The sequence below is a fragment of the Nycticebus coucang genome, chromosome X, assembly GCF_027406575.1.
Source record: "Nycticebus coucang isolate mNycCou1 chromosome X, mNycCou1.pri, whole genome shotgun sequence".
Taxonomy (NCBI): domain Eukaryota; kingdom Metazoa; phylum Chordata; class Mammalia; order Primates; family Lorisidae; genus Nycticebus; species Nycticebus coucang.
Genome location: NC_069804.1, coordinates 134,902,473 through 135,020,022, shown reverse-complemented (window position 1 = coordinate 135,020,022; position 117,550 = coordinate 134,902,473). Strand labels below are relative to the sequence as shown.

Here is a 117,550-nt window from a genome sequence, read left to right as displayed (position 1 = left end):
TTAAAAAGGTTGTGGAGGAGAAAGACATTCAAATAATTGCACAAATAAGTGAGATAAATGTGATAAAGGAAAGGTATATGGTTTATATTACAGCTTTTTAATGAAGAGAGCACTAGGAAAGTTTTTCCTGAGGAAGTGACCTTGAAGTATAAAGGACTTGCAGTAGAAGGTTCGTTTCAGGAATTAAATAAGGACTGATAAGCTGGAGTGTAGAAAGTGGTATACAAGTTGAGACAGGCAAATAGACAAGGACTCTTGCAAAACTATACAGAGTCTTATAGGCCATGGTAAAGACTTCAGTTTGTATCTTTAAAGCAGTGGGAAGCCTTGGAATGGTTTGTGGCCTGCATCATGTTTTGAATGATCACTGTCTGCTAGAAGGAGAATGGATTACAGGGAGGTTGGCAGAGTGTACTAGTTGAATCCTAACACCTTTTCTCTTCATATATGGTAATAGATCTCCCAATTTAGCTGAGCACATTGCTGCCTAGGTATAGCTTTGTACAAAGTTCTGACCAATGTGAGTGAGTATAAGTGAATCTCTGAACTATTCCCTCCAAGGTTAAGAGCAAATGCTCTCTTTCCCTCCCACCCCCATTCTGCTGGCCGTAGTGTGAGCATGGTGGTGAGACATCTTGGATCATTCAGGGAAAAGCAACACCCTACAAAATGGCACAGCAACCAGCTGGTAGGAACTTAGGTCCTTGTCATCATGAAGCTACTATACCAACTTTGTACTGCTTACTTCTTCTTCTTTTTTTTTTGCAGTTTTGGTCGGGGCTGGGCTTGAACCTGCCACCACCGGTATACCGGTATATGGGGCTGATGCCTACTCCTTGAACCACAGGCGCTGCCCTGTACTGCTTACTTATTTTGGCGGTTGCATGAGAAAAAAAATAAACATCTATCTTGTTTAAGCCATCATTATTTTGAGTCTCTGAACAGAACTCTAACCTGTATCCTACTGATGCAAGAGGCAAAAGTGAAAGCAAGGGGACCAGGTAGATGACAAATGAGATTGAAAGAGATGGATATATTCAGTGTAAATTTTGAAAGTAACATTAAAATATGTATTTTGTTGTTACAGTTAAAATACAGATTTTAAAGGTAATCAGTTCCTTTATTAAGGCACTTCAGTATAGGTAATTGAAAAAGTCTAGCGAGGGGTGGTGCCTGTGGCTCAACAGAGTAGGGCGCTAGCCCCATATGCCAGAGGTGGCAGGTTCAAATACAGCCCTGGCCAAAAACTGCCAAAAAAAAAGAGAAAAGAAAAGAAAAAGTCTAGCGATATTAAATGTTTGAAATAGGAAGAGTGAGAGTCTTGTCTCAAAGTTTGAAACGGTGCTACATAATAGTGGTTCTCATACTTGGCTTCATATTGGTATCACCTGGGGTTTCAAAAATTACTCTACCTGAGACTAACCCCCAAGTCTCCAATTGGGGTGCAGCCTGAGCATCAGAATAGTTAAAAGTTCCCCAGGAGATTTTAATGTGCAAATAAGTTTGAGAACCATCAGTATGTAGTACTGTTTTAAGCATGTGTTAGTTTTACTAGAGCTCAAGCTTTACACAGTATTTTGAACTTTCTTCCCCTTTAGGTGTACTCACTGCATTTCTGTTATGAATTGTGCTGATGGGAAAGGAAAATTAGAAATTGATAATTTCTAAACAACTCTCATTTTCACAGAGCTAGTCCAGCATGTCAGATCTAGAAAAGACCTTATAGATAAATCCTAATCCAGCCTCTTTTATTGTGCAAGTAAAAAAAAGGGACCAGACAGGTTTTTATTTTCCCAAGGATATACTAGTGTTGCAGAGTCGGTCCTTGTAGAAACTGTTGTAAGATACTTCATAAATGTTCAGAGTACCACCTAAAGTGTGAGTAAACATTAAACCTTTATAGATTGGAATTTGAATCACAATGAGGTTGAAATAAAAAGGTAGCAACTAATCTATCAAAACCAGAACTAGATCCAGCTACCATCCATAATGTACAAGTTGTATGATCTAAAGTTCTTCAACTTGAAAGTGCATTGGGATTACCTGGACAGCTTCTTTAAATGCAAATTACTAGATTTTCCCTCAGATTATGATTCAGGATGATGGAGGGTAGGACATAGGAATCTTCATTTTAGTAAACTTCCAAGGGATTCTAATGTAGGTGTTCCACAGACAAAACTAAAAACACCGAGTAAGCACTTAGATCACTCACCCTCCTGCAAATTATCTTAAGAGTTAAAAAGAAAATTATTTTGATGGGTACTTCTTATTCCAGGACTAATTTTACTCAACTGCAAATGTTTGAAAACAATTTAAAATTACCTTTGCGAGTTATGACTGTCTGAAAGCCATAAAAGAAAAACATAAAATCACTTAGATAGAAGGTATATAATGCTGGTTACCATATAAAGTCCTACACTGACCTCCAGAGCAAGCAACTTCATAGTTCAGTAAAGTTTTGTAATACACCAACACTGGCATAAGCTTTTCTGAGAAAGTTGTCATTTTTAAGGCACATAATGATTTAACTTGTGCAAAAATATAATGTGAAGACTTGAAACTAGCATGTTAAGATTATTTAACAGGAAGCCAGTGTTAAACGCCCAGGAGTGTCTTCCTACCTTTCTCCTTTGTGCATAGAAACACACTTCCTTTTAAAGAAACGAAGAAGACTTGGTTTTATTACAAAAAGAGAGGATAAAGATGTATATATTTCTTTTTTCACTTAAAATATATATCATGGTCATAAGGCCTTTCATAATATGTGGTAAAGTCCCTTTGGCACATTTGCTGTGCGTATTTCCCTAGTGTATTGCTGCACATTAATACTGAGTGGGCAATGCTCTGCTGTAATTTCTTCAGCTGTCTGCTGGCTTTAAAGAATTATTAACTTTTTAAAAACATTCTTTAATCCAGCTATAATTTATTTTTTGGTGTAGGTTGAGGATGAAACTGATTATTTTTCTCTTTTAGTAACCAATTGTCCCATCACCCTTTATTTAATGGTGCTTTTGCATATTTTTTATTGATATATCATGGCTTTATATACTTTGGGCGTACATGTCATATGTTTATGCCTATATACGATGTATAATGATCAAATCAAGATAATTGGGATATCCATCCCTCAAACATTTATCTTTCTTTGTGTTGGGAACATTTTAATGTTTCTTTTCCAGCTATTTTGAAATATAGAATAAATTATTGTTAACTATAATTTCCCTATTATATCATCAAATATTAGAAGATAGTCCTAAGTAACTGTATTTTTGTGCCCAACAACAAACTTTTCATCTCCCCTCCCCCTTCCCTTCCTAGCCTCTGGTAACCACATGGGAAACATAGGAGGAGGGATGAACCAGGAGTGTTTCCTTTGGGTATCTTTGGCCTGAATTGTTTCTCTTGTTATCACAAACATATATTACTTTTATAATTTGAAAAAGAAGAATCTTCAGGGCGGCGCCTGTGGCTCAAGGAGTAGGGTGCCGGTCCCATATGCCAGAGGTGGTGGGTTCAAACCCAGCCCCGGCCATAAAAAAAAAGAAGAATCTTCATTTAATTATGTGAAAAACACCCGAAGGCAAATAATATATAACCAAAAATCAGGAAGAGAAAAAGTGCAGCTAGTATACAATAATAGGGAAAAGACAAGTTCAGCCTCACTAATAAAGAAATAGAAATGAAGGGTAGTGCCTGTGGCTCAGTGAGTAGGATGCTGGTCCCATAATACTAAGGGTGGTGAGTTCAAACCCAACCCTGGCCAAACTGCAACAATAAAAAAAAATCAAAACAAAAAAAAATTAATAAAAAAAAAAAAGAAATAGAAATGAAAAAGAATATTTTTGATACTGTGGTAAAAGTATCAAATTATGATTTATAAAAATATTTCAAAACAATTGTGGCCAAGGCAAGGGAAAAGAGGATAAAATCATCATAACCCATTTTCTAACCCATTTAAAAAGCAAATTGGCAAAATGCATTAAGATTTTTTTTTTTTTTTTTTGTAGAGACAGAGTCTCACTTTATGGCCCTTGGTAGAGTGCTGTGGCCTCACCCAGCTCACAGCAACCTCCAACTCCTGGGCTTAAGCGATTCTCTTGCCTCAGCCTCCCAAGTAGCTGGGACTACAGGCGCCAGCCACAACGCCCGGCTAAAGATTTTTTTTTTACATGTTAAAACCTCCAACCTTCAGCCTATTGAATCCACTGGAACTATATCCTAGGATATCTTAAATGGAGAAAAAACTATTGCCCAGAAAATGATAACAGCGGAAATATTGTTTAAAGTTTTGAACAAATGAACAAAAATGGAATGACTACGTGAGGTATATCCATTAATGGGATATTATATGTCTAATGAAGCATTGTCTACAAAGATTATAGAAAAATTCAAAATTCTTGAGACATAAAAAAGTATGTAGCTATAGCTATGTAAGAAAAATCTCTGCATGAAATAGTGAAGTTTTACAAAACAAAATTTATTTAGCAAAATTTGATTTCTAATGGATTTAGCTAACTCCTCACCAATCTGTTTTTAAGCTATTTCATGAGACATTTTCTTTAAAGACCAATTTAATAACTCGTAGAAAAGGTCAAATCAGATTTCTGTGACTTTATTAATTATTTGAATGTTGAAGGCTAATATTGAATTTATCAGAAATGACTGTCCATCAGCCATCAGCAAGCTAATGGTTTTGACAATGATATTTATAATAACAGAAATGACATCTCTGGGCGGTGTCTGTGGCTCAAAGGAGTAGGGCACTGGCCCCATATGCCAGAGGTGGCGAGTTCAAACCCAGCCCTGGTCAAGATTGCAAAAAAAAAAGAAATGACATTTCTGTTTTCAGTCTTATGATGTTCTTTGTCTAGCGAATACAGGTTTTAATATGATCTTTAAAAGCACTTCAAAATGGTCATGGTAATAGCAAAATGATCCAGTATTTGTGTTTACTCTTAAATAGACCATAAGTTAATGCACAAGACCTTTATACTTTTCAGTCCAATTATATGAATTACTAGGTAATTACTATGTATAAGATGCTGCTAATACCAGGTACTATGGGAGGATACACAGATGAGTAATTGGCAGCTGTGATATGAGCCTTTCTAGGCTCATTTATATGATGCATCTGTTGGGATTTATTCAACAGGTTCTGCTGCTGATTTCCTGAGCTCCTCCCCTGTCAGGTGGTGGTAACTGTTAGTTCCCACCTTTAGGGTTCACCCCAGTGTCAATATCTTAGCTACAGAAAAAAAGTAAGGTGAAGATGGGGGGAAACAATTATTCATCATCTCCATCAACAATGTCTCCTATTTTCTGTTGTGTCCCCTTGACTCTGGTAGTCTTCCTGATTCCAGACTACCTGCCTTGGACTTTGGACTGCCATTATTCCTCCCTTCCTTTGAACATGGTGGCTTTCTGTTCTCTGAGGCCTGATGCCTGTTTCTCCAGTTTGCTGACTCTTGGCCCAGTCAGACTCCTGATATCTCTGCCTTGTCGTTCGTTCTTCTATTCCTTCACCAGCCCTTGGCACACATTGCAATCTCCCCATTCCAGCAATTTGCCCAGACCAGTTGACCCGTAGCAATATGTGTCTGAGTGCTGATTAAAGACAGAGCTTAGGGCGGCGCCTGTGGCTCAAGGAGTAGGGTGCCGGCCCCATATGCCAAGGGTGGTGGGTTTGAGCCCAGCCCTGGCCAAAAACTGCAACAAAAAATAAATAAATAAAAAGAGCTTAAAAGGAAGCAATGAAAAAAATTAAGCTGTCTATATGCATTTGGAAGAACTAAAAATAAAACTCCAAATGTAGAAAATTAAGCCTTGACAAATCATAGGGAGGTTTAAAAAAAAACCTGAACAGCCTTTTTTAGACTATAGCACATGGAACATAAACATTACTGGAATGCAGTAACTCATAGGTATCAAACAACAAATATTTGCATGCCTACCATGGGCCAGGCATTGTACTTGAAAGGAAGGTATCTCTAGCCACTAAAATATGTTTATTTTCCAACAAATAAACAAGGTAACAGAGGATATTCCTTGGGGAGCCTGTTAACAAAACATACACACAGAGAGAAATTACAGGGGGAAAAGGCAGTAAAGTCATTAAAATCTATTAAAAATACGGATCTTAACTTACTGCCAGCCGAGCTGGTTGATAGCATATTTCAGCAGGGCTTGGAAAACCAGTTTTAGTGTTTTAGATATTCTGAGAGAGGTGACTTTCAGCTTTGTCACGTGGGATTCCCAGGAGTCCAGTTCCTCATTCCAATCCACTCCTTGTTTATGAAAATGCATTAGCTGGAACAGTAAGAAGAAAAAAATTTGACTGCAGGAAGTCATCCAATTCTGATAAGTGCACATGTAGAATAAAGTTGATGGTGTTATTTATTCCTAAGGTAGTCCTGGTTAAGGGTTCCGTGTGTGTACCGTTGGAGGAGGGGAAAAGGGAATGTAGATAACAAGTGAAATAGAGCTGATGTATTCAGAGCTTACGTTGCTAAAGGTGAGATCAGTTTCCTACCTGCAACTGAAATTTCAAACTTCTGTTTAGCAGGGACGTGAGTGGACAATGGTGACTGATAGTTGGAAATACCAGCAGACATCTTAAACTTTCACTCAAGTGAAAGAGCAATGAGCCACAAGAGTAGCTCCAGGGATTTTTGGCTCCTTGTAATTTTTATCTTTTTACTTAAAAGTGTAGCATCTTTTTCAATGAACGCCTATGTGACTGTGACTTTTTACAACGAAACCAGCAACTCCACTACAGTAGAGACATGTGAATGTGGTATTTATGGATTAGCTTCACCAGTGGCTAATGCCATGGGGCTGGTGAGCATCCCTAAGAACAATAACTACCAAGCTTGTGACTACAACACTGAGTTTACTAATACCGAGAGGCCCTGGATTGCACTGATAGAAAGAGGCAACTGTACATTTGCAGAAAAAATTCAAACAGCAGGCAGAAAAAATGCTGATGCCGTTGTGATTTACAACGCTCCAGAGACTGGCAACCAGACAATACAGATGGCAAATTTTGGTAAGTCCCAATAGATTCCCAAAGAGGGTTAATGCCTTTTTTTCTCTTAAAATTGTGTTTCCATCTAGAATTACTCTAGGATCTGGCAATGACTTTGTAAAACAATCTTACTTTATTGTTGTTTTTATGCCTGGCACTACTTGGAATTACTTTATTATTATTCAATATTTTGTATTAATTTGTCCCAAGGACAATAGCAATTCATGAAGTGGTTCCTTTTTATTTCAGGTTTTCTTGGCTATATTAGTTTTCTTAGTGTGCATTACATAATTGCTTTTTAATAAACTGTGCCTTTACCTCTAACCATCAAAAAAAATCTTAATTTCATTATCAATTTGTACTTTGCAATTTGATACATTTTTTTCCTGCCAAAGAAAGCGTTGCCACACTAATGAAAATGGGAATTAACCCTGTTCTGAGGAGTCTGCTTTCTTTATATCTAAACTTAGCAATCCTGAGGATTTTAGGTTTCCTTTGTATATATCTGAGTATGTAAAACTGCAAAACTGATTCATTATTATGATTAAACAGTAGCATAGTGTAAGTGTATACAATGTTATAGAAATGAGAATTTGACTCTACTATATGCGTGTAAGATTTGAATCTGTTTGAATGACTAATGCATAAAAAATAACTGAGAAATTTACCCATTGAAAAGAGTATGGTATAGGGTACATTAGATAACACTGTAATTCACATCAAAAATAAAGATTTCCCTTAGAAAAGTTTACTAGTGACTTAAGTAAATAGAATAATCTAATGTAGTAACTTTGTAAAGAAATTTACTCCTGGGAATTACTGTTTTTATTTTAATTTAATTTATTTTATTATTTTAAAACATACACTACTCTCCAAGTAAATGTTTTTTTAAGCCAACAAGAAAGCAGACTTCTGACCCCAGTTTTGTATGCTGTGGACAAGTATATGTATTTTGTCCCCCAGCCTTGGCCAAAGGAATAACAAAAAACGAATAATTTCCATCAAGGCAAGAACTGAAAGTAAATGAATACTATATTTTGATAATTGGTGTTATCACCACCAAATCTGGCCTCTAAAAAAAATTAATGCAAATTAAACACATTTTAGAATGATGAAAAGGAGAAAATCAAATTTGTGTTAAAAATATGTAGGTATACATTCCAAGTTGTATACCTACAACGTGGCAGGTTAGTACTAATGTTTTAAAAACAGACTATGTTTCTATGGGAATTGAAAAAATAGGTAAGATAGTCTTTCAGCAGTAGAAAATTATTCAGCAGTACAGAACTCTACTTGCTACCTTTTGTAACACCTGCTGGACATTGCCAGAGCTCAGTCATTCACATTTTTTTTTTTTTAAGTTAAGAGCATTTCATAAGCTTTCCCTGTATGTTCCTATAGTTTTATAAGTGACTTATATTTATGTAGAAAGAAAGTAATGCCACTCTCGGATGAAAATGGGGAATTAACCCTGTTGTAAGAAGTCTACTTTTTAATATTTAAACTTAGAGATCCTGAGGATTTTAGGTTTCCTTTTGCATGTGAAATCACATTTGACTTACTCACTCTTCAGCTATTTTTAGTATAAACATTATCAAACTAAACAGTAGTCCTGTTCTCAAAACTTGCTTTGCAACCTGCAGTAGGAACCAACATCTATTGCAGTGTACGTGTGTCGCCACTGAATTTGAAATATTTACCAAAGTTACATGATAACAGTATAGCAATGTTAATTATAACATTTTAGATTTTTAGATGTATACTGCATTTTCTTTTTTTTTTTTTAAGATAGTTAGTCAACTATCTTTTTTTTTTTTTTTTGGCCGGGGCTGGCTTTAAACCCGCCACCTCTGGCATATGGGGCCAGCACCCTACCCCTTTGAGCCACAGGTGCCGCCCCAGCATTTTCATTCAAAATTCTAAGAATCTGGGCAGCGCCTGTGGCTCAAAGGAGTAGGGCACCAGCCCCATATGCCAAAGGTGGCGGGTTCAAACCCAGCCCTGGCCAAAAATTGCAAAAAAAAATTCTAAGAATCTATATCCTAGGTATAACTTTACTATGCAAGGATAATGGCACAATATGGTCAAATAAACTAGCCTCTAGCGATAGTCAATACCTTGACATCTCAGTGGAAAGAACAAAGAGAAATGAAAATTTGCTTAATAATTCGCTTATTTCCCATTTATATAATATTTTCAATGACTATCAGTATCATTGCTCATAATTGGTGCTCTATCTCTTTCACTATTTTACCTGTTAAGATCTGTTTTTCAAACATCCCATGTGCTCTATACTAAATTGGAACTAGTTGCTCAACACCTCTAAGTTCATTTGGAAGCAAAACTCAATGACATTTAAGTGGAGGAAGAAGGGGAGAAGTGGATGGGTAACATTCACACCCAGTGGGTACATTGCCTGGGTATAATGCACACTTTTTGGGATAAGGACACACCTATAACTCTGACTTTACCCATACAAAAGCAAACTAACCAAATCGTATGTATCCCTATAACAATCTGTAATTTAAAAAAAAAAAAAATCTTTGTTTTTCCTTCCCCTTTATAAAGGGGATTGGGTTTTTTTGTAGAGACAGAGTCTCACTTTATGGCCCTCGGTAGAGTGCCGTGGCCTCACACAGCTCACAGCAACCTCCAACTCCTGGGCTTAAGCGATTCTCTTGCCTCAGCCTCCCGAGTAGCTGGGACTACAGGCGCCCGCCACAACGCCCGGCTATTTTTTAGTTGCAGTTTGGCCAGGGCCGGGTTTGAACCCGCCACCCTCGGTATATGGGGCCGGCGCCTTACCGACTGAGCCATAGGCGCCGCCCTATAAAGGCAATTGTTAATAGTACTCTGTTAGCTATGTGCTAAGTATTGTTCTAAGTGTAATTATCTTGCAACTCCTGAGATGCATAGTCTCAGTATCTCCACTTTGTATGTAAGGAAACTGAGGCACAGAAAGGTTGGTTAACTTCCCCATGGTCATACAACTAGTAAGTTTCAAGGTGAGGTTTGAAACCTAATATCCTGACATTAGAGTTCATACTCTTAATCAGTATACACTAGCTCTCTAGTGAAGGCACTCTAAAAAATGGCACAAAAACATCATTTCCCTCCAAAAGGGAAATGTAGGCAGGGAAACTAACATTTATACAACTAGTAGATGATATAATATGAAAAGCCCTATAAGGGCAGTGCCTGTGGCTCAAGGAGTAGGGTGCCAGCCTCATATACTGGAGGTGGTGGATTCAAACCCGGCCCTGGTCAAAAATTGCAAAAACTGCAAAAAAATAAAAGAAAAGCCCTATAATAGGAGTGAGGTTATTGCAGTGGAAGAAATTAAGAAACCGTGAGGGCAGAGAATTGGAAGGGTCATCAACAAGATGTTAAAGGTATAGAAGATGGTGGTACTGAAGTCAAAGACCAGTGCTGCGAATATTAAAGTGAGAGTTATAGGACATTCAGAAAGTGGGAGGGCCAGGTGCAGTGGCTCGTGCCTGTAATCCTAGCACTCTGGGAGGCCAAAGTGGGTGTGATACAGGATTCCAACACTCAGGGCTAGACAGGGCGCCCCCCATTCTCTAGGCCCAGGTGAACTCGGGTCAGACCCCATTTTCAGGCACAAGCAGACTGCCTTCTTCAGGACACACCCTCTGGGCTCTGATAAGATCATGAACAAAGCAGCCTGTGATGGTTTTTTCGGTGGTTCCACCTTGGCTACGAGCACACACCCTAATCCCTTCTCTGGGACAAAGACTTTAAAGGACCAACTGCCAGCCATGTATAATCCTCTAGATTTAAGACCCCTAGATAAAAGAGACCACCAGGAGACTCCCGAGAGAGTTCTTCGGTTCTTTCCCCCTTCCAGAAGCTCTGGTGCTTTTCTGTATTTCTTTCTAAATTCTAATAAAAGTCCTATCTTACCACTGATCTGTGCTCCGTGGGTTCATTCTTCGAATCCCCAAGACCAAGGACCTACTGAAGAGTGAAATTCCGGTATCAGGTAGATTGCCTGAGCTCAGGAGTTCAAAACCAGCCTGAGCCAGAGTGAGACCTCATCTTCAAAAATAGCCGGATGTTGTGGTGGGCACCTCTAGTCCCAGCTACTTGGGAGGCTGAGGCAAGAGAATCACTTGAGCCCAAGAGTTTGAGGTTGCTGTAAGCTGTGACACCACAGCACTCTACCAAGGGCGACAAAGTGAGACTCTGTCTCAAAAAAAAAAAAAAAAGTGGGGTATTTCTGTTAAGATTTCAGAGATTGACTGGGTGCAGTGGTCTCATGTCTGTAATCCCAGTACTTTGGGAGGATTGCTTGAAGCCAAGAGTTTGAGGCAAGCTTGGGCAACATCACAAGACCCCATCTCTACAAAAAATTTAAAACATTTACCCAGGCATGATGTCATGGCCTATAGTCCCAGTTACTCAGGAAGCTGAGGCAAGAGAATCACTTGAGCCCCAGAGTGTGAGATTACTGTGAGCTATGATGACATCACTGAACTTTACCCAGGGCAACAGAGAATTTTTTTTCAAAAAAAAAAAAAATCATACTTCATGCAATTGATAAGTAACAAAGATCGACAAAGAGAGACCCTGTATTTCAAAAAGTGTATATTAAGGGGTGGTGCCTGTGGCTCAAGGAGTAGAGCACCGACCCCATATACCGAAGGTGGCAGGTTCACACCCGGCCCCAGCCAAAAACCGTAACAACAACAAAAAAATGTGTATATTAAATCAAAAATCAAAGGATATCAGAGGTTGCACAGTTCAGGATGATGATGATGTCCAGAGTATGGCCATGGTGGGGGAATAACTAAAGTAGGAAATGGAGACAAAATCCCTGAACTTGAATCACACTGAGACCAGAGTGTTGATGACAGAAGGGCTTGGGGAGTTGAGGATGGCTATGACCCAAATGACAAAGTCTTCAATAAATGTGAGGGCATGACTGAGAGGACTTGGTTTATCAGTAAGCCTGGCAATGTCTATAAAATGTAAGAGAATTATTCACAAGGGAGCAGGCACTCTTGAAGGGGCTGGGAAGGGCAAAGCAGGACAGGTTAGAAATGAAAATAGGAAAATTTGAATGAGAAGGGTTTATTCCTAGAGCTGTGATTGTAGATCATAGGGATAAAGGAAAAACACCTTAATGTTTATATTTAATGTAAATAGATGCTAAATGATCTGAGTGTAAAACTAACCTACCTTATGGGGTGGCGCCTGTGGCTCAAAAGGGTAGGGCACCAGCCCCACATGCTGGAAGTGGCGGGTTCAAACTCAGCCCCGGCCAAAAACTGCAAAAAAAAAAAAAAAAAAAAAACCCTAACCTACCTTAAGGTTTCAAATGGAAATGTGTTAGAGTCTTACTCCAGGTAGGAGGTGGTCCTTGACTTGAATGTTACCTAGTTATGTTGAAGATCTTGCACAAGAATAGGAAATCATTATAAAGAATGAACACATGGCAAAATTCTTTGGGGCCATTTTAATAAATCAAAATGTCTGAGAAATGATCTGTTTGTTAGGACTAATGCTAATTACCTATCTCTGCATTGAGGAGATTAGGATTTGAGTTAAAAATCGGTACAGACTTCATCAAGACTTTGGGATGACAAAATTGCAATCATTAAATGCCTGGATACCCTGCATTCCAGAATTGAATTAAATCTAATCTACATTTACTTGTGTATATTTTTAGCTTTTAAATGGAAATGTAAATTAAGTTCTTTTCCTCCAAGCAGTCAATTCAGCAGAGAAGTGTAGAATCAGTCAAATAGGATGTTTGACCTTATTTTAGTTCTAAAAATGTCAGCATGGACCAAATAATCGTTTTTCAGAAATAATTTTTTAACTGATTTTCTTAACTTCACATAGGATGCAGCCAGCATCTAAATACTCAGTAACTGGGCAGTTGCCTGTGGCTCAAAGGAGTAGGGCGCCGGCCCCATATGCCGGAGGTAGCAAGTTCAAACCCAGCCCTGGCCAAAAACTGCAAAAAAAAAAAAAAAAAAATACTCAGTAACTTACATGTAGTAGTATTGAGAGAGGATACCCGAGAAGGGTGAGGTCTAGGAAACAGGTCTTCTCAAGGAGACTTCAAGGATACACCTGCAGGGTCCTCTCCATGGTAACTCAGCTCTTGAGAATTCTTTTTCTTTTTTTTTTCAATTTTTTTTTTTTTTTTTTTGGCCGGGGCTGGGTTTGAACCCACCACTTCTGGTATATGGGGCCGGCACCCTACTCCTTGAGAGCTCTTGGGAATTTGTAAACTTAACTTCCTGGAACTTAGAAATTTCCAAGTTCTGTGAAATCCTGTAGTTCTGTAGGGGCTGGAATAGCATCTCCCGCTTGATTCAAACTGGCCAATGAGAAGGGTGCCTGTGGGGTGGAACTTTTTGACTGTCGATAAAAAGGGAAAGACCAAGCCAGTCGGGGAGCGCGGCCATTTGGAATTCTTCTATGCTGTAAGCTCCCAGCTGGTGAATAAAGCCCTTCCTCTTATAAAAGTGGTGTTTGGGCGCTCTTTCTCTCCTTTGGGCCTCTTCTTCCTACAACATTTTTGGTTCCCTGACCTGGAAGCGAGATCACCCTTGGAGAGAACATGCACCTGGTAGTTGCCGTCAATCCTCTGGACACCCACGTGGGGGCCCCTGATCGGCCTGGGTGACTTGAACTACTGAGTGCTCCAGGGAGGCAATTTGATCTCTCTGTGTGGATGCCTCCACTGGGTGGAGAAAGGACCCCCTCAGCGGGTCTTCAAGGAGTCAAACACCAGGAGGAACTGGCATGCAAGAACAAGTACCTACACAGGGAGACTTCTAAGGCAAGGTATGATGGATCTGGGGATCCCACTACAGTTTTAGTGGAAGAAGGAGCGTGGCCATTTGGAATTCTATGCTGTTAGCTCCTGGCTGGTGAATAAAGCCCTTCCTCTTATAAACGTGGTGTTTGGGTGCTCTTTCTCTCCATTGGGCCTCATCTTCCTGCAACAATATTAGCTGCAGTTGGAGGCCACAATGCTTAATTCTGAGAACTTTAGTAGCATTTCAATCACAGACAGGCAAATGCTCGTAGAAAATTTGTCTTGCCCCGCAGCCTGGTGTTGTGCTATGGGGAAAGGAGACAGATTTGTAAACCCTAGAGCGAGGTTTTGCCTATCCAGGCCGCTGCTGTGTGGACTCCCCCCAGGTGAAGCAACCTTCACCATGTCTAACCAGGAGGCAAAACCTTCAACCGGAGACTTGAGGGATAAGAACGGAGGAGAATGCATTAAACTCAAAGTCACTGGATAAGATAGCAGTGAGATTCACTTCAAAGTGAAAATGACAGCACATCTCAAGAAACTCAAAGTCATACTGTCAAAGACAGGCAGTTCCAATGAATTCACTCAGGTTTCTCTTTGAAGGTCAGAGAATTGCTGATAATCATACTCCAAAAGAACCGGGAACTGAGGAGGAAGAAGATGTGATTGAAGTTTATCAGGAACAAACAAAGGGGGGGTCATTCAACAGTTTAGATATTCTTTTATCTTTTATCTTTTTTTCTTTTCCCTCAATCCTTTTTCATTTTTTAAAAATAGTTCTTTTGTAATGCGGTGTTCAAAACAATTGAAAACTGGCACCCCATCCCTTTAAAACATCTGGTAATTTGAATTCGAGTGCTCATTATTCAATTGTCTGTTTTAATTGATCATTTTGGTGATCAGGCCTCAGTCCCCTTCATATTGCCCACTCTTTTTAAAAATTAAATGTGTGCACCTTACAAGGGTGTATGTGAAACTTAGTAAATGTAGAATGTAAATGTCTTTTGTTTTCTTTTTGTAGAGACAGAGTTTCACTTTATGGCCCCTGGTAGAGTGCCATGGCATCACACAGCTCACAGCAACCTCCAACTCCTGGGCTTAAGCAATTCTCTTGCTTCAGCCTCCCGAGTAGCTGGGACTACAGGCGCCCGCCACAACGCCCGGCTATTTTTTGGTTGCAGTTTGGCCGGGGCCGGGTTTGAACCCGCCACCCTCAGTATATGGGGCCGGCGCCTTACCGACTGAGCCACAGGCACCACCCAGAATGTAAATGCCTTAACGCAAAAACTAAGAAAATGCCAGGAAGTCTATGTTAACCAGTGTGATGAAAATGTGTCAAACGGTCTATAAAACCAGTGTATGGTGCCCCATGATAGCATTAATGTACACAGCTATGATTTAATAAAAAAAAAATTAAGTGTGTGCATAGAGAGGCCTCCATTTTCAGGACTGTGCATTTTCTGGCTTGTGGGGATAAATAAGAATGACCAATGCAGGGGCTGCGCCTGTGGCTCAAAGGAGTAGGGCGCCAGCCCCATATGCCAGAGGTGGTGGGTTCAAACCCAGCCCCAGCCAAAAAACTGCAAAAAAAAAGAATGACCAATGCAAGAAGTGTTCATAATGACTTTCCAAGTGGCCCTGAAGTTCTAGCATGTGATTGTGCGTCCCTTCTGGACTGTGACTTTCAGTGGGAGATGGAAGTTTTTCAGAGAACTGAACCACAGAAAAACGACCTTTCCTTAACTTGAAGCTACTTTTCAGTTCTGAGGGTCTGGACAAAAAGAAAAGGAGTATCAAGTTGGAGCGAAGATGACAGATAAGGTGAGAGGAAAGATCAACTCCAATGCTTCACTGAAGATAAGGCATTTTAAGATTTTTTAAAAATCTTGTTGGAATCCATTCCTGGGTTGGTGGGCATTCAACAATAAAAAAAAAAAAGAAAAATCTTGTTGGAAGATCCCAGAAAAGTTCTAATTTTCATAAGCAAATAATAAAGTTATTCATGCATAAGTGTATACAACAGGAAAAAAAAATTAGTATTAACAAAACCCCGGGATATGCAAAAAGACCACATTTACCCAAGGGCTTTTTTTTTTTTCTTTTTTTTGAGACAGAGCCTCAAGCTGTTGCCCTGGGTAGAGTGCTGTAGCATCGTAGCTCACAGCAACCTCAAACTCCTGGGCTCAAGCGATTCTCCTGCCTCCGCCTCCCAAGTAGCTGGACTACAGGCACCCACCACAATGCCCGGCTATTTTTTGGTTGCAGCCATCATTGTTGTTTGGCGGGCCTGGGCTGGATTCGAACCTGCCATGCCAGCTCAGGTGTATTGGCTGGCGCCTTAGCCGCTTGAGCCACTGTCACGGAGCCTACCCAAGGGCTTTAGTGAGAACTTCTGATGGAGAGAGGAATAAATTGTGTTTTGGTGAAAGGGAGATGTGTGGTTTGGCCATTTCACAGAGAACACATACTTTCTCACCTGAAAACTGCAGCCTCTTGCCTCAACAAGGGCAGCTTAAGGAAGCCCTAAAGAGAAATACTAGGGCTGTAACCTACTGTGCATTACTACAGGATACTTCACCTACCTGGGAGACAGAAGGGTAAAGAGAAACTCTAGGGTATAAAGCCCTTGGGTGCTATTCATTCTTGTTTACATTCCTGTAGCTTGGGCTAAGAGTAGCTCTGTGGGGTTAGGAGAAAATCTAGGGAGAGCAAGTTCTGCATGACAATTGGGTTTTCTAACATAGGAATAAAAGAAGACCAAAAAAATGTTTCGTTTTGTTTTTTGATCTAAAAACCAAGGGTTTGGTTATTCACTCAAGAAATATTTACCGCCAACTATTTGTCAGACACTGTCCTCCCAAGTTTGACATTTCACAGTGCTAGTTCTGTCTAGGCCTTCAAGTATGCATGGATTCTAGTAGAATGTACTAGTGACTCAGAGCATGGGCTTTGTAGGATGACAGACCTGGACTGGAATCCCAGATCTGCTATTTGTTTTCTAGCGGTGTGACCTAGGACAAGTTACTAAACCACTCTGAATTCCAGTCTTCTCATCTCAGTCATCTCATCTGTAAAATGGGAATATTAGGAGTACTATTTATAGGGTGGTTTTAAGGATTAAATAAGCTAATGCATGTAAAGAAAGCACTCCTCACAGTGTCTATTCTATAGTAGATACTAAAAGATATGGTAGTAGTAAGATGATGCTGATGAAATCATCCCCCTTCTTAGTTTATTCTCCCTCTCTCTTCAAAAGTTATGTCCTACAAAAGATCATGTTGATCAGTTTACCCTGATCTCTCCCTTACTTGGCACCTGCACGAAACGTCTATATATAGTTTAGCTCACAGTAATTTACTTTTTTCATATTTTTATGTATTCATTTGTATCATTCCTGGATTCTTAATTATCATAGACTAACATGTTCATATACCACACTTAAAAGAATATACATCTTCCACGTCCAGGAATTCCCTTCAACGAAAATCCTCTGTAGTATTCATTCATTTACTGCTTCAACAGTTTTAGGGACAGGGAGCTCATCATCTTACAAGGAAGTTCAGATCGTTGCTGGACAGCTCCAAGTTTTTAGAAAGTTATTTTTCAAACTATGTCAAAATATGCCTCCCTCTGCTCTGCGCCCATAGCTCAGTGCCATTAGCTCAGAGCCATAGCTCAGCAGCTAGGGCACGGGCCACATACACCAGGGCTGGCAGGTTCAAACCTGGCCCAGGGCCTGCCAAGCCATGACAACTACAGGGCGGCGCCTGTGGCTCAAAGGAGTAGGGTGCCAGCCCCGTATGCCGGAGGTGGCGGGTTCAAGCCCAGCCCTGGCCAAAAACTGAAAAAAAAAGAAGACAACTACAACAAAAAACAGCCAGATGTGGCAGGCACCTTTAGTCCCAGTTACTTAGGAGGCGGAGGCAAGAGAATCTCTTAAGCCCAAGAGTTTGAGGTTATTGTAAGCTGTGACACCGCAGCACTCTGCTGAGGGCAACATGGTGAGACTCTGTCTCAAAAAAAAAAAAATGTGCCTCCCTCTAAAACTTTCACGCATTCTTCCTATCCTGACCTTCCTGAACAGTACGGAGGACATTAGATTGTTCGCTATTTGAAGTTGTCTTTTATTTACTTGATGTCATCGCCAATCAATTCTCAATCATTGGTATTGAATTGTTGCCTTTTTTCTCTTTCTTTCATTTTTTTTTTTTTTTTGAGACAGAGTCTCACTCTTGTCACCTGGGCTAGAGTGCCATGGCCTCAGCCTAGCTCACAGCAACCTCTAACTCCCAGACTCAAGCAATCCTCCTGCCTCAGACTCCCTTGTAGCTGGGACTACAGATGCCCACCACCACGCTTATTTTATTTATTTATTTATTTTGGCTGGGGCTGGGTTTGAACCTGCCACCTCCGGTGTATGGGGCCGGTGCCTTACTCCTTTGAGTCACAGGTGCCGCCCCACCACGCTTATTTTTAACAAAGACGGGGTCTCACTCTTACTCACTCTTGGTCTTGAACTCCTGACCTCAAGTGATCCTTCTACCTCGGTCTCCCACAGTGCTAGGATTATAGGTGTGAGCCACAGTGCTTGGCCTTTTTTTTTTTTTTTTTGTAGACATAGAGTCTCACTTTATGGCCCTGGGTAGAGTGCCGTGGCGTCACACAGCTCACAGCAACCTCCAACTCCTGGGCTGAAGCGATTCTCTTGCCTCAGCCTCCCGAGTAGCTGGGACTACAGGCGCCCGCCACAACGCCCGGCTATTTTTTTGTTGCAGTTCAGCTGGGGCCAGGTTTGAACCCGCCACCCTCGGTATATGGGGCCGGCGCCTTACCAACTGAGCCACAGGTGCTGCCTGGCCTTTTTTTTTTCCTTTTTGCTAATGACAGAATTGAAATTTCAATGTTTTTACCGCTACAATTTTTTTCCTATTGTTGGAGTTGGGGACACTCATTCTGCTTTTTGAAAATGACTATAATTTTTTTTCTTGGAGAAGGATTTGAGGGCCAGTCACCTATGTGATGTGTTTTTTGTTTGTTTGTTTGTTTTTGTTTTTTTGAGACAGAGCCTCAAGCTGTCACCCTGCATAGAGTGATGTGGCAGCACAGCTCACAGCAACCTCCAACTCCTGGGCTCAAGTGATTCTCTTGCCTCAGCCTCCCAAGTAGCTGAGACTAGAGGTACCTGGCTATTTTTTGGTTGCAGCCATCATTGTTGTTTGACGGGCCGGGGCTGGATTCAAACCCGCCAGCTCAGGTGTATGTGGCCGGCACCTTAGCCGCTTGAGCCACAGGTGCCCAGCCTGTGATGTGGTTTCTTTTTTTTTTTTTTTATTGTTGGGGATTCATTGAGGGTACAATAAGCCAGGTTACACTGATTGCAATTGTTAGGTAAAGTCCCTCTTGCAATCATGTCTTGCCCCCATAAAGTGTGACACACACCAAGGCTCCACCCCCCTCCCTCCGTCCCTCTTTCTACTCCCCCCATAACCTTAATTGTCATTAATTGTCCTCATATCAAAATTGAGTACATAGGATTCATGCTTCTCCATTCTTGTGATGCTTTACTAAGAATAATAACTCCCCTGACCAATAATATTCCCCTCCCTACTGATATGCCATCCAAAATTTCATCCTTCATTAATACAGCATTACTTTGGGTTTTATTTTTATCTTTTTTTTTTTTTTTTGTAGAGACAGAGTCTCACTGTACCGCCCTCAGGTAGAGTACCATGACATCACACGGCTCACAGCAACCTCTAACTCTTGGGCTTACGCGATTCTCTTGCCTCAGCCTCCCCAGCAGCTGGGACTACAGGCGTCCGCCATAACGCCCGGCTATTTTTTTGTTGCAGTTTGGCTGGGGCTGGGTTTGAACCCGCCACCCTCGGCATATGGGGCTGGTGCCCTACTCACTGAGCCACAGGCGCTGCCCCTATTTTTATCTTTTTTTTAAAAGACAGAGTCTCACTTTATCGCCCTCAGTAGAGTGCTGTAACGTCACAGCTCACAGTAACCTCCAGCTCTTGGGCTTGGGCGATTCTCTTGACTCAGTCTTCCGAGTAGCTGGGACTACAGGCGCCCACCACAACACCCGGCTATGTTTTTTGTTGCAGTTTGGCCAGCAGCCGGGTTCAATCCCTCCACCCTCGGTATATGGGGCCGGTGCCCTACCCACTGAGCCACAGGCATTGCCCTCCTTTGGGTTTTAGAAGCTTAGGGTCTTTGAGTCCCTGTTTAAAAGGCACATGGTCCCTGGTGGTCTGGTGGTTAGGAAATATTTTTGGACGGCACCTGTGGCTCAAGGAGTAGGGCACCCGCCCCATATGTGGGGGGGTGGGGGGGTGGCGGGTTCAAGCCCAGCCCGGGCCAAAAACTGGAAAAAAAAATTAATAAATTGAAAGTCACGTGGTCCTAGGAAACGGAACATCAGAACCTTAACAACAGATACCACAACAGGAATTAATTCACCCATAGCACTCTGAAGATAAAATAGTAGTAAAATAGGGACCTGGTTTCATTCATCTCAGTCTATGTAGCACATTGCACAGTGCCTAATTCATACTGGACTTTCTTGAATGAAGGAATGTATGAAAATGAATAAATGAGGCTGAAAAGGGGAGTATCTACTCCCCCCAAAAAAAACACCCCAAATATTACCTATTTCACAATTCTATCTATATCCATTTGGTGATATTGCTCAGCTTAGTGACGCTATGCGGGTACTTAACAGAGTGTTCTTTCCGTCTGCTCTCTCCCTGAAGCTATTTGGTGTCTCATCTTTAGCTGGCAGTTGGAGACGTGACTTCTTTGTTAGCCTGCTTCTATATAAAGCTCTGGCAATAGGAACTGCCTAGATTACCGCCAGTGATTCACACAGCTACAGAGTGCTTACACCCACACAGGGTCATAAAGGGAAGAAACCAGATTCCAGTTCAGATCTTGTTTCACTGTACAATATTGTAGAACTAATTAGCGTTTTTCTTCCACTTACCTGCATAAGCTATTGTAGATGTAATGATTTCCATCAGACTGTGTGAATTTTGGTAGAATATTAAAAACCTTATTAATTCTCACCAGCATTTAATCTAAGTTTAAAACTTGGGGTTAGCATGTAGAGGAGTGAGGAGGTGATTAAGTTAATTTCAGACAATTCAAACGCTTTTTAAGCAGTATTTGGAAGCAAGTGTTTCCTGCAAATAATCGTTGCCTATTCATTAAAGCAGACCCAGCAGTGCTTCTCCTCGGCAGCATTTTAGTAGCAACTCACTTGTATTATTGCATTACTTGAAAATAATAAAGCTGCATTTTGTATTTTGTTAAAACTTTAAGAGGAAGGCCTGTCTGACAGCAGATCCCTTAACAATGGAAGACTATTTTTAAAAATACACAAAATGCCTATTTCCAGACATACACAATAATGTAATCAAAGATAATGGAAATACAGAAACCTGCTTCAAAGAACAATGTCAATGATCTGAATTAATAGTTCAATTGCTTTCTTGCGAATGAATACTTCCTAGAGCACTCGTTTTCTTGTACAAAGTAACTGGTCCCAGTGCAGAACGTGCATATAATATGAATTTCCTTTATCATGGAATGAGTTCTAGCCTCTTACCAAAATAATGAAATATGACTATATTCTATAATTCCAATTATGGAACCCGCCAACTTGGAGCAAGGCTGATTTAGTAGAGTTCTACTCTATTTGTAAAATAATTTTATAGTGAAAGTAAAGTTCTGTTTTCTTTATTCTGTATGCGTGAACTGTACTTCTAACAATGAAAGAAGTTAAATCTAAAAGAATATCCCCATTGTTCATTTGTGCAAGTTGTTCAAATTATTGGATATCCTATAAATGCTTTTCTGAAGAAGTAATGTCCACAGTCCATTAATCTTCATTCTGTAAATACCTAAAATGTTATTTAAGTGGTAAATATGGATAAAACGTTATCTCCTTCAAGCTGTAATATCTTATAAATCTGCTACTTTAGGCTTCCATTAAATTTGGCCTTAACCAGAAATTATATTTTTTAAACATGAAGTTATAGTGGTTTGGTTAGGTTTTGCTTTACATTCATTTGAGACTTTTTTTTTTCCGCTATAACTTCCTATGGGAAAATTTCTATTTCCCTACAGTAAGATCTTGGAGATAGCATACTTTTTAAAAATATCTTCCCAAAACACATACCCTATTTGCACTTTTTAGAAAGAAAATATCACTCAGAATAAAAGGGTAATTCAAGACTTTTTGCCTCCAGACAAACAAAATGGTCAAAACAAAAACCCCAATGGCTAAAATTTACCTTCAGATAAATTTCAATTGTTGGATAAATTGTATTATGATTTCTGAGAAGGTAAACAATAAAGTACCACGACCTACTGAAATATAAAAAAAAAATGAATAATCCCAGTTCCCATAATATGACTGTTCTCCTGCCCTTGAGTTAGTTTTACACTTGTCTTTAACATTAACATTCATAACAAAAGGAAAGCAGTGAAGACATAAACAATGAAAGGTAAATTTCTAGTACTCCAGGCACTACTTTTGCACCTGTTATGATTTATTCTGTTAGAATAATGTAAGCAATTATGGATAATGTGCTGGGAAACTGAAAGAATTATAATTTAATGGAGGGTATTGAGGCCAGGTGTGGTGTATCATGCTTGTAATCCTAGCACTCTGGGAGGCTGAGACAAGGGAATCCCCTTGAGGGCAGGAGTTCGAGTCCAGCCTGAGCAAGAGTCAGACCCTGTTTCTACTAAAAATAGAAAAATTAGCTGGACATTGTGGAGGGTGCCTGTAGTCCCAGCTACTTGGGATGAGGTAGGAAGATCACTTGAGCCCAAGAGTTTGAGGTTGCTGTGATCTAGGCTGATGCCAGAGCACTGTACCCAGAGCAACAGAGTGAGACTTAAAAATAATAACAACAGGGGCGGCGCCTGTGGCTCAGTCGGTAAGGTGCCGGCCCCATATACCGAGGGTGGCGGGTTCAAACCCGGCCCCGGCCAAACTGCAACCAAAAAATAGCCGGGTGTTGTGGCGGGCGCCTGTAGTCCCAGCTACTCGGGAGGCTGAGGCAAGAGAATCGCTTAAGCCCAGGAGTTGGAGGTTGCTGTGAGCTGTGTGAGGCCACGGCACTCTACCGAGGGCCGTAAAGTGAGACTCTGTCTTTACAAAAAAATAAAATAAAATAAAATAAAATAATAATAACAACAATAATAATAACGATTAAGGGAATTAATTTAAATGAGTCCAGAAGAATTTTTAGTTTGATAAAATTAAAACCTTTTTGAGTCTCAGGGATCTGCCTTAGGTGGAAATTCATAAAGAAAATAGCCAACTAGGGCGGCATCTGTGGCTCAGTGGGTAAGGCGCCAGCCCCATATACCGAGGGTGGCGGGTTCAGGCCTGGCCCCGGCCAAACTGCAACCAAAAAATAGTTGGGCGTTGTGGCGGGCGCCTGTAGTCCCAGCCACTCAGGAGGCTGAGGCAAGAGAATCGTTTAAGCCCAGGCGTTGGAGGTTGCTGTAAGCTGTGTGAGGCCACGGCACTCTACCGAGGGCCATAAAGTGAGACTCTGTCTCTACAAAAAGAAAACAGCCAACTATATTCTGGCCAATTTTTTTTTTTTTGAAGGTCAGTTAACACTGGGCGGGGAATATAGACACAATAGCCTCTCTAGGTTCAATCAACTTTTGTGATTTGCCTCTTCTGAAATTATTAGCAGCTATTAGCCACTAAAATGTGGCTGACGTCAGCACAATTTACACAATTCAACTGTGTACAGTGCCATTTGACAGTGAAGGAAGTTGTTGGGAAGATATTTGCTGGATATGTGCTACTTTACCACACTGGATGTTGAAAAACATTTTGATCCACTAGAAATACAGGAATAATTTCTGTTAAAGAGAACATTGATGCTAATTCTTCATTCTTTTCCATTAGTGAAACACCTATTTAATTCATAGAAATATGTGCTTATTTATAGGAGTAAGCTTCAGATTCCAACCTCCATCCCTTGGGAGTGGTGGTTAGGAGTGGAAATGCACCTTTGCAAACCCTGCAAAAATCTGAAATTTGCATTTACCCCTTCATAGGTATCCTCTTGTGGACAGTAGAATTAGAATTATTTAGTTGAGTTACATATATATATATATATATATATATATTTATGGGGCAATCACCTGACAATAAGATCATCTTGTTTTATAAAACGCAGGGGAGTTCCTAAGTATATAACAAAGTTTTTATTTACTGGGAAATCTTCCTTTGAGACTACCTAAGTAAGCCAGACTTATCTGTGCCAAAAAGACTAGTGAATTTGTATTTAGGATTTATTTCTTGCACATGATAGTTGCAGTAGAATTCATTTCCTCAACCCACTGTACAACCGGATGACACAGCAATTTTTTGTTCCAGCCTTATAAAAGAAAGGCCCAGCAGAGGGCATATTGAGCATTTTTTATGGCTAATCCAAACACCTCGGTTGCTTGTCTCAGGCATATGTAAACAGTAACTTGATATATTGGCATCTGAAATCAAATGTCCAATGTTTTCTAACACCAAATAGCAACTCTTTCAACTAAGAGACCACCAAGACACTCAGCCCAGGTCAGCCAAATATATTTAAATAAAACAAAAAAACAACCTAAGTGATTATTTAAAAAACTAGGGCTGTGACTGTGGCTCAGGGAGTAGGGTGCCGGCCCCATATACCAAGGGTGGCGGGTTTGAACCCTGCCCCGGCCAAACTGCAACAAAAAAAATAGCCGGGTGTTGTGACGGATGCCTGTGGTCCCAGCTACTTGGGATGCTGAGGCAAGAGAATCGCCTAAACCCAAGAGCCGGAGGTTGCTGTGAGCTGTGACACTATGGCACTCTACCAAGGGTGACAAAGGGAGACTTTGTTTCTTAAAAAAAAAAAAAAAAAAAACTAAGCATTTTGAAGATGGGAATAAATTCCCAGAATAAGTAAGACCAGTGCATCCATAGATTCTGTTGAGTGGCTACATGCTTATGGGAGTAAGGTGATACACAGAAGATAAATATGCTGAATTATGCCATTAATTTAATAATCTGCATGTGGCTGTGTTTGAATCTCAGGCTAACTTTCTTTGATCACTCAGCATACTTCAGAGTCGCCTCTGATGGGTCTGAAGGGAAAGCCTACATAGAACATAAGATGAAAATGTGCTGAAAAATGTATTTCAAAGCCAACTCCAAGTATCTTGTGATTACCTGCTGTTTTGTATTTTCTACATCACTGCTTCCCATCTACTGGCATCTATAATTGAGATCTGACTCAATTCGTTTTTATTTATTATTTATTTAGGGTCACTTTGTCACCCTCAATACAGTGCTTTGGCATCATAGCTCACAGCAACCTCAAATCCTTGGGCTCAAGTGATTCTCTTGCTTCAGCCTCCCAAGTACCTGGGACTGCAGGTGCCCACCACAACCCTGGCTATTTTTAGAGATGACTACAGGCATGAGCCACCCTGTCAATTCTTTTTTTTTTTTTTTTAAGAGACAGAGTCTCACTTTGTTGCCCTTGGTAGAGTGCCGGTGCATCACAACTCACAGCAACCTCCAGCTCTTGGGCTTAGGTGATTCTCTTGCCTCAGTCTCCACAGTAGCTGGGACTACAGGCGCCCACCACAACGCCTGACTATTTTTTGCTTCAGTTTGGCTGGAGCCGGGCTTGAACCCGCCACCCTCGGTATATCAGGCCGGCACCCTACTCACTGAGCAACAGGCGCTGCCCTGTCAATTCATTTTTAAAGACTAATAAACAGCCACCCTGAGAAAACTCCACCTTGCTTTATTCAATTCAATGCAAAAAAAGAAAAAAGTTGATTTCAACATTTGAAAAATAAATCCAGTAAGTCAAGGTTATAGTTCATGTTTTAAGTATATAATTCTTCTAAGAAAAAGAACAACAGAGACTTGGTAAGGGTCTAGCACTTTAAGCATAAATGCCATCTATTCCTAAATGTTTGACAAACTACAATGAACCAGACAGGTACTCATTGGAAGACACAAGTTCGCTTACATTTTCTCCACTTTTTTCTGCCTACACATCTAAAATATTATTCAACTCGGCTATTTATTTTCCCATCACAACATTTAAAATCTTGCTGTTTCCTGTCCATTTTAATAATTCTTTGCCACAGGTGGCATCATACATGTTTATGCGACACTACAATAAATAAATGAGGGCAGCGCCTGTGGCTCAAAGGGTGCCAGCCCCATATGCTGGAGGTGGCGGGTTCAAACGCACCCACGGCCAAAAACTGCAAAAAAAATAAATAAATAAATAAAATAAAATAAATAAATAAAAAATAAATGATACTAATTGAACAAAGCAACTGAGTATTCCACTTTCAACTAATTGTTTTGGTGTTATGTAAATAAGCCTGACTCTTGACTATCTCCTAACATAATATTTATTCTGTATCTAGGTTCTCCTTCAAAACTACTTTATGCACTCCAAATAATTCTTCCTATTTGCAAGGGCCAGTCATATATTCTTTCATCTTGTATTATACAATATAATAATTGAAATTACAAGAATTTTCAATCTGTAGCCTACTTAATTCAAAGATGATTTAAGTTTAGTCCCTTGGTTGAACCCAATGCAAAATAAGACATTTATGGATAAAATAAAAACCAGTCTAAAGAAGGATTCTTGGGGATGACACGTATGGCTCAAAGGACTAGGGCACCAGCCCCATATACCGGAGGTGGTGGGTTCAAACTCAGCCAAAAAAAACTGCAAAAAAAAAAAAAGAAGAAGAAGGATTCTTGGGGTCTTTGGAGGTTTGTAGATGGGACATGCTGTTTTTATGCAACTGAAATTTTTTTTTTTTTTTTGTGGTTTTTGGCCAGGGCTAGGTTTGAACCCACTACCTCAGGCATATGGGACTGGCGCCCTACTCCTTGAGTCACAGACGCCGCCCCAGCTGAAATATTCTTGAAATCATAAGTACAGATCCTCCAATAAGAAACTGAGCAAAGAAATTTTAGATTTAAACCTGACCATCCAACATTTGGATTTAGCAAACATCTACAGAACATTTCATCCCAACAAAACTGAATATACATACTTCTCATCAGCCCGTGGAACATACTCCAAAATGGATCACATCTTAGGTCACAAGTCTGACCTCAGTAAATTTAAAGGAATAGAAATTATTCCTTGCATCTTCTCGGACCACCATGGAATAAAAGTTGAACTCAGTAACAACAGGAATCTGCATACTCATACAAAAACATGGAAGTTAAATAACCTTATGCTGAATGATAGCTGGGTCAAAAATGAGGTTAAGAAGGAAATTACCAATTTTTTGGAACAAAACGACAATGAAGACACGAATTATCAGAACCTCTGGGATACCGCAAAGGCAGTCCTAAAGGGAAATTTATAGCACTGCAAGCCTTCCTCAAGAGAACGGAAAGAGAGGACGTTAACAACTTAATGGGACATCTCAAGCAACTGGAAAAGGAAGAACATTCCAACCCCAAACCCAGTAGAAGAAGAGAAATAACCACAATTAGAGTAGAATTAAATGAAATCAAAAACAAAAGAATTATACAACAGATCAATAAATCAAAAAGTTGGTTTTTTGAAAAGGTCTATAAAATAGATAACCTTTGGCTAACCTAACCAGGAAAAAAAGAATAAAATCTCTAATCTCACCAATCAGAAACAACAAAGACGAAATAACAACAGACTCCTCAGAAATTAAAAAAATCCTTAATGAATATTACAAGAAACTTTATTCTCAGAAATATGAAAATCTGAAGGAAATTGGCCAATACTTGGAAGCAAGTCACCTTCCAAGACTTAGCCAGAATCAAGTGGAAATGTTGAACAGGCCAATACCAAGTTCTGAAATAGCATCAACCATACGAAATCTCCCTAAAAAAAAAAAGCCCGGACCAGATGGCTTCACATCAGAATTCTACCAAACCTTTAAAGAGGAACTAGTACCTATATTACTCAACCTGTTCCAAAATGTAGAAAAAGAAGGACGACTACCCAAGACGTTCTATGAAGCAAACATCACCCTGATCCGCAAACCAGGAAAAGAACCAACAAGAAAAGAAAATTATAGACCAATATCACTAATGAATATAGATACAAAAATATTCAACAAGATCCTAACAAACAGAATCCAGCAACACATCAAACAAATTATACATCATGACCAAGTCGGTTTTATCTCAGGGTCTCAAGGCTGGTTCAATATATGTAAATCTATAAATGTAATTCAGCACATAAACAAACTAAAAAATAAAGACCATATTCTCTCAATTGATGCAGAAAAAGCTTTTGATAATATCCAGCATCCCTTCATGATCAGAACACTTAAGAAAATTGGTATAGAAGGGACATTTCTTAAACTGATGGAGGCTATCTACAGCAAACCCACAGCCAATATCGTATTGAATGGAGTTAAATTGAAATAATTTCCACTCAGATCAGGAACCAAACAAGGCTGCCCACTGTCTCCACTTCTCTTTAACATTGTAGTGGAAGTTTTACCCATCGCAATTAGGGAAGAAAAGGCGATCAAGGGTATCCATATAGGGTCAGAAGAGATCAAACTTTCGCTCTTCGCAGATGATATGATTGTATATCTGGAAAACACCAGGGATTCTACTATAAAACTCTTAGAAGTGATCAAGGAATACAGCAGCATCTCAGTTTACAAAATCAACATTCATAAATCGGTAGCCTTTATATATACCAACAATAGTCAAGCTGAAAAAACAGTTAAGGACTCTATTCCATTCACAGTAGTGCCAAGAAGATGAAATATTTGGGAGTTTATCTAACAAAGGACGTGAAAGATCTCTATATAAAGAACTATGAAACTCTAAGAAAAGAAATAGCTGAAAATGTTAACAAATGGAAAAACATACCGTGCTCATGGCTGGGAAGAATCAACAATTTTTTTTTTTTAGAGACAGAGTTTTACTTTATCACCCTCGGTAGAGTGCTATGGCATCACAGCTCAGAGCAACCTCCAACTCCTGCGTTTAGGCAATTCTCTTGCCTCAGCCTCCCAAGTAGCTGGGACTACAGGCGCCTGCCACAATACCCGGCTAGAATCAACATTGTTAAAATGTCCATACTACCCAAAGCAATATACAATTTTAATGCAATCCCTATTAAAGCTCCACTGTCATACTTTAAAGATCTTGAAAAAATAATACTTCGTTTTATATGGAATCAGAAAAAAAACCTCTAATAGCCACGACATTACTCAGAAATAAAAACAAAGCAGGAGGAATCACGATACCAGACCTCAGACTATACTATAAATCGATAGTGATCAAAACAGCGTGGTACTGGCACAAAAACAGAGAAGTAGATGTCTGGAACAGAATAGAGAACCAAGAGATGAATCCATCTACTTACCGTTATTTGATCTTTGAAAAGCCAATTAAAAATATTCAGTGAGGAAAAGATTCCCTATTTAACAAATGGTGCTGGGTGAACTGGCTGGCAACCTGTAGAAGACTGAAACTGGACCCACACCTTTCACCATTAACTAAGATAGACTCTCACTGGATTAAAGAGTTAAACTTAAGACATGAAGGAGTAGGGTGCTGGCCCCCTATACCAGAGGTGGTGGGTTCAAACCCGGCCCAGGCCAAAAACTGTAAACTTAAGACATGAAACTATAAAAATACTAGAAGAGAGTGCAGGGAAAACCCTTGAAGAAATCGGTCTGGGCGAGTATTTTATGAGGAGGACCCCTCAGGCAATTGAAGCAGCTTCAAAAATACACTACTGGCCTGACCAAACTAAAAAGCTTCTGCACAGCCAAGAACACAGTAAGTAAAGCAAGCAAAAAGCCCTCAGAGCGGGAGAAGATATTTGCAGGTTATGTCTCCGACAAAGATTTAATAACCAGAATCCACAGAGAACTCAAATGTATAAGCAAGAAAAGAACAAGTGATCCCATCTCAGGCTGGGCAAGGGACTTGAGGAGAAACTTCTCTGAAGAAGACAGGTGCACGGCCTACAGACATATGAAAAAATGCTCATCATCTTTAATCATCAGAGAAATGCAAATCAAAACTATTTTGAGATATCATCTAACTCCAGTAAGATTAGCCCATATCACAAAATCCCAAGACCAGAGATGTTGGCTTGGATGTGGAGAAAAGGGAACAATTCTACACTGCTGGTGGGAATGCAAATTAATACATTCCTTTTGGAAAGATGTTTGGAGAACACTTAGAGATCTAAAAATAGATCTTCCATTCAATCCTATAATTCCTCTACTAGGCATATACCCAGAAGACCAAAAATCAGGTCATAACAAAGATATTTGTACCAGAATGTTTATTGCAGCCCAATTCACAATTGCTAAGTCATGGAAAAAGCCCAAGTGCCCATCAATCCACGAATGGATTAATAAATTGTGGTATATATACACCATGGAATATTATGCAGCCTTAAGGAAAGATGGAGACTTTACCTCTTTCGTATTTACAGGGATGGAGCTGGAACATATTCTTCTTACTAAAGTATCTCAAGAATGGAAGAAAAAATATCCAATGTACTCAGCCCTACTATGAAACTAATTTATGGCTTTCACATGAAAGCTATAACCCTGTTATACCCAAGAATAGGGGGTAAGGGGAAAGGGAGTGGAGGGAGGGGGGAGGTGGGCGGAGGAAGGGTGATTGGTGGGATTACACCTGCGGTGCATCTTACGAGGTTATATGTGAAACTTAGTAAATGTAGAATGTAAATGTCTTAACACAATAACTAAGAAAATGCCAGGAAGGCTATGTTAACCAGTGTGATGACAATGTGTCAAACGGCCTATAAAACCAGTGTATGGTGCCCCATGATCGCATTAATGTACACAGCTATGATTTAATAATAATAAATAATAATAATAATTTAAAAAAGAAATCATAAGTACATGAAGTTAAGTTTTTTTAAATATAGAAGCAAATCTTGTCCTAAGTGTTCTAGCGCAATTCTGTCCAATAGAACACTTTGCAAAGACACAAAATGCTATTTCTCTGTCAAATATAGTGAGTGCCCAAATAATATATACACAAATTAAGACAGGGAAAAACTGTATTAAATTTGTAATACTCAAATCATGTTTGACTTCTGCAATAACAAAAAATACGCAATATGGGAACCCGTAGCTCAAGTGGCTAAGACTCCAGTCACATACACCAGAGCTGGCGGGTTCAAATCCAGCCTGGGCCTACCAAACAACAATGACAACTACAACCAAAAAATAGCCCGGCGTTGTGGCAGGCGCCTGCAGTCCTAGCTACTTGGGAGGCAAAAGCATTTTAAGCTCAGGAGTTGGTGGTTGCTGTGAGCTGCAATGGCATAGCACTCTACCCAGGCCGAGAGCTTGAGACTCTGCCTCAAAAAAAAAAAAATACTCAATATGACTTGCATTCATCTTTTGTTATGAGTATATTGAGTATTAAAATCTATTTTTTTTTTTTTTAGAGATAGTCTCATTTTGTCGCCCTCGGTAGAGTGCTATGGCATCACAGGTCACAGCAACCTCCAGCTCTTGGGCTTAGGCGATTCTCTCTCTTTTTTGCAGTTTTTGGCCTGGGCCAGTTTTGAACCCACCACCTCTGGTATATGGGGCTGGCGCCCTACTCCTTTGAGCCACAGGCACCACCCAGCTTAGGCAACTCTCTTGCCTCAGCCTCCAGAGTAGCTGGGACTACAGGCGCCTGCCACATTGCCCGGCTATTTTTATCTTACAGTTTGGCTGGGGCCGGGTTCAAAACCACCACCCTCAGTATATGGGGCCGGCGCCCTACTCACTGAGCCACAAGCACCGCCCAAGTATTACAATCTTAATACAGTTTTTTTCCTGTTTTAAAATGTATATACATTTTTTGGAACCCTCTGTATGTAGCCACAAGCCACTTGTGGCTATTGAGCACTTGAATGTGGTTAATAAGACTGAGAAACTAATTTTTAATTTTAAAGAATTTAAATATTCATATGAGGCTGCTAGCTACCATATAGAACAGTGCAGCTATAGATGAATGGCATCACTGGATAAACTTCAGGAGGTCCATAAAATTCCTTGAAATTGTGCACAAAGTTGTGTGTTAATTTATTCTGTACATAGGTTTCACCAAATGTTTGGAAGTAACCTCTGACTTTAAAAATGTTAATAAGGGGGTGGCGCCTGTGGCTCAGTGAGTAGGGCAGCGGGCCCCATATACCGAGGGTGGCAGGTTAGAGCTCGGCCCTGGCCAAACTGCAAAAAAAAAAAAAAAAAAAAAAAAATAGCCAGGCCTTATGGCGGGCACCTGTAGTCCCAGCTACTCGGGAGGCTGAGGCAAGAGAATCGCCCAAGCCCAAGAGGTGGAGGTTGCTGTGAGCTGTGATGCCCTGGCACTCTACCAAGGGCAACAAAATGAGACTCTATCTCTTAAAAAAAAAAAAAAAGTTAATAACCCTTACAGAAGAACAATGACAGCAGAAACAAATAGTTGCCCCTCTGTGGGTTTTACGCTTCCTGACAACAAAGCCATAATTAAAAACGTGGATTTCGGGCCGCGCCTGTGGCTCAGTGGGTAAAGCGCCAGCCCCATATACCGAGGGTGGCGGGTTCAAACCCGGCCCCAGATGAACTGCAACCAAAAAATAGCTGAGCGTTGTGATGGGTGCCTGTAGTCCCAGCTACTCAGGAGGCTGAGGCAAGAGAATCACTTAAGCCCAGGAGTTGGAGGTTGCTGTGAGCTGTGTGATGTCATGGCACTCTAGAGGGCCACAAAGTGAGACTGTTTCTACAAAAAAAAAAAAAAAAAGAAGGGAAAAATTCCCCTGTGACAAAAAAAACACGTGGATTTCATTGTGTTTTTTATGTCGTAAGAAAAACATGCAAGGGCAGGGTTCGGTGGCTCACGCCTGTAATCCCAACACTTTGCGATGCCGAGGTGGGCGGATCACCTGAGCCCAGGAGTTAGAGACCAGCCTGAGTAAGAGGGAGACTCATCTCTAAAAGTAGCGGGACATTGTGGCTGGTGCCTGTAGTCCCAGCAACTCAGGAGGCTGAGGCAAAAGAATTGCTTGAGCCCAAGAGTTAGAGGTTACTGTGAGCTATGATGCCAGGGCACTCTACCAGGGGCAACAAAGTGAGACTCTGTCTAAAAAAAAAAAAAGAAAGAAAGAAAGAAAAGGAAAAGAAAAAAAAAGAACACATGCAAATTCCTCAGCAAAAAACAATAATTTCCTAAAGTTAAATTCAAATACATTATATATCTTTACAATCAACATATATTTCTCTTTTTAAAAACTATTCATTGTAATAAAATGGTGGATTCACATGTAGTCATAAGAAGTAGAGAGATCCTGTATGCCCTTCACCCAATTTCCCCTAGTGGTATCACCTTGCATAATTACAGTGCAATATCACAGCCAGGAAATTGACACTGATACGATCCACTCACATTACTTGGATTTCACTAGTTTTACATGCACTGATTTGCATGTTCTATGCAATTTTATCACATTGGTAGGTTCATGTGGCCACCACCATCATCAAGATTCAGAACAATTCCATCTACTCAGGGCTCCCTCATGTTGTCCTTTTACAGACACATGCACCTCCATCCCATACTCCCTTATTAACTTTGGCCAGCCATTAACCTGTTCTCCATTAGTATAATTTTGTCATTTCAGAAATGTTATATAAATGGAATCTTACAGTATGTAACTTTTTGGAATTGTTTGTTTTTTCATTTAGTGTAATTCTTGGAAGAATTAATCCAAACTGTTGCATATATTAAGAAGTCCTTATTGGGTTTGTTTGTTTTTTTGAAATAGAGTCTCACTTTGTCACCCCTAGTAGAGGTCTATGGCGTGATAATTTACAGCAACCTCAAACTCTTGGCCTCAAGTGATCCTCTTGCCTCAGCCTCACCGAGTAGCTGGGACTACAGGAGCCCGCCCCAGTACCCAGCTAGATTTTTAGATACAGGGTCTCACTCTTGCTCAGGCTGGTCTTATGAACTCCTGAACTCAAGCGATCCACCCACTTCCCAAAGTGCTAGCATTACAGGCGTGAGCCACCGGGCCCAGCCTGCAATGGGTTCATTTTATATAAGAATTTAAGTAATCAGTTATAATATGGTTTTACAAAAGAAAGAAAGGCTGAGGGCAGCGCCTGTGGCTCAAGGAGTAGGGCGCTGGTCCCATATGCCAGAGGTGGCGGGTTCAAACTCAGCCCTGGCCAAAAAACACACAAAAAAAAGAAAGAAAGGCTGAGATTTTTAACATAGGCTATCTGCTCAGAGACCTGTTACCCCTGTGAGGATGTTTTTGCAGAGGACTAGGAAAATAGGATCTAGAAACAATATTTGGTTTTCTGCTACCTGAACTGTTAAGAGAATCGAGAGAATACAAATGAATGGAGAGATGAGAGAACCTTTGGCAAGTGTTGGATTCAGTCCTGAATGCATTTTGTAGCAAGTACCTGTAGTGAAGCTATTTTACAGCCTTTGTGTGCTTTGGATATATTTAGATACAGTTTGTTTTGTTTGAAGAGTCTCAGTTGTACGTGCACATACTCAGCTAGACAGACAGCTGTGTACTTCAGCTCAGGCAGCCAGTAGAAATACCTGCAGGCAAAACTACCACTCTCTTCAAAGAAGAGCTTGAATCAAAAACCTGCAATAGCAGTCTACTGCCTAATGAATCTAGACCAACTCGCGGAAATGTTATTCAAGGTCAACAAAACCCTAACCTACCTCATCTGCCTGATTCCCCACCACTCCTCCTGTTTCCAAATCCACTCTGTGCTTTCCTGACTGAGCTTTTTTCCCTGCTATATCCTTTACTGAAATACCTTCTCTCACCATTTGCGCCTATCGAAATTCCACCTATCCTTCCAGGCCTGGCTCAGATGTTCCGTAAGTACTTTCTCCATGAAACATCCCCTAATTCCTTGAGTCAGAAGCAAACATTGCTGTCTGTATTCCAACACAGGACTTTGTACTCCCTCCCGGCACTTATCTCTCTGACCACTCTTTTGTTTAAATGTCATGCAATGCAGTAATATGGACAAAGCTCAAGTGCATTTTGCTAAGGGAAAAAAGTCAGATACAAAAGGCTACCTTTATGTGACAATCCAGAAAAGGCAAAAGCCAGAGGGAAAGAAAACAGATGAGGGCTTGTCAGGGGTTAAAAGTGGGAGGACAGCTTGACCATAAAGGCATAGAGGACAGTGCCTGTGGCTCAAAGAGTAGGGTGCTGGCCCCACATGCTGGAGGTGGCGGGTTCAAACCCAGCCCCAGCCAAAAACTGCAAAAAAAAAAAAACCGTAAAGGCATAGAATGAGGAAGTTTTGGGGGTGATGAAACTATTCTATATCTTAAGTGTGGTGATGGTTACATGACTATAAATATTTGTCAAAATTTATAGAACTGTATGCTAAAAAGGGTGAATTTTACTTTCGTAAATTCTACCTTAACAAAAAACAGTGGAAATGCCACCAGGTAGCAAACGCGACAGCCTGCCTTTGAGTTCTTGCCATCCATTTACTTGCTCTTCAAATGCCAGAGTAAGATCTGGGGCTACAGAGAAGAAACATATGGTCCCTCCACTTAAGGAGCTGCCAGTGATGAAGGAAATAGGTGTGTAAGTAAATAAATGCAGCATAGTATGAAAGATGCTTTATATATTATAGAAGTATGTATAATATACTTCTATAATATAGATGTTATATTATACGTAACTATACGTATAAATATACGTAAAGATACAAAAGGCAGCGGTCAGATTGACCTAGATTGTTTAGGGCCTACAAGTCCCAGTTAAGAAATCTATATTTTTGGGTGGGTGGTGCCTGTGGCTCAAAGGAGTAGGGCGCCAGCCCCATATACCGGAGGTGGCGGGTTCAAACCCAGGCCCGGGCAAACACTGCAAAAAACAAAAAAAGAAATCTATATTTTATTCAATATGCAATAAGAAGTGACATAATCATAGATGGGTTTTAGAAAGTATAATCTGGCTGTATTATGAAGGATGATTTGGAATGAGTGAGACTAAAGACAGGAAGATCAATTAGAAGGCTATTCACAATAGTCTAAGAAAAAAATAACTTCACTTCTGTTATCCACTTGTAGACACTTGAGATTAAATCCTTTTAACTAAAGCTTACATTGCTAATAATCTACATGCATGTAGGTAAAAACAAAGGGAAGGCCCACAAAATTTTTCTTGATGCAACTTACCCCCCGGTAGACTGAGATTTTTTTTTTTTTTTTTTTGGCTGGCATATGGGACCTGCGCCCTACTCCTTGAGCCACAGGCGCTGCCCTTGGACTGAGATTTTTTTTTTTTTTTTGTAGAGACAGAGTCTCACTTTATCACCCTCGGGAGAGTGCCCTGGCATCACACAGCTCACAGCAACCTCCAACTCCTGGGCTTAAGCAATTCTCTTGCCTCAGCCTCCCGTGTAGCTGGGAATACAGGCGCCCGCCACAACACCCAGCTATTTTTTGGTTTGCAGTTCAGCCGGGGCCAGGTTTGAACCCGCCACCCTCGGTATATGGGACCGGCGCCCTACCGACTGAGCCACAGGCGCCGCCCTGGACTGAGATTTTTAAGGGAGGGAACTTGTTGCATTTGTCTTACCTTCCCCAGCAATTTTGTAGGACTTTGTAGACAGTAGAAGTTCTTCAAAATGTTTATTATTTTAACAAATAAATTAGAAAATGCATGAATTTTATTTTAAATCACTCAAACCCCAAAATAGAAAATTATAATTTCTTTATATCCAGTGATGGTTATTCTTCACAATACTGTATTTCAGAAGTCCCAGTGGGTCAAGGTTGGCAAAAATGTTTTATTCCTAAATATGTATACTGATTGCAGTGATCAGGTGAAATTAGTGTAGCACATTTTCCTGGCAATATTGCTTTATTGAAAGTCAGCTTGTGGGCGGCGCCTGTGGCTCAGTGGGTAGGGCACAGGCCCCATATACCAAGGGTGGCGGGTTCAAACCCGGCCCTGGCCAAACTGCAACAGAAAAATAGCCGGGCGTTGTGGCGGGCGCCTGTAGTCCCAGCTACTTGGGAGGCTGAGGCAAGAGAATCGCCTAAACCCAGGAGTTGGAGGTTGCTGTGAGCTGTGTGACGCCACAGCACTCTACCGAGGGCAATAAAGTGAAACTCTGTCTCTACAAAAAAAAAAAAAGAAGAAGAAGAAAGTCAGCTTGGGTGGCGCCTGTGGCTCAGTCGGTAAGGCGCCAGCCCCATATACCGAGGGTGGTGGGTTCAAACCCAGCCCCGGCTGAACTGCAACAAAAAAATAGCTGGGCGTTGTGGCGGGCGCCTGTAGTCCCAGCTACTTGGGAGGCTGAGGCAAGAGAATCGCTTAAGCCTAGGAGTTGGAGGTTGCTGTGAGCTGTGTGAGGCCACGGCACTCTACTGAGGGCCATAAAGTGAGACTCTGTCTCTACAAAAAAAAAAAAAAAAGAAAGTCAGCTTGTTCTTTGCTTGTTCACTTGCAGTGAGTGACAAGGGTAAGATTCTGTTGAAAACAAAGCTAAACAATAACAGGCAGTATAACCCCACTCTTGGGTATACTACTCTTAAGCAATTGATAACTTTTGTCTTGGAATCTGCAAACTTCTGCCTACAATGCCATACATGGGGCATATTGACAGTGGTGATATGTGGGTGGCGCCTGTGGCTCAAGGAGTAGGGCGCCCGTCCCATATGCCGGAGGTGGCGGGTTCAAACCTAGCCCAGGCCAAAAAAAAAAAACCAAACAAACAAACAAACAAAAAAAAGAAAGTGGTGATATAAATTAGCCTGCTTCCTGGAATGTGTGTGCTGAAGAGTTTTCATTCTAACCAATAGAAGGCTCTAAAACCAGCAGGGCCCTGTGCACTAAACTTTGCATAAGGCCCAAACATGTATTCTCATCAGGTCTCTAAACACCCACAACTATCACCCAAGAAAAACTAAGACATTTAATCAACTGCTAGGATCATTGAAGGTAAACTTAATGAGCCTCTTCTTCAAACAAGCAAGAGCTTTGGGCTTTCAATTTCTGCCCTCTTTTTCTTCCCCCTAGAAAAGCAAACATTGCTGAACTATTTCATTGCCTCTGGTAAAAGATTTTCTGTGGCTTTCAAGTTGACAACATTCAGAACATTAAGCAGTCACTGACTCCTGTGTCTGAACCAGCTTACTATGAAGAACATAAAGTATTCTGATGCTATCTTCACTCAAAGTTATGCGGAGATAGCTTAGAAAACAATCTATCTACATCCTCCCCCCATAATCTGAAGCTTGTTAGCTGAGGAGAAGTGATTTTATGGATGCCAGGGTGTGCCATCTATCTGGACATCTTTTCCTTTTGATGTTCCCACTATTGTTTGTCCCCATTTGATGTGCTTTACTTTATACTGCATGATTTGTGGTGAAGTCAAAATCAAAGTAATTTTTGTAGCCATAAAACACCTTTTTGTTGGAGGCCTGCTTGTTTGTCCCTTGCCTGTTTCCTGCTACCAACATAAGCATCACACTTACCTAATCATGGTGTGACACAACTTAATTACTATGTGAATCATCAGTGGCAAGCCAGTCGTTTTCAGTTGTCTCAACTATGTGCAAGCACCTGGTCACTTATTGCCAGCTACTTGTTTGCTCACAGTTATTGATCAAATTTGAGTCCTGGGCAGCTGTGGTTAATCCTAATGCATATAGTTGGTGGCTATGAGTTTGTGACTTTGCCCCTTGGAATACAAAGGCTGCCTTTGCCCACACTCAGGCAGACTCTAGCTTCTAAAGGGCAAATCTTAGCCTCAATAGGTGGTTGTGATTACACACTACAATACGCATAGAAAATGTTTCTTCTTAAACTGTTTTTTCAGAAGACCCAGCCTGACTAGAAATGATCAAATTTGGTTCCTACATAAAAGGACTCCAATTATGTCTGTAGGTTAAAAAAAAAATGTACTGCTCATGTGCTTTTCTTAAGAACTTAACTCCTCCTTAGTTTATTAAATTGATCCTATCCATGCTTGCCAGGCCCACCTTCTACACTCTTCTGTTATTTGGCCTAGGCAGTGGTAAGACCATAGATATTTATTTCAGATACACTCTCTGATTCGTTATGCTTTCATCTAATAGAATAATAAGTGGTTCGAAATATAGCTATTCAGTTTTTTTTTATTATTATTAGAGTCCCTGTTTTATAGTTGAAAAAGAAAAAATAGAGACTTCCTCAAGGTCAGGTAACCAGTCAACAGCAAAGGTAAAAATAAGAAAAGAGACTGGGGGCTCGGCACCTGTGGCTCAAGCAGCTAAGGTGCCAGCCACATACACCTGAGCTGGCAGGTTTGAATCTAGCCTGGGCCCGCCAAACAACAATGACGGCTGCAACCAAAAAATTGGTGTTGTGGCAGGCGCCTGTAGTCCCAGCTACTTGGGAGGCAGAGGCAGGAGAATTGCTTGAGCCCAGGAGTTGGAGGTTGCTGTGAGCTGTGATGCCACAGCATTCTACCCAGGGTGACAGCTTGAGGCTCTGTCTCAATAAAAAAAAAAAAAAAGAAAGAAAAGAAAAGAGACTTGGAGTGGGGCAGTTCTGTAGATCTCGTCTACAAAGCGGCACACTTGGTCTGATGAATGAATTGGAAACAAACCTCACATTGTGATCATATTTGCAGAGCACAATTTATTAAAAATGTTTTCCTCATTTTCTCTGGGTACTTGTTTTTCTTTCTTTTAATAATGTATGCACAAATCCTCTTGTGGTCACGAAATTAATTCTTTTGGAATCTTCATCTTACTGGAAACCTGAAAAGAAAACATATGAGACTGTATGAGATCAGATGAGTTTCCAAAGTAGGTTTGCCTGATACTACAGTGGAAGGTAAAGACCTCTCCTCTCTCTCTACACCAGTGTTTCTCAACCCTTTCTATTTGACAGAACACTGAACCTATAGTTAAACTTCCACAGTGCACTTAAACTATGTTGATCCAAAATAAGAGTTAGAAGCAAAAAAGAATATACTTACTGTGCTTGAACTTCTTTTGAAATAATTTAATTAAAGAATGATCTTTAAAAATTTTCACGGCACACTTAAGATCCTCTCATGGGACACCAGTGTGCCATGACACACTGGTTGAAAATCATCTCTGTAGGGCGGCGCCTGTGGCTCAGTGAGTAGGGCGCCGGCCCCATATGCCAAGGGTGGTGGGTTCAAACCCAGCCCCGGCCAAACTGCAACAAAAAAATAGCCGGGCGTTGTGGTGGGCGCCTGTAGTCCCAGCTGCTCGGGAGGCTGAGGCAAGAGAATCGCGTAAGCCCAAGAGTTAGAGGTTGCTGTGAGCCGTGTGACGCCACGGCACTCTACCCGAGGGCGGTACAGTGAGACTCTGTCTCTACAAAAAAAAAAAAAAAAAAAGAAAATCATCTCTGTACACTAGTTCCTTCTAGCACTGCTCTGCCCAACATGCCCCCATGCCTTGGGCCCTTCCCTCTGGGTCTGAACTAGTTTACTGTGAAGAACAGAAAGTATTCTGATGCTATCTGCACCCAAAGTTACACTGAGATAACTTTGGTTTATCCCTCTTCAGCAATCTGTGACCCTCTCAATCACCTCTCTAAACTCAAAACAGCTAATCCAATCCTTCAGTAGTAGTAATGAAGTAGAAAAAGTTTAGCTCAAATTTTCCGCAAGGTCCTCCACCAGTACAATTTCTGTACCAGTTTTCATCAGTGGGCACAAAACAACCTTTCCAGACATGACGTGTGTTCAGGCACTCCTCTGCATACACTCCTCTGCAAACACATCTGATTGTGTAGGCATTCATTAATGATTGTGAAACACTTGACTTGATGTACTCTCATAATCTCTGTTACCCAGGACTTCTGGGGATGCTCAGCAGGCCATCAGGGCATTCTGGGCAGGGAGTTCTTAGTATGCTAAAATGTGTTACTGGATGTGGCTGAAGAAAACTCATTCTTTCTGCCTTGAAATGATATCTTCCCTATGTATGTATAGAAGTAGTTTCCTTGTTACCTCTACTTTTTTCTTTTTCTTTTTTTTTTTTATGCATTCAGACCCAAGAGCCACCTTCTAGGAAGTCAATTTTTTCTTTCTTTTTTTTTTTTTTATTAAATCATAGCTGTGTACATCAATATGATCATGGGGCACCATACACTTGGTTCATAAAATATACCTCTACTTTGGAAAGTAGTGTTGTCAAAAGTGGTGTAGTAGAAAGGTAATAGTTTTATAGTTAGGGACAGGGTCAAATTCCGATTCTGCTATTTGATTACCATGGGTAACCTAGGCAAGTTACTTAGCCCGAGCCTCTATTTCTTCTTCTGTAAGATGTTAGTATGTAATACTTACAGGTATAAAGTAGGCTCTCAATGGTAGCTCTTAATGTCATGGATAGGAGAAGATTTCTTAGTTTCAAATATAGCACACCTATTGTCGGTAAAGGCCTTCTTTGTAATTCCATCTTTTCTTTGAGTGCATCAAAGCTTTGTTTTAAAAAATTCTCTGTATTGGCTCAGCACCTGTGGCTCAAGTGGCTAAGGTGCCAGCCACATTCACCTAAGCTGGCGGGTTCGAATCCAGCACAGGCCTGCCAAACAACAATGATGGCTGCAACCAAAAAAAAATAGCCAGGCACTGTGGCGGGCACCTGTAGTCCCAGCTACTTGGGAGGCAGAGGCAGGAGAATCGCTTGAGCACAGGACTTGGAGGTTGCTGTGAGCCGTGATGCCACGGCACTCTACCCAGGGTGACAGCTTGAGGCTCTGTCTCAAAAAAATAAAAATTCTCTGTATTATAATGGTTGTATACCAACTTGAGGTTTATTTGCATTTGCAAGTGAGGTTACATTATTAGGAAGTATGTGGCAGCATCACATGTTGGCTTTTTGTTTTGTTTTGTTAGGCTCGTTCACTCCACATACCCATTTTCTTTTTGTGACCCATAGAACAGCTGCGTTGGGGGGTGGGGGATCTGTTACCATCCCTTCTCTACACATTGTCTACACCTATGTTGTCAAGCTGGATAGACACAGCATCGGTTAGATGCCATGATGCTATTTGTCTCAGGTTATGATTTGCCATTTATTTAATGGTAAGAAGCCAGATGTGATGTCTCATTTCTTGCAAACACGCTAAAGGCTGGCTACTATCGTCCATCTCCATGTTTCTGCAGAAACTCAGTGTGATCCGAAACGTAATCTGCCACAGTGGTGCCCTGCTGTTGCTCCTGTGGGATGCTGCTCTGTTTATCAGTTCATCATTAGATTGTGCACTGCTCAGGGCAACTTTCAATTTGGTACTGCTGATACAAATATTTGGCAGGGTTGGCCTTTGTGGTAGGATTTGAGGAATTCAAAAAGGCTCCTGGCCCAAATATATCTCCCTCAATGGTCAACAGTGCCTGAAATGCATACAAGTAACATTTCACTTGAAATTTCTTACTTGGGCATAAAGCAATGTTAAAATGTGAATGCCATTTCCCACAGGGAACATAGTAAGCCATGATCAGCAATTAATACTTAGAGTCAGAACTGCACTGGAATCCTGCTGCTGTCCCTAGCTTTTTGAAATTAAAAAGCTTTTTGAACTTAAAAAAATTCTAGTTGGTTGCTAGAATTTTCTCTGAGTCTGTTAACTCCTCTATAAAAATGGGGTTAATAAATGACACGGGAATTAAAGGACATACTGTATATAAAGCGTATAGTAACTGCTCAATGAACACTAGCTGTTATCAGCCTCAGGGAGAGTAGAACCTTGAGGGAATAGACAGGACTAGTAAATTTGGTTTGTCAGGAATCAGGTGAAGTCAAGTACAAGGTCACTGCTCACAGCACAGCCCTCTGTGGAGTAGTGATACGGCTAGGCAGTAGCATGGAAATTCTAGAGGCCTGGGGTTGGAAGAGGAGGATGGAAGGAAGAGGAAGGACTAAAGCAGAGTCAAAATACACATGAACTTTCCAACAAGAAAAGTATAGTCTGGGGCAGTGCCAGTAGCTCAGTCAGCAGGGCATCGGCCATATACACCAAGGGTGGCGGGTTCGAACCCAGCCGGAGCCAGCTAAAACAACAATGACAGCTGCAACAAAAAAATAGCTGGGCCTTGTAGTGGGCGCCTGTAGTCCCAGCTATTTGAGAGGTGGAGGCAGGAGAATCACTTGGGCCCAGGAGTTTGAGGTTGCTGTGGGCTGTGATGCCACGTCACTCTACCAAGGGCAACATAGTGGGACTCTGTCTCAAAAAAAAAAAAAAGGACTTTAAAACTTAGGGGAGGGGGCATGTGGGACCAATAGCATAGTATTGCCAAATACTGATGACAATCTGCAAGGTAAAAATTACCTAGGGGAAAAGAAATGGGTAGGCCAAACCATATCTAAGAAATGGTACAATTCCAGTTCCAGAAATCGTGTGATTTTGCTGATGAAGAAGGATCAAAAATCTTTGATTAATATTGCTTAAATGACAATCAACTATATCATATTTTGAAGAAACATGTTCAAAAGAAAGGTATTTCATAAGTTATCTACAAAAATAAAGTTCAGGGAGACATTTGTTGATGTATACAAATTATTTTCTCAAATATTTATTGCACATCTACAATATGCCTTGGTCTAAGAATTGGGGTACAAAACCAAATAAGACATCAACTCTACTCTTGAAAACTCATAAATTAGTGCTGATGAGAAACACAAGTAAAATGACAATTGCAGTACAGGGTGGTGTATGTATTTAATGTAACCTCTATGATAGAGGTGTGCACAGGACAGTAGTGGGTAACAGAGAACAAGCCCCTACCCCAGACTGAGAAGTAAGTGAGAGTCCCAGCAGAGGTTACACCTGTGCTGAGTCTGAGATGGTTAGCCCTTCTAGGCAGAGAACAACACAAGGAAAGTCACTGATGTATGAAACAGGAAATGTTGTGAAACTACCGTCATTACTACAGGCCCTATAAGTGCAAAATGGTTGGAACTTAGAGTATGAGAAGAGGATAATAAGAGGTAAAGTCGGGGAGGTACACAGGGACCAGTTACTGAGAGTCCTTTGGCTAAAACTAAGGAGTTTGGACTTCGTCCAAAAACAAGGAGTAATACAATCAGGATTTAAGTAAGGAGTAATATAATCAGATCTGAAATATAGAGATAAATATGATTTCTCTGTGTATAATAGATTAGAGGGGACAAGAGTAGCAGCAGGGGGCCTTGGTAGAGGAGATTGGTGGCAGTGCTCCAGATGAGAGATGAAGGTGGCCTGGAGCAGATGTGCAGTAAAGATGAAGGGAAGTGGGCCGAAAGAGAATGTATTTTGAAAGTAGAATCAACAAGATTTGATTTGGGAGATGAAAGAAAGAGAAGAAGGACTTAGGAATTGCTCTGAGGTTTTTGGCTCGGAAGACTGGCGGGCATCCAATCAAGGAATACAAAAGGAGGGGTTTAAAAGTGTAGAGTGGGTGGGAGGAGAGACAAGTTCACTCTCCATATGTTGATTTTTGAGGTTATGCTCTAACCAGGTAGTGCTGGGTGGTAGGCAGTTGGATTTTCTGATTACTGAACACCTACGAAGTGCAAGCATTGGAGAGGCAGTGGTACATAGAGACAAAAGAAATAGTCCTTGCCCTGGGCGGTGCCTGTGGCTCAAGGAGTAGGGCGCTGGTCCCATATGCTGGAGGTGGCAGGTTCAAACCCAGCCCCGGCCCCCAAAAAAAAACCACCAAAAAAAAATAGTCCTTGCCCTCAATGAGCTCATAACCGACAATAACAGTACAGTGTAGTAAATGTTATGGCTGACAAAAGCATAGGGTTTTAGGGCAACATGGATGTGTCTGAATCTCTGAGAATAGGTAGAATTACCCAAGCAAAGAGACTAAGTATATTTAGGCATAGGCAATAGTGCATCATATGAAAACATAAAAGAACAGTTAGGGAACTAGCATTCAGTAGATAGGTATGACTGGGATGTAAGCTGCAAAGGGAGAGCCAAGGGAAGTGAAACTAGTCAGGTAGGTTGTTCCAGACATGCAGAGTTAATTATAGTTGAAGAGTGTGGGTTCAGTATCCATGACAAACATGGATGTGTGCACACACATACATAAAGCAAATACGGCAAAATGATAACAATTGTTGAGTTTACATAGTGGTTATATGAGTGCTCATTATAATTTTTTTTACAACTTTTCTGTCTATGATGTTTTAAACTGTAATACTGAGTTTTCAATTGTGAATTTATATTGAAGTGAGTGGAGCAAATGATCAAATTTGGGCTCACATAGATCATCTGGATTGCATGAGGATAAGATGATGGCAGAGAGACTAGTGAGGAGGACAACATTTCTAAAACTAGTCTGGAAAACTAGCCCAATTGTGGAATGGAGGTATTAGACTCTCATAGCTTGATAACAGGAGCCATTAAAATCATCCTATGAATTCCTCTTGCTCTGGGTCCATCCTCACTAAGCAACCTACTTATTATCATTTAGCTCCTTATGTAAATATGCCTACAGGGAGATAATGCAGTGATCAGCAAACACTAGTATCTGGTCCACTTGGAAGTTATACTTCTCATTATAAATTAATCAATTGGCATTCTGGCTTGCATATTGGTCTCCTGTGAATTTGTTTTAATGTGAATCGATCCCAGGAGCCCAGGCTCTGATTATGCTACCAAATTTCAAAGCTTACAAAGCTAAGAACCAAGATGTAGATCATGACTGCATCAAAGTCCTTCCACTCTATGAAGACTTACCTGGGTAACTTGCTGGCTCTCCCCAAATGTATCCCTCTGTCTGTCTCACTGTGAGTCATTTTCAAACTACAACAAAGCCTTGCTACAATGAGTGAAGTCTGTTGATTAGGAATAGAAGCATCATCAAGGAAGTGGCTGGAAATGTAGAATCATAGATCCCACCTAGGCGGAATAAATCAAAACCTACATTTTAACAAGATCCCCAGATGATCTGAACATACAGGGAAGTCTGAAGAGCCCTAGGGTAATTGAGTATTCCTGACAAGTAGCCAGCACCAAGTATCATCTTAAAACTCCGGGGGTCGGAGCTCACTACCTCACAAAGCAAAGCCTCCTGAGTTAGACTATACCTTTCTTTTTCTTTTCTTTTCTTTTTTTTTTTGAGACAGTTTCACTATGTCACCCTCAGTAGAGTGTCATGGAGTCACAGCTCACAGCAACCTCAAATTCTTGGGCTCCAGTGATTCTCTTGCCTCAGCCTCCCTTGTAGCTGGGACTACAGGCCCCTGCCACAATGATGGCTTTTTACTGTTTGTTTATTTGTTTAGCAGGCTGGGGCTGGGTTTGAACCTACCAGCACTGGTGCATATGGCTTGTGCCCTAACTGCTGAACTATGGGCGCTGAGCCAGACTACACTTTTCCTTTTTTTTTTTGCAGTTTTTGGCCGTGGTCGGGTTTGAACCCGCCACTTCAGGTATATGGGGCCAGTACCCTACTCCTTTGAGCCACAGGTGCCGCCCCCTTCCTTTATTTTTTTTATTGAGACATAGTGTCAACCTGTTGCCCTGGGTAAAGTACAGTAGCGTCACAGCTCAGAGCAACTTCCAACTCTTGGGCTTAAGCGATTTTCTTCCCTCAGTCTCCCAAGCGGCTGCGACTACTAGCGCCCACCACAATGGCCTGGCTAATTTTTTTTTTTTTTGCGGTTGTCATTGTTTGGCAGGCCTAGCCAGGTTTGAACTCGCCAGCCCCGGTGTATGTGGCTGGCGCCCTAACCGCTGAGCTACGGGAGCTGAGCCTTAAAGTTCTTTTTAATACATAGGGTTCGTATTTCAGAAAATTGCCCGTTTATTTCTGTTCTATGTTCTGTTCGGTATATGATAATTTTCTTCCAGGTTTCTCTCAGGCTATACGAGTACCAACTGAAGAATTGTCTCACACTCAATCTTTGTGAATAACATTAAGTAAATGTTGGACCAGAGATTAAGGGGAGTAAATGATCAGATGTTTAACAAATGTTGGACTGGATAGAGTATATTTCTTTGAACGGACAAAGTGGCTAAAACTACATCCTGAACGTCATTTTCTCAGATTACTATCTCAAAGTAACAACTTTAGAATTATTCTGGAATTATTGTGTCCCTGAACCTGTTTAATAATAATAGTATTTAACACAAAAATTTTTATACTCTGCTAAGCATCGTTCTAAATGCCTTACAAGTATGAAGTCATTTAATCATCGGAACCACTCGTGTGGGAGGTACTATTATCATCCCCCTTCTACAGATGATGAGGAAATTGAGGCACAGAAAAATCTCCCAAGGTCAAAAGTTATTCATAACTGTCAGACACCAGTGTGTATTAATTCAGCTTAATTCAATGCATATTTATTGAGCACCTAGTAAATGTAATCGTTAACAATGCAGACAAAAATTATTTACTTAAGTAAGTTAACTCCTAATGCAATAGTGCCATGAGTGAATTGCCTGGGTGGGTCAGGCTCCTTTCAGTTTATGGGAAATGGAGAAAGATTACGTAGTTAAGGTCATGCATGGCGCAGGAATATCCGTTTGGGTAAACCTGGTTTGCCGAAGGTGCAGAAAAAAGGCTTGGTTTTGAGGTCTGTGAAAAACCAGTGATCCTGTTGTTGAGGACCAAGGTAATCTTACTTGGAACAGGCATCTGATGCCGTATATTTAGTCTGGGGTAAGGGTGAGGAGGAAATACACTAGTCTGACGCTCATTAGGAGCAGGAAAGGAGAAAGGTGCCATTTGACGCCAGCAAAGGGTAACAACGAGCTTTTTCTGCCCTCCCCCCTTCTAGAGAATCAGTAAACAGTCTGATTGTGCCCACATTCCACCCACTACCCAAATTCTCTGGACTACAACTCAGACCCTTTGGATCTGCGCTGTTTTGGAGTACTGGACTTTCACATTCTGGCTCCTAAGCCTGAAAGCCGTTAACGTCAGAGCAGGGAAAGGTGTATGCTTAGAATTCCAAACGTACTCCAACCTCGTCACCAACCTTGATGCGCTAAGATTCTAAAGTTCCTAACCGTCCATTTTATTTCAGAAGACGCCGCGCCGCACCTGGCCGCGCAGCCTGAGATCCTGCTCTAATGCGTCCCATCCTGTTACCCTTTTAAGAGGCGGATCCCGCAGTGTCCTTTCCTCCCTCCCCGCCACCTCTACCCCCAGTCGGCGGGGCGGAGCTTCACGCTGAAGCCCCAGAGCCCGCGGCGACGGCGGCAGTAGCGGGCAGGGCTGGAGCGGGGTAGCTGCGTCTGCTGCAGCCCGGTCGCTGACGCTACGTGCCTCTCGGCGGGCTGGTCTCTCTCGCCTCCCTCCCCATCTAGGGCTCACCTGGCCGAGGCCCCGGTGCTGCCAAGCGTCAGCGGGGCGCCTGCCAAGGGCCGGAAGGAACCGCTGAGCTCTCTCGCCATGGGGCCGCCGCCCGGGGCCAGGGTCTCCGGCCGAAGTGGCTGCAGCTCTTCCCGATTGCTGGCGTGGTGCTTCCTGCTGGCACTAAGTCCGCAAGCCCCCGGCTCCCTGGGGGCCGAAGCAGTGTGGACCGCGTACCTCAACGTGTCCTGGCGGGTTCCGCACACCGGAGTGAACCGCACCGTGTGGGAGCTGAGCGAAGAGGGCGTGTACGGCCAGGACTCGCCGCTGGAGCCTGTGGCCGGGGTCCTGGTGCCGCCTGACGGGCCCGGGGCGCTCAACGCCTGTAACCCGCACACAAATTTCACAGTTCCCACGGTGCAAGTGTCTTGGTTGGCCCTCATCCAGCGCGGTGGGGGCTGCACCTTCGCAGACAAGATCCATCTAGCTTATGAGAGAGGGGCGTCCGGAGCCGTCATTTTCAACTTTCCGGGGACCCGCAATGAGGTCATTCCCATGTCTCACCCTGGTGAGTGCAGCTACTAAATCGCACACCTCAAACCTCTGCCAAGGCCCGCTTCTCCTATTTTCCTCAGTGCCCTCCTCTCCCTATCCCCTTGCCCCGAAAGAAAATGAGTGTCATATTTTCCCCCACCGAGTGGAGCAGGGTCCTCCCTGGGATTCACTTGGCGTGGGGGTTGGGCGGAAAAAAATTCTTAAGAATTTGCGTTTCTGGTGGGAAAGGATAAGACAAATGGGGGGACAGGCAGAGGCTGGCGAATCCAGAACTGTTTGGGATCCTTGCGTCCCTTTTTCCTGTTGTCAAGCAAGGGTGCCCCACATTGGATTCAGTGGTAGTGGGCATGGGCTTTCGTCGAACTCTAGAAATCCCTTCCTCACTCTGCTGTTTAACAACCTGGAGCCAGCAGCAGATTTCCCCCTCCTCTCCCTGTTTTTCTCTCCATGTTTCCTGGGTATCAGGTATTAGATCGTGTTACTGTGCCCTGTTAACCTCATTGCAATTTTGGTGAAAACTTTGCTTGACTCTTGAGTTCTTCTCTGCCCAGTGGTCTCAAGTCCCAAGTGACTGTTGGTATCATTGTTTTTTGTTTGCCTCTGAAAAATCTGATTTAGGTTATTAAGTTGCAAAACAGGTGACTATTATTACTGTAAAAGAAGAGGTTTATGCATGAGGATTGCAAAGGCCTAGACTTTGGGGAAAAAAATAGTCCAGGTTATTCTTAAATGTGTGGATCCAGCATGGGGTTACTATTTTGCCCCTTCAGTTATCTTTACAGAAACCTCCTGTTTGTGACTAGGTGTCCATAACTTGTGTATATAGTGATCCTAGGTTCCCAAGGACAAAGAAAACAAATTGGAAAAAAAGAAATAGAAACGCAATAGCAGTATATGGTAGTTGTTAAGAGCAGGGCCTCAAGTTAGATCTTGATTCAAATTCCTGCTTCATTGCTTACTAGTCCTGTGACCTTGGGCAACTTACTTGAAGTCTCTGAGTCTGGGTTCTCTCATCAGTCAAATAGGAATGAATAATAAGAAAACTTATCCACAGGTTTGTCTTGAGGATAGAATTAAATGACACAAGAATTTGGCACAGTATAGTACATCATATGTTCTCAGTAAGGGTTAGCTGGTAGGATTAACATTCTAGGAGTCACTGGAGAGATGAATCTGTTTGACTACTACAGGTTTTCTGTTTTTCTTACAATAGTATAACTAGTCTTGCCTAGAGAGCATTTGTATTGAGAGTCTGGCTGGCATAATAGAAAGAGCACTGAACTGGAATTGAGATTTGAGTTCTCTTAGCCTCTTCTTTGCCTCTACTAGCTTTGTAACCTTGTACAAGTTATTCCTATGTCAAATGGTAGTATAGCAGTAGGGGGTGGAAGCCATGTCAGCATAGAGTACAGAGACAAATGTGAACTAGATGAACTAGCTAAGTCTAGCTCTCAAATGCTGTGATTCTTAGATTTTATACTGAGTAAAGGAACTGTATTTTTCTTGGTTGATGATGCATTGATTGGAATGAAATTACTGTTTTATGGGTGGCACCTGTGGCTCAAGGAGTAGGGTACCAGCCCCATATACCGGGGGTGGTGGGTTCAAGCCCGGCCCCGGCCAAAAATGCAAAAAAAATTTTTAAAAAATTACCTTTTTATCAGTTTTCTCAGGTTGAAAGGATGAAATTACTTTTTAAAAGCTAGTAAAAATGAAGAACAAAGACTTAAGCAAGTTTTAGTCTTTACATTTCAGTTGGCCATTGCAAGGGTTTGACCTTGTCTCCTTCAAATGAGATTCATTTGGACAAATGATTTATAATTAACAAAGATTCTTTAATTAGAAAGTTCCTATTTTGACCATGTTCATTTTGATTCTGTTAAGGATATTTATCTGAAAGTTTTAGAAGACAATAAAATTAACTCCCAGTATGTGCCACGCACTCTACAGACATCTCATGTATACTTTATTGAGAGGCAGTATGGTGTACTAGGAAAAGCATAGGCACTGTACTCAAAATTTAAAATCAGATTCTGGATGTACCACACAATAGCTTTGTGTCCTTGGTCAGGTTATTTAACTTTACTGAGTCTCAAATTCCCCATCTATAAGATGGAGATAATATTTACATTGCTGTGATTATTGAGGATAATATATGTAAACTACCTAGCAGATAATAAACAGTCAGTGAATGTTATAATAGTTACCTATGCTAACAGGATGCAAAAAATTATTATACAAATGTATGATTATGTACCTGTCGATGTGAACACATGGAATATGTTGGGAATCTAATTATGACTGTTGTGTTTCAGGGTGCCATCTAGGAAGAAAGCCATAACTATTGATCACTTAATTATACTACATTCAGAAAAGTATTTTGATATTTTAAAAACTTATTATTATTCAAGACAATGGCTATAGAAAGTTTGCCATTAAACTAAGTAGTCAACAAAACTAGCATACTACTTGAGGTATGGAATCACATTTCTCCCTTGGACTCCTGGAGAAACTACTTTTTAACATAGGGGGAAAACTACTTTGCATTTCATCCAGGTGTGTTATTGAAAATTTGTTTGCAAAGTGCTGTATTTGCTTTGATTATTCCTGAGAGTAAGCCTTAACACTTCATTTTAATTTCTGGTCAGGAAGGACTTACCTTGGATCATACTGCCAGAGAGGTAGGACAGAGGTTTGAGTGTTGATTAACCCATTATAAATTGCCATGAATTACACCAAGGCCACCAAATGTGTAATAGCCCTTTGCTGTCGTCTGTTTTCAAAATCTCTTTTCATAGGGGCCTGTGCTTGAGTTGTTTGTCCTTGAGTTTGTGCTGAGTATGTATCCACCCTTGCCTTTCACAATCCTGTGACCATGAAGATAACATTTGTTTCAAGGAATAGAAGTGGTTTAGAACAGTTGCTTTACAATTTCTGTTTAGTATAGAGGGAAATTCCACTATATCAGAGCAATTAATTAGGAAAATGAGGTTGTTTTTATGTATTCCAAAGTTTCACAGAAAGTAGTTGTAGGGTAGCATCAGTTCATGCAGTTTATTTCTTATTTTATTTTGGTGGCAAAGTACTCAGAAAATCCTGCTTCACACAGATTAAATAATTGCAAATGATAGGTGTTCATTAACAGTTTGCCTTGCAATCCCTGGAGATATTTTTATCAAATTGGTCCAGAAACCTGGAAGGAAATTAGGAGGAAATTTTGGTTTCAAAGTTTAATTACTACTCCGATTGCTTATATTAAATATATCAGATAAGAATCAGCCAAATCTAAAGCCATCTAAATGTAGGATTGCCACGATGAGACACGTTAAGCCATGTTCTCACTATTGTGCAACTAACTGTTCTGCTTTCACCAGATGGGCTTGAGCGTTGCCTACTGTGTCTAATTGAGCACAGCCCCCGGGTTGAAGAGGTGTGTGTTCTTGCTTGTACAATTTTCCTTGAGTCAACATGCACAGGCATGAATGTATTAAAAGACCCGTGCAGTGCTACAACCTTCATAATCTATGACACATTTATAAGAACTTGAAACAAATGCAAAGGGATGGCAGGAGCAGCAGGAGGCCTGTTTTTTTTAAAAAAATAAATGAACCAAACAGTTTATGTTAATGATTTGGAGGTGTCCAATGGGATAGTTAGATATACGAAACAGTTGCTTTTGTATATTGCAGAAAAACAGTACAACTCAGGAATTAAGAGGTTGGGTTCTGTCACTAAGTATTTTTAAAATCTTAGGCCAGTCATTTTACTTCTCTAAGTGTCAAGTTTATCTTATATAAGATGGACATAATAAGAAACCTGCTTTCTAGAATTCCTGAAATTAAATGAGATTATGCAGATAAAGTGTTTAGCACAGTGTCTGACATACAGGAAGCTACTATGTTTTAATCACAATTAAGATAATTATAAATGTATTTTAGAAAATGAAAATTGAATCATATGTTTATGGAATATAATTGGAAACAAATTAGCCTAGAGTGCTTCAAAGTCCATGTTACCTGAAATCCTAATTTGGCCCATTTAGGAACAGAATAGATAGATCAAATTCTTTGCAAGAAAAGCATATTTTGCCCCTCCTCTGTTTGCCATTCTTTATCATTCTTTATTCAAATAACTGCTTCTCCCTCCTGCTCTCAATCTTCCTTCCATTGACAAAAGACTTTGGAATAGTATTTTGTATACTGATTTATCACCATCCAGTCCCAGCCTCTTCTAATCCCTTTTACATTTACTTTTTATTCTGTTTTTTTTTTTTTTTCTTCCCTAGGCTGTTGACTTGGGGAAAAAAAAAAACAAAACATTTTTAGTAAAGAGATTCAAAAGAGGATGAGAAGAGATTGGCTGGTGATGATTTACCAATGTGAAATGCCATTCCCAAATCTACTTTCAGATATATCTTTCTAGATATCACTGTAGTATTTGAGTCGACCACTCCTTTGAAACTCTCCCAAGTGGTCTCATGCTTCTCTTGCCTCTCTTTTGTTTCATTTCTGCTATTTTATTAATTCGTTCATCTGACACTTCTCTTTTGCATCCCAGACCCCCCCAAACATGTCCCTTCTAATAAATAGCTACCATATCCTGTTGATTCTATCGCTTTAAACATTCTCACATATATCTCCTTCTCCCTGGCTTTCATTCTTCTGCTTTCAGTTCCTGTGTCTTCTCATGGGAAAAAAATACTTAGCCTCCAGATCAGTCTTCTTAATCCAGTTGTTTTTTTCTCCGTATGCCGTTATCGCTCTATTATCACTACCAGAACATGACTCTGATCACTTACATGGTATTTGTAAATTTTATAGTACATTTCTCAGCATGGCATCCAAGACTCTTAATAATCTGGCCTTAAGCTACCTTTAAAGCTTTATATCCCTCTTCTCTCATGCTGAAATCTAAACACCCTTTATCTTTCCCCATTAACATTACTTTGCTTATCCGTCTGCTGTTGCACATAGACTCTTCTCTTCCTAGTTCTGCTGCTCAAAAATTCACCATCCTTCAAAATACAACACAAATGCCTCCTCATCTTTGAAGCCTTTCTTAATTTCTTCTTTTCCTCTTCCCACCACAGCCCACACCCAAAACAAAGTACAGTAATCTCTTTTTGTTCCCATAGTACTTTATCTATTACAGTTCTTTCTGCATTTTTGCTGGTAGCTATTTGTTTACATATTTTACTGGATTGTAATCATTTTAATGTTTTGTTAATCTTCATATTTCCTATACGAACCTTCGTGCTATGTAGGCTTCAGAAATGCTTGTTGAGTTGCATTAAACACCTAAGAACTCTAATGTCAGAGAATCACAAGACTCACTGGAAAAGTATCTAATGGAAGGAGATTGGAATTCGGTTCATTGAGCATTTATCAAAGGTCTACTGTCTGCTAGGTGTCATGCTTCTTGCCTGAGTATACAAAATGATTAAGGTGAAGTCCCTGCCCTCTTAAGCAATGTGAGTCAGGAGGAAGAGCATACAGGAATAAGAGCATACAAATTATTCAAGATTATAGGCCCTCTAATTTCTAGGGTGATCACCATTATGGGCCAGTTTTGTGGATTTTTAATGGCAAAATGAGGTAGCAAAGAAATAATGACAAATGAATTTTTAGAATTTTCATATTGAGCTTTCCCTTTGCTATATTTTGATTTTTTTTATTATTAAATCATAGCTGTGTACATTAATGCAATCATGGGGCACCATACACTGGTTTTATAGACCATTTGACATATTTTCATCACACTGGTTAACATAGCCTTCCTGGCATTTTCTTAGTTATTGTGTTAAGACATTTATATTCTACATTTACTAGTTTCACATGTACCCTTGTAAGATGCACCGTAGATGCAATGCCACCAATCACCCTCCTTCCGCTCATCCTCCCCCCTCTCTCTCCCCCTTCCCCATATTCGTAGGTTATAACTGGGTTATAGCTTTCATATGAAAGCCATAAATTAGTTTCATAGTAGGGCTGAGTACATTGGATACTTTTTCTTCCATTTTTGAGATACTTTACTAAGAAGAATATGTTCCAGCTCCATCCATGTAAACATGAAAGAGGTAAAGTCTCCATCTTTCTTTAAGGCTGCATAATATTCCATGGTATATTTTGATTTTTTTTTTTTTGTGGTTTTTGACCGGGGCTGGGTTTGAACCCGCCACCTCCGGCATATGGGACCGGCGCCCTACTCCTTGAGCCACAGGCGCTGCCCTTGATGTTTTAAAAACTATTCACACCAACACTCAATTTGTGTCTCCAATAAAATGTTTCCTTCCATTGAACATGTTAATGAAAGTGAAATTTCATAACATAAATTAAAAATCCTTTTTTAGAAAAACAGGGAAATAGGGCCGGGCAAAGGGGCTCATGCCTGTAATCCTAGCACTTTGGGAGGCTGAGGTGGGAGGATTGCTTGAGGTCAGCAGTTTTAGAGAAGCCTCAATAAGAGGGAGACCCTGTCTTTACAAAAAATAGAAAGATTAGCCAGAGCATGGTGGTGCACACCTGTAATCCCAGCTACTCAGGAGGCTGAGGCAGGGGGATCAGGGATCGCTTGAGCCCAGGAGTTTGAGGTTTCAGTGAACTATAATGATGCCACTGAGCTGTAGCTGGGGCAACAGAGTGAGATCTTGTCTCAAAAAAGAAAAAAAGAAGTGGGGAAATAGAGCCAGCCTTCTGTATCCATGGATTCAGTGAATCAAGGATCTAAAATAATTTGGGGGAAAAACGTCTACTGAACATGTATAGACTTTTTTCTTGTCATTATTTTCCAAAATAGTATAAGTATTTACCTACCATTTACATTATATTAGGTATTAAAAGTAATCTGGAGATGATTTAAAGTGTAAGGGGAGGATGTGGGTAGGTCATATGCAAATACTGCAACATTTTATGTAAAGGCCTTGAACATTCATGGGTTTTGGTATCCTTAGGAGGTCTTGAAACCAGTCCTCCACAGATACTGTATAGCTTACCCAGCAATTGTTTTCTAAGCACATAAATAACCTTTTCTCCCTTATTCTCTGGCACATGTGTTATCACATACAAAATGCCACATTTTATCTGTTTCCAGTCTTAAGTGGAGGAAAGAGAGGAGACTACCAAAGAGATTTTTTAAGTTATTTTCTGATTATAAAATTAATTATGGGCTGGACATAGTGGCTCACACCTGTAATCGTAGCATTTTGGGAGGCTTGAGGTTAGAAGGATCATTCGAGGCCAGGAGTTTGAGACAAGCTTAGGCAACATAGCAAAGCCCCATCTCTAAAAAGGTAAATTAAAAATTAAAAATGATATATAGGCGGGGCGCAGTGGCTCATGCCTATAATCCTGGCACTTTGGGAAGCTGAGGCCAGTGGATTGCCTGAGCTCAGGAGTTAGAGACCAACCTGAGCAAGAGCAAGACTGGGTCTCTAAAACTAGCTGGGTATTGTGGCAGGCGCCTGTGATCCCTGCTACTTGGGAGGCTGAGGCAAGAGGATCACTTCAGCCCGAGAGTTTGAAGTTCCTGTGAGCTATTACGCCATAGCACTCTACCAGGGGTGACAAAGTAAGACTGTCTCAATAAAAAAAAAATATTAATAATTTAAAAAATTTAATTATGCTTCTTTTTTTTATTAAATCATAACTGTATACATTGATATGATCATGGGGCATCATACACTTGCTTCATAGACCATTTGACACATTTTTATCACAATGGTTAACATAGCTTTTCCGGCGTTATCTCAGTTACTGTGCCAAAACATTTACATTCTACATTATGCTTCTTGTAAAAAAACTTAGAAAATATAGCGAAGTGTAAAACTAAAAATAAAATACCACAACACCAAGATATGACCATTAATACTCCTCCTTCTCTCCTTTTCCATGCATAGCCATGACTCTGTATGTTCCTTTTATCATAATGGTTTATTTTTCATAAGTATTAATGTTGTATTAAGAAAGTGCAAAAAAATTAAAAGAAGACATGCAAATCTGTAGATATAACCATTTTAGCATTTTGAGGTGTTTTGTTGTCCTTTTATTCTTAGATCTGCATATATATTTAAAGAATTTTAATTATATACCCTGTATACTAGTATTGTATCCTGACTTTTGTTGTGTTTCCCTGTATAATTAAAAACATAAGAGGCAAAAAGTGGAAACCAAATAAACACATGTATATGTGTAGAGAAAATTAAAAAAAAAATAAGAGGGGTCTGTTATAGTTGAAGTTCATTGTCATTTGGGATTGGGGATTGAGCCTTTCTTCTGTTAGCTACCAGAAAGTAAGCACAAAAATGGTGATGGGAAGTGGTGTGGATTGGGGCATTTAAAATAAAGATATGCTCCAGAAGGCTTTATTGTAAAAATATACTTACTAGCTGTAAGTCTGATCTAACCTGGATTTGCTGCCTGTTGTAGCCTTGGGTCTTACAAAGGAATTATCACCTTTTGTGCTTTAGTTCCTTTTCTCCCACAGTACTCCCTTAACTTATGCCTTTTTCACAATTCAGGTTTGTACCTGGTTTCCGTGTTGCTTTTGGTTAAGTAGCACCTCATTGAGTAAAATAGCTTTTCTTTTATTAGGATGGCTACTGAGCTGTAAACTATTGTTGAGGCTTCCCTCAAAGTTTATTTGATAAGGCACCAGAAATATTTCCTGGGGATAAATACTTTTCTGTATATGTAAATCTTATTGAAGTATCATATACATACCAAAAAAAGTACATAAATCATTGGTTTATGGCTCAGTGAATTTGCACAAAGTGAACACACTGGTGCAACCAGCACTCAACACAAGAAATAGAATACAGTAGAACCTCCGTAAGTTGACCACCCAAAGGACTGTAACAAACTGGTCAACATTTGGTCAACATGAGGAACTAGGCCTACTGTGCTGATATGTATGTGTGGTGCATGTCTGGTCTATGAAGATTAGGTCAACTTAAGGAAGTGGTCAATGGAGGCAGGATCTACTGTAGTACCAAGCTCAGAAAACTACCTCACATGCACAGTCGTCAACTTTGTCTCATGAGGGAATGACCTCTTGCAGCATGTGATAGGAGCCTAGTCACCCACAGAAGTAGTCTCTTTCACTCACAGCACTGGAGCTGTGTTACAGAAGTGATCCTCAGGTACATACTGTAGGGAATTATCACCAAGCACACTTATTACCGTGCACCTTTGGATGCAGTTACTAAGCCAGTTCAGAGTCGCTATACCTAGTAGTTTGGAGCCCTGTGTTCAAAGTGGATGGGACACAAGACTCTGTTACTATTTCATTTCCCGTTCTTTTTCTCTTTCATCTGTATGTACCTCCTTCTAGGCATCATGGTAAGTAGTTTGCTTTTACCCATAGGCTTAGTACAATACTGATTTCTTTTAAAAGGAAATTTTGGTGATTTATGCTGAGCTCTGAGAATCTGGATGATGGAGGTTGTTAGGTTCAGAATCTAGTCGTGCCCAATATACCGGAGGTGGCAGGTTCAAACCCGGCTCTGGCCAAAAACTGCAAAAAAACAGAAACCAAAATCTAGTTGTGATTTACTTGGTTTTAATAATCAAATGACCAAGTTAGGTGTAAATCAGTGATTTCAAGTTAACCCTATTAATTTTCACCTTTTATATTTTTATTTATTTATTTATTTATTTTGTGACCAGAATCTTGAGCTGTCACCCTGGGTAGAATACGGTGGCGTCATAGCTCACAGTAATCTCTAACTCCTGGCCTCAAGTGATCCTCTTGTCTCAGTTTTTCTATTTTTAGTAGAGACTGGGTCTCGCTTCTTGCTCAGGCTGGTCTCGAACTCATGAGCTCAAGCAATCCACCTCCTGCCTCGGCCTCCAGAGTATTAGGATGACAGGTGTGGGCCACCTCACCCAGCCAATTGTGACTTTTTATTTATTTATTTATTTTTTTTTATTGTTGGGGATTCATTGAGGGTACAATAAGCCAGTTACACTGATTGCAATTGTTAGGTAAAGTCCCTCTTGCAATCATGTCTTGCCCCCATAAAGTGTGACACACACCAAGGCCCCACCCTCCTCCCTCCATCCCTCTTTCTGCTTCCCCCCCATAAACTTAATTGTCATTAATTGTCCTCATATCAAGATTGAGTACATAGGATTCATGCTTCTCCATTTTTGTGATGCTTTACTAAGAATAATGTCTTCCACTTCCATCCAGGTTAATACGAAGGATGTAAAGTCTCCGTTTTTTTTAATGGCTGAATAGTATTCCATGGTATACATATACCACAGCTTGTTAATCCATTCCTGGGTTGGTGGGCATTTAGGCTGTTTCCACATTTTGGCAATGGTAAATTGAGCTGCCATAAACAGTCTAGTACAAGTGTCCTTATGATAAAAGGATTTCTTTCCTTCTGGGTAGATGCCCAGTAATGGGATTGCAGGATCAAATGGGAGGTCTAGCTTGAGTGCTTTGAGGTTTCTCCATACTTCCTTCCAGAAAGGTTGTACTAGTTTGCAGTCCCACCAGCAGTGTAAAAGTGTTCCCTTCTCTCCACATCCACGCCAGCATCTGCAGTTTTGAGATTTTGTGATGTGGGCCATTCTCACTGGGGTTAGATGATATCTCAGGGTTGTTTTGATTTGCATTTCTCTAATATATAGAGATGATGAACATTTTTTCATATGTTTGTTAGCCATTCGTCTGTCATCTGTAGAGAAAGTTCTATTCATGTCTCTTGCCCATTGATATAAGGGATTGTTGGGATTTTTTTTTTAAAAGATGGTACTAGAACTCACTTGTTGATATAGGTTTATGTTTCTCTCTACATAATAACTTGTCATTTTGGATAAAATGTTGAAGTAGCCTAGGTAAGTACGCCTGCAACTAAAAAGTCTTAGCTTTTAAAAAGAAAATATACCGGGCGACACCTGTGGCTCAGTGAGTAGGGTGCTGACCCCATATACCGAGGGTGGCGGGTTCAAACCTGGCCCCAGCCAAACTGCAACAAAAAATAGCCAGGCGTTGTGGCGGGCGCCTGTAGTCCCAGCTACTGGGGAGGCTGAGGCAAGAGAATCACCTAAGCCCAGGAGCTGGAGGTTGCTGTGAGCTGTGATGCCACGACACTCTACCAAGGGCAATAAAGTGAGACTCTGTGTCTACAAAAAAAAAAAAAAAAAGGAAGAAAATACACTATAACATTAACATTGTTGGTGAAATCATAGGCAATTACCGTTTTTGTTCATTACTATTTTTCTGTATTTCCTGAAGTTCTTTTAGTGAATATATTTCACTTTTATAATCAGAAAAAAATATTTATTTTTAAAAACCCAAAATACTCGAATAGTGTTGATAAATCCTAAAGAAAGCATTAATAATGCAACGGTAGCTACAAGAACAAAGCATATATGATTATAGAAATGATTTACAAACTATTAAGAGAATTTAAGAATTGTTTTGGCTTTTCGAATCTATCTAACCCACGTGATAGTGTGATCCTTTATTGTTAACACTGATTGGTTTCTTCATATATAAAATGAACCTTGGACACTGAAAGAACCTTGAGGACTGACTTTTCCTGTCTCGGTATGGAATGTTTCTCTTCTCTTTACCCATTGCATCACTATTTGTATTCTCCACCCCTACCCCACATAAAAGCACACATACCTCACCTTTCCTTGTATTTTTGTTTCTTTCCCAGAAGAGGCCTGTTTACTTTCATTTGCCCCCTTCTGTATCCATTTAATTCAGTACTTTTTAAGTAAAATTCAATATATTGGTAATTTTCACCCATGAGACACTGGTCACCTAATGATAATAGCTTTTGTCATTCTAGAAAAGAGGAGGAAATTGTGTCAGAATAAGGGCAGAGAGGAATCATGGTGTTTTTATTTTACACTTTCTGAACAATATACAGAACATACAAGGTCATTAAAATTGAGTTGTCTTTAAAATTAGCATTTCCCTTGAAGTTATACTTTGTCATGTAAAACTTCAGTTGGTGTTTCACACAAGCATGTGGCAAATGTAAGGGTTGTTTCCTCTTAGAATGCATTTTGTATCCTAATTTTCTATCACCTTCCTTTGCCTTTCATAACTTGATTAATTATGGTACAATTAATCTTACGTACACACCCCTTAGAACCCCTTCTTTGTTTTCAAAAATTTGGTGTTTCGCGGGCTTCCCACTTGGGTTCCCCCACTCTCCTGGGGAGGTTCTGTTCTTTGTGCTTCCCCCTCTTTTGCTTATCATGCTTATATCAGTCTTTCTCCCTTCAATAAACTCTGTCCTATTGCTTAAGAAAATTAGTGTTTCCTTCTCTATGATTCGACTTCCTGTAAAATGAAATTAAATCTTTTAGCCAGCACTCTCAAAATCTAATGACCTCAAATGTATCTATAACTTCCATGATTTCTCCAAAGCTCCCATGAACCATGTAATCCTTATTAAATATGGATTTTCTTATATACCAGTGCTCAAGATAAATTTGAAATGCTTTAGCTTGTTTTGCTTTAGATATTGCAGCGATAACTGTTTTCTAAGAAGTCTTATTACAAATATGGGATAAATAATAATTTCTACTGGCTTGTAGTTCTTAGGCCTCAGAGCATTTCCATGTAGAATAATCTGTGGGCTCACTTGACAACCCGAACACTGTTCAGCAACATTGTCATGGGAAAATGTCTTGTCTCTAGTTCCAAAGGACTGGGTTAGAAATGAACTCTTGAAATGTAACCCGTTAGTGTTTCTGTTGTGGTTATTCATAATGGTAGCCCCATAAAGCACAGTTTATTATAATCTTCTTAACTGTGTTGGTTTAAAGAGTTTTCTCTACTTAATTCACTTTCTCTGTCATGTTGACCAAGGTTTTGGCTCACCTTTTCCGTGTATTTCACCTTAAGGCCTCTGCTTTTTGTCTCCCTAATTTATGATGATCTCAGAAGATGTTGGCTTATTTTTTTTTTTTGTGGTTTTTGGCCGGGGCTGGGTTTGAACCCGCCACCTACGGCATATGGGACCAGCGCCCTACTCCTTGAGCCACAGGCGCCACCCAGATGTTGGCTTATTTTAATAGCATTTGCAATATTCTAAAATTCTTAAGAATATACCTTAACTTTACCTTGTGGTTTAGTTAGCCATCAGTAGATTTTCAAGTATAGTTGTCCCTTGCTATCCGTTGAGGATTGGTTCCCGGACCTTCTGCAGATAGCAAAATCCACAAATGCACAATTTCCTTATATAAAATGTTGCAGTATTTGCATATGATGTATGCATATCCTCCCTATACTTTAATGCATCTCTATATTACTTATATAATATGTATAATATAAATATTATGTAAATAGTTGTTACACTATATTGTTAAAGAAATAATGACAAGAAGCAAGTCTGCACGTGTTCAGTACAGACTCTTTTTTTCCCCCCAAATATTTCTGATCCTCGATTGATGCAGAACCCATGGATATGGAAGGCTGACTGTACATCTTTTTTTATTTTAGAGAATTGCTGTGGTCACTTGGATGAAGGCTAGAAAAATGTGATTATATCGGGTGAGGTTTTTATTCATAGAACCATGAGCCATCTATACTGAATACAGTTGTAGGGATGTTTCAGAGAAATTCTTCATTTTCATCATCACCATTTCATTTTGGCAGGAGGGCAGGATGTATAAGAGAAACTGAAACTGGCCAGTATAAAATCAACAATCACCTCCCTTGACCCACGCCCCACCTTTTTTGCTGCTCCGGTCTGACTGATGCCTTTTGGTTGAACTTTCTAACAAGACAAAAGAATTGACTTACCTTGAGTAATGTAATTATCCTTTGGTAAGGAAAGCTACATTATTGCTCTATTTTTATTTCAACCTATTGTACCAAAGATGCATGTGTTCCTTTTGAAATTGGAAGCCAGCATATTGCAAAGAAAGAACAGGTGTCCTTGAGTCACCTGTTCCAGCATCTATCAGTTAAGAAATAGGTGATCCTGTTGGGAGGCTGAGGCAAGAAAATCACTTAAGCCCAAGAGTTTGAGGTTGCTGTGAGCTGTGACACTAGGGCCCTCTACCAAAGGTGACACAGTGAGACTCCGTCTCCCCCCAAAAAAAAATAAAAAAAGAAAGAAAGAAATAGGTGATCTTGGAAGGATGACTTTTTTTTAAATTAAATCTAGCTGTGAACATTAATGCATTTATGGGGTACAATGTGCTGGTTTTAGATATAATTTGAAATACTTACAACAAACTGGTTAACATAGCCTTCACTGTACTTTCTTAATTATTGTGTTAAGACATTTATACTCTACACTTAATAGATTTGACATGTACCCTTTGTAAAATGCACCATAGGTGTGATCCCAATGATTACCCTCCCTCCACTCAGCCTCCCTCCTCCCTCCCCTTCTCCTCCTCTTCCCCCTTCATCTTGGGCTGAAGTTAAGTTACAGCTTTCATATGGAAGTGTGGATGATTATATATTGGTTTCATAGTAGGGCTGAGTACATTGGATACTTTTTCTTCCATTCTTGAGATACTTTACTAAGAAGAATATGTTGTAGCTCCATCCATCCATGTAAACATAAAAGAGGTAAAGCCTCCATCTGTTTTAAGGCAGCATAATATTCCATGGTATACATGTACCACAATTTATTAATCCATTTATGGGTCGATGGGCACTTTAGCTTCTTCCAAATGCCTACTTTCTATGATGTCATAAATAAAATGTTTGGCATGTAGCGAGTACTTAGTAAATGTTAGTTCTCCTTAACGTTTGCTAACAATTTTATTACTACTAAACATAACACTTCTTTTTTGGTTATTATTGCTGTTCACTACCATGTTTTGAAATATGTAATTGTTTCATATATAGAAGAAGAAAAAACTGACATCCATATTGCTATTTTCTGGCAGTTCTGAGAAATCCAGGGAGAAATCAAATAATCAAGAAACTGAAACAATATCTTGTCTTCTCCCTACCCTTTATATTTCTATTTTAAGCAAATCTAAAACTATAAAATCAAGGTATTAAGCTCTAACAATGGAAATGGCTATGGCCCTTTTGCTGGCACAGTGGTAAAGAGAGAGGACTTAGGAATTAGATGGATTTAGATATGACTCTCAACACTACCAAGTAATAGCTTTGTGTCCTCGGCCAAATTAATCAAAGATTCAGTTTCTTCACCTGTAAAGTGGTGAATGATAGTGTCTCTACCTCATAGGCTTATGGTTAGCAGTAAACTAAATAATACATGTTAAGTGCTTAGTGCACATCTTGGTTCATTACAGGATAGCTTAATCACCTCCTCACTCTCATTTATAGCCCAGTCTTAGAGATTGGCAATGTGTATCACTGCATGGCTTCTCAGGATCTTTAATATGCTAAAGAAACCCTATTTAACTTTGTTCGATACATTATTTTCTGAATTTGTTTACCTATAGACCCCTTTTCCCTCTAAATACTTAATATCTGAGATATGATTTGGAAAACACTGATCACCATGAACTTGACTTCTCCCTCCCTTCTCTCTTTAGGCTGGCCTCATATTTTAAGTGTATCAAGGTTTTGTTGATGTCAGAGAGTGACTAAACCAATAAACTTACCTCATTGTGATAGAAACACAGAATGTTTTCAAATACAATGACGAACATTTAGTTTTTGTGTGTACTAATATGATACCTTTTATATCCAGTTACAAGGCTTCAAAGTGTAGTTCTTCAGACTAGGTTTATTTATTGACTTTCAGAAACAATATATTGTGAAAGGATAAAGACATAAGTGAAACAGGTTTGTGTTTGTTTTTTATAATTAGTGTGTGGGCCTTGGTGCAGAACCTAGATTTTTAATATTTCGTACAGGAGAAAATTTAATACACTTAGAAAGTAGAATGTTCTTACAAATATTTCGGTACTTATATGATACCAAAAGTCATGCAGAAGCATACCAAATTCTTTTCTCTAATTTGAATGTCTAATGGAATACTAACTAATTAGACTACCGGGACATTGCACCCTTGGGTTTTATGGCAAGGTCAAAACGAATACCTTCTCTTGCAACATAATACTCTTCCTAACTTCAATGACAAATATTTAACCTAATCCCCCTCTTACAAACTATACCTGAAGAGAATTTTCATGGAAGAAGAGGTTTCAATGTACATAAAAGTTTGTACATTCCCCTACTTAAAAAAAAAAAAAAAGTTTGTACATTCCTTTTTTTTTTTTTTTTTTTTTTTGTAGAGACAGAGTCTCACTTTACCGCCTTCAGTAGAGTGCCATGATGTCACAGGACTCACAGCAACCTCTAGCTCTTGGGCTTCCGCAATTCTCCTGCCTTAGCCTCCTGAGCAGCTGAGATTACAGGCGCCTGCCATAACGCCCGGCTATTTTTTGGTTGTAGTTCAGCCGGGGCTGGGTTTGAACCCGCCACCCTCGGTATATGGGGTCAGTGCACTACTCACTGAGCCACAGGCGCCACCCGTGTACATTCCTTTATTACCAGGGTTGTGTTGGATGTTGTGGTAGGAAGAGAAGAGTGAGCAGGCATTGGATAAGGATAAACAGTGATGTGGGCCTCTTTTTCCGAGGAGCTCACATATATAGCCTCTATTGCATTTATTTTGGCTAATAATATTTTAGTCCGATACTCAAATATGTGTTGAGCTATGATTGGGCCACATACTCCAGCCTGGACAACAGAGCAAGCAAGACCCTGTTTCTAAAAATAAAATAATGAAATACACATATCAAGTTAGGTAGGACTTTTGGATCTACACAAAAATGGCAATGGCTAGAGTTTGGCAATATTTAAGGTACAGAGTACATGTACCTTCTATATATTATATACTAGTTCTACCTGGTATGAAAAGTTGAGAGTAAAGTGTCAAGAGGTGGAGGTCATGTCTTGGTTTCATTTTAAGTCTAGGCTATGGCCTAACCGAATACCTGTATGTTTGCCCATGGATACAGCAACAATTTATTCAGTGGCATTCTCCTTGCTAAGGCCTCACATTATAGCACATAAGAACCAGTGAATATAGGACAAAAGAATCACCATAATATCTGATATTCATTTGTATTAAGTTTTCTTTCCCAGAATCCCCCAAATCTCCTGTTTACCCTTTTCTTACTGTTCAACAAATAATTATTATTTTTAACCCATTGTATATATCTTATTAGTTATAGTTGCTTCACTTTCTACCATCAAATATTCTTACCAGATTCTGAACAGCTTTGGATATTATGCAATTTATTATCCTAAAAGATGGAATACATTGGTGCTATAGAGTTTACTGACTAGCATTCTTTCAGAAAGCATTAATAAACAACAGTAGCAAATGTTGAATTTGGTTTCTAGAAGCCTTAACACCCCAAAACAAAAACTATGACAATAAAAAAAACATTAGCATAACATTTTAAAAGTAATAGTAAGTACCCTATTTATTAACATAATATATATATACTACATATTTTATTATTTTTTCCTTGGCATCAGCACAAATTTAAGATTGTACAGAGATTCACCCTGTTCAGCTGCTTCAAGATTTCTCTTTTATGCCACCAAAAGGTGGTCTCTTTTATGACCACCTCATGAGTGCCCAAACCATTAGTCTCCTAGTGAACCAGGATGAGAGTGTTTTTACTAACTTGAGCCTTAGACTAAAATAGCATCTATCCTAGCATCTGAATGTACATCTGAAACCGAGGTATAGCCATGGCCAAGGTTGAAGAGAGATTATTGCCACCATTAGTGCAGCTCTGGCAGTATGGTACTTTCAACAGAGCACTGTGGCAGTAAGCATCACAATTTTTTATCTGTATATATGATAGGTCCTTGCTGTAGGCATACATATCCTGTCTAGATATGCCATCTTTGTATAGAGCAAGAGGAGGCACACCTTAGGCTCTGTTCACCACAATTATCTTTAAAAGGTGAATTTGTCAGATTCATAACATGCAAAACGCTTCTCCCATTCCAAAAGCTGTTTGCTTTGTTTGTGGTACCCTTAGCTGTGCAAAAGCTTTTTAGCTTGATCAAATCCCAGTTATTTATTTTTGATGTTACTACAAAAATAGTAACATCTATCCAGGGATCCTCCTCATAAAGTAATAGTAACATCTATCCAGGATCCAGGGGGGGATCCTCCTCATAAAGTTTATTCCAAGACCAATATCTTTGAGTATTTTCTCTACATTCTCTTATAGAATTTTTATTATTTCATGTCTTAAATTTAAATCTTTTATCCAGTGAGAATCAATTTTTTGTTAATGATGAGAGGTGTGGGTCCAGTTTGGGGCTTCACGTAAAATTGTGATATATGTATACCATGGAATACTATTCAGCCATAATAAAAGATGGAGACTTTACATCTTTTATGTTTACCTGGATGGAGTTGAAACACATTCTTAGTAAAGTATCACAAGAATGGAAAAATAAATTTCCAATGTACTCAATAGTAATATGAACCAATATATAAATAATTACATGCCCACATGAACAATAAAACACAAATATAGTCTAGTATGGGGGCAGGGGGAGGAGGGAGAGGGTAGAGAGGGAGAATGATTGGTAGAAAGAGGGAAGATTGCGGCGCCTGTAGCTCAAGGAGTAGGGCGCCAGTCCCATATGCCGGAGGTGGCGGGTTCAAACCCAGCCCTGGCCAAAAAAAAAAAAAAAAAAGAAAGAGGGAAGATGTTTGGCGGGATCTCACCTAATGAGCACAATGTGAGAGCGTTCGGCAATGTAATCTAAAAATTTGTACCCTCATGTTAATTTGAAATTAAAAAACTGTAAAAAGGTTAATTTGTTTTCAGATTGAATCAAAATTCAAATTATCGCTGTATAAAGCATATTTAAAATCACATTAATCAAAAATGTATTTGGCATGTGTTACACGTATGCCAGGCACTCTTGCTAGATGCTGTTGATACAGCGATGAGAGACCCAATTTCTAACCTGAAGAAGTCCATAGTTTATGAAGGACTATTAAGCCAGATGACTTCCATGGAAGTCTGTACTAGATAGTGTAAAAGTGAGATATCTAACCCAGATGGGTCAGGATTTTAGAAAAGGAGATGGAACTTTTTTCTATATGTGAAGTGGAGCTCTTTGAAGGCATATATCAAAAGAATAATGTATTTTTCCCTTTCAGAAACTTTTTCTGGTATCCATGAGGAGGATGAATTGGAGGACTAGGGCTGGTGGCTTGGAGACTAGTTAGGTTATTAATAGTGACTTAGGTGAAAGATAATAGTGATAATAGAAATATATTATAACAGGAAAGGAATGGGACTATTTCTGATTTGGCTAATTTTCAAAGTTCCCTGGGTAAAGTACACTACATACTGATAAAAACAAGCTTGGTAAAGGATTGGCATTGATCGGGACACAACAACCGGACTACTATGTTGAAACTCTTTGACCTTAACATTAGTGAAACTATAATCAAACTCTAGCCCAGTATTTTTCAAAGTATGGTTGGCAGACCACATGTAGCAAAAATAACTTATAGAACTTGTTAAACCTGCAGATTCCCAAGCCCCACCCCAGACATATTGAATCAGAGAATGGGGCCTAGGGAGCTCAATGTTTTTAACAAGTTTCCCAGGCAGTTCTCATGCATATTAAGTTTGAGGATCTTCTAGCCCAACAGTTCTCAAAATAGGATCTGGGAACTGATGGTTTCAGAGATTTTTTCAGAAGTCTGTGAGGTCAAAATTATTTTTATAATAATACCTAGACATTATTTGCCTTATTCATTGTGTTGATATTTACATGGATGATATAAGAGCAAGGGTGGGTAAAACTGCTGGCCCCTTAGCACAAATTAAGACAGGAGCACCAAACTGTATTAATTATATTCTCTACTTACATGCACTTACAGGAAAAAGTAAATGACAGTTTCACTGTCATTAAAAGAATTAATTTTATTACACATCTACCCTGCACCACTCTATTCAGTGTATATATACATGTGTGTTTATATATATATGTATTTATGTGATGAAATAGGAGGTATAAAGCACTTCTGTAGCAGACTAAAGAATAATAGTTGTCTGAAGGAAAATCACTTGTATGATTGAGTTCTGAGCTCAACTAGCCACTTTCTTCAACTTCTTTTGACTTTAGAACTTTGTGACAAACAATAGTTATTCAGGCTTAGGTAGTATTTGGAAGACTTGTTCTCAAAAATTAACTAGGTAAGCCTGTCATTTCAAGGAAAACAAATGACTATTTGGCAATGATGAAATTTAAGTTTTCAAGCAAAACAGAATTTTGAAAAACTTACTCACCATGTGAGCTTGATAACTTCCCAATACTTAAGACTTTGGTAATGAGATCAGTGGTGGTATTAACAACTGATTTCATTATTATTTAATCTTGTAATAAGTCACCATATGGAATATGTGCATAACTCAGTGAGCCACTATTTTCCAGATGACCAATGCATGACCTTACAAAACCATGCATGAATAAAAGACCCATTCAGTGTTGGAGATAGGCCTATGGATTTTCATTTAACCAAGTATGAAGAGTTCATTGATAAGGTTTTAAATTACACTCACACATAATATTTAAGAAACTACCACTTCTTGAGTTTTTATTGGAAAATGCTCTTAGAACACCCCTTGGTTTTCCAATCACATTATCTGTGTGAGTATAGATTTCCCGCATAAGCTTCAAACAAAGCAACATATCACAACAGATTTAATGCAGAGGCAGCTATGAAGATCCAGCTGTCTTCTATGAAGTCTGAGATTAAAGAGGTTTCACAAATGACAATCAGTGCCACTCTTCCTTATTACATTTTTTGGGAAAAAATAGTTATGTTTAATATAGTTAATACTAATTATATTCACATATATTTATGATTATTTAAAATGAATGTATATTTTAGAAATTCCTCAGTATTGATTTCTAATATGGTAAATATCAATAGAAATAATCAATACAAACACAAGTTCTGTGGGGTCCTCAATAAGTTTTGTAAGTGTAAAAGGGTCCTGAGGTCAAAAATTACACAATTTCTGATCTAGCCCATGGTTTTTTAATGGTATGCTAAACATAATTACTAGTGGAAATCAGAATAGTCCAGGCAGAAGTAGGTATTTATTTTTGTTGTTATGGTTTCTGTTTATATTCAGACAACGTCTTGCTCTGTTGCGCAGGCTGGAGTGCAGTGGCGTGATCATAGCTCACTGTAGCCTTGACCTCCTGAGCTCAAATAATCCTCCTGCCTCATCCTCCTGAGTAGCTGGGGCTACAGACATTTGCCACCATGCCTGGCTAATTTTTCTATTTTTTTGTAGTGACTGAGTCTCACTATCTTGCCTAGGCTGATTTTGAACTCCTAGCCTCAAGCAATCTCCTGTTAATGCCTCTTGGTTACTGAGATTAACAGGTGTGAGCCATCTTGCCCAGCCAGGACTAGATGTTTTTAATATATAACAATTCTTTTTTTCTTTTTTTTTTTTTTTTTGTGGAGACAGAGTCTCACTTTACTGCCCTCGGTAGAGTGCCGTGGCGTCACACGGCTCACAGCAACCTCCAGCTCTTGGGCTTACGCGATTCTCTTGCCTCAGCCTCCTGAGCAGCTGGGACTACAGACACCCGCCACAACACCCGGCTATTTTTTTGTTGCAGTTTGGCTGGGGCTGGGTTTGAACCCGCCACCCTCAGTATATGGGGCCGGCGCCCCACTCACTGAGCCACAGGCGCCGCCCCAATATATAACAATTCTAAGAATTGTTTCTGTGAGTGATATGTCATCTAATGGTGTTGCTTTTAATTCTCTAGAGTCCTTCTGTTTTCATGAGGACTCCATCTGCCAGAGAATTTTTTTGCTCTATCAAGTCCGTGACCCATTCTCTAATATAGTATTACCTTCAAAAACTACAGCAAAAGCATGTGGGGGTGCAGGGAAAAATGGCAACTTGCTATACTTTGCATGGCTTATATGCCTTTGTTTCATTTGTTGGCTTAAAAACCTTAATAATAAAGGTGATTTGGCCATCTTTCCTGCCACCCAACCCCTTCCCCTAAGAAATTATTTGTGATGATACAGAATGTTAAGCACCATTTCTTTCATCAAGAGCTAATCTATACTAACACCCATTGTGTAACAGACTAGATTTTAACTAGTGGCTAATTAGTAGGTATCTTGTACCTTTGCATTGCTATAAAGAAATACCTGAGGCTGGGTAATTAATAGAGAAAAGAAGTTCATGTGGCTCACAGTTTGCCACTGTACAAGACACATGGTGCCAGCCATCTGTTTGGCTTCTGCTGAGGGCCTCATGCTGCTTCCACTTAATGGCAAAAGGTAAAGGGGTGCCTCCATGCAGGTCACATGGTGAGAGAGGAGAGGAGGAGGTGTGTTGCTGGGCTCTTTCTACAATTCTCTCAGGAACTAAGAGTGAGGACTCACTCCTGTGAGAATGGCACCAAGCCCTTCATAGGGGATCTGCTCCCATGCCCCCTAAGCATAGCATTCCACCCGTGGCCCCCCAAATCTTGTCTCCTTCTCACATGCAAAATATAGTCACCCCTTTCCAATAGTCTCCAAAAGTATTAACTTGTTCTAGCATTATCTCAAAGTTCGAGGTCTCATTTGAGACTCAAGGCAAGTTCCTTTTAAAGTGAAAAACAAGTTGTTTACTTCTATGATACTGTGCTACTTTAGGCAGGGAGAAATTGTCCAGAAGGAAGGGATAACAGGTCCTGTGAGTGCCTGAAACCCAGCAGAGAAGATATTAAGTCTTAAAGCTCCAAAATAATCTCCTTTGATGCTGTGTGGTACATCTTGGGCATATAAGTGTAAGGAGTAGGTTTCTAAGGGCTTGGGCAGCCTGGTCCCCAGGGCTTGCCTGGTGCAGTCCACATGGCTGCTCTCACAGGTGGGAGTCCAATGCCCCTAGCTTCTCCAGGCTGAGATTACACACTGCTGGTGGCTCTATAATTCTGGGGTCTGGAGGGCAGTGGCCCTGCTCCCACAGCTCTGCTAGGTGGTACCCTAGTAGAGGCCTTCTGCGGTGGCTCTGCCTTTGCAGCAGGCTTCTGCCTGAGGGCACCCAGCTTACAGATATGTCTTCTGAAATCTGGATCGAAGCTGCCAAGCCTCCACTACCTTTGCATTCTCTAATAAGTTCCAAATTTGCCCTTTCGTTTTTGGCTTCTTGTGAGCCCTCCAAACTCTTTAAACCTCTGCCCATTGCCCAGTTCCAAAGCCATTTCCACATTTTCAGGTATCTTCATAGCAACAGCTTACACCTGCCTACCAATTTTCTGTCTTAGTCCATTTGTATTGCTATAAAGGAATACCTAAGGCTAGACGATTTATCTGGCTCATGGCTCTGCAGGCTATACAAGAAGCATGGCAGCAGCATCTGCTCAGCTTCTGCCTGTGTGCAGATCACATGGTGAGAGAAGAAGTGAGAGAGAGAATGTGCCAGGCTCTTTTCAACAACCAGTTCTCACAGGAACTAAGAGTAAGAACTCACCCAAAAGTGGCACCAAGCCATTCAGGAGAGACCCACCCCCATGACCTAACACTTCCCACTAAGCCTCACTTCCAGCATTGGGGATCAGATTTTTTTTTTTTGCAGTTTCTGGCCAGGGCTGGGTTTGAATCAGCCACCTCCAGCATATGGGGCTGGCGCCCTACTCCTTTGAGCCACAGGCGCCACCCTGGGGATCAGATTTTAACATGAAACTTGGTGGAAGCAAATAAACCAGCAGTTCTCAACCTGTGGGTCGTGACCCACAGGAACTGTATTAAAGGGTTGTGGCATTAGGAAGGTTGAGAACCACTGAAATAAACCACATCCAAGCTATACTGGGAAGATAAGGACATATTAAAAAGATGTGCAACACTGATTTGGTCTGGTGCCTGGTGAGCCATAGATATATGTATATATTTCTACAGACTTTAAGAAAGTATTTGTGTATTTGCTTCTTTGCTGAGTTACAATGATAGAATTAAACTGCTATGAGGCAGCCAACTTAAGAAACTCAAATTTGGTTCCTCTTTAGTTTCATGATCCAGCGTGAAGAATAAATGAACCAGAGTGGGAATGGTGGGGAATTGAGAAGGTAAGTCACACAAGAGACAAAAATTACAAGAAAAACAAGGAGATGAGATCGGCAGGTCTGGTGCAGCTTCTGACTGCAGCCCTAGCACTGAGCCATATGAATAGCTTTATTTATATAGTACCTAAACAAGGTTGCTTATATTAACAATGTTGTACATCAGCAAGGACAGTGAGTGGAAATATTTTCATTTTACAAGGTTGAGGGGAAGTAACTGGATAAGTAAAAGGAGTTTTATCATAAGCAATATTCTTAATAATGTGAATCTTAGTACATGGGGTAAAGATTAACTTTAGGGAGAGAAGGCTATGTACTTTTAGGCAAAAGATAGCAAAGTATACAGAAGCTACGTGACTTCTGGCACAGGGAGCAAGGAGAAAGAACTATTATTGTTTTAGGAAGGGGGGAGAAGCAATTAGGGGCTGTACCTTGAACTACCTCCCGAGCTGTGGGGGTCTTGCCACCTCACAATTTGCACTTCGCACTTTGGGAATAATCAAAAGGGAACAAAAAAATTGCCACGAAACAGGATTTTGACAAAAGAGAGGCTAGTTTGGCTTAAAAGTTCAGATAATTTTTTTGTTTGTTTTAAAAATTCAATTTAGGATTCTTTGTCTGACGAGCTTTGATATCTTTCTTTGAAATAGTTGGCCTTCTCCAGTTGTCCCAAAAGTTTTTGGTCTATGGAAGGGAAAACCAAGCCTTTGTAAGCTACTATGGACAAAGCGAATGTTCAGAAGGCCACTTAAACTGGTTCCACATTTTCTCATGGAGAAAATGTTTGTTATGTTGGAAGTTTTACCCGTAGAACTTCTTCATTCCAGATATCAGTAAATTCAGAAGTATTGACCCTGTTGAATTATCAGGATGTTTGGGCAGTATTGAATATGAGCTTAATTTTAGAAGAGCTACTTTGGCCTTTGGTTGACCTTATTAACTTACAGGTCACTCACTGCAAACATACTCTCTTGTGTAATATTAAAAGTAGCATATTGGTTGAAAGAAATACTAGAACAGCTTTCCTCACCTTGCATTTCATGTTTGAATTCTTAGGTGCTGTGAGTATGTTATTATTGTCTTTAGAATATTTCATATATTGTAAATGGGATTTTAGAATTTATATTTTGACACCTTAATATTAAGTGTTAGGAAAAAGGATCCAGAAGCACAGAATTTACTACATACTTGGCACTTAATAAATATTTGTTCAATGAATTTGTGCTCAAATTAATATGATTAGAACAAAGCCATAATATGATCAGCTTTTTGAAAGAAATGAAAGGGGTTGGCCAATAGCAGGGTCCTATGTCAATTTTCTATACATTGTGAATAATAAATGTTATTCCCTAGTAATGACTTTATATTAACATTTTAACTGAATAGTATTCATGAACGGTAGTAAGAGTTGCTACAACCCTTTTCATTACCTTCATTCCCAAGACAGGTACATGCCAAAATGTTTTTCATTGTTAGACATTTGAAATTGGAATCTATATTTCTTCTTCTACTTAGTTGCTACCTATTTCTAGTCTGTCCATTCTCCTAAAATATTTTATATAGCTGAGTGAAAAATGTGATAAAACTTGAGCCATTAATGATTTTTAGGTAAGAAGTATAAGGATTCCTTATAGAATTTCAATCTATGACTACTACACATATTCGTGTTATCAAGATAAGTGTCGTTTAAGTTACACTGGACCCAGGAATTTGTGTTTAAGCAGTTAAGATTAGTTATCCCAACCACTAAATTGTCAAATATAAAGAGGTATAACTACACTGGAATATGATAAAAATGACTGTTTTTCTTCTTTTCAACTCTGAACATGTATTTATCAGATATAAGATTTATGAATAAATCCTCAATTTACCTCTATAAATCAAGCATTTATCTAATAAGTTTTTTGTCTCAAAGATTTTGCCTAACAATCCATGAAAGGAAACAATGTACAGATTTAGAGAGATTGAAATCCTGAAAAGACAGCTGTTCTGTGATCAGAGTTTAGGCTATTAGTGGTTTGTTATCCAATGAATGAACAGTTTTCTTCATCAGAAATTTTTAGCAAATTGAAGATTTTTTTTCTTTGCAATAGGTTGTTTTACAAATTATCAGACATTGAAGAAAAAAACTTATATAGGAAGATATTCTAGTATCCTTTTGGAATGTGATTTAGAAACTTTTTTTTTTTAGTATTTGCCTTGAGAATATGTGTCTATGCATAATTCATTTCACTGGCTTAGGTCATATTCTTCCTAGTGTTGAATGGTTAATATATGGAAGATATTTACATGTGCCTAGAGGGCAGGGATGATATTTTATTCCTTTCTATAGCTTCAAGGGCTAGTTTAGTGCCTGACATAAATGTACATACTTAATGAGGTTAGGAGTACTGTCTATCTTCTGTGTCACTGGTCCACAAGAAGGTTTATTGAACCATGACCTTGATCTTGTTAGCACTACGTTTTAATCAGCTGAGCTATGCAGCCTGTTTTTGGCTTCTTAAGCCTGGTACTTTCCAAAGGAGAGAGTTGTTACAGTGAAATTGTGGATAAAAAATGGAAAGTTCTAGAACTTTTACAGGAGTCTCTATAGTAGTACATCAACATTTGTTATAAAATTCAACTGGAAAAATGTTTTGAGGAAATACCTATACTTTAACAGGCTGTGGTAAAGCTGTTTCCCTTTTATATGTTGTTGTTCTATTGTAAGAAAATAAACTGGTAAGCAAAATTCAGCAACATAAAACATATAGGTTCAATGATAAAGGTTTATCTGTTAATTGGACTTAATTTTCTTTGGGTCTGAACTCCTGTTTTCAAAAAACAATTTTTATAAGCACTGAAGAAGTCCTTTGATATCACAGCACAACATTCAAGATATGGAATCAACCTAAGTGTCCATCAGTGGATAAATGCATAAAAGAAAATGTATATATGTATACAGTAGAATATTATTCAGCCACAAAAATAATGAAATCCAATCATTTGCAGCAACATGGATGGAACTAGAGGTCATTATGTTAAGTGCAGTAAGCCAGGCACAGAAAGACAAATATTGCATGTTCTCACTCATGCAATATGTGGGAGTCAAATACATGGCTTCCATGGAAGTAGAGAGTAGATTGGTGGTTGCCAGAGGCTGGAAAGAAATGAGGAATTGGGGATGAGGAGAAGTTGGTTAAACAGGTACAAAAATAGATAGATAGAAATTGTAAGTTCTAGTATTCAATAGTACAGTAGGGAAATTATACCTAATAATAATTTATTCTATATTTTAAAATAGCTAGAAGAAAAGAATTGTAATGTTCCCAACATAAAGAAAAGGTATATGTTTAAGGTACTATCCCACTTACCCTGATTTGATCATTACCCATTGTATACAAGTATCAAAATATTACATGCACCCCCAAAATATGTACAACTATGATATATCAGATTTTTAAATGAAGTGTTTTGAGTTTCTCTAAGAAGAGAATTGCAGTACCTCACCCTTTCAAATTAGCAAAAGATTATATTTTAATCATCTCTTTGAAAAAATGCTATTCTTCCCATTTTCTTAATGCTGTTTAAGATGAGAAAAGCTTCTGGCGCTGTGTGTGTGTGTGTGTGTGTGTGTGTGTGTGTGTGTGTGTGTGTGTGTTTATTGTTCCCCTCAGTTTCTATTCTCCAACACATTGGTTACCTGGGAGGCTAAAGATTTAGAATAAATTTTGAATATGATCACATCTATATTATAATAAATGGTTAACTTTACATATATAATGTTTTGCAGTCTTTTACAAAGATAACTTACAAAGTTACTAATTTTCATTTAAGAGGTTTGGGATCAGCTGAAGCATTATAACAGCCCCTTCCTAACATGTTAAGGTTAGAAAAAAGCTTAAGGGAGAAAAAGCCTCAACAAGGCCTGCTTAGTAATGGAAACATGCAACAATAAGAAGAGTTTTTTGTTTGTTCCACAAAAAGAAATATCAGTATTCCATGGAGTTTTTGTGTTTTTTAAAAAAAGTAGCAAGTAGAAAAATTTAATTTGGGATTGTATGTGAATTTTGACTGTTTTATAAAAGTAGGTATAAGTGAAAAAATAAGCAAAGTGAATTTGCTGCATGTTAAGTTTTGAATTGTATACTATTGTATACTTGGGTTTTTAAGACTTCATTCAAATAGGAAGAGATAAACTCTGATGAAACTTTAAGGGAAGGGGAAACATTGGATAGAGGGTGACTAGTTAGGAGGTTACTGAAATCTTTTAGGCAAGGAAATTATGAGGGCCTAATGGAAGACCGTAAGGAAGTAAATAGCATGTGGATGGCTGACTAGGTGAGCAGTGAAGATTCACACTTGATTCTGAGGCTACTAAACCAGGTGACCAAAAGTGTTATGATGCCATCAACTCTGATTGCAAACGCCAGGGGTGGGGGGGGGCGGGGGGGCAGTTTTTAGATATGCAAGGGTACTCAGGGCCATATATCATAATGCTTAGAAATAGGTCTTTTATGTGATTAGAAACCTAATTCGGTAGATTTTTCATAGTTGGACTACATATAGCATGTATGAATATGAATTGTGGGGACTGAAACAGCACATTGTTCCTAAAATGGAAACAATGTACATTTCTTGATGATCCTTATTATTTAATCCATCTGATAACAATGGCTAGTATGTTCCTGAGCATCCACCCCTGCCACCACCCACCTCATATCTTCTAAAAGAATAAAAACTTACTTCTATTAGTCAAAAAAAAACCCACACACTACAAGGCCAGATCTGTGATTTTTAAAAGAATCTTTTAAATTCTAATATATTTCAAAGCCTAATTTTTAGAATTCTATGCTTTCAAAGATTATATAGGTTACAATATTGGAAATGAATGCTAGGTTATTTAACTAATCAAAACTTTATAACCACACATTTTCCTGAGTGTTGACTTATAGAGAAAAGACAAATAATGTCTGTGTTTTCAGTACCATAGCTACAAATTTAAGCCCTCAAATAAATAAGGAAAAAAGCCACTTTTTTTTTTTTCTTGCAGTTTATTAATTCTCCAGACCCATGAGGAGTATTTGGATCATAGGCTGATATTAGAAGAAGATACAACAGAAGATATCTATACTTTAGATTCCTTCACTCCCCATTGCTTTTTTTTTTGCAGTTTTTGGCGGGGGCTGGGTTTGGACCCGCCACCTCCGGCATATGGGACCAGCGCCCTACTCCTTTGAGCCACAGGCGCCGCCCACTCCCCATCACTTTTGAGATTTTTTTTTTCCTGCAGGTAAACAATAACAGTGAGTCATTAATCTCTGTCAAACTGAGTGATCATACATAAGTTATAAAAAGTTACAAAAAAGGCCAGGCACAGTGGCTCATGCCTATAATCCTAGCACTCGGGGAAGCCAAGGAGGGTGGATTGTTTGAGCTCAGGCATTTGAGACCAGCCAGAGCAAGAGCGAGGCCCCATCTCTACTAAGAATAGAAAAAGTAGGGTGGTGCCTGTGGCTCAGTGAGTGGGGTGCCGGCCCCATATACCGAGGGTGGTGGGTTCGAGCCTGGCCCCAGCCAAACTGCAACAACAACAAAAATAAATAAATAAAAGAATAGAAAAAGTAGGTGAATATTGTGGCAGGTGCCTGTAGTCCCAGCTACTAGAGAGGCTGAGGCAAGAGGATCACTTGAACCCAGGAGTTTTAGGTTGCTGTGAGCTATGATGATGCCACAGCATTCTACCCAGAGCGACAGACTATGTCTTAAAAACAACAAAAAAAAAAAAAAAAGAAAGAAAGGAAAGTTATAAAATATTTTAACTAAATGGCTGTCATGTGTAAAAATAGTGTCTTTTGGAACTTTAAATATCTGTAATAAAACTCTTTGAATGTGTTTTTTAATTAACTTCAAATAAGGAGACAGTCTTAGCATAGTGTGAAATACTTCTTTTTGTCCTCATCTTTTTTTTTTTTTTTTTTTTTGCAGTTTTTGGCCGGGACCGGGTTTGAACCCACCACCTCCGGTATATGTATGGGCCGGTGCACTACTCCTTGAGCCACAGGCGCCGCCCTGGCCTCATCTTTTAAAAGACTTTGGCCCCTGGGCATTGTAAATTTTAAGGGATTATTTGGGTAGTAATTCTACTATGTGCATATCCATTTAAGGTTTAGTCTTAATATGATCATCAGACATGTGAATACTGTTTTAATGTTGTACTTTTGTATTTAAATTATAGTCTAAAGGTACTTTTAGAGTTCTGGAAGGGTGTATTTATTACACATTGGAGTTTGACCATTAACCTAGATTATCACCTTAACCTAATATCGGTGGGAGGTTTCTCTGGTTGGCAATAGTTTAATATTGAAAGAGCTCTATTCTTCTGCTTAAGATTATTGGTCTCAGGTCATATAAACTAGACCGAATGTACATCTTGATAAGCACTGGAATGGCATGAGCAGTCTGACATTCTCACAACATTGGGGAAGGTAATGTTTGTCCTTATTATTTTCCCCAAAAAAACATACATATTTCGTGGTAGAGAGGGAGGTATATGGATATTAAGCCTTTAGCAATAAATTTAGTCTAATTTCATGCTTGTCTTGAATTGGCGCTGAATAGAAACATGAATTTCTATCAATTCTACGTGTTATCTTCGTTTCTAACCTGATCGGTGCATGTAAAAGCTTAGAATATCATGGACAAATTTTATATTCCTTGTGAAGATATAGATAAATGGTACATCATGGTCATATAATATGGGTTGTACATTTGGGCTTGTAAACATTATTCATCTCAAATTACTATCCTGATATGTAAATCCTTATACAAATTAGCAGTGAGTTCACGTGATAGTTTATCACATTATATTGGGAAATGTCCAGTTAAATATTTGTTTTTCCCAAATCTCAGATTCCCTTGAATGTAAGGCCTATTTTCTACCATCCATGGACTATTTATTTGTCTTTAAGGCAGCTGTCATATAAGATGCAAATTGGACTTCACAGGTAATAGTGTTGAATTATAGGTAACTAACCTGAGGAGGAGGTAGGTATTTGTTATATATAATAGCTTCCCTATTAAACTATGAGTTCAATAAGATCAGTAACCAAATCTCAGGCATATTTGTATCCCCTACAGTATATATAAGTGCTCTAAAATGTGAACTGAATGCATGAATATCCTTCCTAGGATTGATCCTTCCTTTGTCTCATTAAGACTCAAAATCATTCCAAGAGACTTACTTAACTCATAGATTCTTTCTTTTTTTTTTTTTTTGAGACAGTCTCAAGCTGTTACCCTGTGTAGGGTGCTGGGCTATCACAGCTCACAGCAACCTGAAACTCTTGGGCTCAAGTCATTCTCTTGCCTTAGCCTCCCAAGAAGCTGGCACCACAGGCACCCGCCACAATGCCCGGCCATTTTTTGGTTGCAGTTGTCATTGTTGCTTAGCAGACCCGGGCCAGGTTCAAACCCACCATCCTAGGTGTATGTGGCTGGCTCCCTTGCTGACTGAGGTACGGGCGTCACCATAGATTCTTTCAGCAATTGGATTTTTTTTTGGAAACGAGTCTCACTGTGTCACACTTGGTAGAGTGTCCTGGTGTCACAGCTCACAGCAACCTCCAGCTTTTGGGCTTAGGCGATTCTCTTGCCTCAGCCTCCCAAGTAGCTGGGACAGGTGCCCGCCACAACGCCCGGCTATTTTTTTTTTTTTTTGGTTGCAGCTGTCATTGTTGTTTGGCAGGCCCAAGCTGGGTTCAAACCCGCCAGCTCCCATGTATGTGGCTAGCGCCCTAGCTGCTGAGCTACAGGCGCCGATCCAGCAGTTGGATTTTTATACTAAGAATGCTTTACCAAACTAAAATGGAATTTATTTTCTTTTACAGGTGCAGGAGACATTGTCGCAATCATGATCGGCAACTTGAAAGGCACAAAAATTCTCCAATCTATTCAAAGAGGCATACAAGTAACCATGGTCATCGAAGTAGGGAAAAAACATGGGCCTTGGGTGAATCACTACTCGATTTTTTTCGTTTCTGTGTCCTTTTTTATTATCACGGCAGCAACTGTGGGCTATTTTATCTTTTATTCTGCTCGAAGATTACGGAATGCAAGAGCTCAAAGCAGGAAGCAGGTTTGTAGCAGTCCTTCCAATTTTAAATTATTTTTACTGCTTTAATGGTACATTCAAGGTTTTAATACGCTTGACTTGCTAGACAATGATCCATGCATATGTTTTGTGAAATCTGGTAATTTTTAAAACTATGTCAGCTTTTATCTCCTCAGATCTTTTGTTTTCTATATTTGTCAAGGAACTTAATCCTGCCTGATTAAATCTTCTAACAGCTCGTTAGGAAACACAGCCAGCATTTAATTATATATGGGTGTAAATACATATGTTCTATTAAATAAATATTTTTTCTAAATTTCAAAAGCATTTCTATTTTATATAGAAAATGTAGAAATTAGGAAATACAGAGTAATAGACCTTTGCCTAAAATCAAATATAATAGTGTAACTGTAGCTATTGACAAAGGTAACCACTGTTATTATACATGTACATGTATATTTGGATGTGGGGGTGGGGCTGTGAAAAGAGGCTAGGGTGAATATCAGGAGAAGGCATGTTTACAGATCTGAGCATGCATGACATAGTGCTAAGCTCCAAACAGTCATATATTCATAATTTCTACCATATTATAACAATATATAAAAAGGTACAAAGTATAAACATAATAGAGCAAAAATTCCAAAGCAATATTGAACAGGGAAGCACCTGTGGTTGGAGATGTGGAAATACTCTTGATTACTTAATTCATTGATCCCTTCATCTTTTTCATCTTTTTTTTTTTTTTTGTAGAGACAGAGTCTCACTGTGCCACCCTCGGGTAGAGTGCCATGGCGTCACACGGCTCACAGCAACCTCTAACTCTTGGGCTTACGCGATTCTCTTGCCTCAGCCTCCCGAGCAGCTGGGACTACAGGCGCCCGCCACAGCCCGGCTATCTTTTGGTTGCAGTTTGGCCGGGGCTGGGTTTGAACCCGCCACCCTCGGCATATGGGGCCGGCGCCCTATTCACTGAACCACAGGCGCTGCCCTTCATCTTTTTTTTTGGTAGAGACAGAGTCTCACTGTACCGCCCTTGGGTAGAGTGCCGTGGCGTCACACGGCTCACAGCAACCTCTAACTCTTGGGCTTACGCGATTCTCCCGCCTCAGCCTCCCGAGCAGCTGGGACTACAGGCGCCCGCCACAACTCCCGGCTATTTTTTCGTTGTTGTTGCAGTTTGGCCGGGGCTGGGTTTGAACCCGCCACCTTCGGCATAGGGGGCCAGCACCCTACTCACTGAGCCACCGGCACTGCCGCCGATCCCTTCATTTTAAACTGTCCCTCAGACACCTGATATCCTCATTTCTCTCCTTGCCCAGCTTAAATTCCATAGTCACGCCCATGTGTAAATTTTCAGTTCCCTTGGCCCTTCTCTCTCTCTGTTATTCTGCTGGCAAAACCCAGCACTGGTTAAATACTACTTCTTACCTATTCTATGATTATACCTTGCACAGCTGAAGTAGCAGAAAAACATTTATAGTTATACTGAATGATTTTATTTATTGTTTAGTTCTCTACATATTTATTCTTTCCAGCTCTCTTCATTTCTTAGTGTGTGTCCAGATTTCCATTTCTTAACATTTTTCTTCTGCTCAAAGAATTCACTGTATGTAGTGTTATTCTGCTGGCAATAATTTTCTCAGATCTTACTTGCCTTAAAAAGTGTTTATTTTGTCTTCATTTAAAAAATATTTTTACTGGATATAGAATTCCAGGTTGACAGTCTTTTCTTTTGGTACTTTGAAGATAGCAACACATTGTTTTTTACCTTAGTTTCTGACAAGAAGTCTAATATTATTCTTACCTTTCTTCCTATGTTTATAATGTATCTATTTTTTTCCTTGATATGCTTGTAAGATTTTCTCTTTATTACTGGTTTGGCAATATAATTATGTTGTGCCTTCATGTGCTTTTCTTTATGGTTATTCATCCTGAAGTTGGTTGGACTTCTTTAATCTCTGAGTTTTAGTTATGATTGATTTTGAAAAAGTTTTGAGCGTTCTGTCTTCAATTTTTTTCTGTCTACTCCCACTCTCTTTCTGATACTCCAATTTCCTGTGTGTTAGGCTTACTTTATATTATTCTGAAGGTCATTGGTGCTATTCAATTTTTAATTATCCTGGGGTTAGGTGGTATCTAACCAGTTTTGATTTGCATTTCTCTGACAATTAGGGACGATGTGCATTTTTTTCATGTGTTTGTTAGCCATTCATCTGTCTTCATCAGAGAAGGTTCTGTTCATATCTCTTGCTCAGTGATAGATTGGATTGTCCGTTTTTGTTAATTTGAGTTCTCTATAGATCGTAGTTATCATTCCTTTGTCAGATTCATAGTATGCAAATATCTTTTCCCATTCTGAAGGTCGTCTATTAGCTTTGATTGTTGTGTCGTTAGCTGTGCAGAAGCTTTTCAGTTTAGTTAAGTCCTATTTGTTTATTTTTGGTTTTGTTGCAATTACCACAGAAGTCATCTTCATAAAATCTTTCCCCAGGCTGACATCTTCAAGAGTTTTTCCTACATTTTCTTCTAGGATTTTTATCATTTCATGCCTTAGATTTAAATCTTTTATCCATCTTGAATCAATATTTGTAAGTGGCGAAAGGTGCAGGTCCAGTTTCAGTCTTTTACGTGTGGTTATCCAGCTCTCCTAGCACCATTTATTGAATAGGGATTTTTTTCCCACTTATGCTTTTTTTTTTGGTTTATCAATGATCAGGTGGCTGTAAGATGTTAGTTTTGTCTCATGGTTTTCTATTTGGTTCCAAATGTCATGTCTCTATTTTTGCGCCAATACCATGCTGTTTTGATCACTATGGACTTATCATATAGCCTAATGTCTGGTAGGGTGATGTCTCTGGCTTTGTTTTTATTATTAAGAATTGCCTTGGCTATAAAGCGTTTTTTCTGGTTCTACATGAAATGAAGAACTATTTTTTCCAAATCTTCAAAGTATGATATTGGTATTTTAATGGGACTGCATTGAATCTGTAGATTGCTTTTGGAAGCATAGACATTTTAACAATGTTTATTCTTCTCAGCCAGGAGCATGGTATGTTCTTCTAGTATTTCTTTTCTTAGGGTTTCATAATTCTCTTTGTAGAGGTCCTTCACCTGTTTTGTTAGGTATATGCCTAAGTATTTCATTTTCTTTGAAGCTACAGTGAAGGGAATTGTGTCTTTGATTATCTTCTCAACTTAGCTGTTGTTGGCATATACAAAGGTGGACATTGATTTTATATCCTGAAAGGTTACTGTATTTCCTGATCACTTACAGGAGTCTTGTAGTTGAGTCTTTGCAGTTCTCTAAGTATAAGATCATATCATCGGCAATGAGCGAGAGTTTGACCTCTGCTTCCATTTAGATGTCCTTTATATCCTTCTCTTGCCTGAGTGCATTGGCTAGAACTTCCAGAATAATAGTGATGATAAAGGACATCCTTTTCTGGTTCTAGTTCAGTTTTGAATGATTACATTTAGATTTATGACCACAAACTTAGAGTGGGCCCTTAATACTGCCTAGAAATCACACTTTTCTTAGCCACATATGCTCCTCCTTTTTTTTTTTTTTTTTTTGAGGCAGAGTCTCACTACATCACCCTTAGTAGAGTGCCGTTTAATGTTGCCTAGGAATCACACTTTTCTTTTTTTCTTTTGTTGCAGTTCAGCCAGGGCTGGGTTTGAACCCGCCACCCTTGGTATATGGGGCCGGCACCCTACTCACTGAGCCACAGGCGCCACCCAGGAATCACACTTTTCTTAGCCATACATGCTCCTACTTTTTTTTTTTTTTGAGACAGAGTCTCATTATGTCACCCTCGGTAGAGTGCTGTGGCGTTACAGCTCACAGCAACCTCAACCTCTTGGGCTTAAGCAATTTTCTTGCCTCAGCCTACCAAGTATCTGGGACTACAGGTGCCTTCCACAACACCTAGATATTTTTGTTGTTGTTGTTGCAGTTATCATTGTTGTTTAGCTGGCCTGGGCTGGGATAAAACCTGCCAGCCTCAGTATATGTGGCCTACTCCCTACCCACTGAGCTATGGGTGTCGCCCCTACTTTTTTTTTTTTTTTGAGACAGAATCTCACTCTGTTGCCCTGAATAGAGTGCCGTGGTATGATAGCTCACAGAAACCTCAAACTCTTGGGCTCAAGTGATCCTTTGGCCTCAGCTTCCCAAGTAGTTGAGACTACAGGCACCTACCACAACACCAGGCTATTTTTAGAGACAAGATCTCACTCTTGCTCAGGCTGGTCTTGAACTCCTGAGCTCAGGTGCTCCAACTGCCTTGGCATCCCAGAGTATTAGGATACACTCCTACTTTTGATTAATCATACATGTTCGTTTGTGCATAAATCTCCAACATCTCCAGCTTTATTCTCAACTTGTATCTCATTCCACTGAGAAAACTGAAACAATCAAGTATTTTCACATTTAGCCATCTGTCTGCCTCAGAGGATATCCTATTTCTCTGCCTTGTGTTCTGCTATTATTATTATTATTTTTGTAGAGACAGAGTCTCATTGTACCACCCTCAGGTAGAGTGCCGTGGCGTCACACGGCTCACAGCAACCTCTAACTCTTGGTCTTCCGCGATTCTCTTGCCTCAGCCTCCCGAGCAGCTGGGACTATAGGCGCCCGCCAGAACGCCCGGCTATTTTTTTTTTTCCGGCTATTTTTTTATTGCAGTTTGGCCGGGGCTGGGTTTGAACCCGCCACCCTCGGCATATGGGGCCGGCACCCTACTCACTGAGCCACAGGCGCCGCCCTGTGTTCTGCTATTATTAATGAACTGCTCCTTTGCAAAAGCCAGCTCTTTGACTCCTGTACAGGATTCTTTTTGTCTTTTGTGTACTCAAGATCATCACTTATTGTTTTCTCTCACTTTCCTACTTCAACAATTTCTCCATCTCTTCTGGATCTTTCCCATCAACACACAAACATACTATTATCACTTCCATTTTCAAAAGATTTTCTCTTGACCCCAGCCAGAATCCTTGGAGTTATTCTTTGTCCTCTTTTTTTCTCTCTTCCCATATAAAGTCCATCAGGAAATACTCTTGTTTCTCCCCTCACTATATGTACAGAATACAATTCTTTCTCATCTTACTTCCACCCTGGTTCAAGCCACTATGATTTCTTACCTCCTCCCCACTTTAGGTATCCTCAACATAAGAACAAAATGATGTGCCACTTCCCCGAGGTGCACAGTAGGGATTTAACGCTTTCAAATGATTTTATAGTAAAAGCAGTAGAATAAATTTTTATGTGTACTGAGAAGTTTCTCCAAAGAGCGTGAAATTCTGGCCTGTTCATGCACCATTTCTCTAATAAGCAAAAAAGAATGCAATTTATTTAGGAGCTGGGGGGAGCAGTGAGGATTTCTATTTCTGAAGAAAGTTAATTGAATTTAGGAATAGATGAGAAATTGAAATTTTATTATGAACCCTTCATAAAGGTTAGGTACTGGCATATGATACTAAGTGATGGTTATCTCAGTTTTTAAAGTAAATTGACTTCTGTCCTTCTCAGAGAAGCAGCTTATCACATTTGTGACAGGTTCAGCCTGTTACTAGCTGTAGTCAAAAGGATGTTTAAAATTCCTGTGTCAGGCCACTCAAGAGTTTCACAGTGTGTTAATATTTGACATTTGTATATTGAGTTGTTTTTATCTATGAGGTTGGAAAGAAATTGGTATCCAGTATGACTAAGTAATCAAAGGTTATAGTTACAATGACAAGAGTGTTTGGTTTGCGTCTGTTCATGGCGTGGTATGTGTTTCTGTATTCTCAACACTATAATAAACCTATTAACATGCTGTTAAACCCTATCAGCAAGTAATAAGGTTTATAAAGAACTTTGCCTGGTATTTATACAAGGCAAAGCTCTTGTCTTGTGTTCATTTAATTTTCATTGTTTATAATATCTTTTATGGGGTGGCGCCTGTGGCTCAGTTGGTGGGGCGCCGGCCCCATGTGCCAAGGGTGGTGGGTTTGAGCCCGGCCCCGGCCAAACTGCAACAAAAGAATAGCCAGGCATTGTGGTGGGTTCCTGTGGTTCCTGGGTTCCTTGGGAGGCTGGGGTGAGAGAATCACCTAAGCCCAGGAGTTGGAGGTTGCTGTGAGATGTGACGCTATGGCACTCTACTGAGGGCAGTAAAGTGGGACTGTCTCTACAAAAAAAAAAAAAAAAGAAAAACATCTTTTATGAAAATTAACCACTTTAGAAATGGTCAAGAATAACATTAAAACTGGCTCGGCGCCTGTGGCTCAAGCGGCTAAGGCGCCAGCCACATACACCTTAGCGGGCAGGTTCGAATGCAGCCTGGGCCCGCCAAACTACAATAATGGCTGCAACCAAAAAATAGCCAGGCGTTGTGGTGGGCACCTATAGTCCCAGCTACTTGGGAGGCAGAGGGAGGAGAATCGCTTGAGCCCAGAAGCTGGAGGTTGCTGTGAGCTGTGATGTCATAGCACTCTACCCAGGGCTATAGCTTGAGGCTCTGTCTCAGAAAAAAAAAAAAAAGGGCCGTGCCTGTGGCTCAAAGGAGTAGGACACTGGCCCCAGATGCCGGAGGTGGCGGATTCAAACCCAGCCCCTGCCAGAAACTGCAAACCAAAAAGAATAACATTAAAACTTCTCATCTAGGGGTGGCGCCTGTGGCTCAGTGAGTAGGGCGCCGGCCCCATATGCCAAGGGTGGCGGGTTCAAACCCAGCCCCGGCCAAACTGCAACAACAAAAAAAAAAATAGCCAGGCGTTGTGGCGGGCACCTGTAGTCCCAGCTGCTCGGGAGGCTGAGGCAAGAGAATCGCGGAAGCCCAAGAGTTAGAGGTTGCTGTGAGCCGTGTGACACCATGGCACTCTACCCGAGGGCGGTACGGTGAGACTCTGTCTCTACAAAAAAAAAAAACAACTTCTCATCTATTAGATAACACTTTTGAAAGGGCCATTTATTTTATTACTTAATAGACTATATCTTTTTATTCTTTGGGGGTTAAAAGGTTAAACAGATGGCTTATAATCCATTTTGCTTGTAATACAGTAGAACCTCCTAAGGTACTGTAAGTTAACCACCTAAGGTACTGTAACAAACTGGTCAACATAAAGAGGTGGTCAACATAAGGAACTAGGCCTGCTGTACTGATACCGTACATGTGGTACCTGTCCTGTCAGTGAAAATTAGGTCAACTTAAGGAGGTGGTCAATATAGGGAGGTAGTTGATTGTGGAGGTTCTACTGGATACTAGAATGTAATGACTTCTACTTAATTTTAAAAGGTAGAGCTTAGGGCTATTTATTATTATACCATTTATCTGCATGATCTCCATTTTACTGGTAGAAATGGTGATGAAGCTGAGTTATGGAAACTTACCTTTATTGGACTATTAGGAAAAAGTTCCAAGCCTATGTATACTGTTAAAAAAACAGTATCAGGGAAAAATTAATCAGGCATTTCTTTTGAAGATTATGATACATCGTATATAATGTCAGACAAACTGATAACTGTGTAAACATAAATTTTGATGCCTTAGTGTAATATGTAAGAACATACATCATCTCTGTTTTGAGAGAAAGCTTTTACACAGGATAAAAAGTATCGATAGGTTGTGAATAAAAATAACATATAAATAAAAATGTGAATAAAAATAACTTAATAGATATCTCTTTTTATCCTTTGGGATTAAAGGATTACAAATAGGATTTGTGTCCCCACTGGGAACAACCCTAATTTATTGTTAGGCAAATTATGGCAAACTTTATGGCATACTCAGACTAAACTGCATTTTGGGGTGACACTATACATGTGACTCTTGCATAGGGCACCAAACATTTTGGGTGCAGTACATGCATGCTAACTGTATTCTGGCAGTTAATACTCAATGTCAACAGTGCACGTGCTGGATTAAACACTGGCCAGTGAAACAAATGAGGGCTCCAAGTGAAGTAGGAGCTAGCCTAGTTATATTGGGAAAAGCTGAATTTACTTTTAATGAAGAATTACTTTCATAGTGAAAGGATTAACTAATGGAAATGGAGAAAAGGATGGGAATCCACTTGGAAAGGTGATAAAGCCTTGGTGCAATGGTCACACAGACCCAACACATAATACTAGAAAATACGAGGAACCAACATTGGGAAAGAGAATATACTCTGACATAACAGAACCTATTAAGTATTTTACTTAAAATGGAGGCCCAAGTAGCCATGGAGTAATGACCTTCCATTTTTAGCTGTGGCAGCTCAAAGGGAGAATCTTTGAAATACATGCGGATCCCCAAATTTATGGAATCTTTCGGGGGGGGACAGGGAATTACAACTTACATTGGACCAAAACAAGACTAGCTAGTAAGAGTAGTACTAATCCTGAATGATAACCTATGTAATCCCCATAGAAGGGAACAACAGTTAATGGGAACCTATAACTGTGTAATAATGGGTTGTGACAAATGATTAGCTTTTTTTCCCAGCTAACATGAAACCTAGAAATGACAGAATCATTGTCACTGTGATGAAATTTCTTCATAATGTCTGGGCAAAGGCCATTTCTTCCAGGAAGGTTTAATTCTTCTGTGATACATTTCCTGATTTATTTTGTAACCAACTCAAACAGTATCTTAACTGTACTGTGATATAGTATAGTATTCATATTGTTGGTAAGATTACCATATATAAATAAAGTATATGGTAACCAAATATATTTGGGAAATTGACCTAAAAACTCCTCAGGATGTGATTAACAGTGGAAAGCGATTGGTCTGAAAAGGAATTAGAATGATTTGGTTCATTATGATAGTAAATAGTTTTGTGCAAGTTGATCAAAGTTCAAGTGGCTGGCTTGGCACCTGTAGCTCAAGTGGCTAAGGTGTCAGCCACATACACCAGAGCTGGCGAGTTCGAATCCAGCCTGGGCCTACCAAACAACAATGACAACTACAACCAAAAAATAGCCGGGCATTGTTGCGGGTGCCTATAGTCCCAGCTACTTGGGAGGCTGAGGCAAGAGAATCACTTAAGTCCAGGAGTTGGAGGTTGCTGTGAGCTGTGATGCCACGGCACTCTACCAGGGTGTCAGCTTGAGGCTCTGTCTCAAAAAAAAGTTCAAGTGGCCATAGATCAAGGAGGTAGATGGATAATTAAATTGGTATAACAGTATAAAGATATTTGTGATGGTCTTACAGACTGTATAAATTGTTCCTTTGAGCCTATTTCTGCCTCTTGTTAGCTTCTTAAAGTATTAGGTATACATATGATGTTCTTATGACACCTTTTATTTAAATACTGTACTAACCGAACGGTATATACATTTGATCCTTGAACAACACAGGTTTGAACTGCACAGGTCCACTTACATGTGGATTATCTTCTGTCTTTCCACCTCCTTTGTCTCTTCCTCAGCCTGTTTAACATGAAGACTATGAGAATGAGGGCATTTATGAATATCCACTTCCACTTAATTAATATTAAATATATTTTCTCTTCTTTATGTTGTTTGTTTTTGTAGAGACAGAGTCTCACTTTATTGCCCTTGGTAGAGTGCTGTGTCATCACATAGCTCACAGCAACCTTCAACTCTTGGGCTTAGGCGATTCTCTTGCCTCAGCTTCCTGAGTAGCTGGGACCACAGGCGCCCGCCACAACGCCCAACTATTTTTTCGTTGCAGTTTGGCCAGGGCTGGGCTTGAACCCACCACCCTCAGCATATGGGGCCGGTGCCCTACCCACTGAATCACAGGCACCGTCCTTCTTTATGGCTTTTGTAAATAATATTTTCCTTTCTCTACCTTACATTATTGCACTCTTACAATAATGTAAGGTAGAGAATATATGTAACATGCAAAATATGTATTAATTGACTGTTTATGTTGTTGGTAAGTCTTCCAGTCAATAATAGGCTATCAGTAGTTAAGTTTTGGGGGAGTCAGAAGTTATATGTAGGTTTTTGACTATGTGGGACTTGGTGCCCTTAATTAACCCCTGCATTGTTCAAGGGTCAACTATATATTATATATTACACTTTATATAACCCCATGCTAACTGTACAGTTAGTAGCTATACAGTTAGTAACTAACTGTACTAAGTGCTATACTATTAATAACTGAAGTATTAATATATAAGTACTGTATTAGTAGCTAGTTACTATACTAATGGTTTTATTGTAAAAAAGGCTTTGACTAAAAGCAAGGGGATGGATTGTGAAGAAAGAAGTAACACAACAGATCTGGTTATTTGCTCCGTGCGTATCCCCAGGGGAAGCATGATTGCCAAGGCCAATGCTGGGAATGTGGCCCTCAAAGTGTTCTTTACGTTATGATTGATAATTTTGTTATGTACATCTGGAGCAATGAACCATGTTGTACCAGCTTGACAGAGTTGCTTTGAACAACAGTCAAGATTCCTATCCTGTTATCACTGTTGGGGTCTTGAGTTTTAGGGATTATGGCCAACTGCTAGCAGGACTGCTACCTAGTGACCAGTCCCCCTACCTAAGTCTTAGACCCTGATACTCACATCGGCTCCCTGGGCAAAGATCTGTACACATGTCCCTGTAGCATTTTTTACCAGAGAGGGAGTACTCCTGTGTGCTCTCAGATGAGGAAGGACTAGGTTATATTCATATCTTAAAATCTGTCCTTGAGCTAAAAGTATTGCTAAAAATTATCTGATATATTTCTGGCTGCATTAGGTTTTCTCTACTCCATTAGTGCATGAAACTAGCTAGAAGATTCATCAGGTACATGCATACTGTACCACTATCAACACTTACACATTTGTCGTTGGTGTGTTAGTTGAAGAGGTGGATGGTATAACACACTTGTTTTAAAAAATTCCCCAAATCACAGCAAAGCAATTTAGGAAGAATTTTAAAATCGAAAATAGCTGACTCTGAGAATTTTTTGTCTTATTTCTTTCATTTAGCTTCTTTACAAGGAACACGAAGGCTTTTAAAGGCTTCTTTTCTGTTATACAATGGAGACAGTGTATTATCATAGAGAGATCATAGGCTTTCAAGCCAGATAGAACCTGGGCTTGAATTGAACCGTAGCTCTGCAGCTAACCAGCTGCCTGGACTTTAGTCAAGCTTCTGAACCTTACTTTTCTTGTCTATAAAAAAAACTTGGGTATTAAAATACTTCTTTCACAAGTTTGTTAATGATTAAACAAGAAGATACATCAGGTTGAACCTGATACATGGTAGGGGCCCAATAAAATATTATCTAAGCCTATCTTGTCCCAAATTTAGTGGAGTGGAGGCTTTTATAACAATAAGTAAAACAAAGAAGTACCTTGGATAAGACAATCATAAAATATATTTTCTAAATTCAGAAAATATTTTTTGAGCACCTACTAGCCACTCTGGAACATTTGAAAATGACTAAGGCCCAGTCCTCCAACTATTTACAATCTAGTAGAAGAGAAAGACACATGATTGATACAATTACAGAATAGGATAAGAGGTGGGAAAAATGTGCTATTAGAATTTATAGGGTAAGAGTGAATTCTGATATGGGTGGCAAGGCACTGGAAAAATATCCAATGTAATTTATATAACAATGTAGATATTGAAATTTCTTTTTCTTTTATTGTTAAATCATAGCTATGTACATTAGTGCAATCGCCTGTACCCATTCTAAGATGCACCATAGATGTGGCCCCACCCATTACCCTCCCTCTACCAAAACCTCCCCCGATATTGAAATTTTTAAGGAATAAAATATAAATTATAGTTTGCATTGGAGCATATTATCTTTAAATGTTGAGGTATATTTTGGCACTCAAAATTGATTAAATAATATTGTCTAAATATATGTATTTAATATAAACTACTTGGTACTAATGCTGCTCTTATATGTCAGTTTTTTAGAGGAAGGAATGCATCTGGAATTCTTGCTATCAGTGGCACAGTGAACTATTTTGAGTATTAATGGCAGTTTTGCAAGTGACCTTCTTCAAGCTCTAAAAATATAGTTTGTGCTTTTTATCAAAATCACTTGTCTTGCATTCAAATTTAAAGAAAATGGCTGTTCTTTTCTTTATATAAGCTCAGTAGGAGCTATTGAAAATATCCAAATTTCCTTTTAAACAAATTTTTATTCCAGAGATGCTTTGCAAAACATTCGTTTATGCTATGCTGCAAATTTTTTAGAGATCCTTTATAATCAAGCCCCTTGCTTAGTATCTTCTGGCATCTTGCATTTTGTCCTATATTTTTTGTATTCTTCCCTAACACCTTTTTAATACATTAATCCTAATGTATTAAACAGTAATTTCTACTGTTCTCCTAGGCATAGACTCAGACATCATATATGAGGTTTTTCTTTGATCTCAAATGAAATATTTTGCAATGAAGAACTAGACTATATAATCAAGTAAATACCCTAGAGAGGTATCACTTCTTTATGAGTGCATTTCCTTAATCATGTTATAGAGCTTGTTGCCTAAACCTAAATCAGAAGTGCTTTAAAGACAAAGAGCAAAATGATAGCCAAAGACTTTTCATCAACTATATTACTTGCCTCCACCCTCCCTGTTTTCTCTTCTTGGCTTGATTTTTTTTCTCATTTGCATTTTTCTCCTCTAGATGTTTAAATAGCTCATGGTCTATATATGAAGAAAGTTATATCGTTTGGATGTCTGGGCCACAGCTGGGCCAGGACAATGTAGACATATTGATTGTTCAATGGAAGGATTGCCACAGCTTGACAGACCATAGAATCCAGGAACTAGAAAAATGTCACAAGATAGCTGAGTTATGGGTGCTTATATTGTAATGGACTCTTGGAATATAAAGAACAGAGTTCTAGTACCAGGTTTAATTCTTAGAGGCTACATGCCCTTTTGGATAAGTTATTTTACTTTGGAAGCCTCTACTTGCTCATCTTTAAAATGAGGATGTTACCTCCTTCAGGGGTTGTGAGGATTAAATGGCATAATGGATGTCTAAAATGATTTTAAACTATATGGCAAGTGTGTGAATATAAAGAGGTAGTAGTACTAGCTTCCTCTTCCAAGCCACAGTCAAAACAGATGGCTGCCTTGGTAAAACTATGGTCTTCCATGGGGCTGACACTAACCAGTCCTGATATTTTGAGCAAGGTATTCTTTGGGCATCATTTTTTTTATCTGTCACGTAAGATATCAGGCGAGGTGATCTAAAGATCTTAAGTGTACACTGTCACTTTGTCGCTTCCTTAAAATGCAGATAACAAAATAGAAAGGAAAATATTTGTGCTCAAAATAAAGGTCCATCATAGAATTTCCTGTCTAGCTTACAGTTACCTTCCAAAATAAGAGGGAAAGGGCTTCAATTAACACCTCTTGCCTTCCTAGGACCTAAGATTTTGTATTAACTGTTTCTTTCTTTCTTTCTCTTTTTTTTTTTTTTTTTACAGTTTTTGTCTGGAGCTGGGCTTGAGCCTGCCACCCCTGGTATATGGGGCCAGCACCCAACTCTTTGAGCCACAGGCACTGCCCAAACTGTTTCTTTTAAGCTTCTTTGCCGGTCAGGGAACAATCTGAGGGGCGTCTGCTATTCCTATGACAGCAGAAAAAAGTTTTGGTAGTTATCTTCTTGGCGCTAAGCCAAATACCTTTCACAAAATGACATATAGGAGAGACAGGTTTGGGCATTGAGGAGATTCCTCACATACTTATACTTATGGATTATTCCCTTCCAAAATATATTTGCTATAAATATATATATATAGACATGTTACAAGTACCTTTTGTACTTATTGATGAATGGCAGTTTACATTTTCATTTAATAAACATTTTATTGAATATCTACTATGTGCCAGACATTATGCTAAATACTTTACTTACATTATCTCTAGTTTTAATGTGACCTAAATGTCATCTGGGGACTATGCTGGGATGGAAGTACATATAGAGGGATTACTTTGCCCCTTCTTCAATTTAGATATATATTATATTCACTTGAAGTATTCATATATGTAGTAAATTTTAGTGAAGAGGAAGGAAGAATTTATTTGCAGCATCATAAATAACTTAAAATTAAAGCCAAATATCTCATAATCACCTAAGATTCGTCCCCCTGGCCAGTTTATCCCACATAGAGCAATAGTCTCTCATTGATTCATTTTCTCGTAATCTTCCCCTTACCTCTTGGATTCCTCCTGCATCCTAACTTCTCTTCTGACTCAGTTATCCATAATATTTTAGTCCTTATTTCATAAGTGAACCTGGGGCTTTCTCATGCATATCTAGACTCATTTAGATATATGCTCAGTGGGAAAAAAATAAAGGTGACCACTCTCAGAATTTATCCTTCTTATAAGGCAACAGTGGTTATAAACTGTTTTTCTCCCTAATAACAAACACTGTATGTAGGTTGGTACTGTCCTTCATTTTACAGATGAATAAACAAGCTCAAAGAAGTAAATGACTTATCCAGGGTTATTCATTTAGTAAATGACAAAGTCATATTTTGAACCTAGATCCATTTTAATCAAATCCTGGGCACTTTCCACCAAACAAGACATGATTCAAAAAAGAAATTGGGAAAGATACATGTCGAGGTCCAGGTCCTCTGAGCTTGAAAACAGGAAGATTGCGTTGCAAATTCATAGCATCTGAATACACTTGAAGTAGGGACACATAGCTTTGCCATTATGTTTTCCAAAGTTTCTGTTTATGAAGGAAGAAAAGCATAATAAGAGAAAAGTTTCAGTAATTTGAAAAATCCAATCTGATATCAATAAATGAGACATTTATTATGGCTAATTAAATCTTATCTCTTAAAATTCACTTATACATTGACTTTTACCTGGTATTTGTTGACCCTTTCTACCTTTTCCATCATACTTTTTTTAAAAATAGTTTTTCTAGTAAAAAATTCTTGGGAACATTAGATTATTGTGAAACACTATAATAATTAAATCCATGATATATAGAAAAAGATCAAAATGTGCTTATTATTCTCAATTTAAGGAGTTCATAAATCATTAAAATTTATATTGTAAAAGTAACATTATTATTATGGAGAAATGTTCATAATATACTGAAATCAAAGCAAGAAGTTACAAAACCCTATCATGATGGGATCACGATTTTATTTTTAAAAACTAGATGCACAGGGAGAAAATTAAAAGAAAATATTATCTAATCAAAATAATATTGATAGTTATTCTAAATTTATAAAATTATAGTTGATACTTATTGCTTCTCAAGATTTGTAATACTCTTTTCAAAAGTCTATATTATTAATGTAGTTTAAAAATATTTCTAAAGTGCTGGAAAAATATCCAGTTATATGAAAAAGTCACTTTTGTAGAACTGTAATGAAGGCTTTATAATTGCTTAAAATAGCCTGAAAGCAAAACTATTTTGTCTTATGGCATTAAACTTATTTGAGTATGAGAATAATATTTCCAATAAAATCAAAATCATTTTTAGAAATAATTTTAGATATAATTCTCCATTTATGGAATGGTAGGGCAAAATTCTTTATTTCCTTTTTCATTAAATAGTGATAATTTCAAATTATGACAATTAGTTCCTTAAGAGTCTTTATATCTTGTATTGGATGATTCCAGTACGTCTTCAAGAATTTTATAACTATAATAGTTTGTTCCATTTGGAGAATAATTTCATATGTTTGGTTACATTCCTGTTAATATGTCTTTGTTCAGTAAATCTCTAGTGTAAAAAGAAAGTTTTTCTAATACCTTCTATTTTTTATTACAGAGGCAGTTAAAAGCAGATGCTAAAAAAGCTATTGGAAAACTTCAGCTACGCACCCTAAAACAAGGAGACAAGGTGCATTTATGACATTTAAATGCCTTTTGTTTAAAGCAATGCTAATAAGCCATGTGCAAACTAAATGTTCTTTCCAAGTATGTTTTTCATTGACATTTATAAGGCTGATTGACTTTTTAATCTTGCTGCAAAAGGTAGGCCCAATGATAGCTAAGTCCTAATCCCTGGAACCTGCAAATGTTACCTTATATGGCAGAAAGGACTTTACTGATAATGATTAAGTTAAAGATCTTGAGATGGAAGATTATCCAGTTGGTCCCTAAATATAATCACAATGTCCTTATAAGAGGGAGGAGGATAGATATTTGACTAGAGTACTATAAGAGATGTGATAAAGGAAGCAAGAGGTTGGAGTGATTCAAGGAAGAGGTCACAAGCCGAGGAATACACATGGCCTCTAGAAGCTGGAAACAGTAAGGAAAGGGATTCTCCCCTGAAGCTTCTGGAAGGAGCACAGTACTGCCAATACCTTGATTTTATACTTTTGATGTCTGGACATTAAGAGAATAAAGTTGTGCTGTTTTAAGCTATAGACTTGTATATTATTAATGTTCTACAGCAACAAGGAGCTAATACAATGCTTTAGTGCAGCTTTATTTGAACATCCATTTTCAGATTTAGGACAGTTGAAAACTACCATTGATAGGTAAAGCATGTATAACAAAAAACAACTATAGAACTTACCCAAATAAAAAAATATACCATTTACAATAGCACCAAAGCCATTTAATACTTACGTATAAATCTTAAACAATATGTACAAGACCTATATGCTTAAAACCGCAAAACACTAATGAAAGAAAGAAATCAAAGAAGACCTAAGTAAACGGAAAGATATACCATGTTCATGGATTAGAAGGCTCACGTTCAGATGTCAGTCCCCCAAACTAATTTATAGATTCAATGCAGCTTCAATTCATGACCTAGTGGGATCATTTATAGAAACTTACAGGCTGATTCTAAGTTTTTATGGAAAAGCAAAAGAATTAGAATAAACAAAACAATTTCAATAAAGAGAACTAACTTTGGATGATTCACACTGCCTGATCTGCAGAGTTATTTTAAAGTTGCAGTTAGTCAAGATAGTGTGGTATTGGGAAAGGATAGACTTATAGAGCAGTGGAACCGAAGAGAGAGTCCAGAAATAGACCCACACATGTGTGGTCAATTGAGTTTAATAAAAGTGCAAAAGCAATTAAATGAGGTAAGTAGAGCCTTTTCAACAGGGCAGACAATTGTTAGCTATTCATAGGCAATGAATGGATATCCATAAGCAAAAAGAATCTCTCTCAATCCATTCTCCACACACTATGTAAAAATTAATTAATCATAGAACTAAATGTAAAACCTAGAACTATGAAATTTTTAGAAAAAAAACCTTTGGAGAAAAATATTTTCATAACTTGGGTTATACAGATATTCCTTAGATATGACACCACAAACAAGTCCATAAAAGAAAAACATGAGAAATTTGACTTTATCAGAACTAAGAATTTCTGCTCTTTGAAAAACACTGTTAAGGGGCGGCGCCTGTGGCTCAGTGAGCAGGGTGCCGGCCCCATATGCCGAGGGTGGCGGGTTCAAACCCAGCCCCGGACAAACTGCAACAAAAAAATAGCCGGGCGTTGTGGCAGGCGCCTGTAGTCCCAGCTGCTTGGGAGGCTGAGGCAAGAGAATTGCGTAAGCCCAAGAGTTAGAGGTTGCTATGAGCCGTGTGACATCATGGCACTCTACCTGAGGGCGGTACAGTGAGACTCTGTCTCTACAAAAAAAAAAAAAAAAAAACTTCTCAGAAGGCTCAGCACCTATAGCTCAGTGGCTAGGGCACCAGCCAAATATACTGGAGCTGATGGGTTCGAATCTAGTCTGGGCCTGCCAAACAACAATGATAACTACAACCAAAAAAAAATAGCCGGGTGTTGTGGCGAGCACCTGTAGTCCCAGCTACTTGGGAGGCTGAGGCTAGAGAATCGTTTAAGCCCAAGAGTTGGAGGTTGCTGTGAGCTGTGATGCCATGACACTCTACCCAGGGTGAAAGCTTGAGGCTCTGTCTCAAAAAAAAAAAAAAAAAATTGTTAAGAGAGATAAAGATAAGGTACAAACCGAGAGAAAGTATGCAAATCAGATATCTGCTAAAGGTCTGTGCCCAGAATATATAAAGAACCCTCAAAATTCAACAGTAAGAAAACAACCAACCTAATAAAAAAATGGGCAAGCAAAACAGATACTTCACCAAAGAATATATATGTATATATTCTATATATAGTAAACACACACACATAATATAAAATAAATATAAAATCATTATTTTGTTGTTTTATTTTTTTTGTTATTGAGACAGTCGCATTTTGTCACCCTTGGTAGAGTGCTGTACCATCATAGCTCACAGCAACTTCAAACTCTTGGGCTGAAGCGATTCTCTTGCTTCAGCCTCCCAAGTAGCTGGGACTACAGCACTCACCACAACACTCAACTGTTCTTTAGAGACAGGGTCTTGCTCTAGCTCAGGCTGGTTTTGAACTCATGAGCTCAAGCAATCTACCTGCCTCAGCCTCCCAGAGTGCCAGGACTACAGGCATGAGCCACTTCGCCAAAAAAAAAAAAAATGTACGAATGACAAATAAGCACATAAAAAGATGCATGACATAATTAGTCATTAGGGAAATACAAATTTTAAAACCACAATGAGATACCATTATACCTTCATCAGGATGGCTAAAATACCAAGAGCTGGCCAACTGTGGAGCTACTGAAACTCTCACACATTTGCTGGGAAGAAAGCAAAATGGTACAGCCACTTAGAAAAAGTTTGGCAGTTCCTTATAAGGTTAACTTTTATTCATAATTGTCAAAAACTAGAAAGAACCCACACGTCCTCCAACTGGTGAATGGATAAATTATGGTACATTCATATCTTGGTATATCATTTAGCAATTAAAGGGGGAACCCTACTAATATATGCAGCAACATAGATGAATCTCGAATACATCGTTATGTATTAAGTAAAAGAAACCAGATTCAAAAGCTACATCATGGATGACTCCATTTATATGACATTCTGGAAAGGCTAAAACTATAGGAACTAAAACCAGACCTGTAGTTGCCAGGGGCCAGGGGTAAAAAGAAGAGTTAACTAAAAAAAGGTATGGGAATTTGTTCTATATCTTGATTGTGTTGGGGGAATAAATGACTGTATATGTTTGTCAAAAATTATAGAATTGGGCTCGGTGCCTGTAGCTCAAGCAGCTAAGGCACCAGCCACATACACCAGAGCTGGCGGGTTCGAATCCAGCCCGGGCCTGCCAAACAACGACAACTACAACCAAAAAATAGCCGGGTGTTCTGGCAGGCGCCTGTAGTCCCAGCTTCTTGGGAGGCTGAGGCAAGAAAATCGTTTAATCCCAGGAGTTGGAGGTTGCTGTGAGCTGTGATGCCACAACACTCTACCCAGGGAGACAGCTTGAGGCTCTGTCTCAAAAAAAAAAAAAATGGTAGAATTGGGCCCAGCATAATCCTAGTGCTCTGGGAGGCTGAGGTGAGATGATGGCTTGAAGTCACAAGTTTGAGACCAGCTTAAGCAAAGAGAGACCCTGTTTCTACTAAAAATAAAAAAAATTATCCAGGTGTGGTGGTAGGCCCCTGTAGTCCAGCTACTTGGGAGGCTGAGGCAGGAAGATTACTTGAGTGCAGGAGTTTGAGGTTGCTGTGAGTGAAGCTGAGGGGATGGCATTTCTAACCCGGGTAACAGACCAAAACTCTGTCTCAAAAAAAATGACAAAGAGTTGTGGAACCGTATAGTAAAAGAGTGAATTTTACTAGATGTATGAATTATACCTTTTTAAAAAAAAACTGAGAAAACATAGAAAACTATAGAATAAAACTATAGAAAACATAGAACTTGTATAAATGATATTTTATGAATTCTAAAGTCAGGAAAAATAGTTTAAATCAGTATTACATGTTTCTCTTTATTCCATTCTTTTGTTTGACTTTATTCTTTTTCCCTGTTTAAGTCTAAATAATCTTAAATTGTCTATTGAAACTTTACAGTTACATAGTCATTTAATGATATAATATTCCTCCTCCTGTAGGAATTTATGCTGGTTAAATACATATGTATTCTGATCTTGCTCTGTCCTTTAATGTATTTTTTCTTATCTGTCTATCAAAGTAACAATAACTATTGACTCTTAGGAAATTGGCCCTGATGGAGATAGTTGTGCTGTGTGTATCGAGCAGTACAAGCCGAATGATCTGGTACGCATCTTAACCTGCAAGTAAGTTTAATTTCATTTTGTATCATCAATAAGAATAGCTGACCTCAAAAAAGATAGTGGTGGACGAAAACTATTTTGAATGTTTCCAAATTGACATAAGAAGTTTATTTTTAGCTTATTTTCACTTAAATACAGAATAATGCTTTATTATTTTACTTTAATGTATTGATACCACTGAAATTGGTATCCGTCTAATTGTAACATGGTACAACTTGTTCTAAACTAATTTCATAGAAACTGAGAACCTAGCCAGCACAATTTATATATACAATGGGGGGGTATACCTACATATATAAAGTAGTACTGGATAATTTAATCTTAAACTCATTCTAACAGTCCCATTGAGAAAAAGTAAAATTAACTTTATGAGCACCTATTTGGAAGTCTTCACTCTTTAGTTTTTAAAACTCCTGAAGGTTGCTTTTAGCACTCTTAACTAGTAACTGTAGTAATGGTATTCTTGGAATGTATCACATTGCCTAGCAAGGTGTTCAACCTTTTTTCTGCTGCATATTGGAAGAGTAAAAATTGTCTTGGGCCACACATAAATAACACAAACACTAACAAAAGCTTATGAGCATGAAAAAAGGTTGGTGATACTTTTCACAATATCTGCTACCACAGAGAAACAACACAGTCCTCATGTAACCTGCATGTAGCCCTGGGCCACAGGTTGGACATCCCTGGATCAGTACCTTGTTATACACAATACTATGTTGTACTATACTGTTGAGCATGACTGTACCATTCAATAGTTAGAGAATGACAGAATAATAGTTTAAGATTTGAAACACTGGGCGGTGCCTGTGGCTCAAAGGAGTAGGGCGCTGGCCCCATATGCTAGAGGTGGCGGGTTCAAACCCAGCCCCGGCCAAAACTGCAAAAAAAAAAAAAAAGATTTGAAATACTGACAGAATCTTAGGTCAGGTAGCATCTTAGCCATTTTTAAGTGAGTACTGAAAATAGTTCTTTTTGAAGTCAGTATAATAAGTGCTGTATTATCTGCCCTTTTATATCTACTGTACTAAGAACACAAAAAAGTGGATCATGTTGCACAAGAATTCTGATAACAAATCCCATTTCAAAAGCATTTGAAAGTGACTCAGAAAAGTACTGTGTGATGAAATTTCCAAGTTTTGCTTCTGTGGCTTCTTCATCGTATTAATAGTGTATGTAGAAAGGCATCTATTCAGAGACTAAAGTTACCAGAGTATTCTGTTGATATGCAGTATACTGGGCAAAATAGTGTTGCTATTTCACAACTGATAATTTAATGATGTGTTTTTTCCTTTGTTAGCCATATTTTCCATAAGACATGTGTTGACCCTTGGCTGTTAGAACACAGGACTTGCCCCATGTGCAAATGTGACATCCTCAAAGCTTTGGGAATTGAGGTAAACACTGCTATACTGTTTATATGCAGGATATATGCCTGGGCTTTCAGGAAAATAACATCCTTATTTTTTAGCTAGGAATGTACCATACTTACAGTTTGTACTTAAAACTGTATTTCCATATTTATGTCATATTTACATCATAGAGACAGTGAGGAGTTATCTTGGACCACCTCTGTTTTCCTTCTTCCCTCCCTCCATCTCCTCAACTGTACTTTTTATTTGGTCAGAATTTAAAGTGATGACCATGTAAAGTACCAACTTAGCATCCCTCTTTGTGCTTTTTTTTATCCCTTACTATTGCATAGTGACCAAACTTACAGTTAAATGAGCATGTATAATTTGAGAAATCATAATGCATTTTAAATTATAATTTTATAATCAGTAAACTAAAAGTGGCCTATTTTAAGATACAGCAAAAAAGTCAATCTCAACAAAAGTCTTCTTGACTTGAGATATGTAGATGACAGTTATTCTTACTACCCCTAGGGGACAGCATGACATTTTTTTAGTGCCTGCCTTGTACCAGGCATCATGTATGAAGTTCTGGGATCACCCAAATGAACATGTCAGATGTGAGAGCACTCTGCCCATAGCATCTCCCACCCATTGGTGGACTCAGTTACTCTCTAACTGTTTGGACTAGGCCAGCAACAGAATTTTATGATCATCAGAAGGGATTATAGGTTTAAAAGGTTAAAAAACATTGCTCCAGTGAGTCACCTATGAAGATCTTCATAGTACTATGTGAAGGAAAAGCATGGAATCTGAGATCCTTTCATTTAAATGCTTTCCAAAGGTGGATGTTGAAGATGGGTCAATGTCTTTACAAGTCCCTGTTGCGAATGAAACATCTAATAGTGCCTCCTCTCATGAAGAAGATAATCGCAGTGAGACCGCGTCATCTGGCTATGCCTCTGTGCAGGGAGCAGATGAACCGCCTCTGGAAGAACACGTGCAGTCAGCAAGTAAGCATCATACTGAGGGTTTGTGAGTGTCCTACCAATAATCTATTGTGGTCACATGCCCACCAGAGTACTCCCTTTTTTTTTTGGAGACAGAGTCTCAAGCTGTTGCCCTGGTTAGAATGCTGTGGCATCACAGCTCACAGTAATCTCCAACTCTTGGGCTTAAGGGATTCTCTTGCCTCATTCCTCCAAGTACCTGGACTACAGGCGCCCACCACAATGCCTGGCTATTTTTTTGGTTGTAGTTGTCATTATTGGTTGGCAGGCCTGGGCTGGATTCAAACCCACCAGCCCTTGTGTATGTGGCTGGCGCCCTAGCTTGCTGAGCTATAGGCACCAAGCCAAAGAGTACTCTTGTTTTTTATTATTTGTTCCATTCAGCCATTATTGCAATCCAGGTTTCTTCTACTTAAAATGATGCAGTGCAGGATGCACCCTGGTTAATATGCACATATTCAAATGTACCTGAAATAGATGAAATGCATCAGAAGTGGAGATTATTCTCAAAAGAAAGATCTATTAGAAAGCTTTTCTCGGCAGCGCCTGTGGCTCAAGGAGTAGGGTGCCGGTCCCATATGCCAGAGGTAGCGGGTTCAAACCCAGCCCTGGCCAAAAACCAAGAAAAAAAGAATTAAAAAAAAAATCATTTAAAAAAAAAACAAGAAAGCTTTTCTCTGATGCACTTAAATGTTGGCTTATTACCCACATATGGAGGCTAAAGAGAAACTTTAACTTCAGAAGTTATTGTTTATTGTAGCTAAATCATAAATTAAGATAAAGGAGTACTGAGATGATAAAATAGAATTCAATTTACAAAAACTTGATTCACACATAACTTCTCAGGAACCCATCTTTTACAATTAGGAAACTGTTTAGGAATGGTATGTGCTGCCACCTGTTGACTATTTGCCATGAATGAAATGAACAAATCACTGGAAACTAAAATTGAAAATACTGTTTTCAAAATTTGGTGAGTTTTGCCATGATTCCTACAACGGATTAAGGCTTGCCAAGCTTGTGAAAAAATGTAGGGGGGAAACCAAGTCCCCCTGTAGAGTGTTAAAATATACAGGAGGGAATTAGGCTGAAAGGGATCTAAAGCCTTGCACTTCTACATTAGAAAAACAAGAGAATTAGGCTGAAAGGGATCTAAAGCCTTGCACTTCTACATTAGAAAAACAAAATCCAACTCCAATTTATTCTTATAAAGTACACATTGTATTAGGGTCGGATGTAGGACCCACCCAAATAGAACCATTCTGTCCAAGAAGGAGTGAGTCCACCCAGGAAGGAATGAGTCTACCAATCCCCACCCGGCCAACTCTTATATTTCCACCCTGCCTTAGCCCACCTGCTGACTTCTTTTTCCAATTAACCCCCTCACACCCCACTGATCAAAGGCCGCGTTGCCCACACAGAATCTGGACTCTGCTTTCTTTCATTCATGTCTCAGAATAACCTTTCATTTTTTTCAGTCCCAAACCTCTCAGAGTGTAAGAATGGTTGGTCTTATAGCGAAACAATACAAAATCAGAGGGGAGGAGGTAGGGAGATTCACTTCTCTTTTATAAATCTCAACCTTTTCATGCTTTTTTTGTTTTGTTGGTTTTAAAATTTTTTTTCAATTCTCATTTTAAAATAATCTAATTCTAGGCCAGGTGTGGTGGCTCACGCCTATAATCCTAGCAATATGGGCAGCCTCGGCGGGTGGATTGCTTAAGCCTAGGAATTCAAGACCAGCCTGAACAAGAACAAGACCCTGTCTCTATTAAAAATAGAAAAATCTAGCTGGGCATTGTGGCAGGTACCTCTTTTCCCAGCTACTTGAGAGGCTGAGGCAAGAGGATCAAGAGTTTGAGGTTGCTGTGAGCCATGATAACACCATGGCACTCTACCCAGGACAAGAGTGAGACTGTCTCAAAAATGTAGGGCTGGGCATGGTGGCTCATGCCTATAATCCTAGCACTCTGAGAGGCCGAGGCAGGTGGATTGCCCTGAGTTCACAGGTTCGACACCAGCCTGAGGAAGAGCTAGACTGCATCTCTAAAAATAGCCAGGTGTTGTGGTTGGCGCTGATAGTCCCAGCTACTTGGAAGGCTGAGGTAAGAGGATCGCTTGAGCCCAAGAGTTTCAGGTTGCTATGAGCTATGGCTCCATGGCACTCTACCAAGGGTGACAAAGTGAGACTGTCTCAAAAAAAAAAAAATAAATAAGAAGTAAAATAAAATAATTAATTCTAGCATAAAAGTAGAAGAAAAACGAATTGTCAAGATAGCTTGCGAAAGTTTCAGTTTCTATGACGTAAACATTTGTCCTCTAAAGGCTTATCGGTTACCATAGATACCATTTCTGAAGATGTCACGAGGAATACTGCTATGCAAAAGCAAACCTTGTATTTCTTGTAATCTAATCTTCAGACATTTCCTTGAGTATAGTCATAAGAATCTTAATCATCTCTGTGGATTTTTCTACCTGTAATAGATAATCATTGTCTATTTGCCCCAGATAATCTTGTCTTGCATAATGGTGTGTCAGTAGAATTCAGTGAAGGTAAAAGTATAGGATAATTTAATTTATTGCTAGTTTTCTCGTGTATAAAAAACAACATTCCAACGTGCCCTTTTTGTGTTCTGCTCTTCTTATGGGCTGGATGGTGGGCAGAACGGGGAAGCACAGTAGATTTTGTAGGGAATTTGAAAAGCAAAGGAAATGATGTCCATATTCCTCCTCCTATATTCTTTATCTGGATGAATGATAGTAACACCCACCCAGGTGCCCCAACCCAGACACTTACGGAGATCCTAGACTCTTCCTTCTTCCCCTACCTATTGATTCAACATCTGTTTTCTCAACTCTATCCCCTAATTTCCAAACTTAATACCACAGTCATAGTTTGAGCAATTATCTTTTTTTTTTTTTGGTTAATCCAGGCCTGGGCCAAGTTTGAACCCACCACCCCTGCTGCACAGGTGATCTAACCACTGAGCTAAGGGCGCCCAGCCATGATTATCATCTTTCTGCCCACTCTTTCCATTCTTCCTCTCCCAAGAAATTAGAAGAGCTTGGGCAGTGCCTGTGGCTTAGTGGGTAGGGCGCCGGCCCTATATACTGAGGGTGGCGGATTCAAACCCAGCCCCGGACGAACTACAACAACAAAAAAAAATAGCCAGACATTGTGGTGGGCACCTGTAGTCCCAGCTGCTCAGGAGGCTAAGGCTACAGAATTGCCTAAGCTCAGGAATTGGATGTTGCTGTGAGCTGTGTGACGCCACAGCACTCTACTGAGGGCGATAAAGTAAGACTCTGTCTCTACAAAAAAAAAAAAAAAGGGGGGCGGGGGCTTGGCGCCTGTGGCTCAAGCTGCTAAGGCACCAGCCACATGCACCTGAGCTGGCGGGTTAGAATCCAGCCCGGGCCCGCCAAACAACAAGATGGCTGCAACCAAAAAATAGCCAGGCATTGTGGTGGGTGTCTGTAGTCCCAGCTACTTCGGAGGCGGAGGCAGGAGATTCGCTTGAGCCCAGGAGTTGGAGGTTGCTGTGAGCTGTGATGCCACAGCACTCTACCCAAGGCAACAGCTTGAGGCTCTGTCCCAAAGAAAAAAGAAATTAGAAGACCTCAGTATAACTCCTTTCTTCCTTTAAGGCTCATCCCTGTAATCCTAGAACATTGGGCAGCTGAGGCAGGAGGATCACTTGAGGCCAGGTGTTCAAGACTGGCCTAAGCAAGAGTAAGATCCCCATCTCTACAAAAAATAGAAAAAATTAATTGGGTGTGGTGGTATGCCCCTGTAGTCCCAGCTACTTGGGAGGCTGAGGCAGAAGGATCACCTGAGCCCAAGAGTTTGAAGTTGCTGTGAGCTATAATGACTCTACTGCACACTAGCTGGGGCCACAGAGTAAGACCCTATCTAAAAAAAGAAAAAGACTCACTCCTCTTTGAGAAGTCTGTCTTGACTTATATGTGTGGCCTAATGTCTGCTTTCATAGAACTTCTATCATTGCACTTACTGCAATAAAATTGTATTAAGACTTTTTTTTTTTTTTTTGAGACAGTCTCACTGTGTCACCCTCGGTAGAGTGCTGTAGCATCACAGCTCACAGCAACCTCAAACTCTTGGGCTCAAGTAATTCTCCGGCCTCAGCCTCCTGAGTAGCTGGAACCACAGGTGCCTGCCACAAGGCCCAGGTGTTTCTTTTTTGTTGCAGTTGTCTTTGTTTTAGCTGGCAGTGTATGTAGCCAGCGCCCTGCCAATTGAGCCTCTGGTGTCACCTAAGACTTTATTTTTTTTTGTAGAGATAGAGTCTCACTATATCACCCTCGGTAGGGTGCCATGACGTCTCAGCTCACAGCAACCTCCAATTCCAGGGCTTAGGTGATTCTGTAGCCTCAGTCTCCCGAGTAGCTGGGACTACAGGCACCTGCCACAACGTCCGGCTATTTTTTTTGTTGCAGTTTGGCCAGGGCTGGGTTTGAACCCGCCACCCTGGTATATGGGGCTAGCGCCCTACCCGCTGAGCCACAGGCGCCACCCCTAAGACTTTATTTTTGAGACAGAGTCTCACTTGGTCACCCTCAGTGGAATGCCATACATCATAGCTCACAGCAACCTCAAAACTTGGGCTTAAGTGATTCTTTTGCCTCAGCCTCCTGAGTAGCTGGAACTATAGGAGCCTGCCACAACCTCTGGCTATTTTTGGAGACCGGGTTTCACTATTGCTCAGGCTGGTCTCAAACTCATGAGCTCAAATGATCCACCCAAATAAGCTTCCCAGAGTGCTAGGATTATAGGCATGAGCCACTGTGCCCGGCCTAGTATTAAATTTATTTATTTATTTTTTTGTTTGTTTGTTTTTGGGGCAGTGCCTGTGGCTTAATGGAGTAGGGTGCCGACCCCATATGCTGGAGGTGGTGGGTTCAAATCCAGCCCTGGTCAAAAACTGCAAAAAAAAAAAAAACAAAACAAACCCCACAACACACTAAAGCTTCAATTCATGAAGAAAAGATCTTGGATGATTATTCACTTAAAAAAAAAAAAAAAAAGATAAAAAAATTTTTTTTTTGTTTCTTTGGGTAGGGATAGCATCTTAGATTCACTTTTGTCTACCAAGCACCTAGCACAGCCTATCACATAATGGATACCAAATTCACGTTGAATGAATGACCACTTAGAACAGATTTAATTATATCTGTGATTATATGTTACTAGTTTGGAGATCTTGCATGTTAGCCATTGATTTTTATGATGATTGTAGATTTGCAAAACATTTCGAGTTCATGTCTATGTGTCACATAATTGGGCTTAGTTCTATTAGAACACTGGTTTTCAAATTTAAATACTCATCGTGTCACCTGAAGGGCTAGTTAAAATAAAGAGGTCACCCCCAGAGCTTCTGATTCAGTGGGGCTGATGTGGGGCTGGAGAATTTTATTTCTAACAAGGTCCCATGTGATGCTGCTTATGCTGCTGCTGCTCCAGAGATCACACATTGGGAATCATTGAATAAGGACTATAGTTGTCACTTGGAAAGATTTTAAACATTACTGATGCCTGGGCTTGACCTCAGAGCAGTTAAAATCAGAATCCATGAGGCATAGGACCCAGGTGCAGGTGTTATTTTTTATTTTAATTTTGAAATAATTTCCAACTGACAAAATGTTTCAAATATAATACAAAGTATGCCTGTAAACCCTTTACCCAGCTTTTCCAAATGTTAACATCTTATATAAACATATATAATTATCAAAACCAGGAAGTTAACCAATAAAAATGTTATTAGCTAAACTATAGAGCTTACTCAAGGTCTTATTCAAATGACCCACTAATGTCCTTTTTCCGTCCAGGATCTCATACTACATTTTAATTGTCATTAAAGTAGTCTTCTTACAGACTACCATTTTCCTCATGTCTTATTACGACGCATATGTCTGTGTCCTATTACTAATGATTCAAACTTTGCTCACTTGGTTAAGTGGTGTCTGCCAAGTTTCTCCCTTTGTAAATATTAAATATGTTATGGAGAGACACTTGGTGACTATGCAGATATCCTGTTTCTCATCATACTTCTACCTACTAGTTTTAGCAATCATTGATGTTTCTTGCTTTCAATAATTATTAAGGAAGTATTTGCCAAATGGTGATTTTCTATCATTCTTCCCACATTTACTCATTAAACACAAATGTAAGGGAAGAACTATTCCTTCTCCTCCATTTATTTATTCAATTATTTATAATAGAATGGGATCATAGACCTTTTTCATTCTATAATATATTCTCATGATTTATCCATTGTTCATATCATCCTAGATTTGTTCATTGGGAACTCATGCAAGTTGGTTTCTGTGCTCTTTGAACTTCCTTGCTTTCTCAGTACAAGATGTTTTAGGTCTGAGATTGGCCAACTTTTTCTGTAAAGGGCCAGACAGTAAATACTTTAGGCTTTGAAGGCTATAAGCCTCTGTTTCCTACTTTTCTTTTTGGTTGGTTTGTTTTTTAATAAAGGTTATTCTTTTAAAACCATGAAAATCACTTTTAGATATGGTTTGTAGGCTATAGTTTGGTGACTGCTAGGCTAAAATCTAGGTTAATCTTGTACTCTCCCTTGTCTTGTCTCTGCAATCGCCCATTTCTTCAGATGGACTTTTATTAGAAAATGTTTTTTCAAAAGCAAGATCTGGTCCCTAGGCATGCTTTTTATTACTAGGGTGTCATTGCTATTGGCCTTTCCAATGAATAAGATTAGGAAAATATGTATTTACTCATACAAATATACATACACATCTATATCTATTTCCCTATTATCTATCTGAAAAATGGTGAGCTCATACTAATACATCCAATTCTAATCCAGCACAAGGTTTGTTCTAGCCTCCCCCTTTCCTTATTTATAATTTCTTTGCCTGAATACAGAAGGAGAAAGCCTCTTCTTACCCACAATATATTTACTTATTTGTTCAATCATAGAATACACATAAAATAGTTACTGCATTGCTAACTTGTACCCCCGGGTAAAGCAATGTCACTAACTAGTGTATAGTTCCTTTTGCTTTTTAGTCTTATAGGTTAGAATCAAAATCCTGTTTTCCAAAGTTATTTCAGCTTAGTACTTTTCTTCCCCACTCTCTTCAGAATGATTATATATTTCATTTGTGATACAATTAGATTCATTTATTACTGTTTATATTCTATTTGGCGTACCCACCCAACTTCCTGTTGATTTTCAAAAATCTATGTATATGTGTTTGTATATGAAGAGCATTGGTTGTTTTTTAAAGTGCCTAGGTGAGTGAAATGTGGAGACAACAATGTAACTTTTGCTCTTATGGAGGCTATAATCCAGGTAGAAATAAGTACACATACATTAATCAAAAAAGAGTAATTATAAACCAACATGATAATGCCACAGGGGCTTTATGTAAGACATAGCATAAATCATTTAGTCTCTAAAGGCTTAGGGAAGTAGGATAATAATCAGTATGATGAAATTCAATAAGAAAGTCCTTTTAGAAATAAATGTTGAATTTTATCTTAAAAGACGACAGGGGTGAAATTATCCTAAAAATTGCCATTTCTTTTCAAAGATGAGAATCTGCAGCTGGTAAACCATGAAGCAAATTCCGTGGCAGTGGATGTCATTCCTCATGTTGACAACCCAACCTTTGAAGAAGATGAAACTCCTGATCAAGAGACTGCTATTCGAGAAATTAAATCATAAAGTCTGTATCAATAGAAAACTTGAACTGGTAGTTAATAACAGAACTGCCAATCAGGGCTTAGTTTACTTTTAATGAACTGAATAAATTCAATAAAATCAGAATGATACTGAAAGTGCTGAGATGATTAATATTATGCTATAGTTAAACGGCTTACAATATTTAACCTACTAACTTTTTTCCACAAACTTACTATATAATCTTTTTCATAGGCAAGATTCCTCTCAATAGTGATAGCAACATTTTTAAACATTCAAAACACTCTTCAAGGAGTCACATTTTTCATTTATAACAGTTTTCTTATAAAAACATACTGCTTTTAAAACGTGGAGTAGCTATAATCTATTTTATGATAGTATCTTAATTAAAAATAATAATACTTTAGCTTGGGCTATATGTGTCAGGGGTTTTCTCCAGGTGCTTATATTGATCTGGAATTGTAATGTATAAAGCAATGCAAACTTAGGCTAGTACTTCATGAAATGTCTATTTAAGCTACATTAAGTTCATAGAACAAGATTAAAGCAAAATATTCATTTTAACTTTTTCTTGTTTTTACAATTAGGCTAAATGTACTTCATTTGAGTGTTGAGTATAGTTTATCAGAGAATATGGACTGAATTGATTAGTATATTAGTGACACCAATTTGACACATGATTATAGACAAAAATACTGTGTAACTATTTCTCAAATTTGTGAAATTTTCAAAAACACAATACATAAATTACCAAGCCATTTGAAAACGGTAATGACGGTGTAAGTCACACAATTAGTAACTGATCTTGGTGCATGAATTAGTCTATAGAAAATGTCCTGTAAAATTAGTCTGTAGGAAATGTTTTCCAAGAAATGTTGACTTTAAAAGTTGAGTTTACATTTGACCTATATGGGCTAAAATTATATTAGATAAACTGAAATTCTGTCAGTTTAGCTATAAATTTTGTGAATGCATTTTCTGGAGTTTGAAAAAGAAGGGGGGGGGAATTCCAGGTGCCTTAATCTAAAGTTTGAAGCTTCATCCACCAAAGTTCAATAGATCTATTTAAAATGCACTTTATTTGTATTCTGCGTGGCTTATCTTTTGTTTCAAAGTTTTGTTTTCAGTGCAAATTCCAGCAGAATTTAGGCAAAAATAGAACAGACACATATTTTTGTTTGCTGAATATAGAATGGATAAAACCATTGCATTCTTGTACACTGATTTGAAATGCTGTAAATATGTTCTGATTTGTATTGATTCTCTTTAAATATAAAATGTAAATAAAATATTCAAATAAAAAGATGGTATATAGTTTAGCTATCATATACTAACTTTTCACATAAAATATGCCTGGATTTAGGAAGGAAAAAATGGCTGAATGCCAATGGTCAGTGATACGTAGTATATTTTGATCAAGAGAAACTAAAATTTAGTATAATATATATATATTTCATTACAGACACTAGCTTCCATTTTAATATCACTAAATTTATGAGGAATTATTTTTAAATGTCAGCAAAGTAAATAATGCATCTTTCTTTTGTCAAACATGTTAATACATAGATGCTTGGAACACCTCGGGTCCATGATTATCAAGCCAGGTATGCATGTCTTATGTGGTAATAGGCCAGTAGTGTATGTGTCATGCCTATATCCTTAGCTTATATGCTTACAGAGTTAACTTTATTTTAAGTTGGAGGGGCATTTTAATTTTTTTTTTTTTTTTGGTTTTTGGCCGGGGCTGGGTTTGAACCCGCCACCTCTGGCATATGGGACCGGCGCCCTACTCCTTGAGCCACAGGCACCGCCCGCATTTTAAATTTTTTAACTTAAAAAAATTTAAACAGCTGTGTTGAAGTATAATTTACATAATTTACTCATTGTAAATGTACAGTTGGATGATGTTTAGCAAATGTAGACAGTTGTACAACTATTACCACAGTCCAGTTTTAGAACATTCTACCCCAAAACATTCCCTTATGCCCATTTGCAGTCAACTCTCATTCCCGTTCCTAGCCCTGCCCAACTACCAGTCTTGCTTTCTGTCCCTGTAGATTTGCCTGTTCTGGACATTTCATATAAATGGAATCATATAATATGTAGTCTTTTGTGACTGGTTTCTTCCCCTTAGCATAATCTTTTCATGGTTCCTCCATGTTGCAGCATAAATCAGTAGTCCATTCCTTTTCTTTGCTAATAATTCCCTTATGTGGATATTCCATGTTTGGCTATCCATTCACCAGTTAATGAATCCTTGGACTATTCTAACTTTTTGTCCATTATGTATAATGCTGCTATGCAAATTCATGTACAAGTCTGTATAGATTATCTTTTGGATTCTCTTGGGTATAAACCAAGGAAAGGAATTCTATGTCACTTGAGAATTTTCTTACATCTGTTATTTGATATTATTTAGCTTGAGCATCAGACTTTATGCTATTATTCTTACATAATAGTAAAAATATAAGCTGGTTCTTTTATTTATTTATTTTTTTGAAGACAGAGTTTCATTTTATCACCCTGAGTGGAGTGCCATGGTGTTATAACTCACAGCAAACTCAATCACTTGGGCTCAAGCGATTCTCTTGCCTCAGCCTTCTGAGTAGCTGGGACTATAGGTACCCACCACAATCCCTGGCTAGTTTTTTTCTATTTTTAGTAGAGATGGGGTTTAGCTCTTGATCGGGCTGGTCTGGAGCTCAAGATCCACCATGCCTCGGTCTCCCAGAGTGCTAGGATTATAGCCGTGAGCCACTGCACCTAGTCAGCTGGTTCTTTTGACAGTGGAGGTAGATCATTTGTATTTGTCTGGGAGTTGCCAACTTAAGAAGAAGGAGTTTTCTGAGTTTACTTGTAAGTCTAGTGGCGCTCAGGTTGCATTATCTTAATAAATAAGAATATACATGGTCTCCGGTCAATCAGTAGAAATATATTTAAAGGTACAGTTGGAATGCTAGGAAACATTCTGACTTTTCCCCCTACATCTAGTTTCTGTTCTTTTTAAGTTCTGTAACACCTGGAAAAATTTTATCTCAGGCTGTAACAAATTTTGAGTTATTTACCTTGCTCGTTGCTTCTGTTTGGTGTGATGTTTTTAATATTTTTAAACACATCAATCAATATAAAATTTAAACTAATATACAACATGATACTTAAAAGAAATTCATGGCTTGGTGGCCAGTTTAACCTCCAGAGATAAATGTTCATTATCCTCTACCATCAGAGCTAATTTGGTGAAAATTTTGAAAAACACTACCTACTAGTTCCCAACTTTTTTCTATATAAACAGTTTCATGAATGTAAGACACTCATAGACACACCTAGACTTTGATGGTTAAGAAAGCAGTGTAGGTAAGTAGGGTTTAGTATGGATGGTTAGTGGCAATTTCCCCTAGCTATAATCCCAGCTGTTATCCCAGTTCTCAGTCATTGCCTGAGAAAACTTTTAACGGACATGTCCTGATATAAACTTTTTGAAAAAGCAGTTCAGTCGTCTAAGTAAAGTTTCGCAAGAATGGAAAAACAAACATTATGTGTACTCAGTATTAAATTGGAACTAACACCTAAGTGCACATTCGGTAGTAAAACTCAACGGAAAGCAAGCAGGTAGGAAGGGGCGGGGGGGGGAGGGTAAATTCACACCTAACAGATACAGTGCACACTATTCATGTAAGGGGCACACTTACAACTTTGATTCCAACTGTACAAGAGCAAGGCCGGGCATGGTGGCTCTCTCCTGTAATCCTAGCACTCTCAGAGGCCGATGCTGCTATGCAAATTCATGTACAAGTTTAGGTAAGTAGGGTTTAGTATGGATGGTTAGTGAGCCACCATGCCCAGCCTTGCTCTTGTACAGTTTGAGTCAAAGTTGTTAAGTGTGCCCCTTACCCGGATCCTATGCATTGTACTTGTTAGGTGTAAATTTACCCCTCCCACCTGCTTACTTTCCATGGTGGATTCCCTGACCTCATGGGTTCGAGACCAGCCCAAGCAAGACCAAGACCCTGTCTCTAAAAAATAGACAGGTGTTGTGGCAAGTGCCTGTAATCCCAGCTACTTGGGAGGCTGAGGCAAGAGAATCACTTGAGACCAAAAGTTTGAGGTTGCTGTGAGCTATGACACCGACACCATGGCACTCTACCAAGGGTGACAAAGTACAACTCTGTCTCAAAAAAAAAAAAAAAAAAACTACAAGAGCAATTCATGCAACTAAAACATTTATAACCCCATAAAATTCTGAAATTAAAAACTAATAACCATAACAATAAGTGGAAAAAGCAATTCTGTCATCTAAAGATCATTAGCAGAACTTTTTTTTTAATGCCTGTGTGAGTTTTAATGAAAATGTGATTTATCACCCCCCAATCTGTTGTAGCAGTTTGATTTTCACATAGTTAATTTGCCTTAAATCGGTGCATCTAAAACTTTAACATGATTACAAATTACCCAAGGATCTTGTTAAAATGCACATTCTGATTTAGCAGGTCTGGAATGGAGTCTGAGATTATGAACTTCTAGGAGGTAATGCAGATGTTGCTGGCCCAGGATCTATACTTTTGAGTAGCAAAGCTTTAAATGGCTGTCCTCTAGCAATGTTCCACTTGTTTTTTTTTTTTTTATTAAATCATAGCTGTGTACATTGATATGATCATGGGGCATCATACACTAGCTTCACAGACGGTTTGACACACTTTCATCACACTGGTTAACATAGCCTTCCTGTCATTCTCTCAGTTACTGTGCCAAGACACTTTAAACCAACAAAAGTAAGGAAGGACAAGAATGGTCACTTCATATTTGTTAAGGGTAATACTCAATATGATGAGATTTCAATTATTAATATCTATGCACCCAACCAGAATGCACCTCAATTTATAAGAGAAACTCTAACACACATGAGCAACTTGATTTCCTCCAGCTCCACTTGTTTTGAATCTTACTGCTTCTAAACCTACTGCAGACTGTAAAAAAGCAAAAATTAAGCCAGTGGTGAAGTTTGTTTCAAAAAATCAGTAAAATCCTGAGTGACAGCCTCAGCGCAGTGTTTAGAATTTCTATTTGGGGTTTCCTAATATCTTTTCTCATAGGTGTTTGCGGCTCTGATTTAGAAAGCCAAGTCAGTTGGATGACTGTTCTTCAGATAAATGAGGTATTACTCATCTCTGCATAATATTTTATTGGGTATATAAATTATGTGGTTTGGATAAATTGAAAAGCAAAAATGGAAGCAGACAGATGAATTGGGTAACTATTATTATTACATAATAGTAGAGTGGGAAAATGAGATAAGGCTAATCTGAACCCATGATAGGAGGATGGGATGGATGTCTGAAAAAGAAGTAGAGGTGTGTGTGTGTGTGTGTGAGAGAGAGAGAGAGACCAGTGGAAGTGGGGGGATAGGGATGATAAGAAGTCTAAGATTGTCCCAGTGTTAACAGATGGAAAAATATATCATGCTCTTAGATTGACAGAATCAACATTGTTAAAATGGCTATACTACCTAAACTTATTTACAGATTCACGGCAATCTCCATTAAAATACCAATATCATACTTTGCAGATTAAAAAAAAAAATAGTCCTTAGCCGGGCGTTGTGGCGGGCGCCTGTAGTCCCAGCTACTCGGGAGGCTGAGGCAAGAGAATCGCTGAAGCCCAGGAGTTGGAGGTTGCTGTGAGCTGTGTGAGGCCACGGCACTCTACTGAAGGCCATAAAGTGAGACTCTGTCTCTATTAAAAAAAAAAAAATAGTCCTATACTTCCTATGGAACCAAAGGAGACTGAATAGCCAATGCAATCCTACAAAATAAGAACAAATCTGGAGGCATCACTTTATCAGATTTCAGGCTATATTACAAGCCTATAGTAATCGAAACGCACGGTATTGGCATAAAAATAGAGACATAGACCTTTAGAACAGAACAGAATCTAGAGATGAAACCATCCTCTTATGGCCATATGACAAAAACATAAACAGGAAAATAATCCCTATTTAATAAACAGTTCCGGGAGAGCTGGATAGGCACATGTAAAACACTACAACAGGATCTGTACCTCTAACTACTCACAAAAGAGAAAAGATTTAAACCTAAGACACAAAACTATAAAAATCCTAAAAGTAAGTGTGGGAAAATTCATTTAAGATAGACTAGTAAAACAATTTATGAAGAAGATACCATTGATTGGGCAGCTCAGTGAGTAGGGTGTCGGCCACATACACTGAGGGTGGCAGGTTCGAACCCAGCCCAGGCCAGCTAAACAACAATGACAACTGCAACAAAAAAAATAGCCAGGCGTTGTGGTGGGCGCCTGTAGTCCCAGCTACTTGGGAGTTGAGGCAAGAGAATCACTTAAGCCCAAGAGTTTGAGGTTGCTATGAGCTGTGACGCCATGGTACTCTACCAGGGGTGACATGGTGAGACTCTTCTCAGAAAAAAAAAAAAAAAGATACCACTTGCAATCATAGCAACAATAAAATAAATGAGACCTGATGGAGTTAAAGGCTTCTGCACAGCCAAGGACACAATCAACAAAGCTAATAGACAACCTACAGAAAGGGGGAAGATACTTGCATGGTATA

The 117,550-nt window shown here is 39.3% G+C and overlaps 1 protein-coding gene and 1 pseudogene across 2 annotated transcripts; both read left to right on the top strand.

Moving 5' to 3' along the window:
• Positions 1 to 6,474: 6,474 nt before the first annotated feature.
• Positions 6,475 to 112,273, top strand: RNF128 (ring finger protein 128). Of its 2 annotated transcripts, none has more exons than XM_053579690.1 (7): positions 6,475 to 7,045; positions 80,639 to 80,886; positions 96,569 to 96,640; positions 100,835 to 100,917; positions 102,215 to 102,311; positions 103,111 to 103,279; positions 110,861 to 112,273. In XM_053579690.1, exons 1-7 carry the CDS (start codon positions 6,640 to 6,642, stop codon positions 110,992 to 110,994), a joined length of 1,209 nt encoding a protein of 402 aa, XP_053435665.1. In that variant the 5' UTR covers positions 6,475 to 6,639; the 3' UTR covers positions 110,995 to 112,273. The 2 variants fall into 2 exon arrangements, with proteins under 2 accessions (XP_053435665.1, XP_053435664.1); XM_053579689.1 differs by lacking the exon at positions 6,475 to 7,045 and adding an exon at positions 48,042 to 48,735.
• Positions 14,224 to 14,534, top strand: LOC128577456 (small ubiquitin-related modifier 1-like; annotated as a pseudogene).
• Positions 112,274 to 117,550: the final 5,277 nt, after the last annotated feature.

Excerpts from the sequence above, each read along its gene's own strand:
- RNF128 (XM_053579689.1), top strand. The coding sequence starts at position 48,267 with ATGGGGCCGCCGCCCGGGGCCAGGGTCTCCGGCCGAAGTGGCTGCAGC. Across the intron at positions 80,887-96,568 it reads GAGCTCAAAGCAGGAAGCAG|AGGCAGTTAAAAGCAGATGC; the intron begins GTTTGTAGCAGT and ends TTTTTATTACAG. Across the intron at positions 102,312-103,110 it reads TCAAAGCTTTGGGAATTGAG|GTGGATGTTGAAGATGGGTC; the intron begins GTAAACACTGCT and ends TGCTTTCCAAAG.